Source organism: Suricata suricatta, chromosome 5 (genome assembly GCF_006229205.1).
Source record: "Suricata suricatta isolate VVHF042 chromosome 5, meerkat_22Aug2017_6uvM2_HiC, whole genome shotgun sequence".
Classification (NCBI taxonomy): domain Eukaryota; kingdom Metazoa; phylum Chordata; class Mammalia; order Carnivora; family Herpestidae; genus Suricata; species Suricata suricatta.
Genome location: NC_043704.1, coordinates 127,444,735 through 127,588,913, shown reverse-complemented (window position 1 = coordinate 127,588,913; position 144,179 = coordinate 127,444,735). Strand labels below are relative to the sequence as shown.

Below are 144,179 nucleotides of genomic sequence, written 5' to 3'. Positions count from 1 at the left end.
TATGGAGTGTGATTACTCCATCTTATTTGTAACTGGAACTCTGGGAATCATTGTTTTTAGAGGTTGCCTTAATCTGGGGATTAGGTTCTAAGTTTCTGACTGTCATGTTAACGTTCCTGTCAGATCACAGAATCTCAAATCTGTCATTAATCCAACAGATATATTTATTTCCCTTCAGCAGTTAAAAATCAAAACACAATTCTCAGGACTCCTAGGAAGGGCTGCTAGAAATGAATCTCTGCAGACTTTGAAGTTCCCCTTTAGCTCAGAGATGCTTGGGATGAGCATCCATGATGCTGTAGACTTTTCCAGGAACAAACCAAACAGAATCTCCAGGCTGGCAGATGGCTGATGTCACAAAATCATGCCATGTACAAAAGTGCCATTTTTGAAGGCTTTATTGCCTTTTCCTACCAAACTGCCTTTACATCTAGAGACTGTTAAGGGCTTCAAAGACACCCCCACTCCACCCACTTCCTTTCAACATTCCTAATTTAAGACAAGTGTCTGTGTCTGTAAGCTCCACATATGGTAACTTAGATCCTGCAAGACTGAGACTAGGATGTTTCAGTCACTAAAATATTCTTTCTCAGGGCCCAGCACCTCTTAAATGTGTATTTACATGAGGGGGCGCTTTCAATGGTATCAGAATACAGAAGCTTCCTATTGTTCCAACATTTGCATGTGTCCTCCATATACACCCTTTGTGATTCAAGAAGCTGGGGCCACTCTTTTCCCAAATATCTGTGAGGTACCAGAGGACTCAACCACTAGTTTGTAGGTGTAGTCAGCCACCTACTGCCCAAAAACGGTATTTGTATGCTTGCTTTCATAGTTTAAAAAATAGGATTCAAAATGCAAATTATATGTTTTGGTATTTCTTCCTATTGACTGAATGAATGAGACAATCTGGATTTTTTTAATCCACAATCTAATGATCCACCTCCTTCATTTTAAACACCGTATCCAGCTAAAATTCACCATCCTTATTCCTTTAATACTGGGCCAGAACATGGGCTTTCATTGATCTGCAGAAAAAAACATTATTAAGGGAGTGGGTTGTATCAGTCAGATTCTGGGGTGGTTTATTGTCTATGGATACTTTGAGGTGGGATTATGGTCTCCAGCTGCTTCAGAAAAAAACATCAACAACCTTTCTTCTAGATTTAAACTCTATGATGAGAAATGTAGAAGGGAGGTAGAAAAAGGGTAGACTACACCTTGACCATTTCATTTTTCTTTTCCTGGATACTTCTGCTCCCACATCTTCTTCAGTTTTCCTCCTTGTCAACATTCAGATGGCTGTTCACATGCTTCCTGGAGAGGCTTTCCCGACCTCCTGGGTAAGGCGGCCACTATCCCATCCGCCCCCTTCACTCTGTAGCCCATTACCCTGTTTTTATTTCTTCCCAACACTTATCACTAACTGAAATTATTTGACTTATTTATTTGTCAGTGTGTATGTTGTCTTTCTTCTTTCTCCACCCCAACACCCACTAGAGGTAAGGGTCATTTTCTTATTGACTGCTACATCCCAAATACTCAGAACAGGATCTGACCCACAATATTTGTTGGAAAAAATAAATACAATTATTTTGTGACATCAGCCATCTGCTAGCCTAGAGATTCTGTCTGATTTGGTCTTGGAAAAGTCTATTAGGCATATTCACCTGTAGCATGTCCTAACTCTGGAAAACTTGAGCTTGAGGCAGAGCTGGGAAAGGTTTTATGAGCAACTCATCCTGAAAGTCCTGAAGAGCTGTTTTTGCTCGTTTTAATTGCTGAAGGAAGATGTTTCTATAAGTTGGTTGGATTGTGGCAATTTTGAGATTCTGAAACTTGATAGGATCATTAATGTGACCATCAGAAACTTAAAATCTGACCCTCAGATTTAAGAGGAACTTTAAAAATACTTATCTCCAAAGTTCGGATTGTAAGTAGATGGAGTAAGCATGCTTCATTTATTGCCTCGCACTGAATATAGCATTGGAACCTAGGGAGAATGCCTGGAACACCTATGTGAAGACTCTGGAAAGTAAATAGCAACCTGTAGTCTGAGGGGTGGGAAACACCCGATTTGGAGTACCATCAATCTAAATACAAACAGATAGAAACAAGATGACAGACCCAAAATGGGGTCACTTACATTAAGCCCCCCCCATCACTAAACTTAGACTTAATCACAGTTTCAGCTCTCCTAGAAATGGAACCTTAAACCGATCAGGAGTTGCCTGGTTGGTACTAGTTAGGTAATCTGCCTGATAGACCCATCCTCTAAGGAAAAGTAACTTTGCAATAACCAACTTGCTTCTTTGCCTAGTAATATTTTCTTGTCCCCACTCTCTTCTGGCTATACTAGTCTTTAATTTTATACAGCTCTTTAGAGCTTCTTTCTTTCATCTAGATTGGATAATGCCCTCATTTGAATCCATTTTTGCTCAAATAAACTCTTAAAATATTTAATATGTTTCAGTTTATCTTTTAACAGTATCAATAATAACATAAATGTAAATTATGTAATCATATTAATTTAAAAACGGGAAATGTTGGGATGGATTAAACAATGTGACCCAGCTCTATGCCATCTGTAAGAAACTCAGTTTAAATATGATACACACGTATCAAAAGTAAAATGATGGAAAAGATATACATAATCCCAATAAAAGAGCAAATACATATCCCGTTTCAAGCAAGCATCACATCATTCATTTGTGCATTCATTCAAATATTTATTGAAAATATCCTGGCTTAAGACATTATGCAGCACAGTTACAGGTATTACTGGATAATCTTAAGAGCCATAGTTAAGAGTGAATTACATTAATTAGGAGACCAGATGGTGGTAACTGGGTCAGTGCAGGAGGGGTAAAGACGTCAAACAAACGTTTCATGGAGATTTCTAGACAAGTGGTTAAATGGAAATAAAATGGAGATAACAAAATCAGTTGGTAGAATTATATCCTTCATTGTACACATTCCTTTAAAATAAAAGGGTTTTTAGGAATTCTTGGGTGGCTCAGTCAGTTAAGTGTCCAACTTCGGATTAGGTCATGATCTCGTGGTTCACGAGTTCCAGCCCCGTGACAGGCCCTGTGCTGACAGCTCAGAGCCTAGAGCCTGCTTTGGATTCTGTGCCTCCCTCTCTCTGCCCCTTGTCCATTCACGCATTCTCTCTCTCTCTCAAAAATAAATAAACAATAAAAAATTTAAAATAAATAAATAAAAGTGTCTTTTCGCCAAAACTAAATTAGAATGTACACTAATCAGTCCACCATTGTCTGCAAGAAAATATTACAGTTAGGAACAAAATCAGAGCAAAGTTAGGAATCCTCACTGATGGGAAATAGTACATATATTTCCCATTCTGTTTTTTGTTAAACAGATACTCTTTTCTTTAATGTGGGGTGTGGATTTTTTTTGCTTTATCATTTTTAGCATTCCATCCTTTTCTAGGTACCATCATGTGGTCTGCTAACCAATACTGCACTCTTAATGTGTTTTTTTAATGTTTATTTTTGAGAGAGAATGACAGAGCATGAGTGAGGGAGGGGCAGAGAAGGAGACAGATTCTAAAGCAGGCTCCAGGCTCTGAGCTGTCAGCACAGAGCCCAACGCAGGGCTCAAACTTGGGAATGGCAAGATCATGACCTGAGCCAAAGTCACACGCTTAACCAACTGAGCCACCAAGTGCCCCTTAAATGAGTCTTCTAAGACTATGAGTTAGTACCTAAAAGTATGCAGAACATAAAATCATGTGTTAAACTTAATAAATTTTCACTATTTGATGAATTAATGCATACATGAATATGATATTTGTTCGATGTGAGATATTTGTTTGCTCCTCTATTGGAATTTGTAGATTCCAACGTTAAGTAGGATATTGCCACAATTCTAGAAAAATAGTAGTAGGAAACACTTTCCGAGTACGGTAAAACTTCAGCTTGTGAGTAACTTGTTCTGCAAGACAAGCAAACATTTCTAATAAAATTTAACTTGAGAAACAAGCGATGTCTTGCAGTGTCAGTAGTACATGACACTGAATGTCACATGATTACAACTGAGCCAATGGCGTCCCCTCTCTCTCTCTCTCTCTCTCTCTCTCTCTCTCTCTCTCTCTCTCTCTCTCTCCTCAGTCTGTGTGTGTGTGGGGCGGGGGTAGTCATCTCCTATGCTTGGACGCTTGGTCTCAGGCCATGGTGTTTGGCAGAAATCAGTGGTTTTTCAGAATGTTGGAAAGTGCCCACAACCGGCACTAGGGTATTTTTTTTTTAATCACTTCAAAGAACCTATGAACAGTCCTTTGCTTTTCCATACAGGTGTAAGCTTAGGAACGCTTTGCTTCATTCTAGGTCATTTGAAAGCTTCCTTGTTAAAGTTGTAGGAAAAGAAAAGATTCCACTGAACCAACAGACAGCAGTGATTGTGTTAGTGATAGTGAAAGTCCTCCTACACAATAACCCTCCGCTCTCATCTCCCTCACACCAGCCACAAAGGTTTTCAAAGGTAAGTGCAGGTTAATTTGTTCATTTTTCTTTACATTTTGTATTTTCTGTATTATTTTGTATTATATTATAATATTGTAATCATTTTTATATGAATATTTTTGGGTTGTAGAATGAGTCCTCTGAGTTGCCATTATTTCTTATGGGGAAATTTACTTTGATATAAAAGTGGTTTGGATTACAAGCATGTTTCTGGAATGAATTATTCTTGCAAACCAAGGTTTTACTGTATTTATTATGTGCCATACACTCTCTAAGTTTCTCACAAATATTAACTGGTTTCTAGTCTCAACAAACACGAAAAAATTAGTAGCCCCATTTTTCAGTTGAGGAGACTGAGATACATAGAGGTTTAATAACTTGCCTAAGTTCACCTTTCTCAAAGAACTAGAAAGATAGATACGGGATTTTCATCTGTGTAGTCTGATTCCAAATTTCATGCCTTAAACTACTACCAAGTTGTGGTCCAGGAATTCTCAAAGATGAGTATACATCAGAACCACCTAGAAGGCTTGTTATGCCAGATTTTTGGGCCCCACCCACAGAGATTCTAATTCAGTAAGTACAGGGTAAGATCCTAGAATTTGCCTCTTGTTTACTTCCCAGGTGATGCTGACTCATTGGGTTGGGGGCACATTTTGAAAACCCTTGCTAAGTTCATTTAAGAAGGAAACAAATTGCACCTGTGGACATTTCGACTCTGGCTAAAGAGGTTCCTGATCCTGACGAGACTTTATTCCAATTTCTGATGCAAATTGTGAGAACCTTGTGAATTTGGGTACCTTAAAGTATAATATAGTATTTCCCCTCCCTACTAGTTGATCCTATAAAGTATTGTCTTTTTTTTTTTTTTTGAGAGACAGAGAGAGACAGCATGAGCAGGGGAGGGTCAGAGAGAGAGAGGGAGACACAGAATCTGAAGCAGGCTCCAGGCTCTGAGCTAGCTGTCAGCACAGAGCCTGATGTGGGGCTCGAACCCACGAACTGTGAGATCATGACCCGAGCTGAAGCCTGACACTTAACCGACTGAGCCACCCAGGTGCCCCAAAGTATTGTCTTCTTTGTGGTGACAGCAAAGTCAGTCCTATTCCTAGCACTTAACCCCGAATAGAATGATGACATTGGTTGATGACCCCTGGAAGTTTATTGATTTTCTGCCTCATTCCCCCTCCACTTGTACCTGGGCTATGCAGATGCTAGGAAAGGATAATATTCTGAAAAATATATTTCTTGCTGTTTTATTTTGCTCAGGATCAAGAATTTGGAAAATGTAGAAAGGCACAATGAAGTTAAGAAACATTTCTTATAGTACTACTACCAAATGTTAGCCGACTTTAATGTATTTGCTTGTCATTCTTCCATTGATATCTGTTTTTAAAATGAAAAAGTGGTATACTCTTATTAGAGGGTCTTGGCAAATACTGTTTGAAAAGACTCACTGGAAATCAGGGTGAGGTGACCTGGACTTCCCCAGGCTGGCCTAAGATCTCTTTACAAATTGGATCCTTCAGGATACATCTGAGCAAAGAGGCATGTTCCTAGAAGACTTATCAAACTCCCATCCACAAAAGCCCAAGTTGCCTTAATATGACTTTATAAATTGGCTCCTTGTTAAGAAGGCAAGAATTATGCTGATTTTATCTAGTTATGCTTTCAGCCACGAAGAATTTCTCCCATTCTCAGGGCTCATATGATATACCACTAAATTCTGATCAAAAAGTGAAACAAGGAACATTTAACAGGGACATGCAGGTTCCTATTAAGGTGTGTCCAATACCTGGATTATTTTATTACTTTAACCATGTAGCAATCTTGTTGCTATCTATAGCAACAGGAGAAAAGCAGGAATTCTGACCAGCTAGTCAGAAGTCATGTTCTTCAAAGCTTTTTCACTGTTCTTCATGTTGTTAGAAAAATCACCTGCTAGCTGTCTCAGCTTCTGAACAAGTTCTCTAATCTCAGTTTCTTTATCTGTAAAATGTGAATGATAACATTATCTATTTCATAGAATTTGTTGAAGATTAAATGAATTGATGCCTGCAAACTGACTAGCAAAGTACCTGGCACATGATAAACACAATAAATAGCAACCAATATCTATTATTTACAAGGATTGCATAATGTAATTCCTATCCTGTTTTCAGACAATTTATGAGAAGCAATGTTAGAGTTCATAGTCTTGTGATGAGTTCAGCGGAATGTGTAAAACCAGATATAATAACTACTTCAGTGGAGAATGTAATAAGGTATTAAATGGAAGTGTTTTGAGAAGTGAATTAAATGTACATGAGGAAATAAATGATTTGTTAAGGACATGAGGGCAAGCAGAATCACAAATCCCTTCCATTTCAGAATATTATCTCTGGGGCGCCTGGGTGGCTCAGTCAGTTAAGTGTCTGACTTCAGCCAAGGTCATGATGTCATGGCTCCTGGATTTGAGTACTGCGTCAGACCCTGAAGCCTGCTTCAGATTCTCTGTCTCCTTCTCTCTGCCCCTCCCTGCTCACGCTCTGTCTCTCTGTCTCTCTCTCTCTCTATCAAAAATAAATAAATGTAAAAAAAATTTTTTTAAAGAAAAAAATAGAATATTATCTCTATGCCTGGGAGTATTATCTCTAAACCTTAAAACGGCCCAGAATAACAAAGAAGGGAAAAAGAGATACTATGTAATGATTTATGGGTGATATAAATAAAGTATATCTATTAAAGGTGAATAATATGTAAAAATCATATGCAAACAATAACATTGACTTTAGACATAATTTTTGTCACTTTATCATATAACTGAGCAATTCCACACCTAGATACCTACCCAAGAAAAATGAAAACATGCCCAAAGGGAAACAATACAAATATCCATCAGCTAGTTAAAGAACCAACAAATTATAGTATATCCATATTATGGTATACTTCCAGGAAATAAAAAGAAATTAATTGCTGACATATGCAACAGTGTGGGTAGACTTTTAAGACATGTTAAAGAAGCCAGACACAGAAGACCGCATTTTGTATGATTCCATTTACATGAAATTCTAGAAAAGGCAAATCCACAGAGACAGAGAGCACTTGGCCTAACGCTAAAAGTGGGAGCAGCGAATTACCACAAATGGAAATGAAAAAAACGTTTTGAACGGATTGAAATGTTCCAAAACCAGATTGTGATGGTTGCACAACAGTATGAGTTTATTAAAATACATTGCACTGTGTGCTTAAGATGGGTGAATTTTATTATATGTACATTGTACATTAATAAAACTGTTAAAAAGCTAAAAGGGAGGGAAAACACTCTGTGGACCAGAAAATAAAAACTGTAATAAAGACTGACAGTACTGGGACTGTTTAGATTGGATCGGCAAGGCTGAGACTCAGCAAAGTAATTACTGTCCATTACTGGTCCCCGAAGTATAAAGTACCAAATTTACCCCAATGACAAATTTAGATGCAGGAGAAAATAAATCCCAAATATAAGAAATAGTGATAGTATCAAATCAAAGTTACCTTTGTTTCAGCTTATACCTTTAAACAATGGTAAGAATCCTGAAAAGTAGCTGATAATTCAAAAATGCTTAAATGGAAATTAATTTTCTTATAAAAAAAGTAAAAGCACTCACTACACCTAAATGGACTGGAAAAATCCAATCAAAGAGGACAGTGCAAAATGTAAGCTTACTAAAAGCATACCTCGTATGGTGTGTCAACAGTGTGAGAAGTGCATTTGCCTTTACCTGACCATGTGTCTGAGCCATGTTGCTTGCAGGAGGACCAATTTTGAGTACACTGTTTAGACCAAGTTCTTTAAAAATTCTTGTGTGCATATATATTTCTTTGAGTATTGGAAATGAGAAATTATCTGACAGCATTGTTTGGAATGGCAAGAACCTGGAAGTAACCTGATTACCCATCAATAAAGGAATAGAATTATGGTAAAACTTATTGTAGAATAATGCGGTATGCTCAAAATTACTGAGTTAGATTTATATGCACTGAGCTGGAGAAATGTCTGTGTTGGGGGAAAAATAAGACTTAGAGGAATGTATATAGTATCATCCCACTTTTGTAGAAGATAAAACTATATATGTCTAGATGTATGTAGGTGCTTGTAGAAGTATGGAAAAAATATTGGAAGGATAAACAGAATTTTTATAACCTCAAGTGGCTGGATTTGGGAAAAGGTGGGTGATATTTCTCTATTGATTTTGTTTTGATATCTCTCTGTATTGTTAGGCTAGTTTCAACGAACAAAAACTAGTTTACAATGTCAAACTGAAACTCTTGTTTTAGTCCCTCCTTTTACTTCTCCTCACACTCAGCCAAATTCTTCATGTTGATAAAGTGGACTTTGTATGAAATAAAACCACAGAGCTGATTTCTTTTCTAAATGTGGAAGTAAATAATAATCACACCTGATCTCTTCAATGAACTTGGCTATTGCTGGCGTTTGTAGATGGCTTTACAGCCAAATTTCTTTTTTTATTATAGTTTATTGTCAAGTTGGTTTCCATATAACACCCAGTGCTCATCCTAACAAGTACCCTCCTTCATGCCCATCACCCATTTTCCCCTATTCCCCACCCCCCATCAACGCTCAGTTTGTTCTCAGTATTTAAGAGTCTCTTGTGGTTTGTCTCCATCGCTCTCCTTAACTATTTTTTTCCCCTTTGCCTCCCCTATGGTCCTCTGTTAAATTTCTCCTGTTCCACATATGAGTGAAAACACATGGTATCTGTCTTTCTCTGCCTGACTTATTTCACTTAGCATGACACCCTTGAGGTCCATCCACATTGCTACAAATTGCCAGATTTCATTCTTTCTCATTGCCATGTAGTACTCCATTGTATATATAGATCATATATTCTTGATCCACTCATCAGTTGATGGACATTTAGGCTCTTTCCATGATTTGGCTATTGTTGACAGTGCTGCTAAGAACGTTGGGATACATGTGCCCCTATGCATCAGCACTCCTGTATCCTTGGGTTAATTGCTAGCAGTGCTATTGCTGGGTCATAGGGGAATTCTATTTTTAATTTTTTGAGGAACCTCCACACTGTTTTCCAGAGTGACTGCACGAGTTTACATTCCCACCAACAGTGTAAGAAGGTACCTGTCTCTCCACGCCCTCGCCAGCATCTATAGTCTCCTGATTTGTTCATTTTAGCCACTCTGACCGGCGTGAGGTGGTATGGTAGTGTGGTTTTGATTTGTATTTCCCTGATGATGAGTGATGTTGAGTATCGTTTATGTGTCTGTTGGCCATCTGGATGTCCATTTTGCAGAAGTGTCTGTTCACGTCTTCTGCCCAATTCTTCCCTGGATTATTTGTTTTTTGGGTGTGGAGTTTGGTGAATTCCTTATAAATTTTGGATACTAGCCCTTTATCTGATATCTCCTTTGCAAATATCTTTTCCGTCATTTGCAACTATCTTTTCCCATTCTGTCAGTTGCCTATTAGTTTTGTTAATTGTTTCCTTTGCCATGCAGAAGCTTTTTATCTTGATGAGGTCCCAATAGTTCATTTTTGCTTTTGATTCCCTTGCCCTTGGATATGTGTCAAGTAAGAAATTGCTGTGAACAGCCAAATTTCAATGTCATTTGATTTTACTACATATCATTTTCTTTAGAGATATTGTTTTTGGTAAACCAATTAAACATATAAACCTATACTGGAAGAAATTGATAGGTAATACTTCAAAAATAAGCAAAATGAAAATATTGCAATCTAATTTTATTCAGGGACATAGGGTTTCCACAATCTCAGTAGGATCTCAGTAATTAGAAATCAGAGGAAACCACATGTGTTTCAACTTCTTATTCTTTACCAGATCTGTTTGTTGAATTCAGAAATGGTTGCATTCAAAATAAATGAAACAAGGGAGTAAAAAAGCCAGTAGTCAATTGAGTTAAAAATTGAAACTTCAAAAAATATATATTTTGTTTATAAAGTGAAATCCTTAAAAGTATTAAAACTTAATACTAACTCTACCTATATTATATTGCTTGGAACACATTTTCTTATTTATCAAGTAAGAATTAATAATTCCATTTCTCTTGTAAGGTTCCGAAGGATTAAATAACATAATGTATGTATAGTGTTATTAGGACAGTGCCTGAAAAAATTAAGTATTCAATAAACATTAGCTGCTGTTATTATTATTTGGGACTGTTCTATGGTTAGGTATAAAACTATGCCCATCCTGAACTTAATGCTCATGGTTGAACTTACTGGTACTTCTCAACCTGTATCATTCTGTTTTTTAAAAATGCAGTTGAATACAACCCTTTTTGCAATGGAACTCTAAATTTGTGTTTTTAACACTGATTACTTATATTTAATTCCTCAGAATTGCTCTACTGAATATGTAATTCCTTGGTCTTGAATATGTTTAGAAAGACTTCCTTGCTTTTGGAGATAGCTAAAAGAAACAAACCACAGCTCACCATCTTTATTTCTGGAGATAAAAGCAATAAAACACAGGGTATGAGAGATGATCAAGGGATCTAGCAAGTGAGTCCAACTCAAAGAAGATTTAGGACGAAACATGACTGGAGGCTGTAGTCGTTAAAGGGATAGGACACATACAACACAGGATTGAAACTTAAGAGAATCAATACCAGAACTGGGAGTGGTTGTTTGCAGGATATCTTTGCAGACATTACCCATGTGTTCATGGACTTTATTTTTGTTACAAGTTTGACATATGTAATATATAACACATTATACGTGTTAAAAATATTGTGTGTACATGTTACCAAAAAAATGATAGGAATATCCTAACTCACAGGAAGCCTACAATTTATTGGACAGTGAGAAAGAGGGGCGTCTGGGTGGTTCAGTCAGTTGGGCATCCGACTTCTGCTCAGGTCATGATCTCATGGTTCGTGGGTTTGAGCCGCACAACAAGCTCTGTGCTGACACCTCAGAGCTTGGAGCCTGCTTCAGACTCTGCATTTCCCTCTCTCTCTCTCTCTCTCTCTCTCTCTCTCTCTGCCCCTCTCCTGATCACACTGTCTCTCTCTGTCTCTCAAAAAATTAACAAAATGTTTAAAAAAAATAATTTCAAAAAAGGTAATTAAAAAAAAAGACTGGGAAAGAATTGTACCCAATGGAATAATAAAGAAGTCAAGGGCTGTTCTTCCACATTTTTTGAAATGACCTATGTCCAATGGTGTTCATTGCAGCCTTGTTTATAAAGGCAAAAGACTGGAATGGAAGCAACCAAAAGTCTATTAATGAGAGAAATTTAATTATGGTTCATCTGTTCAATGGAATAACTTTCAGCCCTTACAAAGAATGAGATACTTTTGGAGATATATTATTGATTAAAATAAATTTTTTATGTCTTTATTTTATTTTGAGAGACAGAGAGCAAGCAGGAGAGACAGAGAGGGGCAGAGAGAGAGGGAGACACAGAATCTGAAGCAGGCTCCACGCTCTGAGCTGTCAGCACAGAGCCCAACATGGGGCTCGAACCCATAGACTGTGAGATCATGACCTGAGCCAAAGTCAGATGCTCAACTGACTGAGCCACCCAAGTGCCCCATATTATTAATTAAAAATGTAAGCTATTGAACTGGGTGTAATTTGCTACCATTTCTGTAAAAATTAGCTATATACATGTAATATAGTTATATTTGTTCTATATACATTATATAACATGTATATATACATATACACACATATGTTTCCATTATACATGTAACATATGCAGGATCAAGGAATGGTTGGATGCTTTCTAGTTCTCATTCTTGTAACATCCTGGAATAGCTGGGGTTTTAAAAAGACGTACTGAAAAATTGAAATGCTAACAGCTTTTTAAGTGTCATCTTTTTAGGGAGCTGAGTTTAGCCTTTGTGGTGCTTCAATGAAACAAACTATAATTTCAATTGTAGTACTAGTATTAGAGCAGTTTTTACTGTGCTCTTGCTATGTTCCAGGTACTTTTCCATGCACTTAAGAGGTATACTATAGATAGTGCACATATACATAGATCTTCACTATAACTCTATGACGTATGTGTTCATTTTTTCATTTTAAGATGAGGAGGGGCACCTGGGTGGCTCAGTCATTTAAGGGTCCAACTTCCGGTTCAGGTCCTAATCTCACAGCTCATGAGTTCAAGCCCTACGTTGGGCTCTGTGCTGACAGCTCAGAGCCTGGAGCCTATTTCAGATTCTGTGTTTCCTTCTCTCTCTGCTTCACCCCTGCTTGCTCTCTATCTCACAAAAATAAATAAATATTTTAAAAAATTGTTTTAAAGATGAAGAAACTGAGGCAGAGAGACTGGGTAACTTGCCTAACTCTCTCCCTCTCCAAAGTGAATTGCGGACTGTGACTGTGTTCTTCATTGATCAAGGAGGAGGGACAGCCTGTGCCATTTAAAAAAATATTTTTCAACCTTTATTTATTTTTGAGAGACAGAGATGGAGCATGAGCAGGGGAGGGGCACAGAATCTGAAGCAGGCTTCAGGCTCTGAGCTGTCAGCACAGAGCCCAATGTGGGGTTTGAACCCACAAACCAGGAGATCTGACCTGAGCTGAATGAAGTGGGACCCTTAACTGACTGAGCCACCCAGGCACCCTGCCAGCAACATTTTTATCATCACAGTTCTCCTCTGATTTCAGCAGGACCCCTGCCAGGATGAATTCCTGGGTCACTCTGAACAAAGCACGTGAAATGCCTGCCCCTGCCTATGTCAGACAGCTTTACTGAGTACTGAGAAGTGAACATATGCGAAATGTATTAACAGGTTTAGGAAAAATGGCAAACATTCTATTAATTCTAAAAATACTTAAGATAGACAAGGATTTTATCATCTCAATACAGGTAATATGGCCAATTACCTAGCTGGTAATTTCTATAAGAAAAGCCTGTTTCTTCTTTGTATCTAATGCATTTTAGGAAAGCTAGTGCTCTTTTTAAAGAAGTCTAAGAAACTTCCTAGTGAAGGAAAATTGCAGCAAAAATCCCCAGGCGAGGGCACTGAGGACAACAGCCAATACAGAGCAACTGAAGAAACAGACGGAGACGGCAAAGGAAAACCGGGATTGCGCCTATCGGCAAGCAGTAAGAAAAAAAATCTATCCAAGCCAAATTGTTTCATAGCCTTCCACTTCTAATAAGGACAGAGCTGGTTCAGACCGGGCATAATTCTGAAAATTATAATAATATATGCTAGTGCTGATACTGTGTCTTTTGTGGGAGATTATTAAAACATTTTACCCAAAGACAGCAAGTTGACAACCTCTTTATTCTCCAGAGCAAACCCCTTGCCCTGGGTATTGGAGGTTTTATCCAAGTTGGTACAAAAGCAGAGGGAGGCTACTGTCCTTTGTCTTTGGATTCAAACTCCCTCCCCTATAGAAAACAGGGCTTGTGAAATACACAGCATTGACACTTTGGGGGAAAAAAGCAAGAAAATGGTAGGCTCTATAGTGACAGGGCATTGTAACTGGATTGTGGAAGGGCTTTTCTCAGCAGCATCAGCTCAGAACTAAAAGCCAGGACACTACTTACGGCAGCAGGAAGTTTACAAAGCAGTAAACATCTTTCCTCTCTAGCGAGTCTCACTTATAAAGAGAATCGTGTTGAGCAAACGACAACATGGAACACCGTGGGAAGAGAAGAGAGTAGAGCAGAACAGGGACAGAAGTGATGAGCTGGGAGAGAAACAATCATTGATTTTATTTAGTTATATTTATGGATTTTGTTTTTGAGCGTTTAATATCAGACCATAGTCTTGGTCTGGCTCCTGTAGACTTCTAGATGCCAGTAAAGGGTGGAAAAGGGAGGAAACGCCTCCCTTCTTTGCATTAGAAAGAGAAATGTCAGCAAAAGGTATTGGTTTGTTTTCTTTGTTCTTTTTATCAGCAAAGCCAGTGTGCTGCTATTGTTTGCTGGCCTAACAAAAATGAAATCAAGGCTTTCACTGAACAGCCTTCTATTCTTTGGCCAAATGCTGAATCAACATCCCGGCTTCTGCAACAGCTTGCTTTAATGATCCTAGACAGTTTCTGTTCATGTCATGTACTGGGTCACAAAGAGGAAAGAGGGATAACAGAAAGCAGAATGGGACAGAGACCAAATGCATGCTTTGAAGGCTATTTGGCCTGGTATCAAAACAGTTCCTCAGAGAGGCAGAACTGGAATTATTTATTAGCTTCCTACTACATATGTTTTGTAGTTGTTTTGTGTAGTATGGTAAAAATTAATGTTTTGTAAAATCTCTATCCTTCTTGTTCAACAGAACACACTTAACTATTGTCAACAAATTCTACTGTGATCTTTATGACTTTTCTGGGAATTTTCATGTATTGATTCTTTTTCTTTCTTTCTTTTTGTTAATTCATTTCTAAAACTGTGTTAATACTATCTGAAAGACAGAATCAAGAGTTTATACAAACCGAGACAAGCAACCTCCAATCCAGAGGCTTGTTTAGGGTCGGGGGTTCACTCCGGCCCTTCCCTGGGCAGAACTGGAGATCATTTCTCACAGTCTAAATTGCTCAAGTGATCTCCCGGGCTATGAGTTCACACTGATGACTTGCAGTAATGCTTATGGCATTCTGAGCTAGAGGAAGTCAGACTTTCTTTTCAGCCACCACTCCTTACTGTCTGGTTTGTGGCCCTGGATTTGCCATCATCCAGGACCCCTGCAGGGGAAGAGATATTCCACACCACAGACACGAAGGGACAGCAGCAGGAATGATTAGTTGCCTTTTTCGACAAAAAACACTCTAATAATCTGACACTGTATAATCAAATGCCATCCAAGTCATTGCAGATTCTTACAATGTTCGTCACGGTGTTTCTGTAATAAATGTTGCCTGTGTAATGGACTATGTAGGAGGACTCTTCAACTCTGTTGATGGCTGAAGGCCTTTTGGCCATTTTTTTATGTACAAGTTCTCCTGAGTCAAGTTGGGGGAGTGATTAAACGGTGATGTAAAGGGGCTCCTGGTTGGTTCAGTCATTTAAGCATCCAACTCTTGATTTCAGTTCAGGTCATGATCTCAAGGTCCTGGTATCAAGCCCTCCCCACCCCACCCCCCAGTCGGGTTCTGAGTTGGGTGTGGAGCCTGCTTAAGATCCTCTCTCTCTCTGGCTCCCTCTGCCTCTCTCCCACTCACACTCTTTCTCTCAAAAAAAGAAAAAGTGAAGTCAAAAGAAAAGAAATACAGGTGGAGAAAGAGTAAAAAAAGAAAGGTCAATTATGTTTGTTTGAGGATAAAACCAGCTTTCCTTGGGTTGTTACTACTGTTAAGGGCTGTGATAATATATTCATCTGCTCACTTCTTAAAACAATGCGGGGGAGGGGGGGCTCAGTTGGTTGAGTGTCTGATTTTGGCTCAGGTCATGATCTTGCTCACCTGTTTGAGCCCCAAATCAGGCTCTGTGCTGACAGCTCAGAGCCTGAGGCCTGCTTCGGATTCTGTGTCTCCCTCTCTCTCTGTCCCTCCCCTGCTTACACTCTGTCTCTCTCTTTTTCTTTCTCAAAATAAATAAACGTTAAAAAATTAAAAAAAAAATTGGGACATTGTTCCTTGTATTGAACTAGTCTTTCTCTTTTTCCCAAGACACCTTTTGCCAAATTGAAGAACAGGCAAATGAGTTCAGGAGTAACTCTAAGGGAAACAAAGACGAGAACCAACAGCTTAATGTATGATACCACATAGACATGGACTCTGGATGCAAGTCAGCTGAAAACATAATAAATTAACTCAAATCCTAAGATACAGCCATTTTACTTTTTTAAAAAAGAAAAATATGAAAATATTCTCTTTCATCCACCAGCTTTGATCCTATGCAGTTTAATTTCAGTTGATTTTTGATTATTTTGCAGTTTCACTTCCCCCTTTTCATTTATTTGATTTCACTAGAAACGGACTATTTACTTTCTATTTCTGTTACTCCTAATTTAGGCTATCAAATGGGCTGGAACTGAGGGAGACTGCAAATGAGGGTAAGTTATATTTTCTGTTATTTAAAATTACAGACAATATTTTTGAGGAGTTTATTTACTATAGGTCAAATTTTAATACAAGATAACACAGTATTATAAATGATGTTGGTAAGAATAAGATGCAAATGTAGTTCTTTCATGTTTTTTTGAGAAAACACACCATAACAAAGTATTGAAGAGTTGTCCTTTGTTTAAAAAATCTCTAACATAAATTTTTAGTAGAATTGTAACCAGAAGTGACTTGGTAATGATCAATGAAAGAAGAAATCATGGCTACTAGAGCTCAGGTGTTAAATGAAGGTAGTCGGTTTAGAGCATGGATTTTGAAATCCAAGGGACCCGGTTGGAAAGCTTTATAGTTTTTAGTGGTAAGACTTTGGGAAAGCTAAATACCTTCTCTAAAGTCGTGGGTTCCTCACCTACTAAATGGGGATAATAATAGCATCTTCCTTAACAGGAGTGCAACACAAATTAAATCAGATGACGTATTAAAGTTCATAGCATATGAGCACCTAGGTGGCTTTGTTAGTTAAGTGTCTGACTTTGGCTCAGGTCATGATCCCATGGTCCGTGGGTTGGAGCCCCACATCAGGCTCTGTCCTGACAGCTGGCAGCCTGGAGCCTGCTTTGAATTCTGTGTCTCCCTCGTTCTCTCTGCTCCTCCCTCATTTGTGCTTTGTCTCTCTCTCTCTCTCTCTCAAAAATAAATAAACATATAAAAAAACAAATAAATAAACAAAGTTCATAAATAAATAAAGTCCATAGAACAGTACAGAGTAACTATTCAATAAATGATAGACATAAGATAGGACATATTTCTTTGAAAACTGGTCCAAACTTAACTTAAACTGGTCCAAACTTAAAATTGTGGATTATCTGGAATATCTTTTCCTTAGAATTTTGAGATAGTACAGAATCTTTAATAATAAATTAATGACTTTTTGAGGAGGAGGTGCTAAATAATGATTTACCACATTTTGCTTGTTTCAGACCTAAGGCACCATGGAGTCACCATCTATTTAAATTTCTCACTGTATTATTAATTGGGGACATTTTTGTAAAACCCAAGATTATTTATGTTTTAGAATGAATTTGGTTGTTGACAGACATTTAAATTGAGAAATATAAACTATTTTGTTTTAATATTTGTAAATCATCTTAAATTATTTAACATACATAAAGACATATCTATGGCAAACATACTTTTCTAATAGTTACATAGTTTTTCAAGTAATCAATATTTACACACAGACACTAAGGTTAATGAAATCCACATTAGAGAAAATATATGTCTTCTAAGATTATACAGAAAAACAGAATAATTACACTTAGTGATTCGGTGAACTTCTAAAGCATTCCTTAGTCTAAGCTATTCATGTGATTTTTGAAAGATTCTGTTATCAGAACATACATGCTGCAACTCAGCCTGTTTATAAGACTAGATGTTGGAAGTTCCTTGGTTTAGAAATGTTAATGACCCTCATGAAAAAATTTAACCTCTAAACTTCTAACTAGCTATTACTAGTAGTATACATTTTCTCTCTGGTGGAAATTCTCAGTGTTTATTATTTGGTAATTCTCCTAAAACCGTCTGGGACTCCCTTAGGCATCTTTTCTTCTACCTACTGATGGTAATAATAATCACCACACAATTTGTGTTCTGGCCATAGCAGAAAATCTTTAAGTTCTTAATGAGGACGGGGAAAGGACCAGAAGAAAATCTAAGTTGTCTACTTTATTTGTTCAAACTGTACCATTTCGTGTATTATTAAAAACAGTCATCAAATTACTCTTGGAAATTCCTAAGCTTTGGAACCAGGTGGATGTGGATATTAAAAAAATTTTTTTTAATGTTTAATTTTGAGAGAGAGAGAGAAAGGGAGAGAGAGTGCAAGCAGGGGAGGGCAGAAAGAGAGGGAGACACAGAATGTGAAGCAGGCTCCAAGCTGTCAGCTCAGAGCTGGATATGGGGCTTGACTTCACCAGTTGTGAGATCAAGAACTGAGCCAAAGTCTGATGCTTAACTGACTGAGCTATGCAGTGCCCCAGGAGGAGAGTGACTTAAATTCTAACTCTGGCATTTACTTAACTGGGGGACTTTGGGCAGTCCCATAAACCCTCTGAACCTTGGAGACTTTCTCATCTATACAGAACAGGTAACAACATGTTGTAACAGATCAGGGTGTGGGGTAAACTCTCAGTGCACAGTAATAACCCTCCCTTACAACTCTTCTTTGCTCTCTCATGTTTGTCTTCAACTTCCATTTTCAACATAGTAATATAAAGTCTCCTATTCCATGAATATGTATTTGCAGATTAATAAAACAAATCTCCGCAATTCAGAGATGGATTTAGGCTATTAGAGGTCTTCAATTCTACATCCATGAAATAAGTGAAGGGAACTCAATAAAATTATGATTTTTCCCATGTTTATTATTTTGATGCTTTTCATAAAACATTAAATCGCAAAGCCTTTTTAGTTTTTTTTCATCTTTGGGGTCTTTGCTTTGCTGGTGCCCTAAGGACTTGATTAAACTGCCTACTGTGTAATCTAGCACTGCCCCAAATATTGCATTATTTGTTTCTAGAATTGCAAAGAAAGAGAATAAAAGGTATATAAGGAAAAGAGGAAGTTAGCACTTGGGAAACATGAGTGGTGCTTACTAAATGCTCCATAAAAGTCTTCTTTTGCCCTTCTTTCTTGGTTCTTAACATTTAGACAGTATTAATTTATTTCCTATTATGAAATATAAGGACTTGGAACATTTAGACTATCTCCCTCTCCCTTATCCCATTTTTAAGTTTATGATTTTCATTCTTCTATTATGTGCATTTATAATATTAAACAATACTGGTCCATCATTATCAGATAGTGTGTCTTGACTCTTACTCCTTAAAACAACTGTAGTTGATACATTATATTTCCTTCCTTTCATTGATAAGGAAATTGAGGTTCAAAGGTTAAGTAGCTAATAAGTGGTAGAATTGGGACTTGAACAAGATAAAGGAAAGATAAGAAAAAATATTCTCCCCAAGTAAGTGAATACATCTGTCAGAAGATAATCACAAATGTAAGGAAACCATTGTTTCTTTGAGTCCAGTACGCTGCTTTCCACTCTCAAAGGTTTGTCTGAAAGACAGAACTGTAATAGACCCAATGTAACTACCATTTTTTGAATTTTGGTGGCTGCAATGACTAAGTACGTGAGTTACTTTTATATTGGTAATATTTTTTTGAAATTGCATTTGTTAGTAGGTACCTTGTCTTTTGCTTTACATTGATTTACTATGTATTTTTTTTGCAAAATATCCACAGTATAGATTTGAGAACCAGTAGCTAAGCTTGAAATACTACTTCTTAATATTAGTTTTATTTTGCTTTATGCTAAGTAACTGGCTGCCACCTGATTTACTGCTGCTCAGAAGCAAAAAAAAAAGATAGTCTTTTTTTGGGGGGGGAAATTAAGTTTTAATACAGATATAGCAGTCATAGCTTTATATGCACAAAGTCAGCAAGAATTTACCTGTGTAATTAAGTTTTATGTTCTTAGATGAACATAATATGAACAAATCATTATCTAATATTAACAGATAGACATCTTTTCCTTGTAGTTGTGATGAATTTTGATGGAATCAATGGGAAGTAGAAGCTTCTGTGTACCTAATTAACTTTAGAGGATATTTTCTCATTTTGATTTCCTTGTGAATGGGCCATTGGTATTCTGAGAACTTTATGATCAAATTTTGGCTCATTACTCAAATATTGTATGGATGAACACTGCATGCATCTAGGTCTTCTTGCATCCTTAACATTCATGTATGACTTTAGCAAGTCGACTCTGTGTTCTCTTGCAAGAAAGAAAAAAATTATGACACTTTTTGGCATGAACTATTTTATGATTTTTCATGGTAAGAGTAGGCAGATACAGTTGTCAAGAATGAACACTTAAACTTCCCCTGTCTTGTGAACTAAAAGTTTAAGTGTCTGTTTACCTTGTCTTGGTCAGACAGAGGAAACTCAAGCACAAGGATTATATAAACCAGTTGGAGACTCTGAGATTAACTATAGGGAGGAAATTAGCAGGTATCAGGTGCTTAGTAGGCAGGTGCTCTTACTAAGTAAGTTATTTTAACTCTCACTACTGTCTCTCAAGGTATCAATATCCCTAGTTTACAGATGAGGGAATTGGAGCTCAAAGAGGATCAGGAACTTGCATGTGATCTTTCGCCATCTTGTATTTCCCTGAAGGGCTGATGAGTAAAAATGTCTGAATGTAACAATTTCATAGCAAATTGGAAATCTTGTTTACTGCAAAATCCTTTATGGAAAAACATACATAAGCTTCTTGACTTTTCCTCTAATCTGGCAATACTTCAAGTGTTTGCATTAACTAGTAGGAACATTTGAATTAGAAAATCCTCAGCAACGTGTAGACTGCCAAAAAAAAAAGCAGTTGGGATTAATAAAAGAATACAGAAGTCCTTTTCCTTAGTAAATTAATCTTTTGACAATGGTTTCAAATTGTTAAACCACACATCAGGTATTTCATTTTCCCTCTTGATCCAACCCTGAAAATATGGTCGGTACTCTGTAATTTCTATAATTAAATGAAAGCATGTTTTTGGTAATATAAGTTCAAAATCCTTTAAATGTGAACATAATTATACTTTTAAAAGACATTTTCATTCATATTAATAATAAAATTAGAGTTCCTGGGATAGGATTAAGCAGGGGAAGCCAGGCTATGACTGATTGGTTGAATTGATGGATTGGTTGAATTGAATGACTGGTTGGTTTGAAGTATGCTCCATGCCCAGCTTAGAGCCCAACTCAGGGATTGACGTCAAGCCTGAGATCGAGACCTCTAAGCTGACATCAGGAGTCAGATGCTTAGTCAACTGAGCCATGCAGGCACCCCATGCTTTTTTTTAATTGTGAAAACTATGTATGTGTACATGCATATGCATATACATCAAGGACTCCTTGTGCTATCATCATTTGTCATGTTGGCAATATTTTTTCGTCTATACAATTATTAGAATAGCATAGAGGAACATAAACTATATGTGGTGAGATAAACCTTGAGAAAAACAAAAGACAACCACATAGAAAATTACAATGAAGTCTAGTAGAATATGATTCTGTGGGAGCTTCAAGCTTGTTAACTGAAAAGTATTCTCTGACTGTATGTTTGCACAAGACTTTCTAAGCGAGCACTATCCAAGAGAAATATAATAGGAGCCACCAGTAAAGTTTTACACTTTTTAGTAGCTACATTTGAAAAAAAGGAAACAAGGGAAATTAAATAATATATTTTATTTAACCAAATATATATCCAAAATATTCTTTCAACATGTAATCAATGTTAAAATTATTAATGCAACATTTTACTATTAAATCTGATGTGTGTTTTAGCTTTATTTCAAGTATTCAGGAGCTACAAGGGGTTAGTGGCTACTGTACTGGAAACAGTTCAGATCTTGCTGAATTTTGTAGAGTTCCTATGGATTTATTTTGGATCTGGACATCGAAATAATTAGCAAGGACAATTTACTATTTATTTTTTATTTTTTAAGTTTATTTTGAGGGGGGGATGGGGATGAGCAGAGAAAGAGGAAGAGAGAGAATCCCAGGCAGACTCTGCACTGATAGTGCAGAGCCTGACCCAAGGTTTGGAGTCACAAACTGTGAGATCATGACCTGAGCTGAAATCAAGAGTTAGACACTTAACCAACTGAGCCACCCAGGTGCCCCAGGGAAGGACGATTTAACAGCAATAGGGAGTTTAATAAGGTGTCTGACCGACTATCTTGTAGGTTCCCTAAAATCTAAAACCTCTCCTGTCTTGAAAACTAACTGATACCGCTGATGAAAACTACTGTTATTTAAAAAGCAGTGAAATATTGTCGGTATATATATATATCACACAGTTTAGAAGGGCATCTTCTGTGTTCCCCTTTCCTAACTAAATTTGGTTTGTGTGCACTATGAACATGTCAGGAAAGCTAACACAAATTTGAAGTAAAAAGACAAATCCAGAAAGAGAAGTCTGAGGGGCCTGCCTTGTATTTGTCACTCTTTTTAAAAAGTGTGTGTAGAGGGTACTGATTTAACAGAAGGGAAAGAAGGGACAAGTCCTCCTATCCTTCCTGACTCTTGTGTTTAGCTCTAGTGTTTTGAGAAGGACACTGACAAACTAACAAATCAAATTAAAAGCAACCAAGGCAATTGTGAAAAGGCTTGAAACCACATCCTGTAAGCAATAGCGGAAAGCATGAGGAATATGGTTTCTGAAGATGGGAAGCTGTGGCTGGGGTAGTCAGAGTGATAAGCAAAGGGCAGAGAGTGACATAGGTGATTAGCTGTATAGGAAAATACTTAAATGTTACACACAGGCAAAACAAACAAACAACAAACAAACCCAAAATGCTCACGAAAGAGAGGTCAAGTTGGCTGAACACAAATAAGACAGTTTCTAAAAATTAAGAAAAATGTCTTGGAAGGCAGGCGATTTTCCACTACTGCTGATGGGGGCATTTCAGTACACCTAAGTCTTCCTCCCAACTCTGAGAACCGATTTTATTTGTCCCAAATATTGAACAGAGAGGCAGTGTGGAGCTTATTACTATGTTACGGGCTTTGATGTTACAAGTCCTGTGACTATTTCTCTGCTTAGCCTTTAGGAGTTAGGTCACCTTGGGCAAGTCTCTTAGACTCTCTGGGTTTGCTTCCTCTATAAAATAAAAATAATACACTCCATACTGACTTCTGTAATTATTGTAAGGCTTTGCAACCTATAAAATGCCACATAAAGACAAGTTTCTGTTTCCATGGGATAAGACAAGAAGGCTCCTTAACTAGGCCCTCCAGTTTCTTTTTTCTTCAACCCTTCTATACTCTGTTTAGGGTTCCGTCCACACTGAGCTATTCCTGGCCCCACCCCTTAGATGCACCTTATCTTACTGCTGCAGTACAGGAAAGACTACTCTAAGCTTAAAAGCAGTCTTTTTCTGCCTCAAGGTAGGGCAAAGGGTCAATAGAATCAAGAAGCAAAACCTGTAAAAACCACTCTCTACATTTTTCATCCTGCAATCACCGTCTCTAAAAACAAGTGAACCGCTGAAAGGGACTCTGAGAAATCAATTTCAGCATTGCTCTGCAGAATATTAAACCCCTTATCAGACACCTTTAACCCTTATAAAACAACGTATCCATGCAAGTCACCCCCATCCATCTTTTGAAGTTTGCAGCAGTACAATTTGTTTTTAAACTGTGGTCTTTAGAGTTCAGGTCTGGGAAGGAAGGCTGAAGTTCCTTTAACTTTTGCTCACAGGTAAATGCATAATATCGGCTCTAACCTGACGCCCCTCCTCCAGCTCCTCTGTGTATGTTCAAGGAGAGGCTATTGAGAGCACAGACCATGAAGTCAGACCTAGGGTTCAAACACCAAGTCCTTTACTGTGGGAAGGGACCTTAATTTATCTGCAAAAGGAGGATAATTCCTACTTCAGAGTTCAGGGTTAACTAATGCAAACAAAACGCTTGACACGTGATCAGCCGACACTAAAAGGAGCTATCAGTATTATCTTCTGGGCCCTACCATCGACGAAAAGCCGTAGGCATCGCCTAAGCTTCAGTCTTGGCGACCTCCCAGGCTAGCAAAAATTTAAGCCCTCAACCGTCGTTCTGCACTTGATCTTAGCCCAAAGGCCGAGAAGCCATGAATTGTCGTTCTGGAAGTCTTAATAGTGGTGAACCTGCTGGCTCCCAATCCAGCCAAACCGGTTAGTAGGCTGACGCTTCGGATTGCCTCGCGGATATTCCACCGCACTTGAAGTCCAGCACTAAACTGCCGAAAGGCTTTAAAACAGGACTTCTGGGGCTTAACTGTAAATTTCCGGGGCGCACCACAACAGCCAGCCCGACTGGAGCCACATGCCGAGGGGCGTGTCCTTAGAATAAATAACACGCCGGAGGGGCGTGGCTGTACCCGCGAGGGCGCGCGCGCTCCAGGGCGAGTCCTTCCCGGCACGCACCAAGGGGCGGATCCCCCTCACGCGCTGCGTGGACTCTGGATCCTAGAGCTGGCCTCTTCAACTCTGCGCATGTGTAACTTCTTGGGGGTGGGCGGGTCGGTAGAACGCGGAATTTCTGGGAAAGGGGGCGAATGGGATGGGGAGAGCCGAGAAATGCCTGCGGGAGGGCGGGACAGAAGGCGGAAGAGTTGAAATCAGCTGACCGGGTCTCGTGACACCCTGGGCGGCGGCGACGCAGGCGTATTAGTGCACGGTTGCTGAAAGCCTGAGCGAATATGGCGGCCTCCAGACTGAGCCTCTGAGAGGCAGAGGGAGGAGGCGGAGGGGGCGGGGAGGCCGCGCCGCCGCGGCACCAGGAACCCGCGGCAGCGGAGCTACAGGGCCCGGACCGGGGAAAGGGGAAGTGGTGAGGAGGAGGAGGCCGGAGTGCATCTCATCTTACTCCGGACGCGAAGCCGGCGGCGGGAGGAGCTCGGGCTGGAGCCTCTCCAGCCTTTCGCGAAGGTAAACCGCTCCGGGCACCGGTCTTTGGGGGCTCTCTCTTACCCCCTCCTCATGCCATGGATACTTGGGGGGCCTAAGGACAGGAAAAAAGAAGGGTAGTGTCTTGGCCGCCGCAGCGCCCAGCTGCTAAGGAAAGCAGATAACCCTCCCCCAAGGCTGCTGGTCTGGTTCTTCCCGTCGGATCCCCCAGGTCCCAGTGACAGTCTCCCAGGGTGCTGCCTTGTTCAACCCCACCCCTCTTTTTTGGCTTGCTTTTTTGTTTTCTACCTACCTTGGGCCCCAGATCCCCTCTGTACCTCCTTACCCCCACACACCCCTGACTCCCCTCTGGGCTCCGCCCTCGGGATTCCCTTCCAGGCTTCTCGTCTGAACACGCTGTCTGTTGGATGCCGGCAACTCTCGTTTCCTTGGGTCGGCGACCCCCCTTCCCCTCACGTCCGGTGTAGACTTCTGGACTTTCTTTGCTTAGCTATGTTTCGTTTTCTTAGGAGATGGGGAGCACCCGCCTCTTTTTCCCCCCCAGTTTCTCCTTTTTCCAAAATCAAGTTTATCCTCGAAGGTTTTTCCTTTCCTGCAGGGGAGCTCATTTTCTGTGTGGCCTTTTCCTTCCCTGCTGTGGTTTTGCCTCTGAATATGGCCTTTGGATTGGGTGAAGTAGGACTGAAACGCTTAGTGAAGTAGCGGTTAAATGCAGATTTGACTCAGTACTCTGAAGAAGAGTGTCTTCCCTTGAACTGTTTTATTGTAGGGAGTTCAGTTAACCGCTCTTGTCTTGAGATTGTTTTATCAGTTGATGTCTTGAGATTGAATCCTTATCAGTTGTTGGGGGGGCCATTAAAAAAAATCTCCCCCCGATGTGGCCATGGTTTCCCAAAGTAATGATTGCTCTCTTCCCTTCTCTGCTTTCCCTTTTACCCTACGGCGATTGCCCTCAAAAAGGAGATCCTCTCTGCCGGATGTTTTTACGTCTATTAAGGGCTTTACACTGTAGGGTTATTTTGAGCCTCTTGGAGTGTAATGTCTTCGGGGGGAAAAATTCAGAATATTTCTTCAGGATTTACCCCAGTGGTTGTCTTCCTCCATTTTCTTCTATACTTTATAGGGGTGATAGATTTCTAGGTTTGAAAATATTGTCTGCAGAGGTTGAGGAAATTACAGTGGTTAGGTTTTGTGGAATATTATCAGTACTTTCTGAGTCTATGAGCATGTGAAATAGGACTTGCCCCCCCCCCCAATTTTTTTTTTTTTAGAAAACTGTCAGAAACTCCGTATCTGAAAAGGACTTGATTCATGTTTCTTTGGTTTCTGGAAAGTGCTTTATTGTTTAATTCAATTTAGTATATAACCTAAAACTTTGTTAACATTTTAAATGTAATATGAAAGTGTTTAACCAGCTGTATCTTAAAGTTAGCATTTGCTATTAATATCACAATGGGACATAAGTCCTGTTTAGAAAATGTTACACTGTATTGCTAGCTTGAAAACAGGAAATAGAACATATTTAGGGAGGAAAAGAGGAGTCAGAGAGTTAAGAGATAGGAATGTCAAGAACCTTAAGTCTATAGTCCAGTTCATGGAAAATACCAGCTTTTCTATTCCACTGGGAGGCAATGGATATTCCTCTTTTTCTAAAGTGGCAGTAGTAAATAGTCTATAAAATATATGAACACTGTCAGTGTGGAAGTTATGGAATCATGGAAAGCAGGAGTTATTTGTAAGTATTTAATTTTATCCACAAATAATCTGGTTGCTAAGTTGAATGTAACAATGCTGGCTTTATTAAATTTGTAAAAAGGTTGATAGTGGAATCTGGTTCTCAATAGATACTAAATTACAGTTGGAAAAAAAAACCTGTTTTAACTAATTTGGCTCAGTTCCTTAACCAGTTCTGTTTACACAGGTGATTTTGCGTTTTCCATTGTACTTTTCCCCTGCTTCTCTGATTGAGGTACTTCAAATGAGTAAATTAGCCTGTGTAGATAAACTACAACAAAAATTGGTTGCTAGTAGTTTTAGGTCTAAATGTTGACCTCAATGTCTAACAGTGGTTAAAGGGGAGTTATTTTGAAAGAAAATCTTTAAGGCAGTGTTTTTCAACTTCATTAAATGTAATAAAGACCCACTTTTTATTCCAAATAATTTTTAACACCTGTTTTGTTGTCATGAGCTAGTTTTTAAGTAACATAAGCACCTCTAGCTTTGGTCCTGGAATGAAAAGAAGCTTTTTTCTCATTGCACCAAGAATGAGACACTTTAAATTCATGACATTTTTTTTTTGGAAACCTGTTAAAAAACTGAGGTCACAGAACAAACTACGAGCCCAGAATTTGAGAGAGTAGACCTGCATTCAGATTCACTTTCATTGGACACAACTGGGTATTGGCAAGAAAAGTTGAGCTAGAATAGCTGACAAATTGATGAGGGCTGAGTGTTCGTTCTTCCACGCTCTTTCTCCACACTCACTGGGCATTCCTAGAAAAGACGGAAATGGTGCTGACTTAGAGGAGGGGCATAGCATCAGAGTTTTCCGAAGGGGCACAAAACTCTGATTCTTTCTCTTTGCCTCTTTTATGGGACAAAAACCTTAATCTGTGGAGGGAAGGATATGTCTGCTGGCCCTGTTGGTGAGCATTCATTGAGTTGGGGGAACACCAGAAGAGGTGAAAGAATCTTCTCAGGGAGGGGGCACTGAGCTTAAAATTGCAGCCAAGATGAACAAGATCATACCCCTGAGGTCCAGAGATCTAGTGTATGCCTAAGGTTGAACTGTAATCGAACCATGAAGACTATCTCCAACCCCCTGGCACCATAAGAAGTTTGGAATAACAAGTAAATGCAGAGTATTACTAGGCAAGGAACTAAATTATGCAGAGGCACAGAACAAAGGATCCAATAGACATTGCTATAGTAAACCATCCCCCACCATAGGCACCAACTCTTCTGCACGTATTTGAAGCCTGTGGTACACTGAAAACGACCATAGCAACAGCAAATCATAAATCCAGCCTACCTCCTAAACAGATCACAGACCCTGCACTAAAGACCTAGTGAAGACAAGTCCATTTTCAGTTACAAAATTTATTTACCTCCAGCTTTCAACCAAAAATTAGGAGGCATACTAAATGGCCAAAAAAAAAAAAAGTCTCAAGAGAAAGCGAAGATCAGAAGTACACTCAGATTAACATAGGTGCAATTAAATGATAGGCAGTTTAAAATGACTATAATATGTTAAATGTTGAACAGAAGAATGGACCATGTGCAAAATGTGATAGGTAGTTTTCAGCTGATAGAAACTATAAGAAAGAAAAGAACTAATAGAGGTATGAATACACAATAAAGAAATGAAGAATGCTTTGGGGCTTATCAGAATTGACATAGCAAAGGAAGGAATCTGTAAACTTACAGATGATAGAAGAAATTATCCCACTGAAACACAAAGTTAAAAAAGCCCCAAACACACAAGAGCTTGGGCATAGTATAAGACATTTTAATATATAATGATTGGAATCACAGAAGAAGAAAGAACAGAGCTGAAGAAATACTGAAATGTTTCAGGAAATAATAGAAAAATTTCCAAAATTAATGTCAGACATCAAATCACAGATCCAGAATCTTAAAGAACAAGCAAGAAAAATACCCTTACCCCCCCAAAACTCAAAATACACTTTGACATATTTAAACTGATGTAAATAAAGGAGAAAGAAAACATTGAAGGTAGCCAAAGAAAAGTAAAACCTAAACAGAGGAGCAAAGAGTTAAGCAGAGAAACCATGCAATCAAGAAGACACTTGAGTGATAACTTCAAAGTACTTAAAGAAAAACAGCAAAAATAATTTTCAAAAATGAAAACAAAATATAGACACACTGAAACAAAAGCCAAGAGGACTCAAAGTATAATTTTCCATTTACATGATAAGGGCATTGCTAGAAAATTATATGCATATTAAACTCACAAAATGTACTTTGTGATTTATATTTAATACAGAATTAAAATTAGCATTAGTTTTAAGTAGGCGTTTATGGATGTGAATGCCCACTTGGTTATTTGAAAGTCAATTGAGGGTAGTTCTTCAACATGTGAGACTGTCTTGTACACTGAGGAGTATCTAGCCCCTTCCACTGAATCATAGTACAGTAGTTCCCCCATCCCCCTTTATTCACTTTTTGGTTCAGTTACTTGAGGTCAATAGCAGTCAAGAATCAGATGATCCTCCTGATGTCACGTTAATGGTAGCCTAATGCTATGTCCTAGTGCCTGTTTCATTCCCGTCGTGTAATCTCCTCACATAGGCATTTTATCTCAAATCGGGGAGGCTGGTAATACAATAAGGTATTTTAGGGACCACCTTCCCATAACTTGTAGCATATTGTTAATAATTGTTTGGTCTTATTAGTAGTTATTGTTAGTCTGTTACTATGCCTAACTTATAAATTAAACTTTTTATAGGTATGTATGTATAAAGACATAGTCTGTATAGGTTTTGATACTGTGTGGTTTCGGGCATCTACTAGGGGTCTTGGAACACATTTCCTGTGGTTAAGGGACAGGGGGGACTGCTGTAGTGTTTCTAATCATAGTGTCTTGTGGGGCAGCATCCTGTCCCAACCATTACTTTAAAATTGTAGTCTGTAGTTTTCAACACACTTTTCTGCTTCAGCAGTTTTCACATGCTCAGCACATGCCAATCAGTAGCATCTCTTGTAGTATGGAATGATTCGTAATTGTGGGAACTCCTTTGACAGTCAGTGATTTAGGGGTATTTTTGTAGTAAGTAACTTAAGCCAACGTGGTCGTGATCATCTTTGCTAACTTAGACACAGTTACATTAGCAAAGTACATTTAAGTGTAGTTCACTAAGATGTTTATCAATAAAGATAAAGGTAATATGCCAGTAGTTCTTTTTACATGCTTCTTTCAACAGCCTGCATATTTGAGTTTTACTTGTGCTTTTATGGACTGCTTATCAAGAACAGTGATCTCTAAAATAACAAAGTTAATTCAGTGGGATTTTATAGTTGCAGCATTCTAAGTTGCCCTTAGAAGTAGACCACACTGGGGTGCCTGGGTGGCTCAGGTCATGATACCATGGTTCGTGAGTTTGAGCCCTGCATAGGGCTCTATGCTGACAGCTCAGAGTCTGGAGCCTTTCTGTGTCTCTCTCTGTGTCTGCCCCTCCCCAATTCATGGTCTAATTACTCTCTCTCAAATATAAATATAAAACTTTTTTAAATATAAAAAAATTTAAAAAAGTAGACCACACTGCCTAAGCAGTGTTCACTCATTTAACACATGGCCGTTGGTAATATCTCTGTGCAGTTGATGAGTAAAAGTGTGATCTTTTTTTAAAGTTTATTTATTTTGAGAGAGAGAGAGAGAGAGAGAGAATGAGCCTGTGTGTGTACCAGCAGGGGAGGAGATAGAGAAGGAGAGAATCCTAAGTAGGCTCTACACTGTCAGCACAGAGCCTGATGCGAAACTCGAAATCACAGACTGTGAGATTGTGACCTGAGCTGAAATCAAGAGTCGACTCCTTAACCAACTGAGCCACCCAGGTGCCCCAAAATTTGATATTTTGATAATTTGATCAAAAATAAAATCCCAAAGCAATCTGAAATAATTACTTAAAAGTTTTGATTTTGTCAAGAATAGTTGCCAGAACATAATGGAAGGATTGATAAGGTTATGAATGTAGGAGATTTCCCCTAATATTTCATAAATTCTGTACTAAGTATAATAAGATTTAAACTCTTATACATGGATTTTGGACATGTATTCCTTAGTCATCTAGTGCTAGGCGTTTTTTCTCTCCGTCAAACTTCTAGTTAAGATGCAGAATGTATTTTGGATGTTTATCAAATCTTAAGAGTAGTTAAAGCCATTCCCTCGCCCCCAGCCTTAGATATGCTGGGTTTAATTTTAAAAGTGGAATTTTCCCTTTTTTTTTTTTTTTTTAAGTTAACTGATATATTTGGGAGTATGCTGTAAAATGTGAAGAACTATGGGAGAGTTAGGAACATTAGGGAAATTTCAGAAAGAGCTAAAGGAGAACCTTAACGTTGTTGCTATTTTGTGTTGGGTAAAAGGGAAATTGCAGCAGCCTTAACTCCTATTCTTCTTTTTATTTTTAAGTTTGTTTATTTTGTGAGAGAGGGAAAGCAGGGGCAGGGAAGGGGCAGAGAGAATTCCAAACAGGCTCTCTGCTGTCAGTGCAGAGCCCAGTGCAGGGCACAATCTCGCCAACTGAGAGATCATGACCTGAACCTACATCAAGAGTCAGGTGCCCCAACTCCTTGTCTTTTAATAGTGTATTTGCATATTAGGATGCTTACTGAAAAACTTCTTCTAAGATGTATTTGTAATATGCTTGGGAAATTAATCCCCTATTATGCATTACTTAGGGATAGAGAAAACAGCAACAAGTTAAACATGGCAATTGAAAGTTTATTTTACCCATTAGCATCTATTTAGTTTAATAGAGCAAGATTATTAAGTACCTGTTTGTGAGCTGAAGAAGAGCTGACTGAACTAGTATGTTTTGTTCTTGCAAAAGTCAGGTTAGCTCCAAAGATAAAATAGAAATTATGTCTAAAAATTTTCATGAATGTGCACAAACTAAAAATATGTAAATGGTCAGTGACATTGATTTCATGGTATTGCTTAGGTGAGCATGTTTGAGTTTTTTAGGTGAATATTTTCAGGGCATTTTTAAGTTTTGGAAAGGAGAGTCATAATCGTGTCTTTCTTGGAAAAAATCTCTGTTACAACAGATAGAGGTCTGTTTTGTGAAAAGAAAGAATTATTCCCTCGGATGAAATCAGCATACATGTGATTAAAATATAAAGACACAGGATTTTTTTTCAATATTTGACTTAAATTGAATAGAAAAGGCCAACAAAATTAACTGCTGTGATATTTATGCCTGCCCTTCCCCTGATTAGCATGATATTAAAAGTGTTTCTTTAGATTTAGGTTTGCTTTTGAGTTTCCCTTGCCCTTTTTTTTCATGAGTATATACCTGGTTTCTAATTGGAAAGGAATGGATTTTTAAAAAAATGGGTAGGTGGATCGTAGATTATTTTGGAAGTATTTAAAAGCTCATTTTGATATGGCAGACAGTGAAAAGGTTTCAGTTTTGTAACTTTTGGGCAATTATTTGGAGATCTTTTTGTCAGCTGAAATGTGATAATACCACTGGCTTTCCTTGCCCACCACATTTATCTCGAGTTAGTGGGTTCTTCAAGTTAAGAGGCTAGGGTAGGATGTATTGAAACTTTATTTTGTCATCTATTTTATAGCTGTTTAATAAAGGTCCTTGTACAGTAGGTATTATATAAGTTACATTTACTGATTTGTTGTTTATTTATAAGGAAATGCTTTTACCTATACTTGTGTTCTATATTAAAATATGAGGCTGAAAATTAAGAAAGATTAAAGCTCATACACAGTACATTCTAAGACAGTCTAGTTGTAGCTTTTTAATCTGGGTAAAAATTAATGTTCTGTTAATAACTATATTTTGTGCTTGCTTTGTCAGCACACTTACTAAAATTGGAATATTAACTATATTTTTACCTTTTATTTGACACCGAACCAGCCACTCAGATTTTGAATTCAGTTACAAATTAAAGTAGGCCTTTAAGAAGCTAGTATTAAGGGGATTCTCTCTTTGGTTATTACTTAAGCTTAGCCTTTGCCTTAGCAGTGGTTCTCCTCCCCCCTGCATTTTTAATAGGATAGAGCTGGATGAGGAAATATTAAGTTGATAAATTAGCTCCTGTCTTGTGACTGTATACCATATTTTCCAGTGTCGTGTTACAATGTAGCAGAAAAACGACATTTCTCCTACAGGAGAATTTGGTCAGAAAATAAAGGTAAATGCAGTTTTCCCCCCAAATAAGTTTTTCATCTACAGCCAAGTTGAAAGAACTTTACATTATATATTCATATACTCATGTCCAAGATTTTCACATTAACACTTACTGTACTTTTTCATATTTCTCTCCATCTTATTTTTTTAATGCATTTCAAGCAAACTCATGTTTTTAATTCATTACTTGAAAGCGGAGTTGATTTTTCATTCTACAGACTCAAAGTGGAAAAATTAGTATCTTATCAGCTCTCTCCCAAGTTGGAATTGCGTAAGAATTACTCTCAGTTGGTCATGCAAAATGTGTTCTAAAGAAAGGTAGTCTTTTTAAAGCCATTTCCTTAATTTATTCACTAGTGTATCACCAAAGAATCCCCAACTTAATGATAATGTGACCTAAAATTTTTCAACTTTATGATGGTGTGAAAGTGGTGTGCATTCAGTTGGAACTGTACTTTGAATTTTGGTAGTTTTTTCAGGCTAGCACTGTGTGGACCATACTCACGATGCTGGGCAGCGGCAGCGAGCCACAGCTCCCAGCCAGTGACACAGTCACCAGGGTGAACAACTAATACACTTAAAACCATTCTGTTCTTCACCTTCAGTATGGTATTCAGTAAACTACATGAGATAGTCAATACAGTAGTATAAAATAGGCTTTGTATTAGATGATTTTGCCCAACTGTAGACTAACACGAGTATTCTGAGTACATGGAAGGTAGGCTGGGTAAGCTATGATGTTCGGTAAGTTAGGTGTATTAAACACATTTTCAGCAGATTATGGGTTTATCAGGACGTAACCCCGTAGACGGTCGAGGCAGATCTGTTTTTTTCTGAGTATATTCATTCATGTCTGGCTAAATAAGGGCTCTGTTTTTACTGAAGACTTGCACATACACTTAATTTTGCTATGTGTGCAAATTCTTTTGCTTTTAGCATGGCTGTAATCTGTCTGCTTGGGTGCCTGTGGTATGCAGGCAGTTCAACCTGCTCTTTGTTCTTAGTATCAGTTTGATGTAGGCGCCTGCTCAGTGTGGACTCTCAGATCCTGTGGTTTTGTGTCAAAATTGTATCCTAGGAAAGCTCTTTCTCATTTTATTCATAAGTGATCTTATTAAATGGATTGCCAGTTTTACTGCCAGTAATAAATTCGAGAATGTTAAGAACATTAAATGTTGTTGGAAAGCATGAAGCAAAGGAACTCTTTGAATAGGATGAATCTAGCCAAAATGCCTATGTTGCCTGAATTTGACTTTTTAACCCCTAGAAGAACACTTTTCAAAATAACAAACTTCAAAGTTGCAAAAAAGCTCTGTTGGTGGTATAATATTTAGATTTGGAATGAAAACAGGTGAAGCCACCTTGCAAAAATTGGAGATGCTTCCAATGTGATTAAATAACAAAGGAAATGGAAGCTTGTGTTTTCTCCTCAAAGGATAGGTCTTTGAGAATTAAAGAGGGACACTATTGCCCGAATGACATGAAATTTTAGTAGTAATTAGTTTGGATGGATATAGTCTTGCTGGCTGGGTGGCAAGAGCTGATGATGCATCTGCTACCCAGATCTCCTCTAACAATTTTGACCTGTTCTTAGTTGGGTACTTCATTGCTATTTGGAGAATGTGCCTATAAGCGACTGTTACTATTATTACTTGATTGATGCTTGAGGGGCTTGATACTAGAAATGTTGCGGATTTTTGGGAGCCTGGGTGATTCAAGTCAGTTAAGTGCCTGGCTTCCGCTCAGGTCATGATCTCACCTTTTGTGAGTTCAAGCCTGCATCTGGGTCTCTTCTCAGCAGAGTCCACTTCGGATCTTCTGTTGCCCTCTCTCTGCCTCCCCCATGCATGCTGTCTCTCAAAAATAAATTTTAAAAATGTAGATTTTTCATCACTATTAATGGGAATTATGGTTGCTTATGAATTTTTGCCTATGAGCAACAATTTTAGAACCACTTTTAGAAGTTATCAAAGAAATACATAAATATTAGTTGAGAAATAGGTAAATATTAAATGGAGCATAAGTTATTTTTAGGGAGGGAAGTGCTTTTTTCCAGTGTTTCTCAAACTATAGTTAACTTGTAAGTATCAAACATAAATTTATTTTTTTAAGGTTTTATTCATTTTGTGAGCTGGTGGGGGGAGGGCAAGGGAGAGGCAGAGAGAGGAGAGAGAATCCCAAGCACGCTCTGTACTGTCAGTAGGGAGCCTGATGCAGGACTCCAACCCATGAACCTGTGAGACCATGACCTGAGCCAAAATCAAGAGTTGGTTAAGCGTCGGACTTCGGCTCAGGTCATGATTTCATGGTTTGTGAGTTGGAGCCCCACATCAGGCTCTCTTCTGTCAGCATAGAGCCCGCTTCAGGTCCTCTGTCTCCCTCTCTTTCTCTCTGCCCTTATCCCACGCACACTCCATCTCTCTCTCAAAATAAATATTTAAAAAATAATATTATGTTGGTTTCATATAAAATATTTCTATTAAGTGAATTCCAAATGCCTAAATAGGGGATATTTATAATGTAGTAAGTAACATTGACTTGCAAAATGGTAGTATTTTGTAGGAATAAAGTTGAAATAAAGAAAAGCTAAATGTTAGGTTATAGTTGACTTACATAATTTTTTAAAATATCATCTATCATGGGGTGCCTGTGTGTCTCAGTTTGTTAAGCATTGACTTTGGCTCAGGGCATGATCTCTTAGTTGGTGGGTTTGAGTCCCCTGCCCCAGCTGGGGTCTGTACTGATAGCTCAGAGCCTGGAGCCTGCTTCAGATTCTGTCGCCCTCTCTCTCTGCCCCTCCTCTGCTCAAACTCTGTTTCTCAAAAATAAATTTTAAAAAAACGTAAAAAAAATTTTCATCTGTCATGATTATCTTGATCTGTCAACATTTTTTCTTTTTAAAAACACTTTTAAGTAAGATAAATTGGAGGAAGAATAAAATAACAATGGATAATAAAATGATACCCTCATATTCCATCCAGCTTATTAAGAGATGATATATTGCTATAGCTTTTCTTTTCTTTCTTTTTTTTTTTTTTTAATGAGAAAGAGAGCGTGTGCGCACATGTGCAAATGGAGGAGGGGCAGAAGGAGAGAGAGAAATCTTAACCAGGTTCAGTGCTGAGCCCCACACGGGGCCCAGTCCCATCACCCTGGGATGAGGACCTGAGCAGAAGTCTACAGTCAGAGGCTCAACTGACTGAGCCACCCAGGTGCCCCTGTTGCTGTACTTAATTTTGAATGGGCAGGTGAAAACAGAATACTGATTAAGACAAAACACTGTACTTTTGAATGTACAAATCCCAATTGATATTTGTTGGTAATGTACATTAAATAGTACATGGATTGAAATTAATAGAGAAAAGACTTAGGATTAAGTAATTTAATAATTGTAACCTTCCCCCAAAACACCTTAAGAGGTACAGGGCTCTGTAATCCTGAAAGTGAAAGAAATAATCATAGAAAGATATGAAATATTTCATACTTAGGGTAGGATATTTAAAGTACAGTAATAACTTATGATTGCAGTTAATATTTTTGAGTGCTTATTCCGAGCCAAGCATCACATTCTCCCCTTTATTTGAAGTATCTCATTTAGTCCACACCAAAACCCTTTGCTACAGATGCTTTTCTCTACCTTTCATAGATGAACTGTGATTCAAGAAGTTAGGAAACTTTTTTCAAAGTTATGCAGCCTGTAAATAAATGGCAGTTATTACTTATCTGTCTTCAGCCATAAGTAGTATTTTAAAAATTCACCACCCTTACTTACCTTGTTGATAGATTATTAAAACTAGTGTGTATACAGGGGTTGCTCAGTTGGTTTAACCTCCAGCTTTGGCTCAGGTCATGATCTAGCAGTTTGTGGGCTCAAGCCCCACATTGAGCTCTGTGCTGACAGCTGAGAGCCTGGAGCCTGCTTCCGGTTCTGTGTCTCCTTCTCTTTTTGCCCCTCCCCTGCTTGCGCGTGCACTTGCTCGCTCTCTCTCTCTCTCGAAAAAAAAAAAAAAACATTAAAAAACAATTAGTGTGCATACTAATGTAGTTGCTTGTGCTAGCCATTAGTTGATTGTGGTCTGGTATCTGTGCTACTGGGAAGTATTTCAAGTTTGTGTTGCCAGATTAAATCATCACTTGAACACTGTACTTGGAAGACCCCTAGACTGCACTCACTCATTTTCTAGTGGTTCTCTTGAAAGTGTTTCAAGCCTCACTTTGAACAATATGCATTACAGAATATTCTTATCCTGTTTTTTCTGCATTTTTCTGCTATTTGTGTATTGCCCTTGTCTACTAATGAGTTATCTGTGTGTCTAGAAGTATCCTCATAGTCTGAAAGACTGTTTCCAGACCAATTGCCTTCATTAGATGAAATGACTGCATCACAAAGTGGTTGAGGCTTTATGGAGAATATAAAATAGATTTACTTGAAAATTTGGAGATTAATGTTACGTTGTTGGGAAGTAGCTCCTAGCCTCAGATCTCATTAATCTGGCTATTTTAAAAGTTCAGTGTTAGTTAAAAGAATATTTTTGAGTTCCTTAAAGACTATCCTGGGATCATATATTGGTAGCATATTTCTATCATCTTATGTTTGTCTTGAACCCTTTGTTTAAAAAGTTTTTTTTTTAAACTTGTCTATAGACAGAAGTCTTTTGAAAGTTTATTTTTAGATGGTAGAGTATTTCAGCCTTGGGTCCTTCCTTTTTCTTTTATTTTGTCCTGTCTTGAGTATGGCAGTTTGTTTCATTGTTTGAAATTGTGTGGAGATAATAATTGGAACTCATTCTAAATTAATCCTGGAATGTGCTGTCGTATGATAAATCTGTAATTACATGGTCAGAATGAATTTATTTTGATTTCCTAAACTTGAGGGAAGGTATGTTTAGGTTAAATACATGGAATGTAGAGTTAAACAGCTTTAGTCCAAAATCTGGCCTAACTACTTACTTACCAGCTGTGTGACCTTTGAGAATTGATATAAATTCTCTAACTCGGTTTTCTTGTCAGGGAAATGGGGATCATCATACCTGTACCATGGTAGGACAAAGTGAGGTAGGTAAAGGCATGGGGCTGGCTCACTAAAGCATAAGGAATATACAATAAACCAGGTTTTTCATAATTTCAGGACTTGTCCTAAATCTGTCTGTTAGGGTCACGATGCCTCCCCAATTTCAATATAATCTGTACTGAGGGGTCAAAAAAGCATTATCCCGATTTTCATTATGAGGCTCTGCAGATGCTAGTAATGAATAGCATTGAATTATTCCATTATTTTTTGGGTTGACTTGGCTACTTAGGTGAGTGTCTCTTCCCTCTCTTATGTCTCAGATATATATATATATGTATATATGCATGCCTATATATAACATGGCTAAAAAGAAGCTTTTCAGAGAGGGGTAATTTTCTTTTACAAAGAGCACTTCCATTTTACTAGCCTTTTTTTAGTGGTGGTTATTCAGGATTAAAGCAGTTCTCACTTGTTGCTTCCTAAAATATTAGACATAATTGTCAGGTGTGCTGATTTTGGCCATAGGAACTTTTCTTGATATCCAGAGAGTTGAGGTACTTTTTAAATCTTACATTATATTTTTCCGTTGGCAAGGTTATCTGCATCAGTATTTTCTTCTGTCAGGTCAGGTGATAAATAGTTTAAAATTTTCTTAAATTTTATTTTATTTTGGTAAGAACACTTAACATGAGATCTGTCCTCTGAACAGATTTCTAGGTGTGTGGTACAATATTGTTAACTATAGGCACCATGCTGTACAGCAGATCTCTAGAATTTAATAATCTTGCATAACTAAAACTTTATACCCATTGATTAGCACCTCCCCATTTCTCCCACACCCCAGTTCCTGGCTGTTGGTAAGAATTTGACTATTTTAGATAACTCCTATAATACTACGTGGTGTCATGCAGTATTTGTCCTGCTGTTACTGACTGACTTCACTTAACATAATGTCCTCCGAATTCACTCATGTCACATATTGCAGGATTTCTTTCTTTTCCAAGGCTGAATAATATCCCATTGTATGTGTATGCCACATTTTCTTTATCCATTTCTTTATCCATTGATGGATTTGAGGTTGTTTCCACATCTTGGCTTTTACAGGTAATGTTGCAATGCACATGGGAATGTTGGCTTTTCAAGATCCTGATTTCAGTTCTTTTGGATAAATACTTGAAAGTTTGAACCCTGAATCCTATGGTAGTTTTATTTTTAATTTTTTAGAAAATTCCATACTGTTTTTCATACTGCCTACACCATTTTACATTTCTACCAACAGTGTATGAAAGATCAGTTTCTTTACATCCTTGCCAAAATTGTCTTCGGAGTTTGTTTTGATAACAGCCATTGTAACAAGTGTGAGTTGATTGATATCTCATGCTTTTGAGTTGCATTTCTCTGATAGTGACATTGAACACCTTTTCATATACCTGTTGGCTATTCTTCTATCTTCCAGTAGTTTAATTTTATATTAATGTGTTAGATCTTCTCTCCCTTTTTCCTTTCTCTGTCCTAACCTAAGAACTCTCTGGATTGACTTGGCTACTTAGGTATCTTATCACTTTCATCACTACCAAGTTCATAGGTCTCCAGAAAGTTGTAGATAAACCTTGATGTAACTTGTTTTAATTCCCCTCCTAAAAGATCTGTTTGATACACGTATTCCCCTCCAAGTCAGTGATACTTAGGAAATTGTTCTTAAGGTTTTTTTTGTTGCTTGTTTTTTTGTTTTTGTTTTTTCTGAGTCATGCTCTGAGTTTTGGGGGGCTATCATTTTTTTAATTAAAAATTTTTTTAATGTTTTTATTTATTTTTGAGAGACAGAGCATGATTGGGGGAGGTGCATAGAGAGAGGGGGACCCAGAATCTGAAGCAGGCTCCAGGCTCTGAGCTGTCAGCACGGAGCCCTATGTGGGGCTCAAACTCCTCCAACCATGAGATCTTGACCTGAGCTGAAGCCGAATGCTTAACTGACTGAGCCACCCAGGCATTGGGGGCTATCGTTTTAAAGTCTTTATTATTTTTCTCTCACTTCCATTTTAAATTTAAAGTCCTTTAATGATGTTAGTCTTTCTTCACTCAAATACATTTTCTTGTCACTTTTCCTAAGATAGGTCCTTGGTATAGAGTCATACATTCAGGTAGCTTATGACTCTAGGAATCCAAACTCCACTGTTTAATATCTGCAATCATCTTTTCTGTCTTCCTTTTTATTCTCTTATTCCAGTCTTCAGTTGGAGTATATAAGGAAAAGAGAATATTTGTAGACCTATATTTTTCACTATTTTGATACTTTATTGGAGATCCTACCTGCGTTTCTTTTCATCAGTATCATTTACTACAAATGATTTAGGAGTCTGAGGAAATGTCTGTTGGCTTACTAAGTCTTAGCTGGCTGCCTGTTTCATCCCAGATACACATCCAGGAAAAAAAAGCAACAAAACACACCAACTGTCAGGACTATATTTAGCTGTCTCCATACACACTAGTAGGAAGATGTCAGTTGACTGTAATTTCCTCTCTGGTAACAGTAAAGGTTTCCCTAACCTTGCTGTTACTTGTGGTTCTCTGATTCCTTAGAACATGAGTTGATGCTTTTTCAGAACGTTTGACAAAACTTTATTTCAGATTACTTGTTAGAACATCAAGTTTGAAATGGACATCAGAATTTCCAGGGGATTGCTGCATGTCATTCATTCATTCAAATACCTAATGAGAACCTGTTTTATGTCCGGCACTCTTGTAGGCTCTGAGGTTTTATGCGTGTGTGTGTGTGTGTGTGTGTGTGTGTATATGTTATTTTTTTATTAATGTAACAATATAGTATTATATATGTTATATATATTATATATAAAGTGAGCTTAACAGACAAAAACACTTCTCTCTGGATATGGTAGCAGGATTAGATAATAAATTTAATAAATTGCACATTAGACTATGAAAGTTACTATAGAGGAAAAATGAGCAGGACTCAAAAGGATTAAAAGTGTGAAATGAGGAGAGTGATTATAATTTATAACTGGTTGGTTAGGGTAGGGTAGGCCTTAGTATAAAAGTGACATTTGAGGGTGCCTGGTGGCTCAGTCAGTTGAGCATCCAGACTCTTGATTTTGATTCAGGTCATGATCTAATGGTCATGAGATAGAGTCCCACTCTGGGTGTGGAGCCTGCTTAAGTCTGTCTGTCTCTCTCTCTTTCTCTCTCTTTGTCTCTCTTTTTCTCTTTCTGCCTTCAAAACAAAACAAAAAACTGACATTTGAACGCAGAGTTGAAGGAGGTGTGAGCTTCCTTAGGGAAAGAGTGTTCTACATAGAGTGTAGAGGTCCTTGCCAATTTGCCAATACAGAAACAAGAGTAGGAATGAAGAAAGCAGTTTCAAAATAGAGGTGGCTTTTAAAATGTTTTTGCCATGCATCTCTGTATACTCAAGAGATATAAAAATATGTTCACACAAATGTTCATAGCAGCATGATTCATAATAGCCAAAAAGTAGAAACAACACAGCTGTCCATCAACTGATGAATACACAGAATGTGGTATGTCTCTACAATAGAAGGAAACCAACCCATGCCAGATGTGGATGAACTTTGAAAATGTCATGCTAGATGAAAGACGGCAGTCACAGAGACTGCATTTTGTATGGTTACGTTTCTATGAGATGTTTAAAATAGACAAAGTCATAGTGACAGAAGGTAGATTAGTGGTTGCCAGGTGCTGTGAGTAAGTGGGAATGAGGAGTGACTGCTAACTGCTACCAGGGTTTCTTTTTGGGGTGATAAAAATGTTCTAAAAACAGCATTGGTTGTAGAACTCTGAATATACTAAAAACCCCTGGCTTGTACACTTAAAAAGCGTGAATTTTACGATGTATGAATTGTTATCTCAAGCTGTTGTTAAAATGTTTTTGAATGAAAACAGTTTTATTAAAATTATGAAAAGAATACTTGCTGATTAAAGAACAAATGAGGCCAATGTATAAAGATATAAAGTTTAAGTGAACCATGATTCTAAAAATTCAGTGTGCATTAACACTCTAGTATGTATTTATTTTATTTTGTTATTTTTTTTTAAAAATGTGTTTCTATTTAAGGGTAAGGAGAGATAGTCAAGTCACAAAAGATGAAATAAAGACCATATTCATTTTTTAAAGTTTATTTATTTATTTATTTATTTTGAGAGAGAAAGAGCGAGCGAGGGAGAATCCTACAGCCTCTACTCCATCAACTCGGAGCCCAGCTTGGGCTGCAAGATCATGACCTGAGCTGAAATCAAGAGCCAGACGCTTAACTGACTGAGCCACCAAGGAGCCCTGGCCATATTCATTTTTAATTTTTATGCAGTATGAAGCAAATAATGTAGTATTTGCAGAATTCATCAGCCTGTCATTAGTAATCAGTTCCACCAATTTATCCTGTACAATTAGCTAAATTTAAATTTTCTTATGAAACAAGTAGAGTCTGGATTTTATATATTTCTGGGTTACAGTCAATAAACTTATTTTAAAATATTGCATGTAACATAGTCCCTGTACATATGGCTGGTAGGAAGCTATTACCGTGTGATTTCATCACACAAGTTTGAGAGTCCTGAACTGTTTGGCCTGTATAACTCTTCAGCCAGAGGAGTCCACGCACCAAATTGCTATAGAAGTTTCTAAGCACTGTCAATATCTGAACTTGGCTTGATGTTTGCAGTTACACTTTTGAATAGCATTGTTCTAGTATCTTCAAACAATGGAATACCATGTAGCCATTAAAAAATTTAATTCCGTAAAGAAGTTTAATATTGTGTGATAACAGGCTTAAGCAGTACAATTGACAATCTCAATTTTGTTTAAAAAGAAAAAAACCTATTCTACTTAGAAGAAGGGAGGCTAGGATGATTAGCTTTCGATGCTAGGATTTACTATGTGAGCACTGTAAATTTTTTTACTATGGACATAGATTACTTCTTTAAAGAAAACACATTTCTAATGAGCACTGTAGGTTTTTTTTTTCTTTTTACTATGGATATGGATTACTTCTTTAATGAAAATACTGTTATTTTTAACTTAAATCTTATTTATAATGAGTCTCCTTTGATGTGACAGTGGCAGCAGAATGGCTCACACTTAGTTCGGCAAAACCTTTTTGGAATTGGTTTGACACTTGGCAAACATTTTTAGGTGCCCGTATTGTGCCAAGGCATATTTGGTAATGTGAGATTTAAAGATTGATTTACTTTAACATTTTTTATTAGATTCTCTACTCTTAGGATGTTGAGGGCAGTTTTTGTCCTTAAGAAACCCAGGGTAGTGGAGAGGAGCAGACAATCACAAAATGGTGTACTAAAGTGTGTGACAGGTGAACAGACCAATCCCTGTCCCTGACAACCTTAGGGTCTTGCAGAATAAGTTGTGCCTTAAAATCAGTACCATATGGCAGTCTTTGACAGTACGGGATGTTGGATTCAGGAAAAACTCCAGGGATAACTGTACTAAATTCAGCCATATTTTTATCTTCTAGGTTTCAGCACAAAATGAACATGATTAGGGAAAATAAGGATTTGGCATGTTTCTATACAACAAAGCATTCATGGAGAGGAAAGTAAGTATTTGTTGGTTTTATTTTCCTGTGCATCTATGAAGTATCATTTTAAACATAATTCAGTATCTTGACTAGTACCACACAGTCAGTTATGCCATTCAGCCCTTCTCTTCTGAAAAGGATATGTGCATATTTTAAATGCAAATGCTATACTTGGAATACAGTATTGTTCTTCTTTTCTCTTGACATATCTGGTTTTCTGCCTTTGTGTTGGGAAGAAGTTGTTAAGAATTAAAAGTACCAATTAAAAGGAAAACAGACCATCTATCTACCTCCTTTAGATGCTGTCAATTAATTATATGGTAGTGGCAGCGTATTAACTCCACAACTTTATAGCCTGTGTGTGATCGCTTCATTTTCATGTCCATTTGACTTTCAGGAGAGAATATGCTACTAGTGTTCCTTATAATCTTTCTTTAGGCCTGTAATGAATTTTGAAAATTGGGTTTGATCTTACCTTTTCCTTGAGAGAGGCAGTGACATTTTTTAGTAGCTTGCCTGGTCAGACCAAGTTGTTGATGTTTGTTTCCTTTTTGTAAAATGGGTGGTAGTTCCTACCCCTTGCATTGCTGTAAGGATTAAATGAAGTGACATGGGCTGTGTGGAGGTTTAAAATTATGACTTAAATACATTGAGTATTCCGCGAATGGCACTGGTTGACCATCACCAAAATGTTTCCTCTCTAGGCCTTTTAAGTGGTAATAAGTAAAAGGAGTGCCCCATGCTGTGAGGCATAGGTGACCCCATTATTCCATATCAGGCCTCAGATGAAACGTGCCATGTTCACAAAGCCAGTGCCTTTAGTTCTCTTTGTGAACTTTTCATTTTTTAGGTAATAATGTAGTAACTCCGTAGAGTGGAGCAACATGTGAATTCTGTAGTGTTTCTGGTTTGCATTAGCAGACTGACTAATTTTGAAAGATTAGAGTATTTAATTTTGTTTCCTTTTAGTAGTTCAAGTACAAGCTTCTAAATGAGGGAGTATAACTGTTACACTTGTAGAATATCTGTCTTGAAATGTTCTCTTCATTTAATTTCATTGAGCAAAGTTAGAAAATTGACCTATCCAGGGTAGTGTGAGTCTCTTTAATTTTTTGAATTAGTCTTAAAAAAATTGTATATTGAGATGATTTTTATTTTTTGAAGTGATAGATTGCTCTGATCATCATAATATAACTTCTATTTTTTAACACAATTATAACATACTGATGCATGAATTCTAAAGAACAAGCATACTGTAATACTTTTTTGCTTTGTGAGCTTGCCTGTAAATGTGATCATCTGGAAAAAATTTTTTTTGATGTTCTAGGAAAGTTGTGACTAAGACTTAAGGCAAGTTTTTTTTTCTTTTGTAATAATTTGGAGAATTTTTTATGTGCTCTCAGTACATTTCCTTGCCTCCATCATTGACACCTTGAAACTCTGATTTTTATAACAGCTTTATTAAGATATAATTTACACAATGTAAAGTTCACCTTTTTAAAGTGTATCGTTCGGGGGTGCCTGGGTGGCTCAACTGTTTAAGCATCAGGTGTGTGCTGACAGGCCAACCTGCTTGGGATTCTTTCTCCCTCCCTGTCCCTCCCTCTCCCTTTCCTCTCCCTTCTTCCTTCTGCCTGTCCCTCTGTACTCTCCGGTGCACTCTCTCACTCTGTCTCTCTCTTAGAAATAAATACTTAAGAAATATAAAGTGTACCACCCGTGGTTTTTAGTATATTGAATAGAGTTGTGAACCATCACCACTAACCATTTTTCAAACACTTTAATCACCTCTCCAAAAATCTTCTCTAATAATTAGCAGTTACTCTTCTTTTCCCATCTTTTCAGCATTTGGCAGCCACTAATCTACTTTCTGTCACCAAATTTGCCTATTTAGTACATGTTTTATGAATAGCATCATAAAATACGTAGTCTTTTGTGACTGTATTCTTTTACTTAGCATAGTATTTTCAAGGTTCATCCATATTGTGGCTTGTGTGAGTACTTCATTTTTTTTCTTTGCCACGTAATATTCTATTGTATGGACTTACCACATTTTGTTTATCCATTTATCAGTTGATGGGCATTTATATTTTACTTTTTAACTATTATGAATAATGCTGCTCTAAATGTTTATGTGTAACCTGATGGGTGAATGTGTATTTTCTTTTCTCTTCGGTACATACCCAGAAGTGGAATTGATGTTGTATGGAGTTATGTAGAGTTATATGGTAATTCTGTGTTTAACTTTTTGAGGATCAGTGAAGCTTTTCCAAAGTGGCTGAAGTATTTTTACAGTCTTAGCAGTGTATGAGGAATCCAATTTCTCCACCTCCTCACCAACACTTGTCATTGTCTTTTTTTATTTTAGTGATCCTAGTGGATGTGAAGTGTCTTGTTGTGGTTTTACTTTTTTAATTTATTTTTTAGTTTTAAGATTTTTAATTTTAATTTTAGAGGAAGGTATGCATGCATATATGTAAGCACAAAGGAGGAGTAGAGGAGGGGAAGAGAAAATCTTAAGCAGGCTCCAGGTCTAGCATGGGTCTGATCCCATGACCTTGGGATCATGAGTGGAGCCGAAATTAAGAGTCAGGTGCTCAACCAGCTGAGCCACCCAGGCGCCCCTCTTGTTATGGTTTTAATTTGCATTTTTCTGATGACTAAGGTGTTGAATATCTTTTTGCATGTTTGTTGGCTATTTGTGTATCTTTCATAAGATGTCTTTTCAAAAATCATTTACCCATTTTAATTGGGTTGTAAGTGTTCATTATATGTTCTGAATACAAGTCACTATCAGATGCGTGATTAGCTGGTATATTCTCTCAGTTTGTGGGTTGTCTTTTCACTTTTTTGATAGTTATCCCCTGAAGCACAGGGTTTTTGATTTTGATGAAACCCAGCTTATCTTTTTCTTTAGCTGTTTGTGCTTTTGTTGTCCTAAGAAGCCATTATAGTTAATCCAATGTCTCAAAGATTTACTCCTATATCTTAAGAATTTTAGCATTGACTTTGCATTAATTTTTGTATATAGTGAAAAAGGAATCCAACTTGATTCTTTTGCACGTGGATGTCCTGTTGTCCCACCATCATTGTTGAAAAGATTATTCTTCCCTGCTGAATTGTTTTGGCACTCTTGTCAAAAATAATTGGCCATAAATGTAAAGGTGTGTTTATGAACTGCCAGTTTTGTTCCATTGATCTATATGCCTGTCCTTATGTCAGCACAATACTGTCTTGATTACTGTGGCTTTATATTAAGTTTTAAAACTAGAGGGGCACCTGGGTGGCTTGGTCAGTTAAGCGTGCGACTTTAGGTCAGGTCATGATCTCACAGTTGGTGGGTTTGAGCCCCGCATCGGGCTCTGTGCTGACAGCTCAGAGCCTGAAGCCTGCTTCCGATTCTGTGTGTCCCTCTCTCTCTGACCCAACCCTGCTCATGATCTGTCTCTCTCTGTCTCTCAAAAATAAATAAATGTTAAAAAAAAATTAAAAAAATAAAACTAGAGGGGTGCCTAGGTGGCTTAGTCGGTTGAGCGTCGGACTTCAGCTGAGGTCATGATCTCACAGTTCGTGGGTGTGAGCTTCGCATCAGGCTCTGTACAGACCAATAGCTCAGAGCCTGGAGCCTGGTTCAGATTCTGTGTCTCTCTCTCTCTCTCTCTCTGCCTCTCCCCTGTTCACACTCTGTCTCTCTGTCTCTCAAAAATAAATAAACATTAAAAAAATTTTTTTTAACTAGGAAGTTTGAGATTCCAACTTTTTTCACTTTGAAGATTTGACTATTCTAGTTCTCTTGCATTTCCATATGAATTTTAGAGTCAGCTAGTTGGTTTTACAAAAAAGGCAGCTTTAAGCAGTAAAAATGAATAAATATTTTTCTTTCTTAAGATCTGCCTAAATTCCCATCTTTACCTCTTAACATATTTCACTCATTCTATGTTGCCTTTGTAATAGTTTTCATATTTCTCATTTTGTAGCCACACTGATGCTCTTACCAATTCAGGTCTTTTCACCATCAGTATAGCTTCCTTGGCTGGCAAAGTAACGTTTTCTCCTATACTTGTCATTTTCCCACTTGCAGAGTATATAATTCTATGTTTGCTCTTGAAGGAGCCAGGTGAGGTGGGGGAGTAGCTTTCAGGAGTAAAAAGCACTTTGCTTTCATGAAAGAGCAAAGTTTCCTTCTTGGCCTAAACAAATAATTTCCAGTAGGAAGGAAAATGTGTATGTTTCAGTTAAAGCAGAAGTGCAGGTTCACTTTGGGAAACTTGAGGGTGATGTTCAAAATACAGGTTCTTTTTTTCTGGATGGAAATCACAAGTAAAAGGTGTGTGTTTACTTGTGGGTCACTTTGATATTTGCATACATTAATTGTATCTAATGCTCTGAACTTAAGGTGGCATATCGGCATCTGAAATGGATTTTAATACATTGGGACATATGATAATCAGTCTCTGAAATTAAATGGCAGATCTTTATGACATTCATATACAGTCTGTGCAGTGACTAGATACAGGAAATAGGAAAGGCGACTCAAAGTGAAGTTGGAAAATTTCTGATACCTTATGTGTAGAAATTAGAATCCTACAAAAGAAGAGACACTCTTCTCTTTTAGCTGCCTGGTATTTACACATGTCACAACTTTGATAATCCTAGAAATACTGAGGGGTTTTCCCTTGCTTTCTTTTTTTTTTAATTTTTTTATTTATTTTTGAGAGGGGGGGGGAGAGAGAGAGAGAGAGAGAGACAGCGAGAGACAGCGAGAGACAGCGAGACAGCGTGAGCCGGGAGGGTCAGAGAGAGAAGGAGTCACAGGATCTGAAGCAGGCTCCAGGCTCTGAGCTAGCTGTCAGCACAGAGCCTGATACAGGGCTTGAACCCACGATCTGTGAGATCATGACCTGAGCCGAAGTCTGATGCTTAACAGAGTGAGCCACCCAGGTGCCCCTCCCTTGCTTTCTTGATCCTAGCTCCTGATGCTGCCAGCCTCTAAGCCTCAGATGAGTTCATGCTGAACTCTTTCTGTATTTTCCTCATATAATTCATTGTGCTTATTATTAGTCTGGGATTTGAACATTTTTCACCCAGAAGTGCAAATAGGATTGTATCTGCATTATAAGATTTTTATATTTTATACACAATGTTACATTAAAAGCTAGCTCCAAGGAGAAGATAATCTTTTTAACAAATGATGCTGTTCATCTGAACATGGACTTGCAAAAAGGAGGGAGGGGGAGGATCTAAGCACAGACTTTACACTTGTCACAAAAACCAATCCAAAATAATATCACTGACTAAATGTGAGACACAGAACTCTTAGAAGATAACATGGGAGAAAATCTAGATGACTCTTGTATTTGGTGATGACTTTTTAGATATAGCACCAAAGATGTGATTTATGAAAAAGTGAATTTATAAGCTGGGCTTCATTAAAATTAAAAGATTCTGCTTTGTGAAAGACCCTGTGAAGAGAATGTAAAGACAAGCTGGGAGAAAATATTTGTAAAAGACATTTGATAAAGGACTATTATTCAAAATACACAAAGAATCCTTAAAATTCAACAATAAGAAAACCCAATTTAAAAAATGAACCAAAGACTTGATAGGGATCTCACCAAAGAGATATACAGATGGCAGATAAACATATGAAAAAATGCTTCATATCATAAGTCATCAGGGAAATGCAAATGGGGAGGTACCACTGTACAGCTATTGGATTGGCCAGACTGTCGAACACTGACCACCAAATGCTGGTGAGGATGTGAAGCAAAGGGAACTCTCTTCCAGTACTGGTGGGAATACAAAATGGTGCAGCCACTTTGGAAGACAGTTTGGTGGTTTCTTAAAAAACTCAGCATCCTCTTACCCTATGATCCAGCAATTGCATCTGTAATATTTACTCAGAAGAGCTGAAAACTTATGTCTACACTAAGGTCTGCACACAAATGTTCCTAGCAGCTTTATTCATAATTATCAAAACTTGGGAATAACCAAGATGTCCTTCAGTAAGTGAATGGATAGATAAACTGTAGTATATGCAGACAATGAATATTATTCACTGCTAAAATGAAATTCACCATCAACCCAAGAAAGACATGGAAGAAACTCAAGTGAAAGAAGCCAGTCTGGAAAGGTTGCATACTGTATAATTCTAACTGTAGGACACTGCAGTAAAGGCAGAAAGAACTTTGGAGACAATAAAAAGATGAGTGGCTGCCAGGGTTTAGGGGGTAAGGAGGGATAAAAGGTAGAACACAGAGTTTTTAGTACTGTGAAATTACTCTGTATGATACTGTAATGGTGGATACATGTCATATACATTCATCAAACACATAGAATGTACAAACCAAGAGTGACCGCCAATGTAAACTGGACGTTGGTTGATAATGACGTCTCAGTGTAGGTTCAGCAATTGTAACAAATGTACCTACTTCTGTCAAATCCAAAACTAGATTACATCCCCAACTTTTGCTTTGGTGGTCTTTCTTTGTTAGAGATTATTTTTCTTGTCTTCATTCAGCACAGTCATTAGCACCTTTTTTACTTGTTATTGTTATCACCAATAGTTATGGGAGCAAAAAGAACCATAGATAAGGCAGTTGTCTCAAACATGTTTTTATTTACTTGAATAGCATCAATTTCCTGATTTTAAGTAACAGTTAAAGGTAATGTAAATTATATTTATTAAGCTGTAATATTAGAATAGTTAATGAAAACTTGAGGGGAAAAATGTCTATTCCCTATACACATTTAATCACATGTATAACTTCCTAAATAAAATAGAAATAAGTGCAGTAAGTAAAGGCAGTAATGAATATTAATTTCTCAATTTAGGGGAAAGGTGTTTGCTTTTACATTTCTTCATATTATGTATGTATATGGCATCATAAGTTTCTTATACATTTTGTTTATTTTAGTCTTTATTCCTTTTGTTATTTGATTTTATATAGCTGTATTTTTATAAGAGCTTCATATGATAATTTTAAGGAATTAGTCAACAAATTCATCTCAAACCCGTAAGAATAGCAAATTAAATTATAATTTATAAATGGTATTTTTTTGCAGATAGAAAATATCCCCATTTTATTTGCTTTTATAAAAATAAGACCTTAGTCTTTTCCTGATGTTGTAGTGGCTATGAGTAAAAAATTGGTGTGAAAGTAGTTGCTCTTCTGTTTTAAAGGTGAGGTAAATGAGCAGGTCATAGATTTGAATGCATGTTGATATATTATTAGATAGCTTGGCCTGTTTAGCTATTTGGTTAAAGAATGAGCATGTGCTGCATGTAATGCTGGGTCCTGTGTGAGAAGTTAGTTTCAAAGACAATGAAGACCTGTACCTCCCTGAGCTTAGGGAATCTTTATCTATTCTTTATGACTTAGGCTACAAATGACTTAGTAAAAGATATGAAAAAAGTCTTAAGTTTGCAGGTATTGTGACTAACATACCATACTTGTGAGATCATTCAATTTTAATTTCTAAATCTGATATTCAAGAAGGCTTTTTTGGTAATGTTTGAAGGTTTAGGGCTGCTTACTAACGTGTTTTTAATGATCTAGAAGTATTTGTTCTATACTTAAAGGGAAATGCAGCAGCCATTCTAGAGGACAGAGACAGGGGATCTCTCATGGAATGAGAAGGGGGAGAGAGGAGAATGAAAGAATCTAAGTTTCCTAATAGCTTTCTTCTTATGGAAGCTGTAGAGATCAGTATTTACCTGAAAGATCGCTCTGAGTTTGCTAGTTATAACAGTGCTTTCGGCCTAATGACATTTAACTCCATTTAACTCCAGGATCCTTTTGTTGAAGGATCTAGAATGTGCTCTTCCTAATATGGCAGTCATTAACCACTTGTGGCTGTTTAAATTTAAAGTAATCACATATAAATAAAATTTTAAATTCATTTGCATTAGCCACATTTCAGATGCTGCATAGCTACGTGTGGCTCGGCTCATGGCTGCCCCGTTGGACAGTGTAGATAAAGAACGTTTCCATTTTCTTGGAAAGTTCTTTTGCATGGCACTGATCTAGACAATAAAGTTACAGGAGAAAGATGTCAAAAGGGCTTTAGTTGTGTGGAGGAAATTAAAAAGACTATCTTGCTCGTTTGATATCCTTTAAGACTTAGAATGTGACAATATCAGTTGCCATTGGAAACATTTCAGGCATTTAATTGTTCCTTCTTTCTTTTGCTCTGAGAGTAAAATAAAGAAATTCTATAGTTTTGGGGTGCCTAGGTGGCTCAGTTGGTTAAGTGTCTGATTTTGGCTCAGGTCATGATATCACGGTTCGTGAGTTCGAGCCCCGCATTGGGCTCTGTGCTGACAGCTCAGAGCCTGGAGCATGCTTCAGATTCTGTGTCTGTCTCTCTTTGCCCCTCCCCCACTCACACTCTAACTCTTTCCATCTCTCAAAAATAAATAAATGTTTAAAAAAAATTTTTTTTTAAATTCTAGTTTCTTTTTAGGACTATAAAAATCAACATGTTTAGCTCTCAAGATGATTCTGAAAGTTAGAATTGTGGATTCACATTTCTATCATACATTTGCTTTCATTTTGTAATCTTTTAAGGCAGATAATGATTTAATAAGATCTTATTCTTGTTAGTTGATAAAGCCTCTCAAGTTTTGAGACTTTTTCACTGTTTAGGTTAATCCTCATATACTTCACCAATCTCTTAACCCTCACCCAGCTTAGAAAACAGCAAATGAATGTTTTTATGTTAGAAGGAGGTATTCTCACTCTTTGGATCATTACCCACTCCTTTTTTTTTTAAAGTTTATTTATTATTTTGTTAGAGAGGGAGAGAGAGCATGAGCAAGAGAGGGCAGAGAGAAAGGGAGAGAGAGAATCCCAATCAGGCTCAGACCTGAGCTAAAATCAAGAGTTGGACACTTAACTGACTGAGCCACCCAGGTGCCCATTCCACTCTATTTCAGACATATGAAATTAGGGAAAAGATAGTTATAACACAGCAATACTTTGTAAATAAATATATGTTAAATATTAATAAAATCTATCATTTTCTTTTTTCCCCCAAATGGAAATAATTTTATCATTTTTATTATTATAATAATTAGGAAAAAATGGACAATAGAAAAGTTGTGAAAGGCTTTTTTTGATCTCAGTGGCAGTTCTAGTGTGTTACTGTTCAATCTGATGATGGCTGTTTAAGGTATGTATGTCTCTTTACTGTATTAGTAGCTTAAAGCAGAAAAACATCTCCATAGATATCAAAAAAGCATTTGATTGTATTTAACATCCATCTTTGGTAATTTAAGAATCTATTAACTAAAATGCTAAGAAATATTTAAGTAAATATGACCAATTTATATTGATAGGGTTTTCTTATATTGAAATCTGTTTTCCCTAAAATGAACCTTCTTTGGTCATATGCTACTTGATTCTTATTTCTAATACTTACCTTTTTTTTTAAATGTTTATTTTTGAGATCATGTGCACGAGCTGGGGAGGGAGGTGCAGAGAGAGGGGGAGACAAAGGATCTGCAGCAGGCTCTATGCTGACAGCAGAGAGCCCAGTGCAAGAGGCTTGAACTCACAAATCGTGAGATCCGTCATGACCTGAGCTGAAGTCGAATGCTTCAACCAACGGAGCTACCCAGGCGCCCCTATTGCTAATACTTATTTTTAAAGTAGATTGGCGTATCTTTTTTTTCTTTTTTGTGTTGTCTTACCAGATATTAGTATTACTAAAAGAATTTAGAAACTGTCCTTAGTCTGTTTCCTGGAACAGTTTAAGAAGCATTATATTTGTCTGTTGTTTTAAAGCATTCATCTCCTTCTTGAAACCATGGTTCTCTTGTAGGTTCTAATTCTTTACAGCTTTCTTAAATTCTTCTTAAATAGCGGTTGGCTTATTCATAATTTTCAAATTTATCTGCATAGAGTTACATCATTATGTCTTCTGTATGATTACAAATTCTTATATTCTTAATTTTGAGGTTTTTTTCTTTTACAGTAGCTAATGTTTTATATATTTACTTTATTTTTAACATTTTTATTTTGGAGAGAGAGCACAGGAGGGAAAGGAACAGAGAGAGGGAGACACATAATGTGAAGCAGGCTCCAGGCTCTGGGCTGTCAGCTCAAACCCATGAACCGTGAGATCATGACCTGATCCGAAGTTGGATGCTTAACTGACTGAGCCACCGAGGAGCCCCTGTATTTATTTTAGTTTTAAAGAGCTAGTTCTTTAAGTAATTTTTTAAAATTCAGTTTCTTTTTCTTTTTTTATCATTTTGAATTCCTCTCTATCCTAAAGGATTATTGATATCCAAGTGATTTTTCTCCTTAGATGCGATACTTTAAGTGAAGGAAGTAAAGTGAGAAGTGAAACTTGCTTGTCTGTGGTACAGGCTTCCTACTTCTATAAAGTTGCAACACTTAACTATAATAGGTAGTTGCTTAAATAGAAATTATTAAGATTCCAGAATATTGTTATGACTGACCAGTTACAAGTCATAGCTTTTCCTTCCTTTGCATCATTGTTCTGTTGAAAGGGTATTTTGAAAGTTAGTAGTATATAGTGTTCTTGTTGTTTTTAATAAAATTTCCCATTTAGAATCTTGGCATCCTTGGGTGGTATCGTTTTAACTTCATGTATACTAAGTCAGCAGAAGCTTGCTTGCATAGGTCGTCATTTCTCTACTTAAGGATCTTACAGTTCACAGTAAAGTTGAGTGGTAGGTGGAGTTTGTTTTTTTAATGTTTATTTTTGAGAGAGAGAGATGGATGCAAGTGGAGGAGGGGCAGAGAGAGAGGGAGACACAATCTGAAGCAGGCTCTAGTCTCTGAGCTGTCAGCACAGAGCCCCATCTGGGGCTCAAACTCTCAGACTGCAAGATCATGATCTGAGCCAAAGTCCCTCAACCAACTGAGCCACTCAGGTGCCCTGGTGAGTGGGTTTTAATTCCAATAACACTTTTTTTTGTGTGTTGGTAATTTTGCTTTATACTAGTTTATTTAGGGCTTCCATTTTCAGTCCTTAGTAGATTTTATGTTTTTCTCATATGCTTCTTCACTCACTAATTCATCCAGTTCTGAGAATTACTGAGTTATGATAAAATTTATTGACAGGTTCTGGATTTTCTTCAGGAACTTCATTAATTTCAGTTACTTCTCCTGATAGAGGAGAATAGAGTGTTGTACCCAGATTTTAATATCGCCCCCCAAAACCAGAGACCGCGAGGGAGGCCGAATCACGCATGCAAAAGCAAAGGGCTTTATTACGAATTTAGGCCTGGCCAGCCTAAACTCGGACTCACAGACTTCAACAACACACTGGATCCCCGTGGAGCGAGCCCCGAACATGGCGGGGCAGGGCCTTTTATGAGTTTGTGAAGGGGGAGTTACAGGAAATTGTGACACAGGTACAGGGGTCCAATCATTATAGCATCACATCATTGACAGTAACTTTAACCAATTACAGAGTGGACCCAGGACCCTCACGTAGGGCGTGACTGGGACCCTCATGTAGGGCGTGACTAGTCTTAACCTCCATCTTTAGGCCCGCCTCCAGAAATGTTAATGGTGTTAGCTAGCCTTCAAGGTCAGAGGGGAAACCTGAATCAGACCTGCATCCTTACAAGAGCTCACTGTCAGCTTTCACACATTCCAAGAACCATATTCATCTTGTTTGCTCAATTTTGTCCCAGCTTCAGGCAGACTATAGTAAACAACTTCTCCCTAAGTTTCCCATACAAAATTGCTGATTCCACTGTTCTAGTTGTTATCCATTCATGTCTGTCTATGAATTTATGCAAAGAGAGCAGACAGAGCCCGTGAGCAGTATCCGGATGGCACCCGCTCTTCCTGATAATACTTGAGAACATCAAAAAATGTGGGAATATAAAACTAAGCGATATTTAGTTAGCATTAATCAATCAATACATTTCTAATTTTATTGAAATATTTCTTTTGTGTTAATATATATTTTATTATAAAATGTTTCTTTTATTTTAGACTAACTTTAAGTTCTTGTCTTTCTTTGTAGGTATAAGCGTGTCTTTTCAGTTGGAACCCATGCGATAACTACATATAATCCCAATACCTTAGAAGTAACAAATCAGGTAATCACGTTAGAAGCTGTTAGGCATGTTTTGAATTCCATTTGAATTTTAAAAGCCAGGATGTGACCCATGATTTCCCTGACTTGAAATCCGCACTTTAGGTTAGAAAAGTCAACTTTGAAGGAGATCAGTATGCTTATATAATGCTTGGTGCTCAGTACCAAAAATAAAGAAATAAAAGCGGGTGGTGAAGAATGTGTTCATTTCTAGGCTCTAAGGAGTATAACTTTCTGATATGTTACTTTTGATTGCCATCTCTTTTATGTGAAATTGGTACATTAGTACATTATAGTTCTAAAGGTGGTATTAGTGTTGTAATAAAGGTATACGTAAGTTGCAATGCAGTACATGGAAAATGCCTGTCACCGAAGTAGGATTACTGTTTATAAAGGCAAGACTAGCTTGAATGTGGATAAGTAAACATATTCATATTCCAGTTTATTTTTAATTCTAAATTAGACACGTTTTACATAGTCCTTTTTGTTTGTATTAGCACATCTGCAGGTAATCATAAAATTTTATATTCCTTTCTTTTCACTTTTATGTATTTTAATTGCTTTAGATTAATGTCAGTAACCATTAAAGTTAGAATACAGATGGAATTTTCTAATTGTTGTCCCTTATAACTGAAAACCTTAAAAAGAATTGTGTTATAGAATTACTATAAGATGTGACATTTTCTAGACCTTGGTATTACTTTGTCACTCAGTGAGTTATTGTGAAATTAAAGTAGTAAAAACAGTGTTGTATTTTACCATATTATAGCATCATTTGAGAGAATTTCTTTTTGTTAGTGGCCTTATGGAGACATCTGCAGCATCAGTCCCGTTGGAAAAGGACAAGGAACAGAATTCAACCTCACGTTTCGTAAAGGGAGTGGGAAAAAGTCAGAAACTTTAAAATTTTCTACAGAGCACAGAACAGAACTTCTTACAGAAGCATTGGTAAGAGTAGTTCCATGTTAATAAGCTAAATTTCTGGGTTTTTAAATGAAACAGTTACAGTACAGATATTAATGTTTTGAGTCTCTGTGACTTGCAGTGCTTATTTTTTTTCTTATTGACTGTTAACTTGATTCCATGAAATTTTCACTTTCTCTAATAAAAAGCCTGGAAAATCCTGCATTTTGATAGTGTTTAGTCTTTTTAAGCACATATATAGAGCAAAATAGTTGTGCGTTTAATTGATTTTGTTTTTCAGTGAAGTTCCACACATTTTTTAATTGGACAGCCTTAAACTATATATTCAATAATATTTTTTAATATTAAGGTTATCAAGTTGGGATTTTACATATTTTGGATAGAAAGGACTGAACTGCGAATCTTCCTTACCAGTTGGTTGTCATAAACTATGATTATGTTTTCTCTTTCAGAGATTTAGAACTGATTTTTCAGAAGGAAAAATCACAGGAAGGGCAAGTATTTAACTTTTATTAACATCTGTTTTTATTCTAATGTTGCCCATTATTATGTAGAAATCACTATTATTATGTATAAATCATTTTGTGATTTGTGTGTTCCTTTTATGGCAAAGCCGAAGGGAAAAAAGGAATCATCATTACGTTTTCTGGCACTGTATGATGGATGAATGTAGTTTAATAGGAAACTCAAATATGAGGAATTATATTTTTGACTGTTAATGCTTATGATAAGGAAAAAAGTCTTCAGGCAGAACTGTGGAGCAATAAAAACAGTGCTATACCCACTCAGGTACTTTTTATTCAGTATTGTCAACAGCAATCATAAGCATCACACTGTGGATAATACCCATTGGAACATGCAGTAGTTATTTGGTGTAAGATTTTTCTGTTTCAGAAGCGTTAAGGTTTTAAGAAGTTTGAGGTATATCAGAACTGTGCAGGAACCGGATCTGGCTACTAGTAAGACTGCGTGGTGCACTGACAGCTTTGAGGAAGTCACGGTTGCCCGTTAGAATCTTCCTAACTTTCTCAGGCAATCTGTAATCATGTTACAACAGCATTTAAACTAAGTCAGAGACTTCTGAGGAGGGGAAAAGGATGTCAATGCTTTTTTTTTCCCCCCACTTCCTTGAAATACTGAATTTCTTTCCATGAGAAGGTATTGCTTTTATAACGGGGATGGGGACAGAATAACGCCTAAACTGATAGCATTGTTCAGAATTCTAGCTCTTCTGATTAAAGGCCGGAATTGAGTTCTGAGAAGCTGGAAGCACCATCTCCATCTCTAAGCCTTTACACTTTCTGTGGATGTTCTGCTAGTTTTAGCATCCCAGAAGCCTCGCTGATCTCAAGTCAAGCAACTGACTGGCTCAGGAGCCATTTAAAAGAGATTCATGGCAGTTGGCAAGCTGCTTGTTTCTTGTTATGAGCCACAGTCAGATTTCTATGAATTATAATTTCTTTCATGTTCGCGTTTGTGTTTTCCATATTCCTCATCTTTTTGGAAAACCGCTGCTTCCAAAAGCATACTTCTGCTGAAGTCTGACTAAACACCCAAGCACTGTTGCGGGGGAATAGAAGCGAGGCACAATTTTATTCACGGCTGCATGCTTTTATTACGGCTGGTTGGGCCAAACCTGATCTCCCTGGTGTTAAGGAGCAGAGAACGGCCCTGAACAAAGGGCGGCAGTGAGATTATATGGACAGAACATGTCATCATTTAGTTTACCAATTAACATTCACAGCATTCCTTGGTAGCCAATTACATTGTAATACACAGACGTTAGTTTTGGCGGGAACTTATCATTTTAAGATTCTTTGTCCCTTTAGAATGACCAATCATAGTTAGACACCTAAGATACCATGAGAGACAGTGACCAGGTGACTTTCACCTGTGGACATTGCTTCAGCCAGGTCTTAGTAGAGGGGGGGTTACTTAACAGAATCTTGAAAAACAAGTTAAACTTTAAACTAATGCTCCTTATCGAGTTACATACTTAGGGTCTTTCCAGATTGCCCAATCTTTAGTTATTCACCAGAACAACCGAACTTATATACAGCAAGCTCTCTGATATCTTATAAAATGACCTAGTATTTTATAAGTTGACCTGTAACAGTCACCCCAGAAATAGTTGTAACTTTAGAGCATCCAATTTACTTTTACCTTCAGAGTCCTGTAACTGACTAGTGTTCATCTTTGTCTTGTTTGGTGGAAAAGTGGGTGGCTGAGGGGATACTCATTTCACATCTGACACTTGTTTATTTTTATTTTCTCTTGCCTCATTTTGTCTTTATTTTCTCTTTATCATATTTTGATTAACAGCCTGACCTAAATCTTTTTTTTCTTTTTAAGAATAAAACTGGGTTGTAAATGGATGTTAATGATTCTGATCACTTATTTTTTTAAATTTTTTTAAAAATGTTTGTTTTGAGAGAGAGAATACATATGCATCCCAAGCAGGCTCCATGCTGTCGGTGCTGAGCCCATTTCAGGGCTTGATCTCACAAACCATGACATGATGACTTGAGCTGAACTTAAGAGTTGGACGTTTAACCAACTGAGTCACCCAGGTGCCCCTTTAATCATTCCCATACTAGCTACTTTAATTTACAAAGGAATGTTATCTTCGGAATTTTACTTACTGATGTGCTCAAACTTATACCTTTGATGTGATTAGAAAAATGTAAGGTTAAACTGAGGCTCAGCGTCTTTGTATGCGTGGGAAGAAAGTCTGTATTAGTAACTGAACCAGCTCTGGTTGTTTAAATTGAATACTGTAACTTCCCGAAAATGTGCCTTAGCTCTTTTCGATATGTAAGTTGGATTTAAAAAGTCCATCAACAAAAGTTGAAATATTTTTTCCCCAGTAAAAATTTCTGAGTATTCTTTTAGGATTTCCTTTTTAAAAATAGATTTGCATAAGACTGACTTACAATTGTTTCACAGAATATTGTAACCCGAACTTTTGTTAATTTAAAAAAGGACATAGTTTCTTCAATTTGAGTCAACATTCTTCCTTAAATATAACCCTCCAAATAATTAAAATTAATATGTTTAACAATTTGGCTAGTAGGGGCGCCTGGGTGGCTGAGTTGGTTAAGTGTCCAACTCTTCTTTTCAGCTCAGGTCATGATCTCACCGTTCATGGATCAAGCCCCAAGTAGGGCTCTGAGCTGGGTGTGGAGCCTGCTTAAGAAATTCTTTCTCTTTTTCTCTCCTCCCCCCCAGTCTGTGTGTGTGTGCGTGTGCGTGTGTGTGTGCGTGTGTGCGTGCGTGTGTGCGTGCGTGTGCGCGTGTGTATCTCTTTTTTCTCTCCCTCTGCCCCACCTACGCTCGCACACTCACTGTCACTGTCACTCTTAAAAAACAAAACCGATTTGGATAGTAGCTCTAATTGTTTATAATATTGTTTAGACTTCTGGTTGTTTTGGCAGTGACTGATAGATTAAATATTTTATTTTATGGTAAGCTTAAATATGAACCTAAAAGTAAATACTGTTTCTCTCTCTAGAGGTATAACTGCTATAAGCACCATTGGAGCGATACAAGAAAACCTGTTGTTTTAGAAGTCACTCCTGGAGGCTTTGACCAAATTAATCCTGCAACCAACAAAGTCCTCTGTTCCTATGACTATAGAAATATTGAAGGCTTTGTAGATCTCTCCGATTATCAAGGAGGATTTTGTATACTTTATGGAGGATTTAGTAGATTGGTAAGTAGTATTTTTAAAAAGTCATTGAAAAAGAGGCATAACCATATGAAGGAAAGCAGGGATTTTACATTTCTTTTTCAAATTTCATATGTGTCTTGTGGAAGGAAGTATGGTGTTAAGAGTACAGGCTTTGTTATCAAAGAGCCCGGAGCTCGAATCCCAACTCAGAGCTCTCAGAAGTGACAGGAGTAATATGTGTGTCATAGGTTTTGGTTTTTAGGATTCTGTGAGATAATTCATGTAAAATGCTTAGCATAATATGTGGTTTAGTATTCAGAAAATGGTAGTTACAGTTGTTATTTTCATTATATCAGTGTCTTAACTGAAAGATTCTAAGCTTTCTTTGAAAAAGTAATTTAAGATCTTTATTTTTATAGTCTTTCCTCCTTTTCCCAGCTGTTTGTAATCTGAAGTCTGAATATTTTCATTGAAACTTCAAATTTGGAGTTCATTGCATGTTTTTGTCTTGAAATTCTGAATTCTGTGTGAATTGTGAGGTACAGAGGAAGCCACTTGAGATGCTCAGACCCTGTTTGTTCACTGGTAATAGAAGCTGAGCTCTAGGTGATAACCATCTTTTTTTTTTTTAATAAGAAACATTTTGCCTTCCTTAATTAAATCTCACGTCTCAAGGATGAGCACTGGAGAGTTTCCACAAGTAAAGGCTCAGTTGAGCTTACTCTCAAGTTTCCTTTCTCTTGAGAATTTTAATTTCTCTAGATATCTTACTGGCCTGGGAACAACAGCTTTCTGATTTAGAGTTCTGTCAATCCTTCTCTGGGTAGCAGAGCCATGGCAAGCCTGGAACTTTTCGATACACAAGACGCTAGAGGGTAGCAGAAGGGGATGATGATGAGGGCGGGGCGCTGAACTCTTTGATTTACAAAATATGTCTGCTCTTCACAGTTTGAAGCCTTTTTTCCATCTCGGATTTCACCTTTTCCTGGGTGATGGGGACAATTCTAGTGTCCCTCATCTAGTAACACATATCTAGACATTTTGTTACCTCTTAGTCTAGACCCAAAAGATCTAGGCCCAAGGAGAAAATTAGGTTCCTTTCCCACCCTAGAGCAGCCTGAAGCCTGTTGTTAAAGTGCTGTCCAAAGGTTTATCCCTTCCGTGGACAGTGGAAATTTATAATGATTAACTTGTGGAAACCATACCTAATTACACGAGTGTAGCCATGCAGACCTTAACGGGACAACTATATCATAGTAATTAAACCAAACCTTACAGTACATAAGGTAAACATTAAGGATAGAATTGTTTTGATACTCCTTAGTTACCAGCAGTTTTTATTGCTTTCATGGCATTAGGTAGTTTTAATTTTAATCATCCATTTTTTAAGCATATGGTACCTTTTAAAAGATAGTAGCTAAATGAGTCAATTCACTAAAAATATAATACCATGACAGATTCATTCAGCAAACCTTTATCTAGTACCCTCTGGATACATAGGAACTATTACAAGCAGCTGGGAATAAAATCAGGCTTTAAGATTTTATTTGTTTGTTTTAAGTAATCTTTGCACCCAGTGTGGGGCTTGAACTCACAATCCCAAGATCAAGAGTTGCCCACTCAACCGACTGAGCCAGCCAGGCGCCCCTAAAATCAGGTTTTAAAACATGATCTCAACCAGTATTACTTAGTAGGGCAGGTATTGGCATATGGACAGGACAATTCTTTATTGCATGGCGCACTCCTGCCCTGTCCTTGGCAGCACATTTAGCATTTCTGATTTCTAGGCATCAATGCAGATAGCAATACCTTATCCTTACCTTTATAAATACGCTCTTGGAGGTTGATTTGTAATATCCGTAAGCCAGTGACTTTTAAGTAGTCCTCAAGGTAATCTTGCAAGAAAGTCCACTATGTAAAAACATTAAATCAGAACTACTTTAAGTTAAAACTGGAAATCCTACCCATGTAGTACCCATTACCCTCATTGGACTTGGACAGGATCCCTGGGACCCCGTTTGGAAGCCCCGGCATTCTGTTTTCCACACGATGATGGGAACAAGTCCCTGAAAGGTAACAAATAATTTCCATTCAGTTAGTTATTTGCAAGGCTCTATATCCCAGACTTTGTGATTTTAACTTAGGGGTTCAAACACAACACACTGCTTATTTATCTTTGATAAGATCCACTACCATTTTTTTCCTTTAGAATTGCTACTTCAGTCTCTTTCCTGTGAATTGATTCAAAATGGTCACATTTTAGTTGTTTAAACCCTGACTTTTCAAATTTCAAAATTTGTGCAGCATTTATTTGCTTCAGAGCAAAGAGAAGAAATTATCAAAAGTGCAATAGATCATGCTGGAAACTACATAGGTATTTCATTGCGCATCAGAAAAGAACCTTTAGAATTTGAACAATATTTGAATCTTCGCTTTGGAAAATACAGCACTGATGAATCCATCACATCGTTAGCAGAGTTTATAGTCCAAAAAATATCACCTAGACATTCGGTAAGACTCTGTGTTAAAAATAAAAATTTGTTCATATGATTTTGACGTTATTTCTTTAATAACTTTTTAATGTTTCAATTTTGTTTGAAGGAGCCTGTAAAACGAGTTCTAGCGCTTACAGAAACATGTTTAGTAGAACGTGATCCAGCGACATATAATATTGCAACTCTGAAGCCTTTAGGAGAAGTAAGTTTGACATTATTAGCTTAAGTGAGATTTCTTCCTGTTGATAAATTAGGCTAATGTTTTAGTATTTTTTCATGTCTAATGAATAGAAAATAAGGAGAATCCATTTAATTCTTCACATTATTACATTTATTGTACTTAGAACAGTGACTATTAAAAACTTTATTTTCCAAGTATACAACAAATATTTTGTATTCAGGAATGTATGACAGTCTGAATGAGACTTTTAAGCAGCTCTTAAATTCTGATCCTTTAAACAATTTTTTAAATACTGACTTTTATAAGCTAAAAGGATTGTCTGTAGTTCTTCTAAGGAAATATCATGAAACTACCATTTGTTAAACTTGTTTTTTGTTTTCACTAGGTATTTGCATTGGTTTGTGACTCAGAAAATCCACAACTTTTTACAATTGAATTTATAAAAGGGCAAATACGGAAATACTCTTCAACAGAGAGGTATTTTTTTTAATTCATCCAGCGTGTGAGATCCTAGTATATGCAAGGCAAAATGTTCCATCAAAGAGGAACAAAAGTTATGATCTAGATCTTTAAAATCGTATAACTTAAGAAAGGCGGCAATATTTTGTTGTCTATTTAAAATGGCCACTCACTGGAGCCTCAGGGTGGCTCAGTCAGTTAAGCATCCAACTTCGGCTCAGATCACGATCTCACGGCTCGGGAGTTCAAACCGCATGGTGAGCTCTGTGCAGACAGCTTGGAGCTTGCTTGAGATTCTGTGTGTCTCTGTCTCTCTCATTTCTCTCTCTCTTCTCTCTGTCCCTCCCCCACTCACACTTCATCTCTCTCAAAAATAAACAAACATTAAAAAGTTATAGTAGGGGCACCTGACTGGCTCAGTTGGTTGAGCATCTGACTGGCTTGGGTCATGGTCTCCCAGTCCATAGCTTCGAGCCCCATGTTGGGCTCTGTGCTGACAGCTCAGAGCCGGGGGCCTGCTTCAGATTCTGTCGTCTCCTCATGCGCCCCCCCTCCCCCCCCCGCTCATGCTCTATTTCTCTCCATTTCTCAAAAATGAATAAATGTTAAAAAAATTTTTTTTAAATGACATCCAGTTTCCAAATTTCTAAAAAGAATAAAAAGTGAATTGATTTAAAATGAAATGATGAAAATAACGTATTTCTGTAACTTATGGTTTTAAAGTGTTTTAAAATAGCACCTTTCACTTCTCGTTGTTAAATTGTTTGAATAAGAGCAGCAAGTTACTGTAAATATACTCTTAAGTTTTTATAAGTTAGCATTATTAGGCTAGTTATGCATTTTCCAGTGTGATAAGCCTGATTATATTACTGTGACTTGGCTGTTTCTGTGAAAACCTGTGAGATGCTATAGCTCATCAACTCCTTCTGTAAGGTAAAGAACTTGAATGCTATCCTGTGAATGACTAGAACTCCCTTCATATACTTAGACACTCTCATGGGATTGGCGGCTTTTACATTCCACACAGTTCTTTTATGCTGTTTAAAAAGATTGAGATTGAATCTGTTTTTAAAGCATAGTTGCAACGGTTTGGGTACATTTTGCCACTGTTCATAACCCAGCCTTATTGAAGTCCTGTCGCTTCCTGTAGTGTGACCAGCAACTCTTTCTTACCTTGGAAAGCTTTTGATCTAAGTTCAACAAAAATGACATTTTAAGCAAAAAGGTGGTATCTTTTCCTGTCCTGAATTCAAGGAAGAGGACTTCTTGGGGGACGGGGGAAGTGTACATGTTCTAATCAGGAGAGGGATCTCAACATTTACAGTTTGTCACGTGCTTTCTGTGCAGTACATTGTTCCTGATCCCTAGGAAGAAGATACCATTATTCTCAATAAAGTTTATGTGCAGAAAGCAAAGTAATTTCTTTGTGACTTTGGATTAGAAAAAGCTTTCTTTTGTTCTGTTTTTGTAAATGTTTTTTTATTTTGAGAGCAAAAGGGTGTAAGTGCAAATGCATGCAAATGGGGAGTGGCACAGAGAGGAGAGAGAAAAATCCCAACCAGGCTCCATGCTGTCAGCACAGAGCCCGGCCCAGAGCTCCATCTCACAAATTGTGATACATGACCTGAGCTGAATCCAAGAGTCCATGCTTAACCAACTGAACCACCCAGGCACTCCAGGAAAAGGTTTCTTAGATAAAGTACCAAATACATAATTCATAAAAGTCTGATTAATTAAACTTTGTCAAAATTTAAAACTTTGACCCAATTAAAAAAAGGACGAGCCAAGCCACAGACAGGGAGAAAACATTTGGAAAACATATAGGTAATAAAAGACTTGCTTCTAGAATATATAAAGAACTCTTTTAACTCAATACAACCCCCCCAAATAAATAGGCAAGATATTCAAATAGAAACTTCACCAGATAAAATTTATGAATGGTAAATAAATACATGAAAAGATCATGATTTATTAAGGAAAGTAAAACCTACACTAACACTAAAATGGGTAATATCAAAAGAGGTGGTGGTGATGGAGGAGGACACTTGTGGGGAAGAGCACTGGGTATTATATGGAAACCAATTTGACAATAAACTATTTAAAAAAAATAAAAAATAAAATGGGTAATATAAAAAAGACTGGCAGTGCCAATTGTTGGCAAGCGTGTGGATTCTCATACATAACTGGTGGGAGAATGTAAAGTCATAAACTTTTGAAAAATAGTTGGGGCAATTTCTTAAACATAAAGTTATCATATGACCCAACAATTCTCCTAGGTATCTACCTCAAGAGAAATGAAAACGTACCCACATAAAAACTTGTATGTGAATGTTTACAGTAACATTACTTCTAATAGTCAAGACTAGAAACAATTGATATATACATCACCTGGTGAATGAATAGGCAAACATGTTGAGTATCCATATGGTGGAATACTATTCATCAATAAAAAGGACTGAGCCTTAAAAATACATAATATATAAAATAAGACACACAAGGCTACATATTATATTATTCTGTTTATATGAATTTTTAAATAGACCATCTTTTAGAGCAGTTCGAGGTTCATAGCAAAATTGAGCAGAAGTTACAGAGATTTCTCATATACCTCCTACAGTCTAACTCCCTGCCTCCTAAGTAGCAGAGTCTCCCCCATTACCAGCATCCCCTACCAGAGTGATACATGTGTTAAAACTGATGAATCAACAGGTTGGAACAAATGTATGATATTTGTCTACTATTATAGTATCATACAGACTTTTCACCACCCTAAAAATCTCCACAGATCTCTCTAGCAGTAAAAATACTCTGGATTAGGAAATCCTCATCCTCATGGCTAACTAATTTCATCTCTCCCTTCCCCCCTTAATCTCGACAGCCACTTATTTTTTTTACCATTTCCAAAGTTTTGCTTTTTCCATAGTGTCATAGTTAGAATTGCATAGTATGTAGCCTTTTCAGATTGACTTCTTTCATTTTCTACATGTCTTTTCATTCCTGGATAGCTCATTTTTTTTTTTTAACACTTAATAGTCCATTGTCTGGACATGATGGTTTATTTATCCATTTGCTTACTGAAGGACCTCTTGGTTTCTTCCATTAAAACTGCTGTAAAAATCCGAGTGCTGGTTTTGTGTGGACTTCAGTTTTCATCTTTTGTGTAAATACTAAGGAGTGTGATCACTGGATCATATGGTAAGAGGATGTTGAGTTTTGTAAGAAACTGCCAAACTGTCTTTCAAAAGTGGCTGTGAATTTTGTATTCCAACCAGCAATGAATGAGACTTCCTGTTGCTCCATATCCTCACCAGCATTTGATATTGTCAGTGTTCAGTTTTGGTCACTCTAGTAAGTGTATGGTGGTGTCTTGTTGTTTCAGTGTGCATTTCCCTGATGACATATGTGTTGAGTATCTTCTCATGTTTATTTGCCATCTGTATCGTTTTTTGGTGAGGTGTCTGTTAAGGACTTTGGATCATTTTTTAATTGAATTGTCTTATTGTTGACTTTAAGAACTCTTTGTCTATTTTGGATAATGGACCTTTATCAGGGCTTTTATAAATATTTTTTCCCAGCCTGTGGCTTTCCTTTTCATTCTCTTGATGAAGTTATTTGAAAAGGCAGAACTACAGAGACAGAAAATAAGTGGTTGCCCGGGGCCTAGGGAGTCTTTTGCAAATGGGTACAAGGAAATTTGGGGGGGAGGGGTGATGGAACAAATGGATAGTTGCACAATTGTATAAATGTACTAAGAATTTATTTATCTACCCATTTATTTAGAGAGAAAGGGCACAAGTGAGCAAGGGGCAGAGAGAGAATTCACGCAAGGGACAGAGAGAGAGAGAGAGTAGCGGGGCTTGTGTTTTACCCAAAGCAGGCTCTTGTTTTACCCAAAGTGAGGCTTTACTTACCTAGATAGGGGCTTGTGCTCACCTGATTCAGGGCTTGACCTCATCAACTGTGAGATCATGACCTGAGCCAAAGTCAGATGCTTTATGGCTGAGCCCCCCCGCCCCCCCCCCCGTGCCCTTAACTAATTCTTAAGCTATACATTTTAATTGAGTGAATTTTTTATTTGTAAGTTGTATCTTGGTGAAACTGGTTTTAAAAATGTTTAAACAAAAATGTATTTACAATGGTTAAGTAATGTACAAGGTATGTGACTGCAGAGTTCAGAGCTAGTATTGGAAAACCAGGCTCTTTCTTTTGTGCTTCTCCTTGAACTTGGAGTGCCTTCCCTGAGCAGGTTACCTGCTAAAGGGCCTATGCTGTATTCTGAGTCAAAATTCCCCTTAATTATCAATCCTAAAATCTTCTTATTTTTTACCTTGCTTAGAGATTCCTTATTAGCAAGTTTGTTGGATGGAGTAAGAGCCTCTGGTAACAGAGATGTTTGTGTAAAAATGACACCAACTCATAAAGGTCAGCGATGGGGGTTACTCAGCATGCCCGTAGATGAGGAAGTAGAGAGCCTTCATCTCAGATTTTTGGCCACACCTCCAAGTAAGTATTGATTTAAGTGTAATTGCATTTCCATCCATCTACTTAATAATTTAAAAATTAAGAATGCAAACCTCTGAATCTTTTTGAACCTTTTCATCTTCCAGATGGCAACTTTGCGGATGCTGTATTCAGGTTCAATGCTAATATTTCATATAGTGGAGTTCTGCATGCAGTAACACAGGATGTAAGATGAATTGTATTATAATTTGTTCATTGTTGTTAACTTTTGGTATGGGAAGTTTTTTGAAACATTCTTCCTTTACCTAGGGTTTGTTCTCAGAGAACAAAGAAAAACTGATCAATAATGCCATAACAGCATTATTGTCTCAAGAGGGAGATGTTGTTGCTTCAAATGCAGAGCTTGAGAGTCAATTCCAGGCTGTGAGGAGGCTTGTGGCTTCCAAAGCTGGTTTTCTGGCCTTCACTCAGCTTCCAAAGTAAGTTGTCTTTGAACTTCTTTTAGAGAATACAAACAACTCAAAATAGCAAATAATCAAGTTTACTTCTTTATATCTGTCTAAACCTTTTACTTTTCATATGATGATACTGTAGTGTTTATTCATGAGAAAAAAGGAAAGGGAATGGAACTAAAGGGGGTGGATATTGGTCTCATACATGCCTGTAATATTATGGACTGCTGTTTTAGTGAATATGAACAGGCAGTTAAATCCCTTTTAGTTTTAATTAAAAAATAATCTTCCCCCTCAAAGAGAAAACCTCTTGTAGGAATGGATAGATTTTGGAAGTGGGATTTAAAATATGTACTTAGGGCACTTGAGTGTCTTAGCTGGCTAAGCATGTAACTCTCAATTTAGGCTCAGGTCATAATCTTGAGGTTTGTGTGTTCAAGCCTTGCATCAGGCTCTGTGCTGCCAGTGCAGAGCCAGCTTGAGATTCATTCTCTCTCTCTCTCTTATCTCTCTCTCTCTCTCTCTCTGCCCCTCCCCCGCTCACTCTCTCTCAAAATAAATAAACTTTAAAAATAAAAATATATAAAATGTATACTTGCTGGGACACCTGGGTGGCTAAGTTGGTTGAGCATCTGACTCTTGAGCTCGGCTCAGGTCATGTTCTCATGGTTGGTGGGATCGATCCCTGCACTGAGCTCTGCGCCAGCAGCATGGAGCCTACTTGGGATTCTCCCTCCTCCTTACCTCTCTCTCCTTCTCTGTTTCTGCTCCATCCCCACTTATGCTCTCTTTATCTTTTTCTCAAAAGATACTGCTGAATGCAGTAGAAACTTACAAAGACTTATTATGTTACATTTTAATAATAAAATAATGCGCCGATATTGCTATTATATGCTTATTTTTTATTGTTTGATAAGGTTTCGGGAACGTCTAGGAGTGAAGGTGGTAAAAGCACTCAAGCGGAGCAACAATGGAGTAATCCATGCAGCTGTTGATATGCTCTGTGCCCTCATGTGTGTAAGTAGTGTTTTTTAAATGGAGACTGGTTTTTCTTAAGTTGATTGAAGATTTAAATTTCCACAGGCCTATATTTTCATTGTACCAATTAAATTCAGTGTTTCGATATTTCCTAAATTGTTCTCATAGCCATTTATTTATTCAAATACTTTTTTTTAAGCACATTCTATAAACCAGACACTGTGCTATCTACTAGAAATACAAAGTTCCTTCCTTCCTTCAAGTGGCTAACAGTCTAGTAAGGTAGGCAGGTGTATATAGTCTAAAGTAGTGGAGGTCACGTGATTCTTAAAAAGCAGCACTCAGTTTTGGTTTTCTGGTGAGGAAAAGATAAGATTCTAGGCCAGACTTTCTGGAAGATGTTACACTTGATCTCCATCTTAAAGGATAGGCGGCAGGTATTTTTCCTCTGTGAGGCGGCTTTCCTGGAAAGTAGGATAGCATACACAAAGGCATATTTGGGAGAAAGCACATAATTAAAATGGCTGGGTCATAAAGCATGTATGAAGGTGTGTGGAATTAGGAGTTCAAGTTAGAGATGTATGCAGAGACAGTTATCAGAAGCCTTTGTGTCACAGAAGCTAGATTTAGATTTGTATCCTTTAGTAAGGAACAGCCAAAAAGGTTTTTCAGCAGGGGACATAACATTAGTTTGGACCTCTGAAAGCTCATTGATGGGGTGTGGAGACTGTATTAAAGGTAAGGTTAGAGGCAGGTAGACTAAATATATAAGAAATAAGATAAAGTAGGATGGGGCTAAAGAAGGCACATTTGAAGGCTGAGGGTAAAGGTCTAATTTGGTGACTGTATGGGAGGAGAAGCAATGAATGGTTCAGCATAATTTTGAAGTTCCTGATTAACTTTAATGTTGTATATAGTAGTGATATAGCAGTGGGACTTCATGTCTCATATGAAGTGCTGTAGGCAAGCTCAGTGGTGTAGAATAAACTTAAATAATCACTCATATAAAATCTTACATTTGTTCCCCAAAAGGAATTTTACTATCTTTACTACGCCAGATAACTCCATTAAAAGAATTAGTGGGATAACTAGAACATAAACTACTGTAATGTGAAACAAATACACTGAGCCCTCGTTAGGTTTTGGCTGTATATATTTTTTTTTACATGAATGATCTTATTTAAGCTTCATGATGGTCCTGTGAGCCGATTTCTGTTAATGCCACTTGACAGCTGAGGAAAGGGAAAATTCAGATTTAGAGCAATTAACCTTGCCTGAGGTCAGCTGTAGTCGGTTGCAAAGTTAGGATGGGATCTTTACTCCTAACCCTCATGCTAGAATCCGTTTTCCATTCTTCTTTATTCCACCAAAAAGACAAAGAAGTATTGCTGCTCATTTAGTACCTGCTTTTAAATGCTGTTTAAAAATATAAGTAAATAAATGCTAATTTTACCATTTCAAATTTAAATTATAAAAATTGGGGGAGAAGAAATGGGTGTCATCTGCCTTTTAAGGAAGAGACCTGGACTTTTCAGAGAGTCCTGGTGCAGTACTCGATATAGATACTCAAGTTCATTATCTGTGGAGCCTCATCAGACCCTGGGGGAAATCATCATTTTTGCCTGCTTATCTTATCACGAGTTTCCTTTGTGCCTTCAACCTTAAAGGCTGTGGTTTTTAATTTTTTTAGTATTTAATGAATACTTTCTATAAATGACTTTCCTGTGATGCCAGCATGTGGGGTTGCTCATGAATTATCACTGTTTTTAATGAATAGCCCATGCATGATGACTATGACTTAAGACAAGAACAGCTGAACAAAGCTTCTCTTCTCTCTTCAAAGAAGTTTCTGGAAAACTTACTGGAGAAATTTAATTCCCATGTGGTAAGTTATAGTTAAATTTGTCTTAATGAGAAATACCATACATGATTGAAAGGTGTTTGGACAGGTTTTTAAAAATTTTTTCTAAGTTCATATGTTTTGAGAGAGAGAGAGTGCGTGCGCATGGCAGGGAGTGGCAGAGAGAGAGAGAGAATCCCAAGCAGGGGGCTTGAACTCATGAACTGTGAGGTCATGACCTGAGCCAAATCAAGAGCCAGATGCTTAACTGAATCTGCCACCCGGGAACCCTGGGAAGTTTTTTTTAAATTGTAGCTTGGGCACTCACTAATAGTAAGTAAAATATTCTGTTTTAGGACTATATCCATTCATCTGAGAAGAGTAAGTTGCAGCACTTTAGATTTTTGCAATGATATTCCAGACTTTTTTTTTTCCTTTTCTTTAATAATGTCATGAAATAAACTGCTCTTAAAAAAGATTAAGTCCAGGGGCGCCTGGGTGGCTCAGTCAGTTAAGCGTCTGACTTCGGCTCAGTTCATGATCTCACAGGTCCATGGGTTCGAGCCCTGCATCTGGCTCTGTGCTGACAGCCCAGAGCCTGAAGCCTGCTTCACATTTTGTGTCTCCCTCTCTCTCTGCCCTTCCCCCTGCTACTCTCTGTCTCTCTCTCTCTCTCTCTCAAAATAAAATAAAGGCATAAAAAATTAAGTCAAATATTTACTCCTCAGTCACTGGTAACAGTTTTGGAGATGGGCAGTCAGTAACATTTGGAAGGAACAAATTTTCAGAGTTTTGTAAGTTTTGTCAAAGATTGCTTTTTATATGAATACTATACATATTAACCTTTTTATACATGTATGAGGAGTCTCGTTTATTCTCTTGAAATTTGACCAAATTTTAATTATTTTCCTTTTGAGATATGGTAATCAGTGAATTTATTGCATTAGTAGAACAAATACTCCTTAGAATATCAAAATGGAAATCTCATGTGGGGGAATGTTTTTAACATACAGACTAGCAGAAGCATGTTATTGCTCTTTTGCTTGAAATTCTCTAAGTCATGGTAATATGTTACTTTGTTTCAGGATCATGGGACTGGTGCCCTAGTTATTAGTTCACTCTTGGATTTCCTTACTTTTGCCCTCTGTGCACCGTATAGTGAGACAACAGAAGGACAGCAGTTCGATATGCTCTTAGAGATGGTAGCATCCAATGGAAGAACACTCTTCAAACTCTTTCAGGTGAGAACTTGTCATCTTTTTTATCAGATAACAGCTACTCCAAGAGAATCATTTATAGTTGGGGTCAGTTTGGTTTTATCTATTTATTTGTTTATTTTTTATTTTTGAGAGAGTGTGAGCAGGGGAGGGGCGGAGAGAGAGGGAGACACAGAATCAGAACCAGGCTCCAGGCTCTGAGCTGTCAGCACAGAGACTGACATGGGACCCGACCCAAAGACCTGAGATCATGACCTGAGCCACCCAGGTGTCCCCAGTTGGGTTTTAAAATAATGGATGTGTGCTTCTGTAGTAATGTTGATAAATGAATATAGCTTAGTATACTATTAAGGATATTTATTTGTTAAAATTTTTTAATGTTTGTTTATTTTTAAGAGACAGAGACAGAGCATGAGAGGGGGAGGGGCAGAGAGAGGGAGACACAGAATCTGAAGACAGGCTCCAGGGTCTGAGCTGTCAGCACAGAGCCTGGCACGGGGCTCGAACCCATGAACTGTGAGATCATGAACCGAGCCGAAGTCGGATATTTAATTGACTTAGCCACCAGGCGCCTCAGGATATTTAAATTCCACAGGTTTCTTGATATTTTGTATAGAGCTCTATCGATGGCTTTTGACCACTCTTTTGACGCTGTTGCCCATCTTTTCTATCTCAGGAGTGAAAAACTCATTTAAAAATTTTTTTTAATGTTTTTAAATTTATTTTTGAGAGAGAGAGACAGCACAAGCAGGGGAGGGTCAGAGAGAGAGGGAGACAGACACAGAATACGAAGCAGGTTCCAGGCTCTGAGCTAGCTGTTAGAACAGAGCCCAATGCGGGGCTCGAACCCACGAACTGTGAGATCATGACCTGAGCCGAAGCCGCTCAACCTACTGAGCCACCCAGGTGCCCAAAAAACTCATTTTTTTCTGTGATAGGCCCAGAGTACCCTTTTCTTTATAAATTACCAAATAATAGGATGGGTTTTAGTAGGGCTGTTCATCAACAGCTGAAAACATTGTTATTTCATATAATACTATAGTATTATGTACATATGATGTTTTTCTGTATACTTATATTTTTATTTCATATGAATATAATGTCAACTTGTATCATTACTGTTTGATATTTATCATTCAAATAAGTATTCAAATAAATACCAGCTGTTTTCTATTGATGTTTTGATTATCCTTAAAGGTATGTTGTATTGACACCTAAAATTTTTAACCAAAGTGTGATCTGACTTTCAGTTGTATCCTTTATCAATTTTATGACTTATACCTTGAATAAAATTGTATATCCTCCTTAAAAGTAACAGCTAGATATGTTGGAATGAAATTCTTTGATTCTGGGATTTTTTTTTTCTCCCTATGTTAAAGCATCCTTCCATGGCAATTATCAAGGGAGCTGGATTGGTTATGAAGGCAATAATAGAGGTGAGAACAGATTCGAAATTCGAAACGTATTTGAATGTTGATTGGCTGTTTTCATTGAAGCTGACAAAATTACCTTTCAGCCTGTTATGGGAAACATGCAGTTTTTTGGGTAAGAAAAGTATAAATATTTATTCAGAAGTTAGTTTTAAACTACAGAAACAATCCTCAATTTTAATCTAAGAGTTTAAAGTTCTGAGGTAAGTGGGTTTAGGGCAAATAAATCTTTCTGTTCCTCCATTATTTGTGTCTTGCTTGTTTTAAGAGAATTAAAAGTTAGCATTCTTCGTCTCTTGCTCTTTGGGTGGGGGGATGATGGCACTGAAATCTTTCGGTAGTGAGGTTACATGGAAATCTATTAATGGAGTTCACAGCAAAGTGATACTAAATAAGAATGGTAACAAAAATTAGTTCCTCATTCTAAAGTGCATTTGTGAGTGGGCTCTGGAGAGTGGGCATGTTATTGGACAGACACAGGGTATTGTTTCCCCAAGATCGTTTCTTTAGCTTTCTGTGCTTTTCAGTGAAACAAAACCATGGCTATGAATATCAGCTTGCATAGTGATGTTTACAATAGATGGCTTTGATTCTAAAACTTTTGAATTTTTTGTTGTCATAGTAGTGATTTGGCTAAAATGTAAAGAGTATTTGCCCTTTTTATCAAAAACTCAGTGATTTGTAGCTCATAAATATAACATGTTGCTAAATAAAATGCACAGAATTAGTATATGTCTAACTGGGTTTTAAAAAATTGTATATAGGTGTTACACATCAAAGATTATTTGCATTTTTAGTGTGTATATACAGCTAAAGGCTGATTTTCTTGCTTCAGCTAATGGGTTCTATGTTTCCAAAGTAAGGATATCTCACAGAGCTGGCAATAGCCAAGACAGTCAAGATCATGAGACCAAACAAAAGCATGTTCCTGACCCCGATCCACCAATATGTTGCCATTCATTCAGAAATATTTATTGAGGGCCAGGTATAACCAAAATGTGGACTTTGGGCTTCAGGATAAGCTCCACATGTCAATTTCATAGCCAGTGACTGGAGCTGATATCTGTGTAAGGAACACCTTTATTTACACTGAAATCCTGGCAAGTATCTTAAATTATTTTTTCTCATTGTAAAAGCAATGTATGATCTTTGAAGAAACATTGGAATTTATAGAAAAAAATTCAATGAACAAATCATTTATATTTTTATCATCCTGAGATAACTACTCTTATCATAAATTTTATGTTTTCTCTTAGTCTGTGGTATTCAGAATTATCTTTGTACATATACAAATTATGTACTGTATATATTTGTATTGATAGCATTGTCAGAATGATATATCTACATATTCACACCATGAATATTGGTATACATACTACATATTCAGTTGTATTATATACTTGTACTTTTTTCACTAACACTGTGAGCATTATTGCTTTTCAACAGATTGTCTTCAGTATCATACTGCTTACTTAATTCATAGTTCTGTGATTACCTTTGATTAGTAGTCCTGTCATACTCTGTTGCCAAAGTGAGTCCATATAAGCAAAGTAAAATCTAAGGATAAAAAGAACTACCCCAATTATCACATCATTCTTTAAAAAAAAATAAAGAACTGTGTTCACCATGAAAATGAAAGTATTGTTAATAAAAGCAAGCCAATTTATAGATGCCTTTCATAGGAATTGCTGATTTCCCTGAATTGCTTTTCCCTTGACTAATAAATAATCGGAGATGAACATAACTTTAATATTAAGCAAAACATAATTCATAAAATAAATGTACCTATAAACATTTAAAACCTCATTCCACAGTCAAATAATAATTTTAAAGTTACTTGTATCACCTATGTTATTTTTGGGTAAAATTGCATTTAAAATTTTTATTGTATACTGTATAATTTTACACCTAGAGATGTAAAATTAGTTTTATAAAATTAGGATAGTTTGTTCTAGATTGCTGCTTTAGGGATCATCTTACCCTTTTTCCAAAGGAAGGTGACAAAGAAATTGCTACAAAAATGCAGGAGCTTGCCCTAAGTGAAGGTGCCTTACCTCGACACTTGCATACTGCGATGTTTACAATAAGCTCAGATCAGAGGATGCTTACAAATAGGTAGGTTAATTTAATTTGCTGTAAATTAACTTGCTGCTTAGAAAATGAATTCAGAGATTACAAAAAACTGAATAAGTGTTTGGATTATGCAGATGATTCATTTTCTTTTGATTCACCTAGTTCTCCTTTTCCTTCTCTTGTAGAAAGATTGTGCCCAGATGATTGTAGTCCCTGCCCCTGGATAACTTGGGAGGGAAATCAAACTGTTTGGATTTTTCCCTCAGTATCCTATTATGGCTCTATACTCATAGTCAAGGGACTAGAAAATGGAAAATAGTGCCCAGAAGCTTATGAATCTAGAACCACATGTCCAAGCCTTTTCTCTTTGTATTTCGTTCTGCCATCATGTCAATTTTTAAATACCTTTGGTCAGTTCAGTACTCTACTTTAAGAATAAAGAAAACATTGGGGCTTCTGGGTGGCTTAGTTGAGCATCTGACTTCTGCTGAGGTCATGATCTCACAGTTCGTGAATTCAAGCCTCGCATTGGCCTCTGTGCTGACAGCCCAGGGCCTGGAGCCTGTTTCAGGTTCTGAGTCTCTCTCTCTTTTTCTCTCTCTCCTTCTTCCTTTTTCTCTCTCTCAAAAATAAACATAAAATTTTTTTTTTACAGAATAAAGAAAACATTAATCAGCCTAACGTAGGACTGTCTATGTCTCTTGTAGTTAAACAGTTTCCCCTTTGGCAAATTCTTTTTTTATAATAATCATTCAAATATAAGGAAGCATGTAAACTTATTCATATATTCCAGGCAATGTGAATTCTATCCCTTTTAATCTCTATTATTCGTGATGTGTGACCCTTCATATAGCCCTAGCATACTATGGTTCATGACTCATTAAAAAAAAAAAAAAAGAAAGAAAGAAAGAAAAAAGGAATATCAAATGTTTTTAATCATGTTCTTTTTGACTTTTTAAATAATAGCATAAATTGCTCACTTAGGTTTACTTTGTTATGATACACTATATTTCCCTTTTTTGTCACCCATAACCAGTTACTGAATACCATGGTGTGCTGCCTTGCCAGTAGTTTTCTGCTGTTTGTATTATAAAAAGCTGTCTGCATCCCTCAACTGTAAATGTTAGCCCCAAAAGTAGTCTTTTATGTTGCCTGAGAGGACATAGAGATCTAAAAGAAAGATTATTTCCTTAGCATGCTGCCTTATTAGTCATACTAGATACCGTCTTTCATGAAAAGACACTATTTGATGTATCTTATTAAACCCTTATGTTAGATGTTTGCTTCTTGTTTTGTTCCTCTTTATTAATCAGTTACATTCTCTACTGTGATCAGTCACAGTATTGAAAAGCTGTCAGTTTATAATATAAATACTATTTTTCATTTGCATTGCTTTATCTTTTACAAATTGCTGTTATAAAATGTTACCCTGCTTATCCCTAATTAAAGCCTTCTTTAAAGAATCACTGATAATGATACCTACCCAATGCAAGTGAAGGAAAATATAACTTCAGTAGTAATTTCCAAGTAGGCACAGAAATTAACAGGTTTTTTTGGGGGGGGGGTATTTATTTGAGAGAGAGAAAGCATGAGCAGGGGAGGGGCAGAGAGAAAGGGAGAGAGAGAATCCCAAGCAGACTCTATGCTGTCAGCACAGAGCCCAGTATAGGGCTCAGTCCCACAAACCAGGAGATCATGGGTGACGTGAGCTGAAACAAAGAATCGGCCACTTAACTGACTGAGCCTTCCGGGTGCCCCCAAAACGAACATTTTAGTAGTGTTCATTTTCTTTGGTAACGTAACAAAGTACTGTTTGGAATTCTAAGCTTTTTTTCTTCTGGGAATGTAACCTGTATAAATACATATGTCTATAGGTTTGGTATTTCACTCACAGGTTTCATGGCAATTCTTGTAGTAGATGGCAGTTTGAATTCTTGTGGAAGCACAGAAGGGTCAACAATGATTAAAATACATTCTCTGCTTATGAGGAGCATAGCCTAGGAGACAGATGTTATCATGAGGGTTAAGATTAATAAATGACTAAGTCATAGATTCAACATGGATCTTAGATTTCCACTTTGAACCAAAATATGTTCTTACCTATAAAGTTGCATGAGTAGAGGCACCTGGGTGACTCAGTTGGTTAAGCATCTGACTTTGACTCAGGTCATTATCTCACAACTCGTGATTTTTTAGCCTCGTGTCGGCCTCTGTACTAACAGCTCAGAGCCTGGAGCCTGCTCTAGGTTCTGTCTCTGTGTCTCTCTGCCACTCCCTGACTTGGGCTCTGTGTCTGTCTCTCAAAAATTAATAAACATTAAAAAAATTAAAATGGCAAGAGTAGAATAATTTGTGCTAAGTGCTTTGTCCTCAAGACTCCAAAACTGAAAATATTTTTTATCCCTGACCTTGCCAAAAACGTTATATTTGAACAGTTATTGACTTTTGCTCATGTTCGAATTCCAAGGAATGCCAGAATGCTATATGATCACTATTTTGGGACTTATTATACAAACTAATCATATTATCCGGTCTAATTGCTTTATTTATTGTCCATGTCTTTAAATGAGGTAAGAATCTACTTCTTCATGTTTAGACCCATCAGAAATAAGTGAGTTTTTTAGGGAAGCATTTTGATTTGAAGAAAATTCTGAAACATTAGCAATATTTTGAATTACTATCTCAGTCACCTCTCCACACTGAAATACTAACTTTAAATATTAACATCAGAATGATATTTTTTTTGGCTGTAGCCATATTGCTTATATGATATTTTGTTCTCAAAAATTCCTTTCTGTTCTAGCTGAGATAAAGCAGCAAACCTTTCTCAACGTCTGCTTTTTTCAGACAGCTAAGTAGACATTTAGTGGGACTCTGGACAGCTGATAATGCAACTGCGACAAACTTGTTGAAACGCATTTTGGTAAGTCTGTTGAATGACCAGGAAGATTTATGCGTTCTTGCCCAATAAAATTTAATTAAGTTTATTTATACTCTTAAAGGGTTTTTTTTAGTTTTTTATTTAAAATATGTTTATTGGAGAAGCTACCACATAATAAATGCTAAACTCAATAGCTTAAATCATAGTATTAATTTATTTGGGGTTTGAAAACTAAATTTACTTTTGTGGGGTTGTTTTGGAAGTGGATTTTATGTTTTGATTCTGTTTGCTTTTAGCCGCCAGGTTTGCTGGCGTACTTGGACAGCTCAGATCCAGTTCCTGAGAAGGATGCTGATCGCATGCATGTTAGAGATAATGTGAAAATAGCAATGGTAAATATGATTGTCCTAAGTGTCTTTTCAGGTTGAAAAGAACACTTTTCTCTGAAACACAGTAACAGTTTTAGAGATAAACCATGAATTCGTGGTATTGAATAATAGTACTCTTTTTGTATCATTATTAACCACTTGGTTGAGGTAAAATTACATTCCATAACATTCACTTGTTGTAGGGATACAATACAGTAATTTTTTGTATGTTTATAGAGTTGTACCCTGTCACCGCAGTCTAATGTTGTGAATAGTAATAATCTTGTATGTTTTGTTTCCCTTCACTCAGCCTATTGCCACATTCAGGAATGGATTTTTTTTAAAGTTTCAAATGTATAATGTGATATTTTGCACATAATATGTGATTGATAAATGTTGTTGGTGAAAGGGGCCAACAGTGAAAAAATTAACTTAGGTAGGATTTTTTTCTTACAAAAGCTGATCTCTATTATTAAGGTTGGGTTATTTCTGAGAAAATTACTTAAACATCTTTCAAGATACACTGTTGTAATAATGTCTTGTATGTGTTCTTTTCCTTTTCACCCCATTTTTCTGTTTGCATCCATCTCCCATTCACATCTCACCACCCCTCACATAGGAATCATCTTGAAATTTAAGCAGAAAAGTTAAGATTTCTTGGACAAAAGTATAATTTATTGTAGAAATTTTCACTTTGTTTTTTCACTGAGCCCCCATAATCCAGTATGTATTTTATCATGTAAAACAAATCATGTGACTCAGCTTTACTTAGATTTTAAAACTAAATTTGCAAATAGGACTGTAATGAATTTTAACATTATTTTACAGGATCAGTATGGAAAATTTAACAAAGTTCCAGAATGGCAAAGATTAGCTGGAAAAGCTGCTAAGGAAGTTGAAAAGTTTGCCAAAGAAAAAGTAGATCTTGTGCTGATGCACTGGAGGGATAGAATGGGCATTGCGCAAAAAGAGGTAAAAATAAAATCTGTTTCCAAACTTCTAGCACTTCTGTATATCCCAGGCTTATTTTCATTGTTGCTGGTCACAGAGATGATAGTCCAGTTTTTCTGATTGAACGTACGAAGAATTGTCACCTAAATCTGATTCATATTTTTATGGAAGTTTTTCTTAATTCATAGTTTTATGAATCTGTGATTAGGTTTTTACTTAGGTATTTTAAACTAAATTAAATATAAAATTTCACTCAAGTTTTCTTCCATGATTTTCAATTTCCATACTTCTGTATTCATATGTATCTCTTTTTTTTCCTTTTTTGCATTTTACTTAATTTTTTGAGAGAGAGTGCACGTGCACTAGGGAGAGCATGTGCAATATGCAAGGGACAGAGAAAGAAAGAGAGAGAGAGAGAATCCAGGAGGGAGAGAGAAAGAAAGAAGCAGGGCTCATGTTCACCCAAAGGAGGGTTCAAGCTCACTCAGAAGTGGGGCTCGAACTCACAAACCATGAGATCATGACCTGAACCAGAGTCAGATGCTTAACGACTGAGCCACCCAGTACCCCTCTGAATTTTATTTTATAGTTATGAATATAAAGGTGCTCCTTTTGTTTAGCATTTTTGTTCAGAGCTAGCCAGGCAAGTGTTTGGGTAATAAATTTGACATTTTTAAATGAAATTTACTGTGTGTACTTCAATTTCAATATTAGCTCCTTAAATGAAGGTCAGATCAAAAACTTTTTTAGTTTTCTTCAACATGTAGTATAATCAGTAGAACCTAATTCAGTGAGGCACATTCTTCTCTCTAGGATTTAATGTGCAGTGGTTAAGTCAACTGTAAAAGTTAACTTAATCTCACAGTATTTGTTAACCACACTTAGATTCTTTCCCTTTTAACCATCTCTACACTAAAGGTAGCTATTTCGTTATACAAAGAAAATACTATAAATATCTTACTAACCAGGTTTCTTATGAATTTCCAGAACACCTAAACATAAGGCATCAGGTGCAACAGGGTGTCTGTGAGAAAATGAGACCAAAATTCAGTTCTTTAGAACTTGAGCATAAATGGGTTCATGCTGATTTGTACAAGTGACATATGCAATATAAAGAATCACTAGACAGGTTTTCTAAATGGCTAGGATAGTGAAAATACTGAAGGTTGAACTGTTTAACCTACATCTGAGCCTAGTTTTACTTTTTTGTTTGTTTGTTTATTCATTTATTTTGGGGATGGGAGGAGACACTGTGGAAAGGACAGAGAGAGAGGGAGAGCGAATCTCAAGCACAGTGTCAGTGCAAGAGCCCTCTGCAGGGCTCAGACTCCACAAACTGTGAAGTCATGACCTGTGCTGAAATCAGGAATCAGATGCTTAACCGAATGAGCCAACCAGGTGCCCCTAGTTTTATCATTTATTAACCCAAAACATAAGTTATGGGTTTTCAGAACATTATTTTCCTCTTTCATAAAATCAGAACAATAGTATCTCCCTTCTCTGTTCTATATGGTTGCTTTGCTTTTTTATTATACCTAAGTAATAATAGAAACACTGTATACATATCTGGTCATGATACTATTGCTGTATAACATTTGGATAGTCAAATGTCTATAAAGACGATATGAATGATTTTCAGGTAATAAAAATTATGACCTCCTGACTTAAGGTAGTTAAGCCCATTTGTAAAAATAATAGTTTTTCAAGCTATTGGATATAATTACCTAACTGAAAAGAAGTTTTTGGCATCACCTTTCATACGTAACATTTATCCAACATAAGTTTGAACACAAAGCTATTTTAGCTATAAATATGGATAGCATTTGTTGTTTAAAGAGAACAATTCAGAGGAAAAAATATATTTTTTAATATCAATGATGTTTTATTGGTCTGTTGGTTTCATTTATGTGTATTATCTGAAATGTTGAGCAAATAGTGATGCCCAGTATATATGCTCGTCAAGAAACTGTTTTGGTAGCAAATGGATTATTTTTGTCATGGTACTATTTTTACATTAATTTCCTTAGAAAACTGAATAATCTTTGTGACTATTTTCTTTATAGAAATATTAACACCCAAATGTGGAATGATCATGTGCTTTAGTCCGAAAATTAACCATTGTTAAGATTAACTGGCTAGCCTTGAAATGAACTGCATTTCTTATGTAATCAGAATGTTTATTAAGTCAATTTCATTTTAGCTAATGTTCTGTGTCCAATTAATAATAACCTTTGGCTAATGTGTAAAGTTTCCTTTTTTTGTTTTTTATTTTTACTTGAGGAATTTGTTTAGCTAGATAAGGGTTTTAACCTAAGTTTCTGTGTCTGTGAACTCTGTTTATGGAGAGCTGGTTGCACTTTTTATGTATGGCATTTATATCTTTACCACTCTAGACCCTCAGGTTTTTGTCCTGAGGGCAGGGGAAGTTTATCATTCAAATTAATGATTCATCATTAATTTGTCATTCAAACTAAAATTTTGAATTTTTATTGCTTTATTCAAGTCACCTTATATTAGTTTTCATGAGCGTACACAGAATTACAAATTTGTAGGAGACATTTCTTTACATAACCAATAGATTTTATATATCAAACAGCATTTACTTTTTAAGATTTATTGCTCACGTAGCCTTTATTCTTTCTATGTCATCTGGTCTGTTTATTTTAGATAATTTGCTACTTTAATGAAGTCACTTTTGTGTTTTAATTTGTATTACTTTCTACTTTTTAGTTCTGTCACATTAGGGATTAGAATTTTAATGTCTGGCATATCTACAGGTTTTACTTAGAGCAGAGACACCTAACTGCCATCCTGTGTACAGACTTGATAAAATCTTTGAAATCTTATCCTCTGGTTAGAAATTTACATGTGTTTCCTTCTCTGGAATAGGAGGCCATAGCTTTCTTTGAATTCTTAAATGGGTTTATGGCTGCCTAAAATCTGAGTCATAGACATAGAGAAGGAGATGTCTTAAGGTGAAGATGATTTGTAGTGGTGATACCCTCATGGAATTTGTATGATAGATATAGCTTAGCACATATAGGCTCACTCTCTTTTATTTTCTTTAAAATTTTATTTTTTCCCTTTTACAATTAAATTCAGGACAGAAACAATATGGTGAGTTTAAGTCCCTGCTACATGTGTGAAATGCATTAAACTGCCTGGCATGTGGAATTGTCTTTGAGATTCTTTGTCTAATAAAGTAAATTCAAGTCTCACCTCACATGTGTCTGAATGTAGATTCTTATTTCTTGTTCATTAGCTATTTCAATTTATACTTGCGCATTATGGCTTTGGTGGCAGTTCAATAACCTGTACTCTTTTGCATTTATTGTTTTCCCATGACTTGTGTATTAACTGCATGTAAATGTTGAAAACAAGTCACTGTTTTTTGGCTCTTATAAATTTTATCAGTCATCACTGTAAACTGTAACAATTTGGTGTTGGAACAACTTTAGGCTACAATGGAAAATATTTCAACAACACTGTAGAAATATCTACTAGCACAGTAATATGTTGTGAAATAATCTAATATTTTACATTTATATTTTATAGATTTTGCTTCATTAACTTGTTTCTGCCAAAATTTGATGTAGAAATGTTTCTCCTCACTTATAAAGTGATGATTTTCTGACTGAGCCTATTTGGTAGCCCCAGATTGAGCACTATGAAGTTGTTTTTTTTTTTTTCCTTCCCAGAATATAAATCAAAAGCCAGTGGTTCTTCGAAAGAGAAGACAAAGAATAAAAATAGAAGCAAATTGGGATCTCTTTTATTACAGGTGACCTTAAACTCTCTTCCAACAGATAAAATTTGGCATTGTCATTAGAGGAATCATGATAGATTTTTCTTGCCTGAAACTAGTACTTTATGCTACGGGTACTTTTACACCATGAAGGTCAAAAACTGTAACTGTTAAGACTGGTATGATCAATGATGCTTCCATAAAATTAATGTCTTTTATAGAGTGTTGGTCGTCTGAGGAGCTAAAGTACTTTTAAATTTTTTTAAGGCTTTGATATGATTAGTTTAAGAATTACAACCTTTAAGTCTTACTACAAATGGATTCTTAAAAGAGCTAGATGGATGAAAAACATAAGGAGACTTGAGGTAAATGGGTATCCAGTTTAGATGGCCTTTTATACTTGTCCAGCCTTTCTGATCTGTTTACCCCTTCTCTCCATCTGCTTCTGCCTCCTGCCCCTCCACCCCAAACATACACAGATACATACACATAGAAAGGCTTTGAAACATTGTGGGGATTTGCTAAACTTTTGGGGATAATGTACAGTACTTATTCTGGAAGCCAACATTTTAATTATACCTTGGCTAATAAAGGAAAATACTGCTTTGCTTTGGAAACTTCCCATAGTAGTTCTAAAGCATGTAGTGTAGATCCATATATAGTATGGCCTTAAGAATATTGGTTTTCTTCCTCAGGAATTCTTGGATTATGTGTCTTCCCTAGACCTGTCTTGGAACTCTGACATCAGACTTTCTAAGAGGGCTGTAGAATGAAAGCCAAAGAATATGATGCCCATCTACTTCCAATTCAGACCTGGGTCCAAATGTGTCACAATAGTTAAATTACTCCAGGAACAAAAGGAAGATACTTTACAAATATCAATCAGTGTTTGGCAGTTTACCCATATTCTTTCTTAGTTTGTAACATTCTTACCTAGAATGTTGCTCATCCTACGTACTTCATACTCCATAGTTCAGAAATTCATATCCCCAATTTGAAATTTAATTTCTTATTATAATTATTTCCCGACTGGAATTTATACCTCTAATAATTATATCAGTTCCTTGGTTTGAAATCCACACAGATTTTTTTTTTTTATGGTTTGGGTTCATTTTTTTTCCCCTTTAGCATTTTATTATGAAAACTTTAAAATATACAGAAAAGGTCAAAGAATTTTACAGTGTATACCTATTACCTGTCACCAAGATTCTACCATTTACATTGTACTGTACTCGACAGAGATTTTATTTTCTTCATTTGCACTTGTTGGAGTTTATTAATTCCACTGCTTTCTTATTATAAAATGTAGTAAAGGATATTTACAGATTTTTAAAAAGTATTTATTGCTTCCTACTATTTTTTGATTCTATGCATAGGTTTGCTCAGGATCATGCCAAGTCAAACCTAATTTGGAATTTCAAAACACGAGAAGAACTGAGAGATAGTCTTGAATCTGAAATGAGAGCATTTAATATTGATAGAGAGCTTGGTAGTGCTAATGTGATCTCCTGGAACCACCATGAATTTGAGGTAGAGTTTAATTTTTGTAATATTAATTTTTTCTCTTTTAAAACATTTTTGGAGGCTTTTTTTAAAGATTTGTGGTTATGTGACATATTTTTACCTTTTCCTCTTAGTTTAATGGAGAAAATATTAGAAAACTTTAACATTTACCTGAGATAAAAAATTTAGAATTAGTTAAGTAACTCAGCTTTGTATCTGAGAACTACGTAGGTGTGTTGATGAATTTGTTCCTGTGCTTTCCAGATCTGTTCTTTGCTTGGGGTTTTTTTTTCTCTTTAGATTTTTATTTTCCCTTCATTAAAACATAGTCTGTTCTCCCTTTTCCCTTTTATCTGTACCTTGTTCAATTCATTTTTTGTGGTAGTTTTATTGTGAATGTGGTCATTTTTCCATTAAAACATTGATGTGAAGAACAACAAAACAGGATCAAGAAACATGTTTAAAAAAACATGTTGGTAGGAGATAATCTTGTGTATGTGTGTGTGTGTCATATAATGTAAACTCTCATGATAGCTGTAAATTTGAACATACTCATGACCCTGCAGGCTTTATCTTGAATCCAACTGCATTTCCAAAATAAAGCAATGTGATTGTGCTCATTCCCTCCTTCTTGAAAAGCTTCCTTTACTTTGGTTTTGGACTCTAGATTCTCCTGGATTTTCGCCCCCTTCACTGTGCATTGTTCATTTTTCTTTTTTCCACAACTTCTAAATTGGCCCAGAGGACCAGTTCCTAGACCTCTTATTTATATTCATTGCCTCAGCGATCTTCGCCATTCTCATGGCTTTCGATACTCTTTATTTGCTGGTGGCTTCCAGATTTTTATCTCAGATTTTCTTCCCTTGACCTCATACTTTTATCTTATAATTGGATATCCAATAAGCGTCTAGAGTGTTAGCTCTAAAACCTTGCTCTTACTCTTCCCCCAAGTCTACTTCTCTTATAGTCTTTTTGATCTTAGATAATGACTTCTCCTTATTTTCTAGTCAAAACCCTTTACGTCATCATTTCTCTTATACCCCAAATGTAATTTATCAGCAGATCCTATTCAGTGCACCTTCAGAATTTATCCAGAGCCCAATCATCTTCTCTCTCTTTGGGATTATAGTAGTATATCTGCTTCCACTCTTGCCTCCCTTTAATCTGTTATCAGGACAGCACAGCAGCATTATGATCTTGTTAAAATGTAAGTAGATCATGTCTCTTCTGTGCTCAGACCCCTCTGGTGCTTTTGTCACTGTCACTTCCCTTCTTTTTCAAAAACCTGGGTCCTTGAAAGGACCTGACAAGATCTGTGTACTCCCTAACCCCAAGTATTGTTTCTTTGTTCTCATGTTCTCCTACTCACCCTTTCACTTTTGCTCTAGCAACACGGACTTCCCTGGAAACACCAAATTTGTGTTCTTGACTCAAGGTCTTTCTACTTGCTGTTCCCTCTTAACTAAAATGTTATTTTTCCTGGATAGCCTCATAACTTGTTTTCTCCTTCAGCTCTTTTCCTGAATTTCATCATCTGAATAGGCCGTACCTGGCCAGTCTATTTAAAAATGCAGCCCTCTTTGTACATGGATATACCACACCACCACCACAAGCACACACACTCTCTCCCTTTTCCCTGCTTTATTTCACCACAGTAATGTCACCCAACTGTTAAATATTTAAATAATGTGTATTTATCTTGAGAGAGAGCGTATGTGTATGCACATGAGAGGGGCAGAGAGAGGAGAGAGAGAATTCCAAGCAGGCTCTGGCACAATCAGCAAGCCTGACAGAGAACTCAACCTCACAAACCATGGGATCCTGACCTGACAAAACCAAGAGTTGGACGCTTAACTGACTGAACTACCCGGGTGCCCTCATATTTTAGTTTTTTGTTTGTTTATTGCTATATCACTGGTGACTGGAACAGTGCATGGCATGTACAGTATATGCTTAATACATAGAAGTTGAATGAGTTTGAATGCTCAGAATGGGTATCTATCTCTATTTTATAAAATTTATATTTTTAGAAATCAGTTACTTTAGGCTTTGGGAAAAGAATTTAATCTGGTCAAGGAATTCCTTTTTATAATTGCTTGCAAATTCTTTAGACAAACAGCCTGAGTACAAGGGTCATGGTGCTGCCTTAGCTCCTGGTCATGGACTCCTCCTTCATGTATCACCTCTTTTGTAATCTGGGGAAATTGGCATACAGAGAATGAATGAATAAACAAATAAAAATACACAATGAAGGGGGTCTGGGTGGCTCAGTCACTTGACTGTATGGCTCTTGATCTCAGCTTAGGTTATGATTCCAGGGTCATAGGATCAAGCCACACATTGGGCTCTGTGCTGAGCCTGGACCCTGCTTGAGATTCTCTCCCCTCTGCCCATCTCCCCTGCTCATTCATTCATATTCATATTTTCTCTCTCTCTGTCAAACAAAACAAAAATATACACCATAAATGTAGTTGATGTGTTGGGAGATGAGGGAATGCCTGAGGTAGCTTGTATAAATTGCACAAACCATGTGTGGTGTTGGATCAATTACTCTGTAGTTGGTCATGGCAAAATGAGAAAGGGGATGAAGCAGATTATCCATTAACCGTGTTTTGAGTCTTCCTTCCCTTAAACCTCATTAATACCATGTAGTCCTGTGAAAGTTTTTATCAGCAAGTTTTCATAAAATTGGTATATAATTCCCACTCCTTAACATTTAACTAAAATAGGTCATATTTATTAATAATGAATTACCAGATATTTTAAGAAAGGACTTTTTTTTGTTAAAGGTGATCCTAAGAAAAACGCTCTGACAGAATTTGAGAAGTGATTATGTGGAAACGGTCAAAAACTTCCTATAAACTAAAATAATCTAACTTTCATTTATTAATAAAGGTTAAATATGAGTGCCTGGCAGAGGAAATCAAAATAGGAGACTATTACCTGAGATTACTGTTGGAGGAAGATGAGAATGAAGAAAGTGGATCAATTAAGAGATCGTAAGCTAACTCCTCCTATCTTGCATTTGTTTTCACTATTAAATTCATGGCTAATTCTATTGTGAACTTTTTTTTAAATTTAGGTATGAGTTTTTCAATGAGCTCTATCATCGTTTCCTGCTCACCCCAAAAGTAAACATGAAGTGTTTATGTTTACAAGCCCTTGCTATTGTTTATGGCAGATGTCATGAAGAAATAGGACCCTTTACAGATACGAGATATATCGTTGGAATGTTAGAAAGGGTAAGGATATCATTTAAGAAAAACTACTTGATAGTTCATTTGAGGTACTTGTTACATTTTCAAACCAAATGTAAATTCTGTTTGATTGCATTGTTACCATAAATTTCTGTGTGCGTTTTTGTGTAAGTTACATAATACTCAATTGAATATGAGTTAGATGAATAGGAAAATGACTGATGGGTTAGTGTTTGTCCATGTCAGTTTATTTTTTTCAGTTGCTGCTTTTGAACGACTTTAGCTACCGGTTTGCCAATCTTTAATTTATAGTATGGGTGAGCTGGACAGGTGTGTAAAAGAAATAGTGACTCTTAGATTTGTATGTATATTTGGTTTTCCATTTTGGAAAAAATCTTAAATGATGCTAGTGTACTAAATTTCAAAGTGTGAAGCTAGTAAAACTTTTTAGGGGCACCTAGGTGGCTCAGTTGGTTAAGCAGCTGACTTTGGCTCTGGTCATGATCTCACAGTTTGTAGGTTCAAGCCCCCATATCAGACTCTGTGCTGACAGCTTAGAGCCTGGAGCCTGCTTCCAATTCTGTGTGTCTCTCTCTGCTCCTCCCTCACTCCTGCTTTGTCTCTCTCTCTCTCTCTCTCTCTCTCTGCTCTTCCCCCACTCGTGCTTTGTCTCTCTCTCAAGATAAAATAAATACTAAAAAAAAAAAAGATAGTGAAACTTTTTAGAACTACAATGATAACCAAAAAAGGGAAACTTGAGTTAGCACATTTTAGAAAGTTTGTCATTTAACACTTGAACTTGGCTTGGGGAAAGAACATACTGATCCACTGACCTAGTGCAGCTCAAATTTGAGTGTTATCTACTTATTGCAGTGTGTACACTTGGTTCTTTCATTTGTGCTTCTATTTCTCTTACATTTAAACATTTAAATTTCAGTAAACTGAAATTTTACCAATTTTTATTTAAAAAATTTAAAATGTTTATTCGTTTTTTGAGAGTGAGTGAGAGAGAGAGTGAGCATGAGAGGGGGAGGGGCAGAGAGAGACGGAGGCACAGAATCTGAAACAGGCTCCAGGCTCCAAACCATAAGCACAGAGCCCGACATGGGGCTTGAACCCACGAACTGTGAAATCATGACCTGATGTTTAGCCACCCAGGCACCCCTATTTCACCAATTTTTAAATAGCTGTTAAAATCAGTACTTGTTATAATTACCTTAAGTATCAGTCATGCTTTGCACATTAAGAAATTGATTCTGGATAAAGTCACAAAACATACCTAGGAAATAACCATTGCCAGATGAAAATCCTTCTTTGCCATTATACCAGATTGTACTATTCAATTACAATTCACTGTTATTCCAAATACCTGAGTATTTGTGGGATAGCATTTGTACTTTTTAGGCAGATACATTTTTCCTTCTTGTCTTGTGTTCACCATGATGTGATTTATGTGAAATATCATTAATCATTCTTTAGAATATTAGTTGAGAAGTATCATTTGGGCCAATTCTTTTATTTCCATTTTATATACATTCTTAAAGCTATATATTAATCTGTTTTTGACTTTTAAAATATATGCCTTTCTAGGGAAATTGAATAACTTGTATAAAATTGCAGAGAATGCAAGACATTGATGAATTAAAATAATTGACAGTCTTCTCTCATTTTCTTGATGTTTAAAAGAATTTTATTTTGAGGCACCTGGGTTGCTCAGTTAGTTAAGCCTCTTACTCTTGATCTCAGCTTAGGTCTAAATCTTAGGGTCATGATTTAAAGCCGTGCATTTGGCTCTATGCTGGGTGTGGAACCTACTTAAAAAAAAGATTGACACTATTTCTTATTGGCTGTTGATTTTGTTTGGTAATGATAATATCTTAATTTGTGTTTCACTTCTGATTAAATTCTCATTTATTTCATTAGTGCACAGATAAACTTGAACGAGATCGGTTGATCCTCTTCCTTAACAAGTTGATCCTTAATAAGGTGCAGTATTTTTGCTTATGTACATAATTATTTTCAAATAAATCACATGAGTATCAAACAGATATATTATTACAGTTTCAGTTTTTATCCAAACATGGTTCTTTTCTTATTTTCTCCTTTTAGATGAGAAACCTGTGTGCTCTCAACATCTGTAGTGAAGTATTTTTGTCAGATATTCTCTGTACATTCTGTCCTACAGTAACAGATACTAAATAAATAAGACTAACTTCTGAATGAAGAATAATGAGGGATGAAATTGGTAGCTGATTTTTCTTTAGGGACTCTTTTGGATTGGACTTAAAGTAAAACAAATGTTTGACATAAAATGGAAAGTTTCTAATTTATTCAGTGTACATTTTGGTCATAAAAGGTAATTTGAAGACATAAACTGAAGAGTCACCTTAGCTCTTCATCTTTTCTTTTTAAGACATTTTAATAGGTTCATGCTGTTTCCAACAAGAATTCTTGGTTGTAAACACAGCATCAATTCATAATTATATGGTGTTGCAATGAAATTGGAGTAGCTCTTTTCTTATTTATATTCTTAGTTTTATTCTCCCCTGTAGAAAATTATGCCCATGTTTTAAAATGAAGTATAATTAATAAATCTTAAAATTTAAATTATAATCTCTTCCTAACTTCTAAGAAATTACCAGTTTTGCCTTAAGTTACAAAAACAAACTGGAACATTAAAAAGTTTAATATACCAGATTTTTTTTCTGATTACAGAATAATTTGTTTATTAATAGAATAACCTAGGAAAATGCAGGATAATTGGAGAATCAGAGTTTATTGTGGGTGTTATTCCTGCTGGGCTTTGTTTATTTTTATTTTGTTTTAATTTGCTCAGAATATATTTAAGTAAAAATTCTTTATGCGATCTGTTGGCCCTTTTCACATTTATCTAAATTCATGTTCTTTGAATACTAAGTAATACCAATTGTAGGTCAGTTTTTCCAACGAGATTGTAAATATTTTCTTCTTTGAGAATCTTGTAGGTGGTAGTACCTATTGGGAAGAAAGATTTTCTATTATGTAACAGTGTTTCTGTCTTCCAGAGAAATGTTAAGGATCTCATGGATTCCAATGGAATTAGAATCCTTGTGGACTTGCTTACCCTTGCACATCTTCATGTAAGCCGAGCTACAGTACCACTGCAAGTATGTATACTTATCTAGATTTTACAAATGTAAGTCTTTGAGTACAATTTAGGATCAAAAGAACCATAAAAACTTGACATGAAAACATGTCAGTGTATATGGCCATGAGTATAGCGAATAATTAAGACAGCCAATAATTATGATGGAACTAATACCTGAGAGATTAGGTCACACACAAAGAGTGAAAATAACCATAAGAACAATCTAAAATGGTCAGTGTTGATCCAGTTTTATTTTTCTTGTGTCTCTTTTGTCTTTTAAAGTAACAGTGTCTCTAATGTGGTTTATTTTGAGTCAATGTGATCTTTAAGATTTAAACTGACTTTTCAGTTATGTAACTGCCACCTTTAGCGTTGAAAGCCACTGAGAGTATACTTCGCCTTTAGGAATCTGGAGGCCTTATTGAAACCAACCTGTAAGAAGATAGAGCTGCAGGTCTCTGCTAAAAGGCCTTTTCTGATGCCTAACTTGTACAAGAGATCTATACCTAGCTCAGTGGTGATTTTTGTGGTGGTTTGTTTTTGTTTAATCTGGTTTGAGGTATTCTGTCTGTTTTTGGCTGAATTGTATACATAAGTGCTATTTGAATATTTAGAATATGGCATTTTCTATTATCAGGGATAAATAATAGTAATGGTAATTCTATTACAGCATTACAGTATACCAGGTACGATTCTTGTATAAATTCCATGACAGCCCTCCCAGGTTACAGATGAGGAAATTGTGGGACCGAGAAGCCCAGTGTATTGTCCAAAGTCATGCAGTAAGGAACAGAGCCAGAGTTAGAACCCAGAAGTCTGTGCTCTTAACCACTTTGCTGTGCCTCTCTATATGAATCAGACCAAAAGCTAATAGTTAGGGTAGTTAAAACCTTGTTTTAATAAAATATACTACTACATAAAAATTTTAGGTTCTCATAAGCATTGACATATAAAATTATAAGAAGTATCTGTAGTGAGGGTAGTAGATTGAAAGTAAGTGTTAAGTAGTATTACAAATTTTGTATTTTAAATCTTTGATCTCGGATGCTTATTGAAACTTTTAGTTGAAATGATTTTTTCCCCTCCAAAGATTTAAGTATTTTCAGCATTGTGGTTTAAGGTTAATGTGTTTATTTATATAGTTATTTGTAGTATTCTTTGCTACTAAAATGTTCCCGTACTAAAAATTTATTAATGACCATAGGGAGCGTAGATGTCCTTGAATTTAATAATTTTGATTGCCCAGTGAATTTAGGAAACCACTAATTTCAAATGCATATTAATAAGGAAATAGCTTTGTTCAATTACTAGGTCAGACATCTTATCCTTAACTGTTAAAAATAAGGTCATGTGAAAGGTGATTTTTTAAAGGAATGTAAACCCCTGAAATTAGTAGTTACTTTTTATGATATCTGCCCCCTTAGATTTCTGCCTTGGAAAGTAACTACATGTTTTTTAAACTTAGAGCAATGTAATTGAAGCTGCTCCAGATATGAAAAGAGAGAGTGAAAAGGAATGGTACTTCGGCAATGCAGACAAAGAGAGGAGTGGCCCGTATGGATTTCATGAGGTTTGTGCCTTAAAAGAGCTTTTGTGATGGTCTTAGTCTTTCTTATGCCCTCCTGCTTGGCAAACATATTTTAGCCTATGATTTGGCTAAAATCCAAAGGCTCTGCCATTCAGTTTATGCATGAAGGATGAGATGGCTTACTTACAGTTCTGAAGAACCACACATACACATATACACAGACACGCACACACAGTTGTGTCTTAAAACCTTACTGTTGATGAGCCATTGTTAAGGAGGTAGCATTCAGATTTTTAATGAATTTTAGAATAATAGTAGCAATTGCTACCCTAATATTATGATAAGGTTTTATAATCTCATAGGTATTAACAAGCTTCTCAAACTATAACACTTCTATTATGTTATGAACAGGTGAACTTTAATATGCAGTCTGAAATTTATTGAAAGTTATCTGTGCAATCCAGGGATAATTTCCATCTTAACATCTGCTGATACTTGATCTTGCCCTCCCAAACTCAGTTGGAATTTAGCCAAACATAGTTAAGCCTTTAGCTTGTTTATATCTTGGTCATTTTACCATCTTCCTACTGTTTTCATTCTTTCCAGTGTTCTTTATGTTCTGCAGGTTGGCCAACTAAATGGTAATTTTTTTATATTAGTAACCTAATTCAGGTTCCTGAAGGCTTATCAACAAAAGTTTGTTCTGTTTTTTGATTGTGAACTTGTATGTAAATTAACACAGCTTACATATTAACAGGGAATAGGAAACTTTAGCAAACCTCATTTTGCTTCATTCATGTTTGTAAAAACAGTGCCTTCCATTCATTTAGATGCAAGAATTGTGGACCAAGGGAATGTTAAATGCGAAAACCAGATGCTGGGCTCAAGGCATGGATGGATGGCGACCACTTCAGGCAATACCTCAGCTTAAGTGGTGTCTGTTAGCCAGTGGACAGGCTGTACTAAATGAAACTGACCTTGCTACCCTTATATTGAACATGTTGATCACAATGTGTGGATATTTTCCAAGCAGGTAAAATGTAATTGAACATTTCCATGGTTAAGAGGGACTCAGAAGTACCTTATTCTCTCTGTCTGTATGGGTGCTTCCTCAGTAACAGTATGGGATTAGTCTGGTGAACAAAGATTTGTGACCTTGAGGGAATGCTGCTTTGAGTTTTGGAGGCTTTGAAACATAAAAAGAAATAACTTGTAAATTATATTGATAAAGTAGCTAGACAGTAACTTTCTCTGGGAGACTTCAGATAATGTTACCAAATTGAAGCTTCCTAGTTACACATTTTGGCAACAGTAACAGTTGTCACATTCATAGGAAGCAGGCATGAACATTTGAAATATATACACTGCAGTCCTAGACAATGGCGGGTGCCACCAGCTCCTCTTCTGTCAGGTTAGCCATTCCTGGTGTAGAACTTGGTCTACGCCCACATCTTGCCCCAGGTCTTGTTCCACTTGATCAGTGGAGGTGAGAGTTTGTTATACAATGATCATTATAACCGTTGCAGGGAACTTTTTAATCTTTATGAAATATTTGCATATGCATCATTTCATTTATTACTATCCTAAAGATATTTTGTGATGGAAGTTACTGAGGAACCCTCAATTTTATAACACTTGAAACTTTCATGGTTCCAGTTCTGTTTAAAATTCAGATTACACTTTAAAGCATACAATTAGCATTTCGGAAAAAAATGTAGCGTTAAAATTAAAGCTATCTGTGGAAAATACTGAGAGTAGCTAAGGTTTAAATTTATGTAGAAACGTTTGATACGCCCTTTGGGGGGAAATATCCTCTGACAGTGTGTTGGACAACACCAAGTTTAATCAATTAAATAATAAATAAGAGTCTTTGGCTCTTCTAGGGTACTGTTTTTCAAGGAAATCTTATGGAAGGAAATGAAGTCATATTAAGCAGCCAAATAGATTTAATCCAAAATACCTAATCATGTTCCCAGCTGTATGAGAGCTTAGTCTTCATTAACAAAAAAGTAAGGTAACATGCTTCATGCCTAGTAGAATGTCACATGCTCTGCATATACAAATTTTAATAGATATATTAAATGCCGACCCTAGAAAATATCTTCTAGGGATCAAGATAATGCCATCATTCGGCCTCTACCCAGAGTGAAAAGACTGCTGTCAGATAGCGCTTGCCTTCCGCATATCATTCAGGTGAGTTACCTGTATGTTACCAAATTTGGAACAGTTTTTTAAGAATCATTCTCTGTTATTCAATTTTATTATGAACCCTATTCTTGTTTTTATTGTAGTCTATTCCATTTCCAAAAAGCCTGAATTTTGATTTACATTTATTTTACTTGTAATTGAGTTGATACTCTGAATATACTGTGGAAGATTGTGGTATCCAAGAGCCCTTGAAGTTAGGACTTCTGGGAAGCACACTAGTGGGCCATGGAAATGGACATGTAGTGGACTCTGTCTCACATGTGGTGGGCCGTGTCTCAAGAAATAATCACAGCTGTCTTGCCAGTTTGCCTCAGTGTTTGGACTCTTTCAGAATGTTTTCATGGACAACGGCTGATCCAATAAATTCAGTTGGAATTATGTAGGATATACTGAAGTATCTTCTTTTTTTCCCCCCTCATTTATTCTGCTCTTCTGGAGTAAGCTCTCTCCAGATTAGCATTAAATCCAAATAAGTCAGGTCCCAGAGACTTCAGGTCACTGCTTCCCTCCTGTCTATTGAGTGTCCTATTGTTAAATCTCATTTTTTATATTAACAACAAATGATGTAAGTATATGCCAGTAACTTTGCTATTTGTACATGTCAATTAAACACTGATGTGAAATGGGAAAGGAGAATTACTTGTTTGTATATTTTTACATGGATAGGTAAGTAAGTGCCTGTGCAAGTCACTGATAGTGAAAAAGAGTTCTGAAATATGACAGTGACCGTACCCTATTGCCTCCCTATTCCCCACCGCCCCTCCCCCATCCCACGCTAACTTCTGTTACTTAAGCATGTCAGCATTGCAAAATTTGTATGCTCTTCTGTTGTGGACCATTCTGTTTCGGTGCTTAAATGGAAGAACACTGCAATTCTTTCTTGTAACTCACCGTCCACCCCAGCCTAGAGGCCTGTGTGGCTGCTTCTGTGAGGTAGAACAAGGAGAAGGATTTGTCTTCTCTTCTGGACATGTAGATAAAGGCCTAGAAAATCTACCTCTCCCAAGCATTTTCTCAAGATTCAGGAAACTGAAAAGAAAGAAGTAAATGCAAACACTGTTGAATTTCAGGCCAGGAAAGAATGACTGAAAAAAAAAAAAGAGATGTGGTTGGCATAACATGAAGCTTTGGAGGGGAAGAGTCCATTTAAATTAAAAATTTCTAGTACTGTCTGAACAATTAAAATGACTCAGGAGAAGAATTTTACTGATAACTTTAGCTGCTCTTAATAGTATATGCCTCCTAGATTTTATATCTTGAGTTCAAAAAATATTTTTTAGAAGATATTTGTTTTTCTTTAATTTCCCATATTCTGGGAGACCTTAATCTTGTTAAAAACAGGCAGCCATAGTAGTTTTCAGGAACATATTATCTACGTTGGTTGGTACAGATTTCTGTATTTCATTTGACTTTAAGAGCAATCACTGGTTTTGCCTTTTGATATAGCTATGAAATTTTTTGTGTGTCTAAGATACAGTGAGTGAATGTCCTAGGTTTTCTGGTATAGTCATAATGTCAAATATTCTGAGTTTTTGCCTGCTAATTCCCACATTTTAATTAAAATGATGTCAAGTCTTGAGCTGCAACTGCTACTAACACCAGGGAAAATCCTGTGGATACTGTATTTCAGTTTTTCCTTTGCAAAATATCTCATAGTACTAAATAGTCAATCTAAATACCTTGTTGAACAGATAGAACTTCAGAACACAGAGAAATCCTATTTACCAAAAGGCAAGACATACATCAATATAGTCTTCTGAATCTAGAACTTTGACTTTCTAATGTGAGTTAGTATTTACTCTTCTTATTGTCATTTTTTTTGTACTAGTAGCATTTGACCCATTTTTGGGGAAATATAGAAAAGTGAGGTGCCAATTCTGTTAAGAATTGCAAAATTTCTATATCAAATGTTTATTCATAACAACTCTACATGATTTTTTTTTTAATGTTTATATATTTTTTGAGAGAGAGAGAGGGAGACACAATCCGAAGCAGGCTCCAGGCTCTGAGCTGTCAGCACAGAGCCTGATGTAGGGATCGATCTCACAAACTGGGAGATCATGACCTGAGCCGAACTCAGAGCTCAACCAGCTGAGCTACCAAGTGCCCCTATATGATTTTTTAATAGCCCAGATTCATTCTGGTGGCCCCAGATAGTCTTTTCAGTATTACTAGCTCAAAACTTTTTAGAGACCTCGTGTCTTGGTACTTTGCGACAGCAGTAAAAGTACTACTAGTATTTGGTCACCCATTTTCCTTCTACTTGTAGATCTATTTTTTAATAGTATTCGTGTGCACTGATAGTTTTTCTCTGCTCCTTGAGTTCTCAAATAGTCTCCAGGGAATTCTTCACATCCTGAAACTAACCCAAAGCATACCTACTTTTCTTTTTTATTTTGTCATTAACAAAGAAGTTGACGTAGGAAGATTCTTATGTAAAAAAGTTTAATCTATAATCATGACAACATAATTTCGGGTATCTTTGGGTCTTTTCTGAATAAGTTTTGAGCAATTCTCAGTATTTTATTATTTCTGCATTAAATGTTAAATGAATTTTCAAATCTGATGAGTCTGTAGACAATAGCTCATTAAATCCCACAGGTTTTTGTTTTTTGACTTATTACAGATAAGAGAGTATAACCTCAGCACATAAAATACATAAGGCTAAAGTAAATGACCTTATTGGAAGTTTTTTTTATAATCCAGTAACAAAAACATTTTATTTATTTTTTTTAGCTACTGCTGACCTTTGATCCTATCCTTGTTGAGAAGGTTGCGATCTTGTTATACCATGTCATGCAAGATAATCCACAGTTACCTCGTCTTTATCTTAGTGGAGTATTTTTCTTTATCATGATGTATACAGGTTCCAATGTGCTTCCTGTGGCTCGGTAAGAACTTTAACAGTAATCTATTTAAAATTATTTGAAATGTGCATGGACAGCTGTTTAACTGTATGTCTGAAAATTTGGAAATTAGAATGAGGAAAGTAACTCAGTTATCCACTTTACCACATCTAACATAAGAATTCATCACCATCTTTTATTTTATACAATTTTAATATATATTTAACATCACTAAGTTCATATTGCACATACCATTTTATATTTTGCTCCTCAAATTGGGTAATTTTTCATATTATTACATATATTAACCATTATTTAAAAATCTAATTTAAGTTCTTGCCTTAATTAGAGATTAAACAATTGGGGAGTATGTGTTTACAAGTTGCCTTTCATGGCTTTTATTTATATATTTTAAAAATCTGATCTTTGGAAAACTAAGATTATTTAATTTAAATCAGTTCCTATATCTGACAGGTAATTTTTTTCCCTAGATTTTTGAAATATACACATACCAAACAGGCTTTCAAGTCCGAGGAGGTAAGCCAGATTAACTCTGTGAATATGTAATTGACACTGCATAAGCTGTCTGGGCGCTAAACTCTCCTGAGCTGGATATGTTTCCTAGATTATAAACACTTGAGGGCAGGTACTGTTTCACTCATTTTTCACATTCCTTGTGGTACGTTGTACAGAGAAAGCCTAAGCTAATATTTTTTAATGAAAATAAATGTTATCCATTAGGAATTGTAGATATAAATTATTAACATGACCCTGCTGTGAATATAACTTGTTCCCTTTGTGTAAAATCTAGATTAATTTTCATAAATACCTCAGAATATATCTGAAGCTCTTAATGAGCTAAAATTCAGTAAAGACTTTGTCCTACTGTTTGATCAGATCCCCAGGTAGCAGAGGTGCCAAGTTTCTTTTTTGAAGCTATTTAATTCTTCAGGTGCTCGCAAGTATCCCTGCCATTTTACTGGGAAAAAAAATATGAATTAAAAAAAAGCTAAGATTCATCCAGATAGTTTTGATAACCTGAAACTGTATACCTACATTTGCAGAGGTATTTATTGTCAAAATATAACTGAAAGATGATTCACATTTTGTTAATGTTTTTATGGAGCATTGATTTTCGGATTTTATTGAAGGCAGAAGAATAAACCAACAGCAGCCCACTGCTGAGGGAGACTAAACAAAGAATGTTACACCTCTTTGATAATGTATAATTTCATGTTTTCTAGAGCAGCCAGGGAAGCACTGGAAAATAATAACATTAAAGTGATGCCCATGGCAGTATAATTTCCATAGCTTTATACAAATAGAAAAGGAGAATATAAGAAAACTTAAAAAAAAAAATTAATGCGACCACCATAGTACTAGGCATTTTTTGGCATTCTTTTTTTCCCTTTTTTTCTGTTTAGTTAGGCATATACAATCTTTTTTTCAAATTTTTATAACAAGGAAAATGATATGTCATTTCACCTAACAATATTTTGAATAATTACAGCAAAAACTATGTTTGTAACAGACCTCTGGATGTAAGAATTAACCAAATGATGGTATTTTTTAAAATTTTCTTTAATGTTATTTTTGAGACAGAGAGACCAAGCATGAATGGGGGAGGGGCAGAGAGAGAGGGAGTCACAGAATCTAAAGTAGGCTTCAGGCTCTGAAATGTCAGCATAGAGCTCTACACAGAGCTCAAACCCAGAAACCTAAGCAAAGTTGGATGCTTAACCTACTGAGCAACCCAAGTGCCCCCTATATAATGGTATTCTAAAGAACAAAACAAGCAGTTCTTCATCCCAAAATTTAATGGATAGTGAATTTATGGTTTTTATTAGCAAAAAAAGCCTGAAAGTATGTATCATCTAATTTGTTTTGGCACTAGGTGGTAAAACCATGTCTGGGTTTTTTTCTTCTCTTTGTCAGATCCTAGAGGAATAAAACATTTTCAGTTTGCTGAGAAGGAAAAAAAGAAAAGTATAGTCCTTAGGGATTTTATTTTCAATTTAAAACTTTGTGTGATAAAGTATGATAATTCTCCTAATTCCATTTGCCAGCCAGAGGATATAAAGTTCTTAATACAGTTAATTATAATTACCTTGAATAGATATTCTCCCTCTAAATAGCCACACTTCATGAGGACAGATTTTTCTAAATGTTGATTTTCTGGACTTACTTGTTTTTGAGAACAGAAGCAGTTACAGATGAAAACTGCAACCAACAATGTAACACAGAAAAATTGATCAAAATCTTTGTGGGATCTCTCCTTGTGCTGTCCCTTACTATTACATGTGGTCCAAAACAGGTCATCCTAAATAACTTTGGCAGCACCTGACATCGTAGGAGCTTAAGACTCTGCTGGAGCCCAGATAGTGTTAATTCTACCTTGGAGCTCATGCCAAAGCCAGTTAATACCGGACGTCTTTCACTTCACATTTGCTACGTTTCCATCTGAATTTCCAAGACATAAAAGCAATTTGTTCTGGTTGTTTTCTTTTCTTAAAATGTTCCCTAACCCTAATTCATTTATTAGAAAACTGAATGGTAACTTTAGTGTTTTTGTGTTTTGTTTTAAAGACAAAAGGACAAGATATTTTTCAGAGAAGTATACTTGGGCACATCCTACCAGAAGCAATGGTTTGTTACTTAGAAAATTATGAGCCTGAAAAGTTTTCTGAGATTTTTCTGGGAGAATTTGATACTCCAGAGGCCATCTGGAGCAGTGAAATGAGGTAAATAGCCAGCTGATTGTTTATATTGTATACTCAGAATCCTTGCCTCTTGCCACCTGGTTTGACTTCTGTTAAAAGAACTTCTTCACTAGTTGTATAATCTAAGCTACCATAGTCCTTGGTGCCAAATCAAGGGATGAGTTTGACAAGGCCGTAAGCTTTTTTCTAATCTAATGTGATTTGACAAATTTACTGTTACTTACCAGAACTTTACATAAGGTTGAGTCTGTTACCACTGGTGATGTTTAAGTCAGTCTATAAAACTGGTAGAATTTTAGGCAGTGTATATAAGGAATATACAGGGATGAAATAAAGACACTCCTCCTTTGTATTTGGAAACAGAGCTGTACTCCACTAAAGACTGCTCCCACGTAGAATGGATCACATGAGAGATACCCCAATTCATTTTAGAATGAGGCCCCTTAGTAGCACATTTTAACCTTACTGTGGAAATTAGCTTTCCTAAGGAATGTCCTTGAGGAGGAAAAGCCTCTGAAAAGAAGGAAAAGTAGAGCCTGTGTCTAGAAAAAGACTGCACACTTCTTAAGTCCAGTATCAAGCCCACCACTGTTGTGGAGAACCCCTCAGTCCTCTTAGCTGGATGGCGGTTGCTCTGAGTCTGTTACTCCCTTGACTGAATTCACACTCACAGTGCCACTTGCTGGTTATTATTTGGCTTGTCACATAAGTTGACCCGTAGACTTGGCATGTGCTAGCCACCAACTTGAATGTATTCTGTGTGACAGTCATGCTTTTGATTGGGAACAAATGTATAGGAATATGGATAAGTTGACAACACAACTTTTCTTTGGAATATTTTTCTCATGAGGTTGGTTAATATAAGGCCCTGTCTAAAAGATACAGCTGTCTGTATACTAGTCCAGTCAAATTTCTGTTGAACTGAGGGCCAGACCCCAGATTAACTATAATAAATACTGTGTAGTGAGCTTCTTTGAGGTGCTAGTAAACTTAGTCCTCTGATTATGCCCTCATGCATCTGATGAAGTAGGCAAATTCCATAGCATTTGACCTTCTAACAACTGATTTTTGGAAGGACTGGGAATATCAGCCTTTTGCTCAGCATTAGTTGTCTTTATAGATAAGTGTTACAAATAAGTTTATATCCATTGAGGCTTTCTACATAACCAGTTCAGAATATTCTCAGTAACAGTCTTTTAAACACTCATTTTAGACCCATAATTGAGTTACTTTAAAAATCCACATAATTATTTTGCCTGATTGCCTGGCTTAACTTTTTTTTTTTTTTAATAAAATAGTCCTTTCATAATGCTTAGAGAGTTTTCTAATTGTAGGCGCCTCATGATAGAGAAGATTGCTGCCCATCTTGCTGATTTCACGCCACGCCTTCAAAGTAACACAAGAGCACTTTATCAGTATTGTCCCATCCCAGTAATCAACTATCCACAACTAGAAAATGAACTATTTTGTAATATTTATTACCTCAAACAACTTTGTGATACACTCCGGTTTCCAGATTGGCCTATTAAAGATCCGGTAAGTCAGTAGGTTAACTTGTGCCTTCTCAAACTGTAAAAATAGCTTGTAATCAACTTCTGGGTATTTCTTTCTTCTCTGATAAGGATAACAACTTCCTTAAATGTTCCCTCTTATTTAAGGACTATGTAACTCACTGTAGTGTAGTACATTTGGGTAAATCCCAAGCTGAAAGGTAACTTTTTGAGGAAGTGTTAAAAGAACTTTACAATCTTGATCTTTTTGACAACTATAACGTCAACTTAATTTCACATACATAAACAGTTACATACTGTAATAGTTTGGCAGAAGCTTGTCTTTATAGCATATTGAGCTCGCTCGCAGATGGTGGAATTAGGCAGTCTAGGATTTAGCCTTAGTTTGGCCATTAATAGGTGTATTTAACATTGCTTGATTTTTCTAAGCCTCAGTTATGGTATAGTATATTACTACTAATAGCAACTCTCTCATGTGGTTGGGAAGATTGAGAATTCATATAAAAAATAGCATAATTCCTGGTATACATAGAAGACAGTATGTGGGACCTACTGGTTTATATAGTAGCCTGTCCACAGTGCCCTTGCGAACCCTCTAACTTGAGCCCTTGGATATCTGCTGGAAGCCTGGAATAAAGTAGGCCTGGGTACCCATGTTGGTTTGTTCATATAGCAGAGATTATACCATTCTCCTTACCATCAAAAGCTTTCAGAACAGTTACTGTCTGTACCAGTAGGCTTTGCGTCTTTACCGTGACCAAATGAAGACCGTGATCTCTGCTACCTGTTTTGGATTCAGCATGAAATAGTGAAAAAGTATGGGCTTTTTAGTCAGACCTAGATTTGAATCCAGTTCCACCACTTACTACGTGGGAAACATGGAGCTCTCTCTCAGAATCTGAATGGTTTCATGTATTAATGAAATTTTGTATAAGAATAAGTCTGCTATAGTCTGTAAACTAAGGAGCTGGTTGGCATAGAGGCATGCAGTAAATAGTAGGTTTCTTCTTCTGACCTGCTACCAGACTCCCGTGTTTTTACCATCCCTTAGATGTGTTTGAATGTCAGCTTACCAGTAATTACATTAGATCACCTTGAGAAGCATGCAGCCATATACTGCTTTCCTTCCTATTGCAGTGTATCTACTGATTTCAAAATTTTTGGTGCTTTCTGAACATGTAACAATTAAAAGTAAAGATAGAATTTGGCAAAGAATAAAAATATCACATAAGAGAGGAATTTAGCCCTGTAGCAGATACCTATTTAGCAGTGATTTTGGTTATGTATATTTCAGAAAACTGTAATAATTGGATAGCCTAGAAATGTCAGTTTAAATATACAGCACAAGAATTCTGTAACTTAAAATTACATTCTGAAATTGTTTTACTTTAATAAGAGATATAAATTTTAATCCTCTGTCTTTAAGGTTAAGCTTCTAAAAGATACCCTTGATGCCTGGAAGAAGGAAGTTGAAAAGAAGCCACCTACAATGTCAATAGATGATGCTTATGAAGTGCTTAATCTCCCTCAAGGACAGGGCCCGTGAGTTATTTTCAGTATTATAGGAGTAAATGTCTGCCTTGCCTTAGAATATTAATATCAAGTACTAAGTTGTTAAACCAAGAGTTTTTTAATTTTTTGCCTATTCTTTGATACATACATCTGTGGGAATAACCATTTGGAATTATATCTGTGTGATTCTCATTTATTACAGATTTATTAGCAGAATTAACATTTTTCTGTCTTGCTGGTGTAGTTTTTGCTCTCTATTAATTGAAATAATGTCAAGCACCTGGCACTGTATCTGAACTATAGTGGTCACTCACATACTTCTCTTCCCCCTTCCTCTTACCAAATAGATTTGGTAGCAGTATTTAGAACACTAAGATGTATAGGAAAGAGTGTGGATTTACTTGATTAATAAATAAGTGAAGTTTTTGTAGTAGAATAGATAATATTAGAAAAAAATGGTTTCAAAGACATTTTCTTAAGTGTAGACTAATTTTTATACATTTTTGGCAAGGCTGATATTTAAAATTACTTAAAATTATGGACTTTGAAGCGACATTTTGAAAAATCAGTGTGATTTGAAGTGAATGATAACCTTCCATAGGGAACTTTGAGGTTTTATCTTTCATACGTAAAGATAACATATAAAGAATATTCTTTGGGTGCCTTGGTGGCTCAATCATTTGAACACCCAACTTCAGCTTAGGTTGTGATATTGCAGTTCAGGAGTTCAGTCCCTGCATTGGGCTCGCTGCTGTCAGCACAGAGCCCACTTCGGATCTTCTGCCCCTTCGTTCTCTACTTCCCATTTGCGCACATGCACTGTATTTCTCTCTTCCTCTCTCCCTCTCTCTCCCCAAAATAAATAAACATTAAAAAAAAAATCTCTTAACTTGAATCTTACTGGGTTTAATTTGATGCCAAATATATGTTATATGTAATAAAAGTAAGATTCTTACAGTGTCATTTTAAATGATTATATAAAATTTTTCTTGTACCTTACTCTGTTCCTAAAATAATTTTGCTATTTAATAGGCATGATGAGAGCAAGATTAGAAAAGCTTACTTCAGACTTGCACAGAAGTACCACCCTGATAAGAATCCAGAAGGGAGGGTATGTACTACCTTCGGAATTAGGGCTTTTGGGTTGACTTCCTTTTGCTCTGTTACTGTCTTAGGTGGATAAGGTATACTCACTCTCTGTGCTAGTGTCTGCCTCATAATGCCCAGTGTATGTGAAATTAACCTGTGGCCCACATGCCTATGCTTTCTGCATGAATGGTCCTCTTTCAGTTTACCAGGACTGCCCTTGAACTAGTAACTTAAGGATATTTTCTCATGTCTAAGAATTAACTTTAATGGACAGTCACATGAATAATTGAATGTTAGAAATGTGGATGAATGTAATTCATTTGAGGTAAAGTTATGGCCATCTGAATTGCTTTGGGTAATTTTTTTCCCCTAATGACATCTAATTTCATGTTGTTGTAACTGAAAAAGTAGAAAATTTGGATCAGACTTAAAAGTTATCAGATGCCAGCATTCCCTAGTCCTGTCTCTTCCAGCTTCCTACTAAAATGCCAAGAAAGATTTCATAAAAGATGAAGTCACACAGTATGACTTCTGTAACTACTATTGATAGTTTATTGATAGAAACTTCGAGTAATTTCCACTGACTTCAAGGTTAACTTTTTTTTTTATTAGAGACAGACATTATTCCTGAATGGGAAGACCTGGTAAAGAAAACCTACTGCTTTTTTATGTTTAAGATATTAATCAAAGGCCTGGGATTTTTTGAGAAATGTGTAGCAATTCAGATTCATTTGGGAGAAAAACAGGAAGAAATTTTAAAATCATTATAAAATTGCTAGACTTAACCTACCAGATGTTGAAATATTCTATAAAGCTATAATAGTAAACCAATATGACACTGACACAAGAATTACCATGTAGATCAAGGAACTAATACAGTGTTGTAGTAATTTAAGGGCATGGATTTAGGAGTCGGACCTGGGTGTAAGTCCTAGCCCATCACCAATTGACTTAGTGACCGTAGGCAGCTTACTTAACATTATCCAAAAATGAGGAAATAACTGTTCACACATCATATGGTTTGGAAGACTAAATGAGATCATGTTTATAAAGCATATTTAGTACAATGTCTGCTGCAGTGCTCAATAAATAGCACTTATAATTATTTTGATAATAACTCAGAAACTGTCTTTATGTGTACGAGTTCGACATGACATATATGGTATAAACCAAGTGAAGAATTGTTTAGTAAATGGTATTAAGGTCAATAAAGGGGCAGGGAAGTTTATCCTTGAAGTATATCAGCTACATTACAGTTGGAATGAATTCCTTAATGTAAAAAACAAAACAAAATAATAACTAAGGAAGTTACTGGTAAAACATAAACCACTTGTTGTGGTTTGAGATGTTCCACACTAAAAGTTAATTATATTTGGTCATATACAGGATATGTTTGAAAAAGTAAATAAAGCATATGAATTTTTATGTACCAAATCAGCAAAAATAGTGGATGGACCAGATCCAGAGAATATAATTTTAATTCTGAAAACACAGAGCATCCTCTTCAACCGTCATAAAGAAGGTAAGGCGTATTCTCAAATTCTAATTTATCTTCCAGCTGATTTCTACCATGTTACTGATTTCTATAGCATATTTAAATGGATTTAGAGTTATTATTGCAGAAGATTCTTAGAATTGCATTTTAGAGTAAAAGAGTAATTTTCTGTTGGAAGGCCCAAAATGTTTGTTTTATACTTTCCACTTCTTACCTATGGTTTTTAGTATTTTTACATTTCCAACAAGTTTTTGTTACTCCTTCCTGAAGGGCGTTAGTTTTTTGTACTTACTATTTAGTAGCAAACATATTAAATGAGCTGTATGGTGGATCTAGAATTTAAGCATCATTTAATGTTCTTAAATTACAGTTAAAGGACTGTGCCTGTTCGAACTTTAAAACCTTCTGAAGAATGGTCTTTAAAAGCAATAGAAACGTTTTCACATGATCATATACTTCTCTCATACTCTCATTTCCTATGGTAGCTCTTAAAACCCTCTGATCCTATGACAGTTGCAAACCACTATTGTAGAAGAAATAGGTATGATTTCACAGTACAAGGTTATTGGGAATCCCCAGCGTGTTTGCAGGGCCATTTGCTGTAACAATAACCAAAAAGCCAGGAAAGTGGAAACTTTAAAGGCTTTGTTGGGGATGGGAAGTTAGGTACAAGACTGCAGGTGTCCACTAGCTTGGGAACTGAACTTGGCTTGAAGCCAAGAGTAGGAGACTCATTTGCTCTGTAGGATGATGTTAGGAGAGAAGGAAGAGAGGACAGTGGGGATTTAAGATAAGCAGGACTGTTGAGTAATTAAAGATAAGTAGGATTGTAGTCTTAGTATTGGAGGGGATGGCATGAGGATCTAGCAGTTTGAGAACAGTGATTAATTGATGCACTTTTGCATATGAATTGAACAGAACACATTTGTAAAGCAGCTAATTATATGGCATTTACCACTAATCAAAATGAGTTTAAATAAGTCTTTTTCAAACCATTGATTACATTTTAATGGCTAATAACTATATTAGAGTTGCAGTTGTGGTTCACCATTGATTTGTTACCAAGGTCATAATATTTTATCAGGCTGCATCTCCTACTTTCCCCAAAGGGGATTTATAAAAAAGTTCTGGTGTGGGGTGCTGATCTATGCTTTCTGCGGTCATGTGAGAAGTTACAAAGATTCCATGGACAGCACGAAGTACATTTTGCAAAGGATCAAAACTACTACCTACCTAAGTTTACTATAGTTTAATTTACGAAAAAATAGTCTTTTGGGGGACCGAAACATTTTAGAGAAATCAGCCAAACAAGTATGCTAAAAAAAAAAATCAGGGGATTTATACTAGGTTTAATTTCTTTTTATGAAGTAGAATTAGGAGACAATTAAGATGTTAAATATCTTGTCATTTTTTTTAAGGGAACCTAATTGAACATAGTGTCAGAATTAACTTAAAACCATGACAGTCAATTTTTGTTTTCCTTACTGTTTTCCCAACACTAACCTTTGATTATTTCAGATTTACAGCCTTATAAATATGCAGGATACCCCATGCTAATTAGGACTATAACAATGGAAACTTCAGATGACCTCCTGTTCTCAAAAGAATCACCATTGTTGCCTGCTGCTACAGAGCTGGCTTTCCATACTGTCAACTGCTCGGCCCTCAATGCTGAGGAGCTCAGAAGGGAGAATGGAATTGAGGTAATATGGGATGTCCTCTGTGCTTCTTTCCCTGCAGGCTGGTTCAGGCACGTTGTGTGACTTTTGGCAATAAGAATTCACCAAGTACAAGTACGATAAATGGAATTTCTTACCCTAATTTATTCCAGCAAGTAACATGTTATATTCTGCATATTCTAGTGTCAGAGTTAAAGGCAGAAATGGAGCTTTATTTCATAATGTGAGTTGGAGAGTATTAGATTCAAAATCGATGAACTTAACTGCTCACAAAATAGCTTGTTGGGAATGTTAAAAAAAAAAAACTTCTAGGGATCTTTTACTTGTTTAACAAATGTTAATTTAGCACGCATTTATTTACCAAGTATCATTAAAAGGTTGTTAATATTTTATTACTACTGGAAAAGGCTTTCTAGACTTTAAGTCAAAATGGAGAATTAATGGCTGACTTCTTTCTCTGCAGGTGTTACAGGAGGCATTTAGTCGCTGTGTGGCTGTCTTGAATCGTTCTAGTAAACCAAGTGACATGTCAGTACAGGTGAGGCTAAAATGTGTGGTTCCAAGAAAGTTACACTTAGACCTGTAGTAGTTCAAACTTGAACTTCTATGAGAATCCCTTAGAGGACTCATGAAAATGTGGGCGGCTGACGTCCATTTGGGCTGCTGCCCATAGTTTCTGGCTGAGTAGTTCTGGGGTAGACCGCAAATGCTTTGCTAGCAGATCCCCAGGTGATCCTGGTGCTGTTAGTTTCTGTATCACACTTAAAGAAGTACTGCACTAAGTTACTTGTTACCTAGTGGCTTCATTTTTTTTTCCTTAGATAATACAAATATTTGTCATTTTGCCATTCTTTTTTCATTTATCATCTGCCCCCTTCCCTAATTTCCTTTTCTACTTCCCTCTCCCATCCCTAGCCATGTTTTTCCAGTTGTATTGAAAAGAAGTTGGAATACATCATTGTATTAATTTAAGGCATATAGCATGATGCTTTCATTTACATATACTGTGAAATGATTACCATAGGTTCAGCTAACATTTATCATCTTAGGTATAACAATCCATCCCTATAATATTTTAATTTGCTTTTTTTCCTGTTACGGTTATAATTGAACTCATTGATAGAAAAATCCATCAGGAATTCATTAAGATCATTGTAGAATGCATCTTTTTTATGTGGTCTTTTTTATGCTAGCAAATTTTAGAATATAAAACAAGTATGGGGTGCCTGGGTGGTGGCTCAGTTGATTAAGTGTCTGACTTCGGCTCAGGTCATGATCTTGTGCTTTGCGGATTTGAGCCCCATGTTGGGCTGTGTGCTGACAGCTCCAAGCCTGTAGTCTGCTTCAGATTCTGTGTTCCCTGCTTCCCCCTCCCCTGCCCCTTCCCCACTCACAGTCTGTTTCTCTCTTTCTCATAAATAGAAACATTTAAATGAGTACAAGCTTTTTAGTTTCATACTTTATTTTGAAGTAATTCTACATAAGTAGAATTGTTCATTCTGCAGTGTTAATAAATTGGACAAAAATACCTTAATCCAGAGATTGGCAGACATTTTTTATAAAGGGCCAGAGAGTAAATATTTCCTTCAGGCTATTTACAATCTCTGTTGCATATTTTTGTGTGTATGTGTGTGTGGGTTTTCGTTTTTGTTTTTTGTTTTTAACCTTTAAAAATGTAAAAACTGGGGCACCTAGGTGGCTCAGTTAGTTAAGGATCCAGCTCTTGGTTTTGGCTCAGGTCATGATCTCATGGTTCTCCAGTTCAATCCCCATATCAGGCTCTGTGCTGACGGTTCAGAGCCTGCTTGCAATTCTCTCTCTCCCCTCTTTCTCTGGCCCTATCCCTTTTTTGTTTTTGTTTTTGAGGCATTGTTTTGTTTTGTTTGTTTTTTGAGAGACAGAGTAAAACCCATTCTTAGCTCCCTGGCCATAAAAATGAGCAGGGTCAATTTGTCTGATGCACTGTCATGGCCATGGTTTGCCAATCCTGAATCTAGAGAAAATCTTAGCCAAAATTACTAGTGATTCAATAGACCTGTTCTTTTTGGTTTTGGAGCATCATATATACCATTAAGCATTACTCATGAATCTCTGCTGACTTGATTTCTGCTGTCTTAAGGAAAGTGCATGTGACTCTCTTTTTTTTTTTTTTTTTTTTTTGCTCTGTTGTGTTGTATGCAGGTGTGTGGACACATAAGCAAATGCTATAGTGTGGCTGCTCAGTTTGAAGAATGCCGAGAGAAGATCACAGAAATGCCTGGCATCATCAAGGATCTCTGTCGGGTGCTATATTTTGGCAAGGTAGAGTCCATCTTTAATGCTTTCTAGATGCAGTAGGCAATGGATGTTCTTGTCATCTAGCCAGTCCCCAATTTATAAATAAGCTGTTTTCCCAAAATTGTTTTTATGTGCATTATTTGGATCTCTAAAATAATATTTCACAGAACCCTTCCTATAAATGGAGGCTTTTGTTCCTCTGGTGGCCCATAAGAAATATGACCAAGTGACTGGTGGGAAGGGCTTGGATTGCTGAGAACTTAACATTTCCTCCAAATCCAGTACTGCTGAGGGAAGTTAGCTATGGGTAGGTGACTGAAAAGGAGAGAGAACTTTCTTAGATAACTGGATGGAACGAGTTGTGTTGGAATAGAATAGGATTGGGGTGCTGATCCTGGACAAAAGTATCTAGAGTTAAAGAATCTGATGAAAATCTCTCAACTGTATTTACATGATGTTCTTAGAAGTGGTTAATAAGAATACAAACTCTTATATAAAGAAGTAATTCCATACACCTGCACTAAAGATATTGCTGATACAGTTAAGACTCTAGCATGGGAGTTACTAATTCCTTATCATTATATTAAAAATTAGAATACAAAAAATTAAGAAAACTATGTTCCCAAATCTTTGAACACTAGCCTCAAAAACAATTCAGTATCTTATCACAGGGTCACTTTTAATTTTAGGCTTTAAAGGATATTGGATTCAGGTTTAAATTGGAATTGAGAATATAAGAGGGGGTGAACATTTTGTGCAGTACGATAGTTAGCTTGACAACAGTCATAACCAATTTCTCTTGAGAGCTTTTTTTAAACCCTGTAATTAATTTCATTATTCTCAATCTCTCAGAGTATTCCACGGGTGGCCTCTCTTGGAGTAGAATGTGTCAGTTCCTTTGCTGTTGATTTCTGGCTACAGACACACCTATTTCAGGCTGGAATTTTGTGGCATCTACTTGGTTATCTCTTTAATTATGACTATACACTAGAAGAGAGTGGCATTCAGAAAAGCGAAGAAACAAACCAGCAGGTAACCTTCACACGGCTTTAGTCTTGAATTTGAACGCAAACCATAGATGAATGCTGAATAATGCAACGCAGAGGTCTGGCTATCCAGAGCCCAGACATGAACTGTTTTTCTAGAGAACTAAATTTATAGCTCTTTAAGCTCCAGAACTTATTTTACCTTAACCATTTATGCTATGAGGATTCAAGTGGAGAGAATTTGTAGTAGCATATACTGGACATGACATAATCTTTTCTACTGCCTAGAGTCGTTTTCATGATTGCAAAGTTATGGTTGTATATCACAGGGAAATAGTGATACTGTTGGGCTGTGGGGGCTAGCTCCGCCAGACACTTGAATACTTAACCTGATTTCCTTGAATATTTTTTCTGTCTCCTTTTTTAGTCACTCACCTTCATTACTCACATTGTTAGTGTGTTCCTCTAGCAGGCAAGTCTGCCTACCTGTACAGTATTCCCACCCTACCCTTAAATGTACTTATCGACAAGATAATATGGCTATAATTCGCTAATATGTAGATTCTGATGTTGTTTTGTGTAAATGGGAAAGTTCTAATGCATGAACTCTCTGACATCAGTGTTGGGGACTTCCTTTCTGCTCCTAAAATATGGTCCATACAGTTTGATATCATAAAGGCCCAGGTTACCTACGTAAGATGACATATCTACTTCAATGTATTAATATTTTTTATAACAGGAAGTAGCCAACAGCCTTGCTAAACTGAGTGTCCGTGCTCTGAGTCGCCTTGGAGGATACCTGCCCGAAGAACAAGCGACCCCAGAAAATCCAACTATAAGAAAAAGTTTGGCCGGCATGCTGACACCCTATGTTGCTAGAAAACTGGCTGTGGTTAGTGCGACTGAGGTACGTGCTCCAGAGGTAGCCTGGGTTTTGATGAATTTTGCGAGATCCTTTAAATAGTAGAGGAACACAGCAATGTTTATTGCTCTAGGAAACCTAAAAATCGAAAATGTTCACCTTTGTTCTCTCAACCAAGGAATTCAGTTTATGGTGGACTGATGCTGTTGGTAACGGCTCTCTGCAAGTCCACCCTTTCTGCAAGGGTGAGTTAGCCTCAGGTTTCTCGGTTCTGGGGCCCAGTACAATTCTGTCCAACCTTGAGACATGAAGAGACAGGACAAGAGTATGAACTTGGACTGGTGTTTCACACTGGGCACAGAACTGGGAGTTAGGAGGCCCAGAGTCTGGTTTTAGAAGCTCTAACTTATTTTCACTCAGAGAGTTGAAATCCTGAAAGCTGCTATTTGTACATAATACATGGATTCATGACAAAAGTCAGGCATGACTGACAGCTCTCCCAACCTCTTTGACCTCTTCTGCGAGGATCGTTGAGAAACAGTCTAAGCATGTAGCATCACAGAAGTAAAGTATAAAAAACCACTGAGTAGAGTACTATGAAGTCTTAAGTTGTAAAGGAATATGTAATGACACTAAAAGATGTTTAAAGTATTTTAAGTGAAAAGGCTAAAAATCCCATTTTTGGCATTAAATAAATGGATGGATGTTAACTGTACTTATTGCTGAATTGCTTATGACTGAATTAGAGTCTATTTTACGTTTTCTCTGATGATCATCCAGCGCTTTTGTATGGGAAAAAGTCCTCAGTGTTCCAAATGTAAAGTATTCTTAGCATTTATTAGACATTTATTTTTTAATTCAGTCAGATTTTTTTTCTCTAGGCCCTCGCTTTCCAGTGCCCCCCGAATAAGAGGGAAGAGCTTTAGATCCCACTCCTGACCTTTGTACTTTCTCTGTTACGCATGATGCGTTTTGCTGACTGAAAACATTCTTTGTAGAAATGCTGACAGGTTGTTGATAAACTACAGGGGAGTGAAAGAAGTAGCATTTCAAAATCTTGGCCTAAAATCCACGTGGATTTTTCAGAATGCTTATTTTAAACTGCCAGTTATCAAAGTTTTACAGTTTTCCTACGAATGTATCTTTTCATTTTACTTAACTAGTAGTTAACATTTTAAAAACAGGTTAGATAACTTTGTATAAGATGAAGGTCCTAACCTGTTGCTTTCCTCCCAGCACAGAGCTCTGTAAGTGTAGAATTAAGTTTGTTTTGGAGAATCCCATGTCTGTCTATAAACTGCTAATGAAGGAGAACTAAATAAACAGCAGGGAAGTGCACTGGATGGCTAAACAGTCAGAAGCTGTGTCTTCACAAGTGCTTCAGCCTTGAGTGAGGGTTTGGCCAAGAACATCTAAAGTGACTCTCTGCTCATCAGTTTTATTTCCTTTCGTAGCAGTATGCTTCAGAAAGACTTAGATTTTGTTTTGCAATATGTTTATGTAAGAAACATATTCTTTTTAAGCTCATATTTACTGCGTGTTTATTAAATGTTTCAACACACACTATCTCATGCCATTTTCACCATAGCAGAGCAGATGTTAGGATGTGAAGTCATACTGACTCCAATTTGAATCCTAGTTTCCCCACTTAAGGGCTGTGTGAACTGGGACAAATCACTGGATTGCTCTCAGCTTTGATTTCTCTCCACTGCAAAATGGATGATATCAACACATTTGATAGAATTATTAAGGTCCATTATACCTCAGGCACTTGTTACAGTGCTTGGCATGTGATCAGCAGTATCAGTAAATGATAAGTTGAGTTATTTTTTTCTAAATGTTACAAAACAGTAATCTTCTGTGCCCTAGATTCTGAAGATGCTTAACAGCAACACAGAGAGCCCCTATTTGATATGGAACAATTCTACAAGAGCAGAACTGCTTGAATTTCTTGAATCCCAACAAGAAAACATGATTAAAAAAGTATGTTATTGTTTCATAAATTTCTTGGGTAACTTTTTAAAGTATTCTCTGGAAACATAACTTAGTACTGATTAACAGAAAGGCATTGTTTCTGCATTTCGTATTAATCAAGCCTGTAAGTTTTGGCGACCTAATATGTGGTCCATGTAAGAACAGGGTTCTTGTATTTAATGATACATTTGTATTTGTTGTTGTCACCACTTAGTTTACATGTAGCTGTTTCCCTTTGTAACGAATTTTTCTACTTAAAAGCACTCTGGCAGTTGTTCCCTTCAGCCTCTTTCTCAAGTACATCAGAGTACTTGCTTTCTGGTATCAGAATTGAGTAATACCTCTTCTCTTGCCACTTTCTGTTGGAGAATCTGTTAAGCTATGAAAAAAACCAAAAGGCTACCGCAGCCAATGAGGATAAGGGCTGCATAATCCATATACTAGATGGTTGAGACTTGATGGGTTAGCACATAGTTATGTCGTTGTGTTTAGAAGCTATTAAGCAAAAACACCACTGTTATGTCCTGAATTATTAAAAAATGTTTAATTCATGATAGTCACTCAGAACTCTGCACAGATAGAAATTTTGAAAATTGCAGAGCTGGGGAGAAGAGGTCTCACATTTTTATATGTCTCTTCGTTTACTAGAAGGCACGTAATAGCATATTCTCTTTGTTTCAGACCAACTTAAATTCTTGTGATTTCAACCTGAATATTCATTGGGATTGTTTCTCTCCCATTCTTGTTTTCTTTTTTCCTTTTCCTTAAATGGAAACTCTTCTGCTTGGCAACCTCTATAATAGTACCCTGTATTTTTTATTCAGACCCTCTGTTTTCCAGCACTTTCATTTAGTGTGTTAATTTTTTTTTAAAAACCAGTCCAGATGTGTTCATTTCTTCGCTCTGTCACCCTATATGTGACTAGGCCAAATACCAGCTGAGTGGAATGAGAAGAACCAAGTATCCTATTTGTTTTATAAACACGAGCTCTGAGACCCTTCATTGGCTGACATCTGTGATCTTTTGAAATCTTAAAATGGGTTATAGTATTAATCTTTGGATTAAAAAAGAACATAACTCCATGCTTGTTCCAGAGTGCATATTATTAGTTATAAACATTAATAGTGCATTGAGTGCTCTGATTGGTTTCCTACCATGTTTTTCCTCTAGAAAAGGCATGGATCTTTCAAGCTATTTGTCTGTTACTAAATTGAATATGGTTAGATTTGTAAACTAGGCACTAATGATTTTGATTTACAACTAACTGTTTTCTTTTTTAAAAAGGGTGACTGTGACAAAACTTATGGATCAGAATTTGTCTATAGCGATCATGCCAAAGAACTCATTGTAGGGGAGATTTTTGTTAGGGTGTATAACGAAGTTCCTACTTTCCAACTAGAGGTAAGCTCTGTGTTTTTAGTTTTGTGTGATACCTTCAGTCATTTGTTATTCAAAGCTGGTAGTTTATTCACACTGAATAAGTTGAAATAATACCTGTTCATTGCCAGATACTGCATACTAACCTGGGTATGTGACAGGGTGACCATTGTTAACTTATAAACCTCTTTATGTGCATGTTAAAGAATTTGATTTTGTGGATTCATGAATAAGAAGTTACTCCTCACCCAGCTATTTTTTACATTATGCATAATGCTTCCCAACTGTGTCATGTGCATATGCCTTCAACTAACTAGTCTCTCCTGGAAGTGCAAGGTCATTTACACATTCACTCCATCACCCACCAGATAGAAGTACCTCTCTGGCCAATTATTAGAGGACAATAAGAAAATACCCATGGAAAGCCAAGAGATTTTTTTTAGAAAATGAGGTCAGACTATGTCATTTCTTATGATGATCCCTAATCACTTTGAGAAGCAAGAGAGGAGTTTTTTCTTTTTAGTGTTTGAGGATCATGTAGGAATTTTTTGTTACAGTTTTTGTTTTTGGAAAGTCACAGGGAAGATTTGGTGATTGGTTGCTGTGTAAAGAGGGAAGAAGGGAGACTGTTTTAAAAATTTGCACTTGGAAAAAAATGTACTAAACCATAATGTATATAATTTTTCACAATTATATATATATATAGCTGTTAAGCAGAATAAGTTCATTGATTTCTGAAGTCTCTTTGAAAACTGTCCCTTGAGGGGTACCTGGGTGACTCAGTTGGTTAAGCGTCTGGCTTCGGCTCAGGTCATGATCTCACGGTTCGTAGGTTTGAGCCTTGCGTCAGGCTCTGTGCTGCCAGCTAGCTCAGAGCCTGGAGTCTGCTTCAGATTCTATATCTCCCTCTCTCTCTGGACCCTCCCCTGCTCGCGCTCTCAAAAATAAATAAAAAACAAAAAATTAAAAAAAAAAATAAGGAAACTGTCCCTTGATTTCTCAGTGTGTATTTTTTAAAATGTAAAAATATAACCAAACTATAAAAGTTACATATTGTACTACCAATTACTTATGAGGGGAAGAGATACTCCAATTCAGAATTGTTATACTAACATCCTAATGGGAGCATATTAGATCTCTAATGCATTGGAACAAAAAAAGTTAAGGAGCACTTTTTTTTTTAAGTCTATTTATTTTGAGAAAGAGTATACTCATGCAAGCAGGAGAGGAGCTGAGAGGAAGGGAGAGAGAATCCCAACAGGCTCCGTGCTGTCATTGTGGAGCCTGATGTGGGGCTCGATCTCATCAGTTGTAGGATCATGACCTGTGCTGAAATCAAGAGTTGGATGCTTGACCGACTGAGCCACTGGGCTCCCTGAAACACTTGCTAATGCAATTAGGTATTGTCCCCACAAGCCCCAACTCATACATGGTCATGTGCATGTACAGTCATTCCGTAGCTGGAAGGTTTGGGCTGAGGATGGGGGAAGGTGTTGCTCTGGAGTCTTTTTTTAATTATTTCTGAGGACACATGTCTTTGTAAATATTTCTCCACTCAATTTAGGTTCCAAAAGCATTTGCCGCAAGTCTTTTGGATTATGTAGGCTCCCAGGCCCAGTACCTCCACACATTCATGGCTATCACACATGCTGCAAAAGTGGAGTCAGAGCAACACGGAGACCGCTTGCCAAGAGTGGAAATGGCTTTGGAGGCTCTGAGAAATGTCATAAAATATAATCCAGGTGTGTGACTCTGCCCTCAATTATTAAGATCCTTAATATAGAAAGGCCCTAAAAATTCCCAATTTTCAATTTTATCAGAGAAACTCAGAAAATAGAAATATACTTGGTTATATTGTTTACTTGGTATAACAAGAATTGAGCTCATAATATTTTACCTATAAATAGTAGGATAGAAAGAGGGGTCAAGGCATCATGTTTAGAAGTATTCATATCTCTAAGAGAAAATGAGTCTTAATGAGTTGAAAAGATAGAATAACTTTGATGGTATAAAATTTCACATTGATGGCATAAGTTGACATAGAAGTGCTCAAATTAGGTTTATTAATTGGGTGACCTAATTTGCCTTTTTTGCTACCTAACACGTAGATTTGAGAAACTGAAGCTTTTGGTATATGAAAATTGAAATTAAAAACAGTGAGAGTTTTCATTCTTAAATGGCCTTAAGAAGACATTTCCAAAAATGTCTTGCCTGACTCCAGGGGGGATGCATGTGTGAAAATTAGAAAGGATTTTCTCTGCCTACTTTTATAACAGATAAGGAATATAAGACCTACAATAATACAAGTTCAATTTAAGTTACTTGAAGACCCCAGATCCTTTTTACTACTAACTTTTATTATTAACTTTAAGGTATTCTTTTGCTCTTTTCATTATGTATTACAGTGATATAGTGGTTTGAAAATGAATTTAAAGGCAACCTATTAATGAATATTTTCAGATTCTTAGGGAGTCTTAGTGAATTTTTTTCTGAAGTCTCAAAAAATTACAGATTACATCATATGTGTTATTACTACCATATGCTAAAAGGAAAAATACGCTGAACAAAATTTTAATGTTTTCGTTCTGTTAATAAGATGGTAGGAAGTATATGGAGGTTACGATTTGAGTTGGGTAAAAAACGGAAATACTAATCAGTTTAATATATTTTCACAAGGAGTCCTTTGTGTATGCACACAGGTGTTTATGATGTAGTCCTCATTTGACAGAGTTCTAATTCAGTCTAAACTAAAAGGCAAATAATGTCACACACTTCAAAAATATAATTAGGCAGAGGGGGTAGCTCTAAGATCTAGAGGTAAACAGTGAAAATACCACTAACACCCTTATTTTTAAAGTTGTGTTTGGATTGTGTATTTGATATATTGTTTTCAGCCTGAGGGCTAGTGGTGTGGCCGCAAATGAAGACAAAACAAATCTAAGAAGTTCTGTCTTACGCTTTGTCTCTTAAGATTTACTGCTGCTTAGAGGAGCTCCACTTAATGATACAAATGTTGAGGAAAGAAATGTTGAGACTTAGAATTGACAGTAAACAACAGTGTATATTGTATTTGAAGGTCTGTCATTTAGAACATCACTTAGAAATAAAAGATAAACATTTTATTCTTATTCCTTAGGCTCTGAAAGTGAATGCATTGGGCACTTCAAATTAATATTTTCCCTTCTCCGAGTCCACGGAGCTGGTCAAGTGCAGCAGTTGGCTTTAGAGGTAAAAGAATTTTATATTAAAGCATGTTGTCTTTCCTACCACCACTATCATATGTGGTTTAGGCCAATCAAGGCCTAATCAAAATCGCCATCTGAATTTGAATGGAAATCTGTGTGCTCTGTTTTTTTTTCCATTTTGCTTATTAAGCCAAGTAAATATGTTCTTAAAATTTGAGTTAGTATATTCATTTTGAAGAGCAAACATTGCACGGTGTTGCTCATTCCCTCTGTGGTCATTGTCCTGTATCAGAACTTGGGATGAATTGTGTAGTGTCATGCAGTGTGGGTTAATGAGCTTTACTGGGGAAGCTTGGAAGATACAGATGACAAGAAGAGGGGTTAGGGTTCCCCTGATCTCCCAGTGTCCCCAGAGACCAGGGCATATTGCTGGCTACACACTGTAGGTTTGTGGTGAGAGGACAGACCCATCCCATTTCCTTCCGTTGCTATCCCTTTTTTGGATTATGGAAAAGGAGCCTTTTCAATAAGGGTTACAGACAGACAACTGGGGTGTTATACTCTTTCCAGGCGCTGCCTAGGAAAGCAAGCTGCCCAGAGCCTCAGGCCTAGGGGAGGGTGCAAGAGAACTTAGAAGCCCCTTCTTTAGGAGAATCAAAGCACTGGTCCCATGAGAAACTGGGTGCAGCCTTTTCCTCTGGGAGAAGCAGGAAGTCCCTAGCGGTAGAGGGCTCATAGTCTAGGCATCCCAGAGTAAATTCCTAGGTTCGTTTTGTAACACAACTTGTTAAGAACACTACTGTAACAGGGTTATGAGCAATTTATAAATTATTTGTAAAACATGTTCTTAGATTACATTTTGGTTTACGTTTTTAATAATACAAGTCAAATTGATCAGAAATCTTAACAAGCATGTTCTTTTAATTGACAAGCATGTTCCTCTACTTAATTCCTCCATGTACCTTATAACTTTTTTAATGAACATTATTAAATCTAGGATCTGTTGGTTTGAGATGCTGACCACATGGTTCAAGTTAAGCAACATTGATATTTTTTTATTAAAATCTTTTTTTAATGTTTATTTTTGACAGAGAGGGAGAGAGAGAGAGCGTGAGTAGAGGAAATGCAGAGAGAGAGGGAGACAGAGAATCTGAAGCAGGCTCCAGGCTCTGAGCTGCCAGCACAGAGCCTGACGCAGGGCTCACTCACAAACTGCGAGATCATGACCTGAGCTGAAGTCAGAGGTTAACTGACTGAGCCACCCCAGGCGCCCTAAGAGTTAATCCTCTAGAGAGAAAAGATGCCTATTTCTTTATAATAGGAAAATAAGCCATATCTATTGTGCGAGGCACTGGAAGACCTTTACTTTCTCCAAAAGCAAAATAAAAAAGTCCCAGTAGTGAAGATTATTATTTTCCTAACCATTCCCCTCCCCAGTTCTGTGATTGGAAAACATTGTAGTATATGCCATAGTTATGGAGCATGAACCAGTATATAGGATCAAAGACATCTTAATAACCTAAAGATTTTGAATTAGTACTAAAATATTTCTTAGATTTTTATGTTCAGTTCTTACCTCTAAATTAATAGGAAGCTAAGATACATAATATATACATGAGCACTAACATTTAATTATTTCTCAAAAGATCAAAGTAATAAAGCCATTCTTTTAAAAATTAAACGCTTAAAAATTAAATATTTTGTGGGGCACCTGGGTGGCTCAGTCTGTTAAGCCTCCGACTATTGATTTCAGCTCAGGTCATTTTCTCACAGTTTGTGAGTTTTAGCCCAGCGTTGGGCTTTGCGCTGACATTGTGGAACCTGCTTGGGATTCTCCCTCTCTCCCGCTCGCTCGCTCGCGCTCTCTCTCTCTCTCTCTCTCTCTCTCTGTCTCTCTCTCTGTCTCTCTCTCTCCCTTCCCTGCTCATGCTCGCTCTCTCTCTTCAAAAAAATAACCAGGAAAAAAATTTAACTATTTTGTCCTCCAAACATTTTCTTCACTTTTTTGAAGCTTCAGATTTATTTAGATCTGACTTAATTTGACTTAATTTGATTTAGGTCCAAAATTATTTCCCAAACTGTTAATATACTGTTGATTTAATTTTCAGGTTGTGAATATAGTGACATCTAACCAAGATTGTGTCAACAATATTGCTGAATCAATGGTTTTGTCCAATTTATTGGCTCTTCTACATTCATTGCCATCAAGTATGTATGTATATTCATAAATGGGATTTTCAAAACCACAGCATGGTCAACCTGTAGAGGGAGCAGTTACACAGATAAAATAAAACCTCTGGCAAAAAATGGTATCCATGTTTGCTTTGGAGGCTTTTAAGTGGTATTCTGTATATTAAAGTTGTCTTCCTAATGTTATATATAAATTAATAATAAAACTTTTGTATTTTCCATTTCAAAAGTTGGAGGTGAGAGAGATCAGAAAGTAAGGAAAAAAAACCTGGGCTTTTCAGTTTTCTGAGTATGATATACATGTAAGTAATTGAGAATTGACCCGTGGCTTATAAAGAAACATCACTGGTCTTGGATGACAGGAAAAAAATGCTTAAGATGAAAATTACATTGTTTTCAGCTTAGAGTTCAGTTCTTCAGTCCTTCATTATTTCTCCTTTAATGATTTGATGCTGATAGAGATTATTACCACAAAGATAAGATCTGTTTTTAAACATATACCAATCTTATTTCTTGAATACAGCCTGCACCAATATAGGCTCCTCTTAAACTGTGCAGTTGTCTAGCATTGTGTGTGTTTGTGCTTGAATCAGCCTTTTGAAAGACCATTTGATTATGACTCCCAACTTCACCCCTAACAGAACATTAGTCAGTTCTTTGTCAGCCCCTTGGAAGCCGTGTCATTCTTGGCTCATTTCTATCTTCCTCCTTGAGAGCAAGAAACTGTCATTCATTTCATAGATGCCACAGTGCCTTGTATACTTTAGGTGTTTCTTCAATGTTCAGTGACTTGAATGGAGTCGAATTTCCATTGAATAGTTTTGTTTTCTTTAATAAATGACTTTTGAAATAGTTCTCTAAAATGACAGCTTTTGAAAGTCATTTGCAGGTTATTTCTAGTTGGTTTTTCTTTTTTTTTAGCTAGTTGACTCTAGGGGCTATTGGACTTCACTCTCCTAGAGTCAAATTGCAGGGACAGCTAGGTGACCAAAGGGGTATAAAGAGCTGGCAAAGAGGGTGGAGGCTGCAAAGGACAAAGCTGACACTGAGGCAACAATAAAAGCTGGTCACTGGGCTGAGCTACATTCACATACAGGAGAGCGAACATTGGAAGGAGATTCCTAGAGATGCAACAGTACATCATTGAAAATGCACCTCTGTTTAAACATAGATTCAAAGGAAAACAAATCTTTGGAGGGGACAGAGGGAGGCTAAATATTTTATGTATTTAAGGTCCCTTACTTAGTAAACAACGGAAGACATAATTAAGTCTAAAATATAAATGACAGTAGAGTGGGCTGAGATATCTAGGTGCCAGCTACTTTGCCTGGCAGATTAAATGAGATGAAAACATAATATTACACTTTTCAAACTATGAATTCTGTAACATTCTTTTCTTAGTGTAATTTACATTGTCTGAAGTCACTGATCACTGTGAAGATTTAAGTGTGGTACCCTCTGTAAGACAAGTGTCCTAGGTCAGTGCCTGGCACAGAGCTGGTGCACAGTACATGTCAGCTTGTGTGACCATACTGCATTCCTTGAAATATTTTTTACCCTGCAGGTCGGCAGCTTGTTCTGGAAACTCTTTACGCCTTGACCTCAAGTACAAAAATAATCAAAGAAGCAATGGCAAAAGGTACCGTGTAGAGTATTTTCTTCTCCAGTCATGCTCAGTGATGATGAAGTTTATTTTGAACTGTTTTGTATAGTCTGGTAAACTAGAAGAATGCTTTGGAAGGCTTACAGTTTAAAAAAGAAAACTGCATTAAGTTGAAATGAAGTTGAAAATGAATTCAACCAATCAGAAAAGTCATATTCTTTATAGTATAAATGCTAATACTTTTTTTTCCCCTTCATAGGAGCTTTGATTTACTTATTAGATATGTTCTGCAATTCAACACATCCACAGGTTCGAGCCCAAACAGCGGAACTTTTTGCTAAAATGACTGCAGACAAACTAATAGGTCCAAAGGTGAGCGCAAAATGGGTCTTCAGAAAGAAATTAATGATTAAATCTCTGTTACTTTGATACTGATTTCATGAAGTTTATTGAAATATGATGTTGAGGATAAGGACCTGATTTGATATGAAAATTGGGAGATTGGCATACTTGAAATTGTTGCTCTGTATTGCTGCTTTGAGAACAGTTACAGTTGGTGAGGCCTGTACTGGAAATGAAAAGTCTTAAGAGAGTGTTTGGGTTGTGGTGATAAACTGTTTAACTTCCTTGAAGAAAGAACAGAAGTATATTATAAGTTATGACAGAAGATAATTAGGTCAGACTTGGACACTGTCAGGATTGGCCTGTGTAGAAGTAGCTAGTGAAGGGAGATGGTGATCTGTGTTCTTACCCACTCCACCGCGTTGGTGTTCCAAGGCTACACCATCCTCAGGACGTAAGTCCACACAGACGCGTGAGTGCAACAGCTCCCCACTCTGCAGAGAGGTCTTAGATCTACAGTCTGGAGGTGACCAGATGATCTTTGGAATCATGGTCCTGTTTATAGAGCAGGAACCTGTTAATAGTACTTCTAAGTAGAATTCATCCAGAGGTGTAGTCAGGCTACTTCTACTATGAACTCAGCTTATCAAAAGAAATAGTGCTCCCTGAAGTGCTGTCTGTGCCAGCCCACAAAGCAGCACCTTTGAGTCTGCGTCTTGAAATAAAGGCTCTTGAGTCCTCACTTCCACAGTCTGATTTTGCATCAGTAAAACAATTTGGATTTAGTATTTTTTTGGTCTCCTCTCTAGATGTTGAGAATGTCACAGGGCCTGAAACTTTGGGAATAAAGTTAATAGACTGTCGTCACAAGGGTTGATGAAATGAGAGGGATTACATTTGGATGTCTTTTGCAAGGGTCAATAAAACTATGAATATTAATATTTAAATTTCTTTTTTGAGAGAGCACACTCACGAGGGAGGAGCAGAGGGAGAGAATCTTTTTTTAATGTTTATTTACTTTTGAGAGAGAGCACACAAGCGGGGTGGGGAGAGGCAGAGAGAAAGGTAGGCAGAGAATCCCAAGCAGGGTTTGTGCTATCAGCACAGGGTCCAGTGTGGGGCTCAGACTCAGAAACCAAACTGTGAGATCATGACCTGAACTGAAATCGAGAGTTGAACACTGAAGTGACTGAGCCACCAGGCACCTTTTTTTTTTTTTTAAGATTTTATTTTTAAGTAATCTCTATACCCATCATGAGGCTTGAACTCACAACCCTGAGATCAAGAGTTGCATGCTCCACCAACTGAGGCATCCAGGCGCCCCTAATAATTCAGTTTTCTTAAAGCTAGAGTTGGGTAGTACATAGTTGTAATAGCTAATATTACATGATTTAGGTAACATTGTAGATGTTTAAAATAAATATGTACTGAAGTTGACTTTTAGCTGTTCGATATATTTTGACCTTTGAGGTACATGAGGGACAGGGGCGCCTGAGTGGTTTGGTCAGTTGAGCGGCTGACTTCGGCTCAGGTCATGGTATCAGGGTTCATGGATTTGAGCCCTTGTGCTCCGTCCCTGTCAAAAATGAATAGACATTAAAAAAATTGAAATACATGAGGGACAAATTTTATCAAGGTGAGTATATTTACACTTAAATTTTTTGTATAGGAACAATACAAATACCAGCTCCTTAACTGAATGGTTTGCGGGAAGATGTTTTAGAACTGGGGTCAGTACCCTTTTTTCTCTTTTGGTTAACAGCTCTATTGAGATAGAATTGCCATACGGTTCACATCTATCAAGTGTACAATTCAGTAATTGTATCATACTTACGTATTGGGTAACCACAGTCAGTTTTCATCAACCCAGGAGGAAACCTGTTCTCTTTAGCAGTCACCCTTCCCAGCACTAATTTACATTCTAGATTTGTCTATTCTGAGCATTTGCATTTCATGTAAATGAACTCTGACAGTATGTGTTCCTTTGTGACTGGGTTCTGTGACTTAGCATGTTTTTTAAGTTCTAACATTATTGCAAATATCATACTTTATTTCTTTTTATTGCCAAATAATATTCCATCATCTAGGTATACCACATTTGCTTTTCTGTGTATCAGTTGATAGACATGTGAATTGTTCCTACCTTTTGGTTCTGAATAATGTGACTGCAAATATTTGTGTAGGAGTTTTTGTGTAGATAAACATTTTTATATCTCTGAGAGTGGAATTTCTGGATCAAAGGGTAATATTTGTTTAATCTTTTGAGGAATTGTCAGACTGGTTTCCAGATTGGCTGCACCATTTTACATTCCCACCAGCAGTTATGAGGATTCTCATTTCTCTACATCTTATCTAACTTTTGTTATTAGATATATTTTTTTATTAGAGCCATCCTAGTGGGTGTTAAATGGTATCTCATGATTTTGATTTGCATTTCCCTGGTGACTAATAATGTTGAGTATCTTCTCGTGTGCTTACTGGCCATTTTACATCTTTTTTAGAGAAATATCTATTGGTTCACATCTTCTGCTCATCTATCCCTTAGTTGGGTTATTTATCTTTTTACTATTGAGTTGTAATTGTTCTTCTTATATTCTGATTGCAGTCCCTTATCAGATATATGATTTGCAAATATTTTCTCTCATTCCATGAATGTCATTCTGTACTCTTTATGGTGCCTTTTGAGGCACAAATGTTTCCAAATCTGATGAAGTCAGAATCTAAAGTGTATTTTGAGAGAGAAGAGGGTTCGTGTGCAAGTGGGAGGTGGTAGAGAGGGAAGGAGCTGGGTGGGGAGAGAGAGAGAGAGACAGAATATCTCAAGGAGGCTCCACATGGCCAGCACGGAGCCTGACACAGGGCTCGAACTCACAAGCCATGAGTAAGATCATGACCTGAACCGAAATCAGGACTCAGTTGCTTAACCAGCTGAACCATCCATGTGCTCCTTGTAGCTTGTGCTTTTGATCTTATATCTAAGAAACCATTGCCTAATCCAAGGTTATAAATACTTATGTCTGTGTTTCCTCCTACTAGAGTTTTATAGTTTCAGTTCTTGGATTTATATCCTAAATTCATTTGAATTAATTTTTGTATGTGGTGAGAGGTAGGGGTGGGACCAGGAAACTTTTCCTATAAAGGAGCATGTAAGAAATACTTTATCCTTTTTGGGTCATCTGATTTCTTTCACAGATACTCAGCTGTGCCCTTGTAATAGGAAAGCAGCCATAGACTGTAACTGTGTAAATGGTTGTGTCTGTATTTCAGTAAACCTTTATATACAAAACAGGTGGCAGGCCAGATTTGGCTCCTAGTGTCCCAGCCCTGTTCTCAAATAACTAAGTAACCTGAACAGAACTCTGAAGGCTTATGGTCAAAGAATTTGGCTAATGGCAATTGTTTTACTGACGTATTTAATAATATCAGTGAGTGCTTGCTTTCTAATTGAATTCTGTCATGATCAAGAAAAGTGAAATAATTACTAGTGGATGTTCTCTATTATGTAACTGATATAGTTTCCTTTAGTTCATTGGCTGCATAGGAAGTGCAGAACTAAATTTGTAGTATATCACTATCAATTATATAGAGTTTTTTATTTCCTTTGTGGCTGGCTTCATATTAGTCATCATTCAAATAAGTTTTTGACTCTCTGCTACACGCTAGGGCCTGAGAATACAGGCAAGGAGTGAGACAGACCAGGGCAGGAAAGCTTTCCAGTTGATTAGTCTGAGCACAGGCTGGAGTGATATAAAGGAGAAAAATCATGTGAAGACTTCAGCAGAAAACTTCCCAACCTTAATTTTCCCTTTGTCTTAATGCCTCATCCACACAGTTTGTGTGTATGTGTGTTTGGGATGTATTATTGTTATTGCTACTTTTTAAACATAATCACTACACCCAATCTGAGACTCGAATTCATGACCCCAAGATCAAGAGGCGCATGTTCTACCAGTTGAGTGAGCCAGGTGCCCCTATATTATTTTTAAAGCTGCATTTTAAGTCCTTTTTGGAAAAAGGTGCAATATAGTGTAAAAACATAGTATAGCAAAATAGATACACTAAAAAATACTTGAAAGACCCAAAGGCAGCAGCATGAGAAAAATTTGTTTCCAAAGGCAGGGGGCGTGGAGGAGAGTTGGGAGGACAGACCCAGAATACCCAAATAAGAGTATTCTGGGAAGAAGGAACAGCGTGTGCAGGGCATGGTCCAGCAGGGTGTGCTCTCGACCATATATGCGTCCGCAGTTTTGAATTTCTTCAGATACCTTAAATTTGAGGCAGAGAGGAAATGAAACTGAATAGGTAAGTAGGAAGACTTGTTAAAGTTACCTTTGCATAAACTCAGGTTGATCTCTTCTCCCACTCCAGAACATTTGGATAATAGTTATAGCCCAGACCAGCCACACCACAAAACACAACAGTATCATATTCTAGAGATACACAGAACACCCCAACACTGAGCTGTCCAATAGGTCTCTTTTCTTTCTCAAACCCCCTATATAGGTCCGCATTACATTAATGAAATTCCTACCAAGCGTTTTCATGGATGCCATGAGAGACAACCCTGAAGCTGCTGTACATATTTTTGAAGGAACTCATGAAAATCCTGAGTTAATTTGGAATGATAGCTCCAGAGATAAAGTGTCTACAACAGTTAGAGAGATGATGCTAGAGTAAGTAACGCCTTCAGGTAAATCGCCAAAAAGGACAAATGTTCCCCATGTTGTCCATCACCCAATATTTATTCTAAGGATTGATGAAAGTGCGTTTTGTGACTGAAGTTTGATATTCTATCCTCTTGCTTTTTTTTTCACCCAAGGCACTTTAAAAATCAGCGAGATAACCCTGATGTAAATTGGAAGGTAAAATGTACTTTTATTCAGAGGAGGGAATTTTACATTTTACTGTATTTTTTGTGGATTTGTTGTTGTTTTCTAATTCCTACTGAGTCAGTTTGATGACTGTTAGACACTTTGTCATTAAGACACTTAAGAATTCGCCTGGGAAGTCAGGTTTGAAATTTAAAAATTGAATATTCACTTATTAAGTTAGTGCATTTTATTAAGGGATTATATAAAAAACTAGAATAATTAAATTTGATTATATTAATGGCTATTTAATGGGATTTGCATTTTTTGTGTCATGTGTGACTAATGATTTAGTGACTTGATTCTTTCTTTCTTTCTTTAAAGTTACCTGAAGATTTTGCGGTGGTGTTTGGAGAAGCAGAGGGTGAACTTGCTGTTGGAGGAGTTTTCTTGAGAATCTTTATTGCACAGCCAGCTTGGGTTCTCAGAAAGCCTAGAGAATTCCTTATTGCACTGTTAGAAAAGTTAACTGAGCTCCTGGAGAAGAACAATCCTCACGTAAGCTTTAGCCATCAGCAAGGCATTTCCAGTAGCTTGCTAAATACAGCGATGGGGTTTCTGTGAAAACAGCATCCTCAGTGCCCGTATGTTAAGAATCGGCTACCTTTGCCCGTTCATCTTTTTTTGGGGCATATTCAAAAGTGAACATGATTATTCCTGAACCAAAATTGGAGATGCCTACCTTGAAAAATTGCTATTTTTGACAACTATAGAGACTCTAAAGAAGGTATCTGCAACTCCATCTCCAATGGTTGTATTATTTTAAGGAAAAAAACAAACATTCAGTATTCCTCTGGAAGTGTGTCCTGCTAGTGTGCTTGACTCAGCCTTCCATATGTGACCCTTGTGAGAGACATGGAGAAGAGAGTAACTGTACAAGTGGACCTAGTGTCTGTGCTCAAAGGCAAAGGCTACTAGATGGGCAGGAGTGAAGAAGTAGCCTTCCAGTATATAAGGTTTTGTTATTTAAACCTTTAGAGTAAAAATAATCCGATGTACGTGACTGTTGGCAGTATTAAACAGGCTGACCATGGAGCAAGATGATAAAGAGCCCAAGCTGTGTTACTCGATGGTTCTGGATCTCTTTACCAGCTCCACCACTGACCAGCTCTGTAACCTTGAGCAGTACTTCATGGCTCTGTCTCATTTATAGAACGATTACAGCATCTGTCCCTAAGGCTGAGGTTTTAATGAGTTTTGATTTATCGAGAGTACTTAGCATAATGTCTGGCACATGTCAAGTACCTAGGAATCACTAGTCATTAGCTTAGTACAACTTAGAAAGTATTATTAGTTTGCATATGTCACTTTTCATAGTCCCATTTTCTCTTTACTAGGATTTTTGCTACATACATAGTTTCCTTAAAAAAAAAAATCCTCAAAAAACAGCACCTTTGGGAAAACATGTTTTCTTCCTGTATCACTTTTGTTTTGGGGCCCATCCCAATTTCCATGTTTGTTTCAGATGCTGTGAGTGTATACATCTGCATAAAACGAAACAAGTTACAGATTTTTGCAATCCACAATAGAAAGTGCTTTATGACAGCCAAACCAGTTCAGTAGGATTTTTCATAGAACTGGGATACATATTTCACAAGTTCTGCATTCTCCTGAACTCTTGATGCTCCCTGATACTGACCTTTCTATAACACTGACTAAAACTTTCTAGTAATAACTTCTGGGAGATGATCTCTTAAACCTGCAACAGAAATGAGATATAACCTGGCCCAGTGAAAGGCTGCTTAGGTTAAGAGATCACATTCTTGGGGTTCCTGGGTGGCTCATTTGGTTCAGTATCTGATTTCTGCTCAGGTTTATGGGTTCGAGCCCCGCATGAGGCTCTCTGCTGATGCTCAGAAACTCGAGCCTGCTTTGGATTCTGTGTCTCCCCCTCTCTCTCTGCCCCTCTCCTGCTAGCATGCGCACGCTCTCTTGCTCTTGTCTTTCTCAAAAATAAACATTTAAAAAGATCACTTAAAGTTCTTTGACTTTGAATTCATGCCTTTTTTTTAAGATGGGAAGATTGTTATTTTCTTAGGATTGATGAATCAGTTTAAAAAATCAGCACTTAGAACTTGTAGATCTCTAGGGTAGAACACCAAATAGTTTCCAAGGATGTTTAGGACTTAACTTTGTCAGTGTTTTATAGTTTCTTTGTTTTCTACCAGGGAGAAACTTTGGAAACTTTGACAATGGCAACAGTATGTCTCTTCAATGCACAGCCTCAGCTGGCTGACCAGGTCCCGCCATTGGGCCACCTCCCCAAAGTGATCCAGGCAATGAATCATAGGAACAATGCCATTCCTAAGAGTGCCATCCGTGTTGTCCATGCCCTGTCTGAAAACGAGGTAGTGATGAATCCATTTAGTAGCTTATAAATCTGCAATTTATTTATGCTTCCTCTTCCTGATGAATGAATTTTGCAGTCCACATCCCCTTCCTACCACGTGCCTTTCGGTATTGTAACAACTCTTAAACTAGTTTAAATGATGTAATTAACAGGAGACTGAATTTGACTGAGTTTGTTATTAAACTTGAGCTGAATGTAGGTTATTCGAATATTTTATTATTGTATTTACCATGCTGTTACAAGTAATCTTTTCTTGGGCGCTTAGCTGTGTGTTCGAGCCATGGCATCTTTGGAGACCATTGGCCCACTGATGAATGGAATGAAAAAACGACCAGATACTATTGGTCTAGCCTGTGAAGCAATTAATCGAATGTTTCAAAAGGAGCAGAATGAATTAGTAGCACAAGTAAGTGACTTTCTAGATTCGGTACTATTTTAAGAAAACAAACATATCAGGCAAATAGATTTTCACTTGTTTAGCATTGATTTGGTTTTCTGACTTGGATTTGGTAAGGAGATAATCTGGGGGTTTGTGCATGCATGATTTTATATGTTGTATACAAATAGGCACATGCCTCTCTGTACACACACACACACACACACACACACACACACACACACACAGAAAGGTGGGTGAGCTGTCAAAATCTTAACCAACTTCAGAGTACTTTTGTGATATTTAAATTTTAAATTTTGGTTTTCTGCTAACCATTTATTCTTAAATTTACATTGTCAAATTTGCTTCATTCTCTTTGGAAAGATGCACTCTGTTTAGTGATTCCTTCATTTCTTAAGTCATATTTAAGAAACATACCAAGATTTCTACTGTTTTTTTGTTTGTTTTTTGCAAAGAGACTACCCAAATATGACTTGGTGGGTTCGAATGTAGTGTAGACAGACACTGAAGGAGCAAAAACCATTGTAAAAGTGATCTTTCTAAAATGTAACTCTTAAATATATCTGGGTCACTGTTCATCTTAAAAGCTCTTCATTGGCTTTCCATTTCCACCAGATGACAAGGTGACAGCTGACATCCTTACCTCAGTACAGGGCCCTGCATTTTTGTATCTGGTCCTCCTAATTTCCCAGCCCCTTTCCTCTCCCATCGCCTATTCCCACCTACCATTTGCCCCTCATTTAAGCAGGTCAGAAGCACTGGGTGCATCTCAAGGAGGTAATTGGATGCTCTGGAGTTCAAACTTAAAATTGGCTGGAGGGGAGGAGGTGTCGTATTGGAGAAAACTTGAGCTAGTGCTACCACTTGATGGCTGTGTGACCTCAGACATGATGCACAAATGTACATCAGATTTCTCATCTGTGAAATAAAATTCTAACTACTTCACAGGGTTGTTAGGAGAATGGTATCTGTGGATGGTATACCCACTGAGTGTTAGTTACTCCTATCTCATCCCTCTCAGTTTTAGGGTGGGTAGTGAAAACTGTGTGGTACTAGAATATTAGCTAGCTAATTTTAGGCTGACAGGAAGTGTATGGTGAATGCAAAAATTGATGTTTTAAGAAAATGTGAAAAAATATTAAGATATTTTAAATCTTGTGCCCATTATGGTGTCATTAGAAGAGGCAGCTCAGGGTAGTGGCTAAAAGCTCGTGTTCTGCACTCTAGATCCAGATAGAGATTGCATCACTGCCTGTTAGCCATCAACAGGTTTCATCCTCTGTGCATTTTTTCCATCAATAATAATAGTAGTGCATATATCATTATTTGTTGTGAGGATTAAATAAAATAATGAGTCTGAAACATTTAGAAGAGTTGATGGCATGACATAAAATCTCCTTAAATAAGAGTGTCATTATTATTAGATCTATAAAAGAAATCTTGATCTAAAGATTTAAATGAAAGACAGGAGGATGTCTTCTTCCAGGTATGGTTCTGGGGGTGAAATTGTTTCTTCAGTGTATGGTTTACATTGTTTTCAGCATATTTTTATGGTATGCTTCATATTCTTTTCTAGGCCCTGAAAGTAGATTTGGTCCCATACCTCTTAAAATTACTTGAAGGCATTGGCCTTGAAAATCTCGACAGCCCTGCAGCCACTAAAGCTCAGATTGTTAAAGCTCTCAAGGCCATGACTCGAAGCCTGCAGCATGGAGAACAGGTGAGTCTACACAAGGGTGACTTGGATTTGCTGGCTTCGACAGGGTGTTCTCCAAAGCAAGTGTCTTGGCTGGATGATCTCTGCTCCTATCCTCATATACTCAGATAGTCACATGGGAGGCTTCTTTCTTTGAGTACTGATAGTATGTTATCCATTCAAGAAGAAGAATGCTAAAGAATATTGAGTGAGCATTTTGTGCTGGTTAAGGGTTGAGTTCTAGCACGTATTGCTGGATAGTGGTAAGCACGTTCATTAACAATCCCAGTATGCCGTTTTAGAGCACTGTTTTAGTTTTATCCCCTTTCTTTATTAACACTTAAAATGTGTGTCAGCTACATGCATCTCCTGACTTTAAGACAGCCCAGTAATTCAATATTCCTCTCTGGTTTTATTCTTCTTATTGCTTCTGAAGAGTTCCTCATTCAGTGTTACTATCCAACATTGTCTACTAATGCACTCTCGCTCTGTGTTTGTTTAATGTGAAATTTACACAACATAAAATTAACCATTTTAAAGTGAACGATTAATTTGTGTTTTTTATATTAACAGTGATATGCAACCACCACCCTACCTCTGTCAAAACATTTTTATCACCCCAAAAGAAGCCTCTATACCCATTAAACAGTGACTCCCCATTTGTCCCTCCCCTCAGCCTCTGGAGCCACCACTTTGTTATCTGTGAATTGACCGATTCTGAATATTTCATATAAGTGGAGTCATACAATATATGACCTTTTGTGTCTGGCTTCTGTCACGTGGCATGTTTTTAAGATTCATCATGTTATTAGAGCATGTATCAGTGCTTCATTCCTTTTTATGGCTAAAGTATTCCTGTATGTATATGCCACGATTTGTACATTTATCCAATGATAGACACTGGGATTGTTACTATCTACTTATGTTCTTTCATAGGTTTAAATTGATTTAAAGTTTTCTTTTAGTGATTTCACTGTGTTTGTCTCAAGGCTAACTGCAGAAACATTTTTATGCCCTTCCCTATTCTATCAGTATCACCATTTGAAGAGTCTAATATTATTTAAGAAAGAAAACATACTTGCTGCAGTCATTCTTTAACTATATGTTTAGAAGTATTAGGGGGCTTTCCTGCAGGTGTTCTGAACTTGCCAAGCAGAGGTGCTCCTGTGTACCATGTACAGGCAGTTGTCTTACCCTCAGCCTGCCTCAGGATTCCTCTTGATGAAATTAGGCAAGTAACCCTGACACCCATCCTCCAATTTCAAGGGGGAGGAAACAGTGATAGTTTCCAAACTAGCAGATCTTCTACGACCTTCACAAGTAATTATTTCCAGTGGTGCTTCCAAGGTCAGAACAGGAGCTTCTTGGACTCGCATGTCCCCAGATAGATCTCTAATACCTGCCATCAAATTAGCTGACACTATCTCCGCTGCTAGACTAGACTACGAGCACTTCAGAGACAGAGACTGTCTCACATCTTTGTGTCCCATGTGCCTCCACATATGAGGTACCCAGTAAATATTTGATCTGAATGTTGATACGTAAAAGCCTCTAAGTTGGAATTTCCTAAACGTTTTTTTTAAATCTGTATCACACAAAAATAAGTCTTTCGTCTTAGTCCAGTATAGTTTACACACACATGTTATTTGTACTTACCTGTATATACATCAAAGATGAGTATTTACCCATTTTACATTGGGTACTCTGATGCTTTTTATATTAACCTATTACCTCAAGCATGCTGATCAAATCCTCTTCATCGATTTCATAAATTTCTCAAAGGTCACAACCCATAATTTGAAAGACTGCTTTAAGGTTTTTGAATTTATTTTGAGAGAGAGATTACGTGCACAAGTTGGGTAGTGACAGAGAGGGAGGGAGGCAGGCTGTCAGCTCAGAGCCCGACACAGAGCTCAGACTCAGAAACCGCGAGATCATGACCTGAGCTGAAATCAAGAGTCAGTCACTCAACAGACTGAGCCACCCAGGAGCCCCAAGACTGCTTTAAGTTTTAGCTTGAGTTTATAGCGTCTTCTCCCTAGACCCCTTCCTTGGAAATAATTTCATGAGCTTATGCCACACTGTCAGCCAGTTGTTACTATCACAAGAAAATCTTCCTGCCCAAATAACAAGCCAGTAAATTATAACTTTAAATAATAGTGTCCAGCTCTAGAGGGGAGCCTGACTTAAGGTCTTTTTCTTTGGATCTGGCTTGATGAGATGTCCCTGTCCCTGGCATAGAGCATTTGCTGAATGTCCATCTTTGGATCTTTCCTTGGCTTACTTTCCTTCTGTCTGAGAAGTTTGTTTTTTTCTCTTTGGTTCTTCTTCTAACACCCAGTCCTTAGAAATGAGGCTAACTTAATTCATTATGTTTAAAGAGTTTGTTTTACTTCCCTAGGTGAATGAAATCTTGTCTCGTTCTTCCGTCTGGAGTGCTTTCAAGGATCAGAAACATGATTTGTTTATTTCTGAGTCACAAACAGCAGGATACCTCACAGGTAATCCACACCTAATTGGTTACTCTAAAACATATGGCAGACGTCACTGGAACCTTCCTTTTGCCCTGACTAAACTGAAAATAGCATTTAGAGTGTATTCCTAGGCTACTGACCACCTGTCTTGGAGGGTCTCTGGGCATGCAGTGGACCTCTGGGCTTAGCCCTAGCAGATGTCAGCTGCTATTGTGTCGAATGTGTGCTGACTGAAATGTGGACTTTGCTCAGCTTTGACCCAGTGAATTGATGGTGTCATGGGTTATATTTGGAGCATGACTGTGTTGAAGTGTTTATCTTGAACATGTAGAAAGATTAGAGAATTAACTACTCAGAAATATCAGTGTCGGAAACATGATCACATTTGCTATTTTCCATTTCTGTTAAAATAACAGATTGAAACTCCAAATATGAACATTCATCTGTGAAATATTTTTCTTCTAAGTTTCCAGTGATTAATCTGTAGTTTTATAAAATATTTACAATTTTCCTCTTGTAGGAAGAAGTATGTGGGTGCCATAAAGGGAAAGGACATTTTAGTGTCTAGGGATCAAATGATAATATGTTTTTGAAGCTCAGGACATTTGTCTGTTTGACACTAATTGCATAATAATTTTAGAATATTTGTTTTCATATTGGCTTCTGTTTAAAAAAAAAGTCGTACCATTCCGTTGCTATATCTGAAGATGAAATGTAGTCTCTGGTATAAAAGTTCTCAGTTTGAAATTAACCTTAGGAATAACAGGTGGTTTTTGCCATCTGCTCGAGTGTGTGTGTGTGTGTGTGTGTGTGTGTGTGTGTGTGTGTGTGTGTGTGTATGTGTGTGTGTATCTATCTATATAGAGATAGATATAGATAGATATATGTATATATACACAAAAATCCATTCTGCGTCCTCCTCTTACCAGAGATGATGTAGGTAAATTGAGAGAAAAACAGTACCCAGTGGTTTTCATGCCATTGTAATTGAGTAATCCTGATTGCTGGAATAGACGTTTATAAACCACGAAGACTAAATCTCGAGTATTCAAAAATGGGGACTTTAGAGAATTTTTTGCTTGGTTTTAATTTTAGTCTGTTGTGGCCCTACTGCTTGCTTCTTCACTATGAAAACCTTAATATTCATCCACTAAAACTTATAAGGAGAGCCCTAACATTTGTAAACATGCGGTGCTTTTATTGCCCGTCCTGCATGTACATTAAGAGAAGTGTCCTACGTTTCCCTTCTAACTTTTCCATGCCTGTCCTGTGATTTCTATGGAGAGAAATATCTAGAAAATGGTCTTTGTCTATCTCATATCTCTATCTCAAATTTGAGGTGAAGCTGTAGCTTCTAAGAAAGAGTATGTTGTATAGTAGGCACACTAAAAACTTACTTCTTTAGAGTCTTTTTCCAAAAGTTTATGTAATATCACCTTTTTGTGGCATTAATATTCATTACTTTGTATATAAGGATGTTGTAACTAGAAAATCTATCTTATTTTTTTTTTCCAGCTAAGAATTAACTCCATACCTAACAGTTTGGCCCTGAAATATAAAAAGATGTAGATTATAAGCTTTTCTACAGGGACACCTTTCTAATTTGTTGTATTCTCCATTGTGCTTAGTGTTCATTGACTTGACTTGATGGAATAAAAGCCTTTAGATGGTCCTTGACTTAGTAATGGGATGTGGGTCAAAAAGTCAGTGGTTAGAATACAGAAGAGACAGGGATTTATCTTTAGAGAATTTTCCTTTAGAAATCTTTATTTACATTTGCTAATAACTATAGAAAAAAGTACAGAGATTAAAAAGGTTCCTGTTTGTGCCTTTCTTTTTACTTGGATCCCTGGGGTGGCTTCTGAATGAGGTGTGAGAAGCAACTATGATGAGCTCTAGGCGATGGAAAAGAGGTGGGGAAGAAGAAAAGCTGGGGTTTACATCCTCCTCTGGGCCCACTCAGGGCAGCAGGTTCTGTACAAAGGTGGTCCAGGGAAGATGGTATAAATCCCAGCTTGGAAATGGCGTGGTGTTATTGTGGCTGTCCTGCAGGCCCCCAGAAGCCTGCAGGCACACCTAGGGACAGTCTAGACTAGCCCAGAACTGTGTTGGCCCTGGAACTGTCCAGTTCTTAGCACATCATCAATCTGGGATGTTCTTTTCTTGAGATGTTAGTTGTTTCAGATTTTCCCATTGGCTCTCCTTGTTTTGAAAGGACTGTGTAAAGAGTCAAAGCACTACCTCTTGAATTGTCTACTCATTGTTTAGGTTGTCAAGCGTTTTCTTTTATGTGCGTGAGCTTTTCCATTGATGCTTTTTGTATTGTGTCATGTGTTTGATAAAAGGGGCAAGTTATTCTGGTAATGGTAAAATCACATTATGCAGAACTCTGTGGAATGTATACAATGTTGCATTGAGTTGGAATTTTAATTGATTAGGGTTTACCCCACCCTACCCACAGCCTGGAGGAGATTCTCATTGTGCCCTGTGTGCAAATGAAGGTGCTGTGGAAATGCACTTTACTAGCCATTTTTCTGAAATACTGATGGTGAGTTTAGCAAGTGAATTTTGTTTAGGAAATGGTGAAAGATAGAGGAAAGTTGATTAGTCTTTCAAAGTAGGATAAGAATGACCAAAAATACGATAATTATTTTCTTTACCCTGGCTGCTGAGCAGATATCATTCAGACACATATCCGGATTGGGATGTAGATAAAATGTCCTAGGCGGGATTACTCTTTTTTTTTTTTAATGTTTTTATTTTTTGAGAGACAGACAGTGTGAGCAGGGGAGGATCAGACAGAGAGGGAGACACAGAATCTGAAACAGGCTCAAGGCTCTGAGCTAGCTGTCAGCACGGAACCCAGTGTAGGGCTTGAACCCACGAACGTGAGATCATGACCTGAGCCAAAGCCAGATGCTTAACTGATTGAGGCACCCAGGCACCCCAAGGCAGGATTACTCCTTGTGGATGAATTTAGATAAGGCTCAGTTGGTTCCATAGGCTCTTTTTCCTGACAGGCTTGTTTTGTTTTATGATAAATGCTTATCTAAATGTGTCTCAATGCAGTTTTACCCACAGTGCAGAAACTGGGGCCCTCAGTTACTTAGCCATTTGTTAGGTTCTAGAAGAGCTCAAAGCCCTGTAAAAATTATTTTAGCAGGAAAAATCCTCAAATTATATCACCTAGAAAATCAGTATAGAGGAAGAAGGAACAGCAGGGAAAGGAAGAGAAGCAGGGCAAGGAGTGGGACTTGATGATGAAGACCTTTGTATAGGCACACATGTAATTGGAATTGGAGATGAAGAACTTTATTCAAACACACACCCCTCTATCTATTTAGAGGCATGTGGCATAGGTAATTTGGCTTCCTGGGGTCATTAAAGGTAGGGTGGATGCACTTCTTAGGGCTCTCCTCAAACCAGTCCATTGGTTCATTATGAGTTAGGACTTTTCTTTTGCCTTGTGTCTTTCTTTATACACCTGTCCCAAGACTATACAATGTGAGCGATGTTAGGAAAGACTCCCTAAGGTGGTCAGTTTACTACAGGACACTGACTGCTGAGGCAGACCTTCCTTCTTCTGTTTTCCCTGCAGGGACTCTCATGTTCATTTCAACAAAGCCCACACTCTCTCCACTACGTTGTTGGCAGCCAGTTCATTTTGCAGGGTTCTTTGGTAATTTTCCATCTTAAGTCTGGCAGCCTGGCACACTGTTGCCACGTGACCCATTTCTGCAGCCCCCACTCTCTCCTCCCACCTTTCCCTGGAGAAAGAACGCAACTGCTCTGTTCTCATTCTAGCCAGACATGTTCTAAAGGAGAAGCCAGGGGTGAGAGGGAAAGAGCATTTCAGACTTATTTACAGAAATATCCAGGAATGGGTTTGTCTTTTCCTCAAGTGGCACACGGTGGGGCCAGAATTTGGTCTCTTGTGGGTGATCCTTCTAAGCCTGTCATGTCACAATTTAATTAGAGCCCAGAAGTTCCCAAGCTTTCCTCAGTTCACAGTGCCATCAATGTCATAATTATTATTATTTTTTTCCCCATCTACTGCTAGGCCAAAAGAAATAATCTAATAGTGAAGCTGAAGTATTAGGTCCAAACAACTTGCAAGTGGTTGTGTGGTGTCCAGCAGATGCTGCTGTGTTTCTCTCTGATGTAAAATACCCAGCAGCACCCCTGTGATCTGTCACGCCGCCGTGCAAGAACAGTAGCCTTCGTCTGTGTTCTACGCGTAGCATTCATGATTTGGTCTCATCGTCTGCTCATTGATGTGACCAAGTTGAGTCCACAATTGGAAGGACTTGGGAACCTTACCAAGCCAGGGTGTTTGGGGGTTTATGCCTACAGCTTCTGTCTTTGGTGAGAGCCACTTAATAGATCTGTGGTAATCCTGCCGCTGCCTAAGGTTTAAAGGGTGATAGGTTGGCGGAAAGTGATGTTAACAGTTGGTGCTGCAGCTCTGAACTGCCTTGCTAAGGGGGTATGTTGACCCAGCGGTCTTCTCCTGAGCAGTCTGCGGAAGGCCTGGCACCCTGCTTGGCAGAAGGGAGGAGTTGGTAGATGGAGGCCTTACAGTGCCTTAAAATGGGAAAATCCTTTTTCCGACTTCTCGAAGTTTAGGGTTCTGAGTGCACATGTTACAGCTCACGCAGGTCGAACTGTCTCTGGCTGTATAATTACATACAATGCAGAGTGCGCTCAGTGGTGCGAGCCATTTCACGTCCCGGATACAAGTGCTTGTACGGTGAAACACAAGATGAATCTGAATTGTGCCCCTTTTGTCCTACATTAGACCCTGTTATGCCTTAGCCTTCATCAAACTGCTCTGCTGTTTGCACTTCCTTATAACTTCCCTTGCTGCTTATATTTCTTTTTTCCCCTCAGGTGTCTCTCCTTCCCTTCTAACTGGCAGCAGCCCCCTTCACCTCAGGAGCGGGCTTTAGATCCGCTCTGCCAGGCAGCTTGCTAACTTCTGTGTAGCTCTCTGAAGCAGGTAGAGAACCATTTTGCTAAATGCATGCCGCTCCCACTGCCTTTCTAGTTCTAACCTTGATGTTCCTTAGCTGTTTGCCTTATTTCCTATAGTTTTAGCTAACAGTATTGCTCAGTTTGCGGTATTATGCTACAATGTCTCTTGCAAGTACTCTGTACAGTCTGTGCAGTGCTTCTGGGATGTTATTGTCTCTGCAATGTTTACGATAAACTGGAGGGCTAGAGCCAGTATCTACATTGCTTATAGGACACATCGTGATAAATGCTGGCATATATACCATTTCTGTGCAGTAGAGACTCTTAGAATCAAGGAAGACCTACAAAATGAAAATATTGTTATCTTTTCCCATAGCGTTCTTGTTTTAACCTGTGACAAATGTCCAGAGCCTTCCTTTTTTTTTTTTAGAGACGTCAGTGTAGCAGCCCTTCTTCATTTGGTGTTACTGGTTATAACAGCATTTCTCTGCACCAAATGAAAGTAGGTTAACTTGAATGTTGATAAAGTGTATTTCTTGGGCATTTCATCAAGTATGACTTTTGGATGGGCTGACTGAGTATGGAGTTTCTTTCCTCTACTTGTTCCTTTTTTCCCCCTCCCCATGTGACATAGCTGTCCTTCAGTGCCCGGGATTTTTTGAAACATTGAATTCCCTGAATTGAGAAAGGCCAATTTTCCATGTTTCCACACCAGTGTCACTGTCCAGCATCAATTTTGAAATGATTTTTAACTTTGTCATATAGTAAAGACGTACCTTGAAAAGGGCACTGGGTGTTTGTCTGTTAAGGTGTGATCAGGTGCTTGACTAGCTTCTGACCTTCTTGTAAAGGTGTTCTCACACGACTCTGCCCTCTAGAAGGTGTGTGTTTTCCTTTCTCTTTTGCAGGACCTGGAGTTGCTGGCTACCTTACTGCAGGGACATCCTCATCAGTCATGTCTAACCTGCCGCCTCCTGTAGACCACGAGGCAGGTGACCTTGGCTATCAGACTTGACACCTTTGTGAGAGACAGTAAATGCTGACAGGCCAGTGCCCAGTCCACATTCCTCCAGCTGATACGTTGAAGCAAACTCTTACTGCCTTTCTCCTGGTTTCATGACAGTGTTATTCCTTTTTCTATAAATATATTTTTATTTAGGAAAAAAAGTCAGTGATTCTAATTATATCACGTTGTAAGAAAGCACTCTGTGGATCAACCTAAGTGGGTAAACAAGAAGTTTTTTTTCTTGATGTATGTAAGCACATTCTGTTCCTTTGTATCTGTTTACAAGACTGTGAATCAAAAAGACAAAACTTTTCTTCCTAGTTTTTATAATGTTTTTTTTGAATTAGCGTGACTGTGGGGTTGGACTGTAATCTACAGAAGTCGGAGTAGGTCACTTGTCCCCGGAAGACAGTGCTTCCGTCTCCTGCACTGAGTTCCTGTGACTGTCCCCCTCCACCATCCAACACTATTAGGTTTTGTCTTCACCCCTGTTCACCAGTACCCCCCTCAGTCAGTAACCTTCTGAGAGCTCACAGTACACGTCGGTGTGTATAACTGGCTTTACCAAATTGAATGAAAAAGGAGCTTGTGCAAAAAAATTAAAAAATTTTAAAAACGGATGTCAAGATGTTATGTAAGAGATTAGCGTAATTGTGAAATGTTCTATACATTATCGAATATATAAAGCTTTCTATATTGAATGTACATTATACAGATCATTCATATGTGTACATAAAATTTTAAAAATAAAGGGAATTGACGGCTTTGTTAATGAGATATTTTTGTTCTAATTTAATTTTTACCATCGAAGAGCTGCTTGTTCCTAAGACAGATCTAGTCGTAGGAATAAATACGGCCTCTCCTCACATCCACAGCTCCTCGTCCAGACCACGCCGACACATCTGATCGGTCCTGACGCCCTCCGGTAATATTTCAGCCACATCTAAATCTCCAGAAACCTAGCATTTCGTTTATTTTCTATTCAATAATTCAGGAATGGGAGAGACTGTTAGTTTTCTAATGGGTGAGACACATTAATTTTAACATTTTTTAAGGCGAGAAAAATTTAATGTGAGATCATATTTCAAATAACACAGATCTCAGCACATAGGTGTCCTAGTATGATCAAAAACTGCAAGAAAACAAAAACACATAAACAGTACAAACACTTCCTAAAGAATGAGGAAATACCCACATCTCCACATTGCCTTTGACAGCAAGAGCCAAGTTTATTCTGTAGTTGATGTGTAAGCAGAGTGGAATGGAGACTTATTCTCATAAGTCCCTAATTCAGACTTTTGCATCATCTCTCAGAGATTGTAGAGTAATATGCCCATGCATGTATTTTAATATACAACTATGGTTTTAGTTTCTAGGCAATACTTGTCATAAAAATATGTTCACTAAAAGAAATTATAACAGCTAATTTAGGATTAGGTGGTATGGGAGAGCACAAATCAATACATTTCCTTTAAATACTAAGAGAACATAAATACTGTATTTATGATATTTAAAGGGCTATTTAAATTAATCCACAGTCACTGGTATTTAAGTAATAGCTCGTTCTTACTGAACATTGTTTGTATGCCAAGCATTCTATAAACTCATATATACATAGTCTCATTTAATCCTCAGAACAAACCTATGGACTTGAAACTGATAAAATTCTTATATTCCAGGTGAAGAACAGGGGCTCAGAGAGGCAAAGCAACCTAGTAAAAGACACACAACTAGTAAGTAACAGAGTAAGAAATCAAACCTACTTAGACCTGACACCAAAGTCTGTCCTGAGCCATGATCCTAACACAGCAGCAAGCTGAAGCAGTATGTAACTAGGAAAACAAGGGTTTTTTTTGTTCTGTGTTTAAACACTTTTTTATTGTAGACCAAAACACAGCTACAGAAAATCTCATTGAACAAATTTGTCGTTAAAAGGCAAATCCCCCTCGAAACTACCATCTCCAGAAGGCCCTTTGGGCGCCCCCAACAAAGTCATGGCCACTTGCGCCTCCTGAAAGTGCCAGTGGTCTGATACTTCCTTGTGTTCCTTTGTAGTTTATCATCCAAGTGTATATCCCTAGGTTTTGGGCTTGCATTTTTCCTTTTAATATATTTCTGAGTCTTTTTAAAGCTTGTGACTCCCTTTCCATCCCCCTTTTCCCTATAACTTTGTTGAAAGCCTGGAGACCATTTGTTGGTTTTCTTGGTCTTGAAGTTACTGATCACACATTCCTAGTGCATTTCAGTTTGTTCCTCTGCCCTTTGCATCTGGAAGCTTGATTAGACTTCAGTACCATCCCTTTGGCAAGACCAGGGGGTGCTCAGGGGTTTTTTTTTTGTTTGTTTGGAAGCACATCATGTCTGTAGGACATGTGACATTAAAAATAAGGGAAGTTCAATGTGACTCGATCCATTCATGCATCAAGAGTTAACAAAATGCTGCTATTCTACATAGTAACGGAAATGCTTTTATAAAGAAATGCTTTCCTGCAGAAATAAAAAGCAAAAAAAAAAAAAAACTAAACAAGTAGGACTACATCAAACTAAAGTTTCTGCACAACAAAGAAAACCAGGAAAACGAAAAGGCAACCTACTGAATGGTAGGAAATACCTGCAGATCATATATTCAATAAGGAGTTAATATCCAAAATATGTAAAGAACTCAGTAGCAAAAAGTCCATTTAAAAAATGGGCAGAGGGTCTGTATAGACATTTCCAAAGAAGATACGTAGATGGCCAACTGGGACATTGAAAAGATGTTCAACATCACCAATTATCAGGGAAATACAAATCAAAACCACCATGAGATATCACCTCATACCTGTCAGGATGTCTGGTATCAAAAGGGCAAGAAATAACAAGGATTGGTGAGGATGTGAAGAAAAGGAAACCCTTATACCTGTTGACAGAAAGGTAAATTGGTGCAGCCGCTGTGGAAAACAGAGAGCTTCCTCAAAAAATTAAAAATAGAACTAACATATGAGCCAGCGATTCCATCATGGGTGTCTGTCTGACGGAAATGAAAACACTGATTGGAAGAGATACATGCACCCCTGTGTTCTTTGTAGTGTTATTTACGGCAGCTACGGTATGAAAACAACCGAAGTGTCCAACCGTGGAGGAAGGGAAAGAGCAGACGAGGTGTTTATATACAATGGAATATTACTCAGGTATTTCAAAAACATGAGATCTTGCCATTTATGAAAACACAAATGGACCTTGAGGGTATTACCTTAAGTGAAGCAAGTCAGACGAATACCCGAAGATTTCATTTATATGTGAAATCTAAAAAAACGAACCAACAACATGAAACTGCTAGATCTGGAGCTTGGATTGGTGGTTATCAAAGGGGAAGGAACACAGGGCAGGCAAAGTGGGTGAAGGGTGTCAATTGTACAATGATGGATGGTAACCAGACTTACTGTGATGGTTGCTTTGTGTTTCTACAAATGCTGAATATTATGTTGTATAACTGAAACTAATGTAATAGACCAATTTTACCTCAATAAAAGAACAACAACAAAAATGCTTTCCTTTATGTGCT

General features: G+C 37.0%; 1 protein-coding gene across 3 annotated transcripts; it reads left to right on the top strand.

The window, feature by feature from the left end:
• Positions 1 to 24,648: 24,648 nt before the first annotated feature.
• DNAJC13 (DnaJ heat shock protein family (Hsp40) member C13) lies at positions 24,649 to 141,412 on the top strand. Of its 3 annotated transcripts, XM_029940284.1 has the most exons (57): positions 24,649 to 25,004; positions 43,388 to 43,468; positions 55,463 to 55,538; positions 56,333 to 56,482; positions 56,911 to 56,952; positions 59,970 to 60,170; positions 62,433 to 62,639; positions 62,730 to 62,825; positions 63,190 to 63,281; positions 67,600 to 67,766; positions 67,871 to 67,950; positions 68,034 to 68,203; positions 69,094 to 69,193; positions 70,932 to 71,039; positions 72,080 to 72,235; positions 73,591 to 73,647; positions 75,635 to 75,756; positions 78,562 to 78,637; positions 78,892 to 78,987; positions 79,792 to 79,935; positions 83,017 to 83,031; positions 83,613 to 83,695; positions 85,036 to 85,189; positions 88,058 to 88,161; positions 88,245 to 88,404; positions 90,283 to 90,345; positions 91,404 to 91,505; positions 92,952 to 93,056; positions 93,845 to 94,047; positions 95,123 to 95,207; positions 97,959 to 98,113; positions 98,560 to 98,605; positions 100,655 to 100,809; positions 102,123 to 102,324; positions 103,726 to 103,841; positions 104,844 to 104,922; positions 106,287 to 106,422; positions 107,914 to 108,098; positions 108,538 to 108,612; positions 110,256 to 110,375; positions 111,204 to 111,383; positions 112,077 to 112,244; positions 114,069 to 114,182; positions 115,458 to 115,574; positions 117,115 to 117,292; positions 118,687 to 118,778; positions 120,844 to 120,943; positions 122,490 to 122,564; positions 122,788 to 122,900; positions 127,374 to 127,543; positions 127,690 to 127,732; positions 128,063 to 128,236; positions 129,907 to 130,086; positions 130,354 to 130,494; positions 132,062 to 132,205; positions 134,583 to 134,682; positions 140,538 to 141,412. In XM_029940284.1, exons 2-57 carry the CDS (start codon positions 43,401 to 43,403, stop codon positions 140,642 to 140,644), a joined length of 6,747 nt encoding a protein of 2,248 aa, XP_029796144.1. In that variant the 5' UTR covers positions 24,649 to 25,004; positions 43,388 to 43,400; the 3' UTR covers positions 140,645 to 141,412. The 3 variants fall into 3 exon arrangements, with proteins under 3 accessions (XP_029796144.1, XP_029796146.1, XP_029796145.1); XM_029940285.1 differs by lacking the exon at positions 83,017 to 83,031 and having other exon boundaries at positions 24,650 to 25,004; XM_029940286.1 differs by lacking the exons at positions 83,017 to 83,031; positions 83,613 to 83,695; positions 85,036 to 85,189.
• The last annotated feature ends 2,767 nt before the right edge of the window (positions 141,413 to 144,179 follow it).

Excerpts from the sequence above, each read along its gene's own strand:
- DNAJC13 (XM_029940284.1), top strand. The coding sequence starts at position 43,401 with ATGAACATGATTAGGGAAAATAAGGATTTGGCATGTTTCTATACAACA. Across the intron at positions 56,953-59,969 it reads AAGGAAAAATCACAGGAAGG|AGGTATAACTGCTATAAGCA; the intron begins GCAAGTATTTAA and ends TTCTCTCTCTAG. Across the intron at positions 60,171-62,432 it reads ATGGAGGATTTAGTAGATTG|CATTTATTTGCTTCAGAGCA; the intron begins GTAAGTAGTATT and ends AAATTTGTGCAG.